We start from the raw sequence: 144,179 nt of genomic DNA, 5'->3' as shown, positions 1-144,179 counted from the left end.
CATCATAGCCCCTTCTGGCCATAAAAACTATGAAATTGGAGAGTGAATCACAAACTATGGGACACTATTGAAGGCAGGATAGTAGGCGGCATAGCTCAGTGATAGGGTGTGATATCGCAGAGTAAATCCAATGTTCTTAGGCTGTGTGAAGCTGGGAAACTGACATTTTGCCTTCTTTGTTGCCCCTTTGGGACACCGAGAGAGATGCAGGTTATTATAATAATAAGCCCAGTTTCACTCTCAATGCAGCCTAAGAATATTGCCTCTTACGGGAGTGAGTGCGTGAAGGATTGAGAAACACTAGTTATTTTCAAACTGGATTAAGTCTTTCAAAAGGTAATAGGTTTCCAATGAGCTGTGGTGTTGCTGCTGCAGCTGCTCTAATTTGAGAATAAAAGAATGCAGGCTTTGTGCCTAGGGACCTGTTATTGATCTGAGCAAGGAGGATGGGAAGGAAGGGGGTAGAGGAGGGTTATCCTCCTTTCAGCTGGGGTGGGGGACGCTCTTTTCAAAGTCACATTATCTGCTAGTAACAACAAAGCCTAACCCCATGACATGCTGCTCTATACAGGATTGCACTTGTTGAGAACTAAAAGCATTAGAGAAAAAAAAAAACTCCTCTGGCAACCTTGTGCAGCTAACTTCATTGAGGGCCCACGAGACTCAACAGATGGGTCTCAGGACTCCCTCATTAGGAAACATGCCTGTCCCTTTGCATCTGGTGCCCCGCTCTGCTCTGTGCCACGCACTCATTAGCATTGCAGGCTCACAGATTCCTTAGCACGTGCTTCCAATAAATATTGGAAAGAAAGGAGAGGAGGAAAGCCACTGCTTGGAGCAGCAAGATGAGAGGTCACCCACTAGGCTGGGAAATCCTTCTACACACACGCAGGCACTCCCCTGCAGCCCCAGAGGAGGGAGGACAATAAAAGGCAGCCAACCACAAATGCGCATTTAAAGGGACAGGTGTGGAATTGCTTCTATTCAAGTTGTGGCAGACCCTCATTCGTTCCCCTCTGCCACAGTAAATAAAAATCATCATTATATATATAAAAAACCCCGACAATTCAGGGCAACACACAGATTGTGGATCTGCGAGAGCCTGTGGCCCTTTTCAGACGGAAAGCGGATGCACACTCGGTAATGCCATTACCTCCAAAGAAATTAATTGGTTTTAAGGGTCCAATTCTACAGCCGGGCTCTTTTTCTTTCAGGTCTTCACCAAGCATGTCTTGCTGCCACAGTGCCACAAACTGGGGATGTCCTTCACCACACTTGGAGTGGTCCATGACTCAGGGCCGAGATCAGGAGCGACTGAAGGGAAAAACATCTCCTCTGTGTTTGAAAACGTTGTGAGACAGAACAGCTGGCAGGGAGGCAGGAATGTAAAACCTTCCAGGTACTGTGGAAAGAGCAAAGAAAAACCTTTCATCAGAGAGGCAAGGTGACAGGGCACTGTATCTTGCTTATACCCCCAAGAATAAGGCCTTTTATTTGCCAGCTCTCCACAATGCCCCTAGCCTATTCCTATTTTATTCCTTCTCATTCACTCTTGTTTCCACTATCCTGCTAGGAATTGCAGGCACCTTGATCACAGCTAACTCCAGAGCAGGACTGGGAGAAGCTCTAGCAATTAACTGCCGAAGTTGATATGGACCTTGTTCAAAATGCAGTGTTTCAACACCAGAACTCCCAAATCAGAGCAGACTCAGCCCCTTCTGAGTGCTGCTGGCTCTATCGTACATTCCTGTCACATCTCTCACTGCATGATCAGTGACAGAAAAGCCCTCAGTGCAGATATAGGTAACACCTGCATGCCAGTTGCACTCTTGTAACATGCAGAATGGTCAAGGTTTTGGTTTGGTTTTTTTTCCCCTGTTTAAAGGATGGACACGGAGAAAGCCATTTTTAGCCCCTTTGCCTAAGACCTTGTCTTTATCTGTACCACCAAGGATGCTGCCCACCCTCTGGGGCCTGTGCTTTATCTAAAAATATTTAGCTGAAACAAAAAAAGGTTTGTTCTGCCAGGCAGCAGGCAGTGCCAAGGGACTAAACAAGCACAGGTCATTGTGCCATGGTATATACCCCTAACTCCCTGTAGATCAGCAGGGTCACTCCCATCCACCCAACTCTGCAGCTCAACTGACTGGCCATTCCAGCAAGTTACTCAAGCGCATCCCTAACTTGAAAGTTTTTTGTTCCTTCATTTAGGCACATTTATATTTTGGGCTGAATCTGGATTTTAGTAATCCTAACTCCTCCGAATGTTTCTTCATGCCAAAGAAAGTAACTCCACTTATATTCCCCATGCAGGACTAAGTAAACCCAAGGCACAGAATACTGGTTCATCCATGGAATAATGGAGGGTGAAGGCAAGAAGTTCATACACTGTACACCCAAATTTAAATTTGCTAATTGCAGCTCTCTTTAGTCATTTCCTTAGCTAAATGACACCCCTGTATTCTTCAATCTTGCACCCTTGGGATTGTTTGTGATTGAGAACGCATTGAACACATACTATCATCTGCATTTAACAATGGAGAGAAAACGATCTACGTGAAAACTGCAGACATTTTGATGCTTTCATAACAAGAAAATGAAACAGCCTAGGTTTCAGTGCAGCCTTTTCTATGACTGACAATAGCGGAGGTTACTGCTTATCAAATGAAAGTGTCATCTTGTCTGTGACAGACGTGCCAGCACTGCTCAGTGTCACAGTCTTTGCACCTACTGGAAGCTACACTAGCTTGATAAGCTGTCCCCCTACTCAGACCTAAAACCCTAGTTCAGCTCTCACCCGTTTTTAGAAAGTGGGGATTTGAGATCAAATCGCTGGTGTATAGGAATCCCACCACTGGGGAGGATAACTGAAGGACAAAGCAACTGGGTTCAAAGGTAAACGTGGAGGCATCTGATCCTCGAAGGGTTAACAGAGAAACAATCCGAAAGCAGGTTTTATATGCATATAAATAAAGGAAACAGTACTATTCCCTGGAATGGAGTAAGGTCTCAATTTTAAGCTATGACAGAAAGCAATAATATTATGGATTCAGTTAATTACAGCTGGATAAAACTTAAAAGCTCTACAATAGACATATTTTTTTGCTCTACAACTTTTAACTCTTTCAAGGACTTTACTAACATGGTTCTCACTAACATAACTTCCGAGTACCCCACAGTCTTTATTTTTTATTGTTCTCAGAGTACCCTCTGAATTAGACTTAGTGCCTCATTTTAATTCCAGGGAGCCAAGGTACAGAAAAACTAAGGTAGGAACTTTGAAGTCACAAAACGCACATGCACAATGTATACAACGGGGCTTTGAAATTTTAATTCCCTTAAGCAGCATGCTCCAGGGAAAGAGGAAAGTAAGCGCTTGTGGCAGCAAACTGGATTTGGATCTCTGGTCACCAGAGCATCATCTTCTCCAAAATCTTTTGTCACATTTGGAAAGCTTGCAACAGCTTCAAGAAATCGCCTATCTCTGAAGAACCGAAGCTTTTATGGAAGTAGGCATGCAGTGCTCAGTGTTTGGTAAACTGTACTCTTTTTCCTAACCTCCACCACTTGCTCAACTTTCTCATCGTAGGTAGTTTTCTCTCCCGATCCATTTGTGAAATAGTCTAATGTGGGGTGTGGCCTCCCCACAAAACGCTTTCTAATTAGTTTCTAAACATTAAATGATTATGGAAGTGCAATTCCCATTCCACTCAGGTGATGAAAAGCTTTACAGGAGTTCAGTCTCACTTTGTAATTAGAGAAATTAGCTTTCTAAGTTTAGATCACTCAACTGTGCAAATGGGTTCATCTGCTGGAATGTGTTGCTCTGAAATGTGTGTCAGCCAAGCAGCGCAGCACAGTCCCTATCTCTGCCTGTGCGACACTCGCCCAAGTGGGGAGGTCAGTTCCAGTACAGCAAGAGGAAAATAAAGTGTTATGGGTGTATTATAGGAAAGGCCTTATCTAAAAACTCGCTCATCCGTGATGGACTGGAGCGATATGTTCTTCTCCTTGCAATAGGGAAGCTTAACTCCTAGATAAAGGATTATCCAAGTGGGTGAAATATTCACTCGTTCACTCAGTTTGTCCAGAATTACATCTACAATTGCAGTAAATTAATTTTAGAGGGTGGCTAACTTTGACAAGCAAAACTACTTTTATAAAAATCTACAGAGAAACAAAGGGCTCTGTGAGCCTCCTTATTTGCTGTGAAATGAGGTCGTCAAGCTTTACGAATTCTGTGACTACAGATTCCCTGTTTCAACTGATTCTTTTCTGGTAGCTCTTTCTCCTGGTTTATTGGAGGCTGATGCAGGATCAGGCCCCCACGATTATGCAACTTGATCTGCATTACAGTAGTAAACAGAAGTTTAGTCACTGACTTGAAAATGAGATGGATCAGATCCCTGAACGAAGAATTTTTCCAGGGTCACCACTCCAAGCTTACCTTCAGGTATCGCAAATCTAAGGAAATCCTGTGGGATTGTTCACAGCCATGAGTCACTGAGCTTTAAAAGGAAATTACAACTTTCCTAGCAGAAAGTCTTGACTTCACGACACCTGACCCTTGCAAGCCAGGCACTCCCTCTAAAGGCTGTGATCCTCGTCCCACTGAAGTCCTGGGCATCCTCCCAGTGGCTTCAGCAAAGCGGGATCTAACTCTGTAATAGGGAACTGATTCAGGCCCGAAGCAAAGTCCTGTCTGTAACACTGGACCTTGGCACTCGAGATGTTTATAACGGTTTCTAACATGGATGTAATCTAATTATGTCAGAATAGGAAGATTACCAGGAAGTAACTTTACGCAATGCGAAAAGCTGAGTGCCAACACTGAAAAGTTCTTCACCGGCCTCAAAGGAAGACACGTCGGCTCCACGCCTCGTGAGACACAGGCGTATGCAAGCAGAGCATTGCAGCAGGAATTTTACATGCACCAGGCTCAGGCCACTCAAAGCAACTACAGCTCAAGCCCCCCCTGTGCACATGCAGCAATTTGTACATTGCTGCACACATAGTGAAACGGGCATCTTCAAAAGATCCTCAGGCTGCATAATACACCGTGCTCAATTGGTTTTCAGTGGCTAGACATCTGGCCTGAAGAGGTCAGTGAAGAAAAGCAGGAGATAAGACTTCAGGGGTGAAATTCTGGCCTTAATAAGTTAAGGGGATTTTACTCCTGACTTCCAGGAGGTCAGAATTTCTTGCAGGGCTGCAAGAGAGAGGGTTCGCAATGCGCTTCTGCACATGACTCACGCTTTGCCTTGGTTTACCTATCAGTAATACTTTGTGTCTCAAGACATTGGGAGGCTTAATTCATTAGTGCTTGCAAAGCATTTTAAGTTGTTGGACGAGTAATTCTGTTTAAGGGCAGCTACGCTGCTGAGTCACAAGCACTGTGGGAACCAGAACTCTGGATTTCCTAAGGGTGGAGTAACCTCCTGCAGAAAGGCCAATTCCAGACCTGCCCTAAAGGTATGGAGCATACCAGCAAGCAGTAGGGTATTTAAAGGCCCAGAGGAGCACATGTGTGGCACTTGTGAATGAGTAACAATTAAATAGGCTGTGGAAGCTAACCAACACCGGCTGAAAAAAAGGAGAGAGGCACTGGTCCTCGTATCACCAAACTGCAGCCGCTTTGCGGATAAAACACAATGAAGGTTTACCAGCCTAAGAAAAGGTAACGGCTCCAAGTAAGGAGCAAGCGATGCTGTTAGAACTTCTGGGCTGGAAGGAGTATTCAGCCATAGTGCAGCCCACAGGCATGCCAAAATGGCTGGTATGTGATCTAAGTTTGAAACTCACGAGTGGAAAGCGATCCGACAGAGTCTGAGGGAAGCATGAGCACAATTCTAGGGTCCAGGGGCACAAACACAGCCAGCTTCGCAGCCTCGGGCACCCCATCGTAACATGACAGACCTCGCCACAGCCGAGAGCGAGCGCGTGCTTTGCTTTTGCCATAGGAAGTGAAAACAAAGGATATAAAATTAGATCAGAAAGCTTGTTTTCCTCTACGTTCTGGTGTATAGAATAGACATTTGCACATCTACGGTGTTAGATGGGGCCACAATGGAAGATGGGGCCGTAAGAATAGCTGTCCCGGATCAGACCAAACGTCAGGCAGGCTGGGTTCCTGTCTCCAGCGCCTCAGGAAGAATGGGACAGCAATCCAGTGACAGTTCCCAGCACGCTCACCCAACTTCTAGTCAGGGAATTCCCGAGCCAGACGCAAAGCTAGGGGCTGCGTTTTTGTAGGGTTTTTTGGTTTGTTTGTTTGTTCAATGCCCTTTGGTGCGTGGCTCTTCCTCCAGGAGCTAGTCTGAATGCCCTTTGCTACTGTGCAAACTCTTGGGCTTCTCAGAGTCCTAGGGCAAGGAGTCCCCACCCGGCTCTGTGCCTCAGGACCCCGCTCCTGGAGGGATGCGGCCGACAAACCCCAACACTCACTTGGAAGCTGGGCAGCGCCGGGAAGCAGGCGAGCCTGAGAGGCGGCTACCACCGAACGAGGGTAGGAGAAGCTTTCCGTGCAAAAAGTGACCCCAAAACCTTCATTTTTTCCCCTTCAAACAGCCCCGGGAGGCGACGAGGCGAGGGCCTGCGGCGCCGGGGCAGGGGGAGCCGCGAGTCCCCTCAGCGAGCGGCGGGCGGGAAAAGCCGCCTCAGGCGCGAGCGCCCCTGAGGTGAACGCACGCGCCCGCTCGCCCTTCCCCGGGGCCGCCTCAGCGGGGCGGCGGCGACCCCGCCGCTCCTCCCGGTAGCCCGGGAGGCACCTGCGGAGCGGGGCTTCCCGGGGGAGGCGGAGCGGGTCCCCGCCACCTCCCGCAGGAGGAGCAGCCGCGGCCGGCTAACCCTCCTCCTCTCCTGCCGGTACCTACCTTCCCCTGCTCCTGCCATTCCCCTCCTTCCCCGCCTCATGCATATGGATAGGCGCATGCGCGAGCGGGCGGCCTCCCCGCCTGCCGCCCTGGGCTAGATGAAGGCGAGCGGCGGCGGGGCTGCCAGACGGGCGGCCGGCGGCGGGGTGGTGTGTGTGTGTGTGTGAGTGTGTGTGGTGTGTGTGTGTGAGAGTGAGTGTGTGTGTGTCTCGGGGGGGCGGGAGGGAGGGGAGCCCTCGCCGCGCCTCCGCCGCGCCTCCGCCGCGCGGTGGCCGGCGACCTGAAAGAAATAAAAGGATCGGGATAATAATCGCAATAATAAAATAAAGAGAAAAGGGGAAGAAAAGAGGGAGGCGAGAGAATAAGGAGAATAAAAGGAGGCCGGGCTGCTTTGCATTGAAGACCGGGGCGCTATTGAAAAGCGCTTGAAAAGCGGCGTTGTTCGGAGCGGGTGCGCGCCGCGGCCGGCGCGGTATATTAGAGCGGGGCGGCGGCGGCGGCGGGCAGCAGCGGCGGCGCCTCCTCCTCCTCCGCCTCCTTTTCCTCCTCCCCTCCTGGTCTACCCGTCCCGTCCCGTCCCGGAGCGAGCGGCGGCGGCGGCCTGCAGGCGGGCAGCAGCGCGGCGGCGGCGGCATGCGTGCGCCCCGGCGGGCAGCCGCGGCGGCGTGCTCTCTCCTCATCTTCCTCCTCCTGGGGCTGCGGGCACAGGTACGTACCGGGGCACCGCCGGTCACCCCCGGGATGGGGGAGAGGGGACAGCCCGCACCGGGGTCCGCCGCGGCGGGGGCTGTGCCGCCTGTCTCGCAGAGGGTTGCGGTGGACGGGTGTGAAGCAAAGCCCGGACCCGCCGCCGAGGCACCGCCGGTAACTTCGCTGCGGGGATGGCTGACGCGCAAGCCCTCCTTGCGGCAAGGCTGTATTCCCTCGGAATAAAAGTTGCAATTGCTGCAAGCCACTTTTTTTTTTTTTTTTTAATTTCCGAAATTTCTTTTTTGTTTGTTTGTTTCTTAACTGGGACTAATTTCAGTGTTCTGAATCCCAGCTGGTTTTCCCCCGGTCTCAGCTGTACCTCGGAGGAGGCAGAGGGGCTGCATTTCCAGGCTGCATCGTTTTGTTGGGTTTGCCCTGGCGTGTACACTCTTGGGTTGGTTTAGGTTTATTTCCTAACGATTTAGCAGCCTTCCCCGCACACGCGGTTTTTTGGAGTTGGCACTTAAGGTTGTTTTTTAGCATTAAAGGCGTTATTTGCTTGGGGTGATTTATGAGCCTTGCTCATGGATGCCTGATAGGGAAAAGCTTGGAGTGGTTGCTTTTTTTTTGATGTTATGTGTGTGCTTCTTGAAAGCACACTTAAAATGACTTTCTCCTGTCTGCAAAGTTTTTGTAGATGGCATTTGGCGAAAAAAGTGAGGTAACTGTCTGTTTCTTGTTTCTGTTTTTTTTTTTTTCTGTTTTTTTTTTTTGTTTGTTTGTTTTCTCCTCCAATTCTTTCTTGGGATTAACAGGTGACTTTAGCATCGGGACAGTTCGAGTTGGAGATCTTATCCATGCAAAATGTGAATGGTGAACTGCAAAATGGAAATTGCTGTGATGGCACCCGGAACCCAGGAGATAAAAAATGCACCAGAGACGAGTGTGATACCTATTTTAAAGTTTGCCTGAAGGAGTATCAGTCGCGGGTCACTGCTGGCGGTCCTTGCAGCTTTGGATCCAAATCCACTCCTGTCATTGGAGGAAATACCTTCAATTTAAAGTATAACCGGAATAATGAAAAGAACCGGATTGTTATCCCTTTCAGCTTCGCCTGGCCGGTGAGTTGCGTGGCCTGCTCTGGCTCTGCTTCTGTTGGACGGTCCTGGTTGAGATGGGCAGAGGGAGCTGAACTCCAGCTTCTCGCACAGGGGGAGAGGGACCAGGATCGGGGAGGGAGCAGGCATCTTGGCGAGAGCGTCAGGAATCCACAGCACAGAAATGAGTAAAATGTGGTGGTGTTTTTGTTTTTGCTCCCTGGGGCTCACAATGCGTAGCCTGTTAAATTTGAAAGTCAGATGTGCAGTGAGGGGGATCGAAATGGGTCAGGGAAGCAAACCCAGTATCTCTGCACTTTACAGCATGAATAAGTCTCTTGAGACTTGGAAGGTCAGAAGTTCATTTTTTTTTTTCTTTTTTTCTTTTTTTTTTTTTTTCCTTCCTAACCAGTGAAGTCTTGGGCATAAGCCAAAAGAGCAGTGGGTTAGGGGCTGTAGAGGGATCCCGTGTGAAAAGTGTGTGTCATAGCTGGCCTCCTTCCCTGGAGCGTGTTTGGGAAGGCTTCCTGCTTCTCCCAAGGGGACAATCTCGCTGCACTGCTTGGTGTTGATGGGAGCTGCTGTTGCTGCTCTTCGTGAACTAGTTGCCAGCTTCCCTGCGAAGCTTGCTATGTTTTGAGGTACTTGCAGACTCCAGAAGCTAAAGACGGAGAAAAGCCTGGCCTTAGCTTTTGGTCCGTTTCCCCCACTCCTCCCCACAGCACACCTTTTCCTGGCTGCTTGCCTCTGCGGTCCATAGATTCTGGCTTCCCTCTAGTTGTGTGCAAAACTCGATGGCTCAAGGAGGTGGGGCTCTTTGCCAGGCACTTTCCCAGCGTTGTCCACTCCAGCAAATACTGGTCAGGTTTGTAGAGTGGTTGAGATGGAGGATGGGTGACCCCTTCATTAGCTGAAGCCTGCTTTGTTGTTGGATCATGTAAAGAACACTTGCTTAGACTTCAGTGCTGCTTGTTTCTTCTGGGGTGCTTGAGAGGGCTGAAGCTTTGATATGGTCAGCTCTGCAGAGGAATCCTCTGCTCACTGTACAGAAACTGAGGACCATTTTTACAAAGGGGACATCACCCAGGACAGACCCACAGATGCAGGCTCCAGGGCTGTAGGGCTTCTGGAGGTAGAAGACTACCATGGCCTCGGATGGCAGGAGGTGCATTGTTTTGTGCCCCGCAGTGCTGGGCTGCATGCAGGCAAGCAAACGCTGAGGATGGTCTGGGGGGGCTTTTATGCGTGCACAACAGCCTGTCTTTTGAGGTGGCTGCCTGGGATGCTATGGTATGAAAGCTGAAAACTCCCCAAAACTCCAAACTCCTAAAACTTCTATTTAGAGATCACCTAGGAAACAAAACTGTTTTTCCTGCCCCCCCCCCCCCCCCTTCTCCAAAGGTGCTGAGCAGACAGTTTCCCACCGAGTGCCTTGGGATATGTTGATGCTCAGCAGTTTTGAAAATCCAGTCATCCTAACCTAGATGCCTAAGGTCGTTTTTGCGAGGGGAGGAGGGCTCTTTACATGCGTGCAGGGGAGGGTTGCATCTTGTTTCCTATCCTCCGTCACTATCACTGCTGGCGAGGGGAAAGCCAGACTTTCCGCTCCCTCCAAAGCTTGGCCCTTCCTAGTCAGATAAGGACTGGTTGCTGGGAGGGCTTGGACTTTTGGGAGGGAAAGCCCACCCCAAAAGCATTCATTCCTTCTCCAGTTGGAGCGTAGACACCCACTTTGTAGTCCTACAGCCAAGCGCTGCAGGCAGCCATGTGTTCTTGAAATGTCCTGTGCTGCCTCCTACCTGCCTCTTCTGTCAGTTGTGACTTCTGGAGTCTTGACGGCTGGAGAGGCGCAAGGGCGAAACCCAGTCTGCGTTTTTAAGGAGATAGTATTACAAAGTACAATAGCAGAGTTAACAAAAGTATTCTCTGTTGGAAGTACAAGTCCTTCCTTTCTTTCTTTCTCTTTTCTTATTTTTTTCTAACATGAAATGAGATAAAACTGTTATCAAATATGCCATCAAAGGGATAAAGGGCTTTGTAAAAATCTGAGGTATTTGAAGCTTTGCCAACGGCTGCAGTGGTTGTGTTGCAGATTTTGAGGTTTTTCAGAAAAGTCAGGTTCATCAGGGATTTATTTTTTTTTTTTTTTTTAACTAGCCCCCTACCGTGCTCCCAGTAATTCAAGATCCTTGAATCTGAAGTATGTGTATGTATATAAAAACAATGTGAAAACTGAATGTGTTCCTTCTAACAGCCCCTCTCTTCATAGGGTTGGGAAGGGAAATCTGTGGGTTTGAGGGGGCTGGGGACCCTGGGAGAAGTTTCCCAAGCTTGCCTGCATCTTAGTGAAAGAAATGCTTCTATTGTCCCACTGAATCTAATTGAGCACTGGAATCCTGGAGCAGCAGCAGCAAAACTCCAGTGCAGCCTTTGAAATGTGTAAAACTCGTCAACTTCAGACACTCTGGTTCCTAAGACTGGAATTTTTTTGCAATAAACTCTTGCATGTTCCCACGCAGAAATGCACTTTTTGAGATTGTGATGATAGTCTGTTTGCAATTATCAAGCTTGCCTCCTAGCTTTAACTTCCATAGCACACAGCTTTTATGCTAGCCATTGTGACTTTCAAATGGCATTTGAACAAAAGAATATCTAATGTGGCAAAGCTCTTATTTGTACTAAAATTGTGTACACAAATCATTTTGGGCATTTTGAAAGCTCTACAGATAAAGTAGTAAACTTAATTAGTCAATTCAAATCTGATGCTGAGATTTCAGAACTTAAAAAAATTTCTTTAGATGGGTGAATACTGTTGACTTCAGTAAAAGCTTGAGACTAGCGTTGCATTTACCAATGTGGCTAATTGTGAGAGTTGTCTTTGAATACACCCAACTGAAAATTACAGTAAAGGTAATAGGAGTGAGACCAAAATGTTAATCATATTGCACCTGAAAATCATGCTCATCTCAGAATATGTATTGTTTGTGGTCTGCTGTCTGAGGGAGGCTTTTCTGGGATGTTCCAGCTTGAGTCAGTAACATTAAGAAGTCTCATTGCCTTGACTACCTAAAAAAAAAAAAAAAAACCAAACAAAAAACCCCCAAAAAAACCTCTTCCCTTGTCAAGCTGCCCCCTTATGCCATTTGTGAAAAATAGTTATATTGCATTAGAGGTCTTTATTCATCATGTGAGAGGGGAAGAAAAGAGAATGGTGTGCTTTAAATGTACTGTTAAGATTTGGCTTGTAGTTGTAATGTAGATTTGAAGTGTCAGAGTTTTATTAATAACTTATGCAGTTTACTCTTGTCAGTTTTGATATGTACCCATGTGAGTAATGAGTGTGGAGATGGTGGGCCATAAATTAATTTAAGTGATGGGAGGTTTGAGTAAGTTGCTAGGAAACGGGGCAGCAGATCAGCATGAAGGAACTAGAGTGCATCAGAAAGCTGCCCTTGCAGTAGCTAGCAATTCTTCAGTAAATTGAAATGATGGTGATTTTTAAAAAACTAAAATAATAATACGCATAGTCTTGCGTCTTGCATTCATTTTGAGACTAGTGACTCTCTTGACAGGCAAACTTGGCTTAAGAGGCCATATAGAAAAGTATGTAACAAAAGAATTTCCATGTTCCACTTGTCAAAGTCTGTCTCAACAAGTTTTGTCTCATGGTAGACACATGCTCGTCTCTGACATAAATTAAATCTCTTGCCTTTCTTAAAGAATCCAAAGCGTGATGTGTGCCGTACCTTAAGGGAGCAGTGCATGAATTAACTAAGGAAAGCATAGCACTAAACTCTGCTTTTATGTAAAGAAAGATCTTTTGGGGGTTTGGCGAGACTGTGAGTAAGAAGGAGGTCAAACTTGGCAATTCCTTTGGTATGCATAGCTCCAATTTCAAACGGCTTGTTTATCCTGAAATTACGATCCTTGTAATTATTTAATATTGGGGCCAATTGCACCAACACACCAGGAAACTACTGAGGTGGAAAAAAACCCTTCCAGCATCTAAATGACTTTAGCATAAAATACAAGTAAAAAGAGTTTTGAACATCTTATTTCAGTCTTATGCTAAAAAATAAAATAGTCAGCCTTTCCCCTTTTTAATGGCAAATCTTACTGCTGCTGGTTCCTGAAGATGTAAAATGTGTTTTCTGGGTAGGCATTTTTTTTTCTGACTAGAAAGAGATAATGAAAGACCTTTTAGTGTTTTTTAAGCTTCATGAACTTCTTCCCCCTGTCTTGACACATGAGGCTTCCAGAATCCTAATCTGCAGCTGATATTAAAGTAATAGCCTTTTGAATCTTGGAGGAAAATATCACTTCATTCAACTCCCTTTGTTGTTTTTTGTTTGTTTGTTTGTTTTAAAAAAAAAACACAAAACAAACAGTAGGTCACAAGTATAAAACTCAAGCTTGTTTTTTTGATTTTTGTTTTTCCCTCCTTCCAGTTAACTTTTTGAAAACCTACAGAAGTAAATGCTAGATAATGTTCAAGCTTTTCTTAAGGAAGACCTGATAAGTCATCTTGAAGCATGGGCACATCAGAAGAAATTTTTGTAATAACAAAATGCATATTAATCAAATCCACACTGTGTCACTTACTGTTGACTAATAATTTAAGAATAAATTTTCAGCACTCAAAGGGCGATGTTTTGCCTGGGTTTACTATCCAAAAAGGAGCTGGGAGTATTAAGTGACGTCTGAGGCATAATTAGCATCCACAAGTCTGTTTTTTCCCAGGACTGCAGAGAAGCGATGCATCCATTTGGAGTTTTTGGACTTCTTACATGTTCTTAAGAGTTATGTATGTTCCTGTCAGTTCAGAACTTCATCTTCCCGGTAAATCCATTTGACTATATTACCATAATATGTCTAAAAATAAATCCTCATCCTGCCTGCTCCCAGAATTTTTGTTCTTGTTATAATAAAGGCCTGCTCCAGTTTAACTTCAGTGGCAGCTGGACTGGACCTGGCGTTGGAGCTTATTCCTAAACTTTCTCAGCCTGCATATATCCAGTGCTGTCAGCTTGTTTATGCAGCTGGAAGTCTGCATGTCTGAAAACGATTGCATAAAATTGATGCTTCATGCTTAAAATTCTAGTTAACTCAGGAAACTTGCTGCTTTGTTGCAGACTGAAGGCTGCAGTAGAAGTAAATTAGTACTGAAGCTGGTAAAGTTGGGCCTTAGCTAATTAAGTGAGATGATGTGCCGTACAAGAGGCTGCACTCTCGTACATGGCACTTAGTTCAGCTTCAGTTCTTGAGTCTGATGCTCTGCGGTACATCCAAAAACCTTAAGCTGCAGTTCTTAAAAGTATTTCTGTGTAGATAATACCAATGACAGGATTGGTTTTGAAAGTTCAAACTAAACTTGACTTTGCATTTCTGCTGATGGATAGAAGTTTTGTATGTTAACTGACACAGTTCTAACAATTTTAGCTGGTAATCCGTATGCCTCAACATGGGGAAAGATCAAAACTAGAAGCTGTTGTATTTATTTCTTGTTAGTCTGTGGAGCTCATGGTTATGTGGTCACTGCTGTGTAGCGTAAATTACACTCATTATTCTTGTAGTATTCTGAAGAAACTGTAAAATGTGGATAGAAGTGGTTAAAGTGGTTTGTAAATAGTCAAATATCCAGAGTTCTTTACCAGCTCAACCCAGTTCTTATGCACTTAGGTAAATAAGTAGAAAGGCTTCTTGTTCAGGCTTGCTCTGTGTGAACCTGACTGTTTTGCTTGGCTGGCTACTAGGTATTCTCTCTATTAACCTTGCCACCCTTTTGTAACTGGTGCATTTAATTATCAGTGGGATGCTTTAAACAGGTAGGGGGACTGATAAGAGCAGGTAATCTGCTTGTTGGGGAAGGTTGAAAGCAACCATTGACATCTTGGCCTACCTGCTAGTCTTTGACAAGTGAGGCTCCGTGAGAAAATAACTCCGTAATGAGATAAGGTGCTGATTAAAATGCTGTTGTCGTACGATGCACCCCGATAGCTGAGATTGCTTAAAATCATTAGTTTAAAAAGAAAGAGATGCTATACTTTTTTTTTTCTTTTTTTTTTTCTTTTTTTTAAAGGAGGGGAGGAGGGAGTCTCCCCACTCTGTCCCAGTACATTGTTCCATTAATGCATGCTAGTTTTATGATTGGAATACATTGTAGTCCGGCCACCCAGACAGAGGCATTGACTGCTAATATTAACCAAGAACAATAGTGTGGCCATACTGACTGCAGTGAGGATTACAGAACATAATGGGGCCTATCCAAAAATAATGCTAATACGGGACAAGCAACAGGAAGCAGCAGTAGACTCAGCATTGCTCGGCTCCCAGACAAACCATGGACTTACTTCACACAATGGCAACTTCAGCACATTATGTATTCACAGGATACTCATTATTCCAGCAGGCTTGCCAGATCAGAGATCAGCCTGGTTTACTGGATGCTTAAGCGTATGCATAGTTTGGATAGCGGTACTTTTGTGTCCTTCATCATTTGGCAGGAGGGTGGCAGTTGTATCGCGGAGAAGGTCTTGCCTTCAGTTACTGGCTTGGCTTCTGCCAAGGCGGAATCAGGGGAAAGTCTCTCCTGGAAGCTGGTAATACAGTTAAATTTGGTTTTGTGTCTTCTCCTTTATGTGGCAATGAAGTGTTTACTGGCACTAACAGCAATGAAGGAACTACTGAAAACGAAGACTGAAGGAACAGAGTGCTCTGTTTTCATGTGGGCATATTCTGATGAGGCTCTTGGCTGGGCTGCCTGCTTGAAGTGCTGCCTAGGTCTTGGCCATGGGCTCCTCCGCGTGAGCCTGTCACAGTTTAGACTTTGTTTATATATGCGGGGTTGAAAGAGTAACAGCTTTATAGGGTGTTGCCTGACCCTTATGTAGGATGGCCCAAAGAAGAGCTTCCTGAGGATGTTGCATTCGACAAAGGGTTAAGAGGGTTAGGTTGTTTCCCTCCTCTTCCTAAATACATCCATCTCTCCTCTGAATGAGGAACCGGTTGTCTTTAACTCCTTTGAAGAAATATTCTGTTGTCAGAGTTGACTGGCTGACCGTGGCACGACGTTGTGACGCATCTGTGTGCCGTCATTGTGACTTGTTGTGTGGCAACAGGGGTACCGAAGTGAGAGTCCCGCTGACGTTTAGAGGAAGTGGTTTTGTGACTAGCATTAATTCTCCTCAGAGATGCCCTCCTCCCTGGCCCTTGGGCACTTTGAAATATGCCTCAGTTTACCTCTTCCCTATCTCATCCCCTTCCAGCTGAAGGGAGGAGGGATTCCTGGAGCTCTTGGCAATTTGCTGTGACCTTCTTCCCTAGGACACGGGCAGGGTGCGAGCACCGTTCTCACGCTGGTCTTCACAGCTGTGCGTGGCTGGCAGAGCACAAGAACAACATTGCTGGGCTTAACCTGCTCTCCTTGTTTGGCAGAGGAGGAGCAGGCACAGCATTCAGAATGCAAACTTCCCACTGCATTTGTCTAGTCATGGTTTCACATGCTCAGCAAAGCTCTTGCATGGTTTAACCACAAGGACAGGAGGGAAAGAAGTTTGACTAGTTGCAACCTCTTTCAAAAAGGAGGCAGTCCTTTCACTAATGAGCCTGATGTTTTAATCTTGCTCTCTCCCACTGACTTGCAGAATGCCTTTAGAAGCCAAAGTACAAAAACATCTGTGTTGGGTGGATGTCTGGATGAAGGGAGGGAGAAGGTAATCAAGCAGAGAGCTTTAAACACCTTCTGCTTACCTGGAACTGCTAGTATTTCATTTAAATAACCAGAAAAGAGGTTTCATTGCCCTTTCAGAACCTTAACAGGGACAGTTTCTGATGGATTTCAGGGTCTTCAAAGCCTTTCTTGAGCTGTGTTATCAATCGACCAAGACTAAATTGTGGTGTCTTGTCATTGAGGAAAATAGCTCTTGCACATTGGTGCTTGCTTTGGTTTGTTTGGAGTGTGAACTTAACCATTTCCATCCTCTCATAGCATAACTCGTAGGAGTTTTGCTTGAATTTGACCATGCTGCCTTTCAGTCCTTTGGGCCGATCAGACCGTGGATGTTCTGCAAACTGTGCCGGCTTGCCATTCCTTTCAAGCTGCCTTTACTCTCAAGTCAGAATCCCTGCCTTCTGGTCAAGCTCAGGTTTACAGTGGCTAATTGGGTGTGACTCTGCAAAGTTCACTGCTGCCTTATTGCCTAGGACGTTGCTTTGATGGAATAAGGTGCATGACGTGGAATTTTTGTGTCTGGATATATATATTTATTCAAAGATGGGCAAAGGTCATCTATGGGCATGGGAAAACTTAAACCTCCACGCTGTAAGTAGTCATTCCTGAGATATCTGAATTGTTGATCTATAGAGTGGGGATGATATGCGCTTTTAAAAAAAATCTCAACAGTGCAGTCTTTTCACAGAACTGGATTTGTTTTTTTTTTTTGGGGGGGTGAGGAATTGGCTGGAGGTGTACCATAGTTGGATTGTTGGGGGGGGGGTTGCTACTGTTGTGAGGCTGTGGGTGTCTGCGTGCCTTTTGTTTAGAAGGGTCCCATCTTGAACACAAAGTCTTCCTTTTCTTTGCCCCATGCTGCGAGGGACAGAGCCAACAGATTAAACTGCCATTCTTTGTATCGTCCCTTTTCAGGACAGGGATTCCTCATTTAAAATATTCAGATGAGGTGAGAGAGGGCACATAGAAACCAGAGAATTGCTAGGGTAGGTCTGTTCGCCCTGCGCTTTATTGCCATCCAGTTAAGCAGAAGCGTCTTCTGTCTTAAGGCAAACTCCTGCGTGGTGTTGGAAAGTGGTCACGCAAGTATCTAGCAACAGTAGCACTTAAAGCTAGGATTCAGCCTTTCCTTTCCTTAAGGGCTAGGTGTGTTGGTAAACAGTCCTGAGAACCAACCGGGAACTGTTGCTATGAGTTTAGACAGAATATCTTCCAAAACAATTATGCAAGGCCGAAAGGAAAACATCCTTAACTTTATTGGAAGTAGTGCTAGTTGCCATAATTCATTCTCTATATCATAATATTTTTTTTTCAAGCTTGCAGTAACATGTTGTGCTTGTGCTTCTCAATGTTGGTAATTAAAGCAGTGAGGAAGCACCCAAGATAGTGCAATCTGTATCTGTAATATGGCTTAGGAATTCTATTCTGGTTTTGTTTGTTTGTTTTTTTTCTCTCTGACTTGTGTAAGGACTTCTTAAATCTGCTTGATACGGTGTTAAATGATTGTGTTGTCTTTTATTTTTCAGAGTTTCTTTCAAGTTGAGAGACTTGGTCTAGAATAGTAACAAAAAACATGTAACTTTCATGAAATATTAACCAAAAATGGTTTTGGCCAGTGGAGCTTCTGCATAGAAGTTTGGGCACATGTCTCGGCTTGCCCAGCTTTGCTTACTTTTTGAAGCATTTTCCCACAGTTATCAGTGAACGAAATGGAATCCTAGTCTGCTTTGAATATGAAACATATTTAGGCTATATTCCAAGCCGGTGTCCATCACAAACTAGGTTTTCATTCAGAGGCTGCATGCTGTGTCCAGTCGTGAGAAAGCAGTCTGCTTTGACTGTTTTTCCTTTCTTTTTTTTCTTTTTTTTTTTTTTTTCTCCTTTCCTCTCCTCTTAAGGAATTTGAGGTCTGCCTTACACTTGCACCTTGTAGCAGCTTATTCTCAAAACTATATTTTGGCTTCTGTTCCAGAAAAGGTGTTAAGCGCTGCAGACCACAAATAAGCAGGCTGTAACTAAGCGCAGATACAATTAAGAAGCAGTAAACCTTACAATGCACAGCTTTGATGGCAAAGCATCAAAATCCTTAATGGAGAGTTTTATTTGTTCAATTATCGTTCTGCTCACCGGAAAGATGTTACATTTATTGCCTCATTTATAGTTATTATTATACTTGTTACTCTTCAAGTCATATTTTTTTCTTGCTGTCCCTCAGCTTTTTTGGGGGAGGGAATGTTTTGTTTTTGAATCATTCTGTAAGTTTGTATATGGCTGGGTAAATGGCAATTTTGAAAGATACAGCCTGGATAATAATATCTCTGAGCAGAGCTGGGGGAGGAGAAGACGTTTTAATGGCTCTTGTTCTCAAGTGAGGATTGAAGATAAAGGTGGCTTAGATGTAATAGCTGGCATCTTTCCAACCCATGGAGTCACTTCAGTTAGTTTATGCTTATGATGATTGTTATTACTGGAGTGCTAGCGAGCTCGCTGGCAGATTAGTACGTCTGTAAATGTGACACGGGGTGGATAGTGCGTCTTCCCTTTCCCTGCTCTTCCCAACAGACTGATCTTAGCCTTTGTTTTACAGTGCTTCTCTCTCACCGCCCCCTTCCCATCTCCATCGGTCCTTCCCTCCGTTACCTGATACTTGTGGGAGCTGCGATGGCCCTCATGCAGACAAAGCTTTCAAAGGGGGTGCTGAAAAGCAAAGTCCCTGGAGACTGTGCTGTCAAGGCAGAGCACAGTAATCTTAGCAACACTTCTTGCTTTCAGGACGGCTGGGGGAAGGGACATCATGGCTACCTTTCTGTAACTAAAATTCTTTTGAAGCAGTTTTTGAGGGTGGGTGTGCGGAGGGCTTTTTTTCTTTGTTTTCTGATGCTGCTGTGCTAGCTCGGTGCTTTCTCTCTTCCATGGGCAATTCTTCCACACATGCTTTATGGTGGCTACAGCATAGTGTCAAAGGCTGTACTTCCTGGTTAAGCACATAAGATGCATTAATGATGACAAAGATGAGCTATCCAAGGTGAAAGGTCCTCTAAGTCAGACTGGATAAGATAGCTTACGGGATTTCAAGATGATCATGTTTGTCTCGAGGATAATCTATTACCTATTTATGTTTTCAAGTATTCCACTTTAGGGCAGAGACCAGGTTTATTTTTGTTTTCAAAATTATATATATTTTTTTTTTCCGTACAGTCACGTGTGGCTTTGAAACTAACTCTTATTTTTCTTTTGCAGAGATCCTACACACTGCTCGTTGAGGCATGGGATTACAATGATAACTCTACTAGTAAGTATTCATTCTTCTGGTTTACTTAGTTTGGACACCTCAATTTCCTGACCATTGAAAGGCTTTTGGTAGTCAAACCAGCCCACTGCAAGTAGGGCATGAGGAGAGGGTAGAGCTCTCCCCGAGACAACAATTCAGAGCAACTACTCCAGGCTCTGCAGCAGCCTCTTTCCCTCATATTGCCTGTAGAGGGTGAGTAGCTTGCTCGCCTAGGCACCAACAGTTTGATGCCTAAAAATAGATGCTGTTAATTCCCTCTTTCTCCGTAGCGAGAATAAAAGCCAAGGGCTTTCTTCAGGATTTTTTGTTTTGATTTATTTATTTTTTATTAGGAGTGATATTTGGAAGCCTGAGTCTTGTTGACTTGGGACTTCTCTATAAACTATGTGCTTCTCAAAACGGAACATGCTGCTTTAAAAAAAAAAAAATAATAAAAATCTCCATAAGACTTGGTATAGATATGACTTTAATGGCTGTAGATGAGAAACAGGAGTCTCTACCAGCTCTTCCTTGGGAGTTGGATGTCTAGGGATTTATATTCAGGGGCTGAAAAACATGTACCAGACACCACCTGGTACAGCTGGCTGGAAATCAAGGGTGGGAATCTTTTGCCTGGAATGTCTTTGGTTGGTTTCAGAAACTTTCTTCTAAGCTTTTCCTCTTGGCTAGAGGAATCTGTGTAGAGTCTCTTGGCACATGAACTGTTCTGCTGTTACTGAAGTAGGTGGGCAAAATTAGCTCTATTTTCAATCTAAGGCTTTAATAGTGTGTGGTAAAAGCCACAGGAGAAAGTATGAATCTGAACTCATAAACTTTCTGTTGACACAACAAGCCTTTTCCTTTAACAAGGAAGCGGCAGCACTGGGGCCCATCTTACACAAATCTTACAGCAGCTTCTTGTAGTCCGCTTTGGAATGCCAGCTGACAGCCGCACAGTAATGAAATGGACTTCATGCTTCACGAAAGAAAGGCCTTGTAGAAATGTGCACAGTACTATGGTTTTATATTTTAATGGGTGGAGAGTACACTGCTTAGGAATGGCCTTTGAGCCTGGGAACCTTTCTGCACACATCTGCTTTTTAATTTATTTATTTTTAATATACATGGGGTGTCCTATTAGTTCTTAGCTCTAGAAGAGTTGTCCATTGCAAACGATTGATGTGACCTGTCCGCGATAGCCACGGTTTGCTTTACAACCTGCCACGTTCAGCACTGTTGCAGTACCTGCGATTTCAGGCCCTACCCCGGCACAGTCATGGAGCGGTGACTAGGGGACTTCTTAGCTATGGAGTGTTTTATGCAGGCGCAGAAAATAGATTGCTACAGCAGCAGAGTTGTATTAAAAATGGAAGATGCCTGAATTCAAAATGAAGGTCTTGTTTACAGTAGGATCTGAGAGTTTTTTCAGACTGGGTCTCTGCCACTTTTACTATTATTAGAGCTCATCTTTTTTCATGAAACAACTGCATTTCCAAAGCTACACAATGAACCCTTTCTTTGCTTTCATGTTCTGGAAGTACAATTGTCTTCAGACAAAATTGCCTCATTTCTCAGCAGTGCATTTGACCAAGTGCAGACATGTTCCTACATATGTTCCTGATTTGCATTCCTGCTCTAGCTTTGCTGTCATATACCCCTCTGTGGGTCACTTCAGTCACTCTACTGCACAAAGCTTTTCCTTTGTACTGCATCGCATTGCTTACAGTCAGCTTTCCCATAGCTGAAGAATAAGTCTTGAAGAACTAGTTAAGGAAATCACTAGAACTAAACAATTGTCATCGTATAGAGTGATGAGTGTTTATTTTTGTATTTTTTTAATGTTCTTTCACCCTGATTACCACTGAATTGTAAGGACTCTGTGAGAGCGCTCTCTCAAAAAAATAAAATTAGTTTAGTAGGCTTTGTGTAACTTTTCAATAGCTCTAGCATCCTCTGATCAATGCAGTTGTTCGGAGATCCTAGAGTGGATGCTTCCTTCCCCCCTCTACATTCCACTCCTCCTACGTTCCCTTTACCACATACTCTCTCTTGTCTCACTTCCAAGAGTAGCTTGCAGTTAAATTCTGGCCCTGTTGAAGCTGATGAGAATCGTGCTTTGTTGGAGCCAAGATTCAACTTAAATGGTTTTCTTACTCTGGTTCTTGTCTAGATGCCATCTTGCTACTGTCGCTTCTTACATAAAGCTAATGGGGCTGACATTGCAGCTCAAACTATGTCAAAGAGCTATTGTAAATTACTGGTATCGGTTGCATGTGAATTCCAGTCGGGCATAAGAGACTTCAGCACAATGTAAACCAAGCCATAGCTGGAAGTTGTCTGAAACAAAGACTTTCAAAAATAACTGTGCTGTCCTTGGCCACACAAACTGTTCAGAGGAGTCTGGGCTTTTTTTTGTGTTGTTGTTTGCTCCCTGATGATGGGTAGTTATAATTTCCAGAAATTGGAGGAGCACTGAAAAGCAAAGGTGGGCAGTCAAAATAGCGAATTTCCCTGTGCCTAAAACCTCTGATACAGTTGCCCACGGAATAAAAAGATGGATTAAGAACTTTGAAGTGTAGCCACAAAAAGTGAATGAAACCAACCAACTTTCTGACAGCAAAGTGCGGAGTGTAAAGATGTACAGAAAGCCTTTCTCTTGCGCTTCATCAATTTCTAATTGGTTAATGTTTCCTCTAACCTTCCCATCAAAGCATGGCGTCCTGAGTCAGATGATGTCAGGGGAGTTAGGAAGATGGCTTTCCCTCAAGCCTTGGCTGACTGCTGCTTTTTATTTACTTAACCAGTCTGCTGCTTTGGGATTGCTTACTATAAAACGTTGTTGGTGCGGGCTAAGAATGGAAGAGTTGTTGCAATGCCTTCCCTGAAGTCTGGGTCAGCACGCTTGTGTAAGGGCGTACTGGCAGGTGGGAATAGGGAAGGGTGGAGAAATTTTTGTACAAGAAGGAACATGCCAATACTTCATTGTGAAAACTGTGGGTGATGGCTAATGGAAAGAGATTTTAAGTCTGTGAGACCTTACTTGAATTCAAAAGTTTGGTGGTAGCTTCACAATGTGTATCAAATGAAAAGCATTTTAGCCATGATCTAAAGTGAAATTGCAGCTGGTTTTCATCTGTGTCCTTAAAAAAAAACAAAAATAAAGTCCAGCAGACTAATAAGGATGTTTCCATTTGAGTTCAGCCTGTGGTTAAGGGCTCAAAAGAGCCGGTGGCTGGAGTGAGATGTCATAGGCGTACAGCAAGGACATGCTTCCTAATGAGCTGGCAGATAGGGGAGGAATGATAGAGCAGAGGCAAGAGGAAAGATCTCTTTTCCAAGGCGATTGGTTTTTCTGGTGCCAAGGACTGAAATAGCTGTCAGTGGTATGTTCCCAACGGGGAACAGGAAAAGACTGGAAGAGCAAGAGTGAGTGTGTGTGTGTGGAGGGGGTTTGCAAAACTAAATTGAGTGTCACTCCCCTTTTCTCCTGCCACTTACAGGAGAAAAGGCTAGAGTTGTTTTACTCGCAAGAAACAGGATGTCTTTATGCACTGAGTCGGTATTTGGGGAAATGCGTTTGCTTTCCAACTGTGCTGTAGATCGGGGTGTAATCTTGGCAAGTGCAGCAAAGCCATCTCCAGCACGCATGAGTGGAACTATAATCGCTTGACTAGCCCCATTCAAGGCGAATAGATATGCATCTGCTTAAGTACCTCTTAGAATTAGTCAGTAATCTTGTTGATGAGATCTAAGAGCCTTACACCTGCACAGTACAGGACATGATATTGCTCTGGATATACCAGTATGGAAAAGTCCTTAGGCATCTACATTATTTGTGAATGGGATTTAAGTTAATAAAGGCCTGTGTGCGTTTCAAAGTCTTACACATAGATGTGGGGTTGGGGGCTTAGTGCCAATGAATAATAAAAACTGATTTAAATGGAAAATATTATAGAACCAGAAATACCAGAAGGTGAATAAGAAGCTGTTGCCCTTAATTTCACACTGTAAACACTTAATGAATGCTGTAGTCTCAAGGCAAGAACATCCCCCAAAATAGGGAAATGCTTACAGTGTCTGTGTATCGACACTCTTCTGTGGTTGTGCAGCAAGCGCTTTGACCTGACTTTATTCAAAACTGCCGGCAAGCAGGCGGGATCTAGTGGGGAATTGATAATGGCTATCTGAGGCTTGAGAAGCCTGTTTGGATGTTCTTCTTGAAAGCTACAAATCAAAGGTCCTTGGTAATCCATTTAAAAGTATTTTAGATGAAAAACTGCCCATGTGTCATCTTAAGCTTTATGTGGCAACTTCATTAGTCTTCAGTTCTGCCTTATGTAAAATCCCCAAACTTTCTTTTGTAATTGTTGGAAGAACAAGCTGAACATCACTACATTTTAATTCTTAACACTCAAATGTGCCAGTACTTCACACGCTGCTTCCTAATGCATCATTGGCAAACTGCCCTTCTACCGAAAATTCTTCTGTCGCTGGATTATGTTCCTGTATACAGAACAGTGTAGCCCAGGTACTGCTTATTTTTGGTTTTGTACTACGTCTGCAAGGATATTTTGGCTGTTTTATGATAAACTTTTACTGGGCAGTCAAGTGCTTGCTAGCAGCAGGTCGTAAGGCAGTGTCAGCTCATTTAAATCACAAGACCTGGACTACAAAGTGAAATACCACAGATATATACAATGTTCCGAGCTAATGTGAAATATTATTATTTCAAGCCATAATTTAGACAGTTGTAGGGCTCTAAAAGCCAGAAGACTTTTGCTGGAAGTAAATGTCAAGTAGAAAGTCAAAACTTTGAAATGCTGCGTAGCGAGAAGAGGGATCTATATGCAGTAATTCGAGTTCTCTGCTTTGAGCTCTGGTAGTCTTGAATTTTCAGTGTCAGCTAACATCTGAAGAGAGAACTTCCACGGTATTTCTCAGCCAAAAGCTTGTGAGATCACTGATGTCGACTGAATGCCAGAGTTGCTAGTTTTCAATTTTGTGTTTACACCAGAGTCCCAGGAAGCTGCAAACCTTTTGTGGTGACATTGCTTTATTAGGCTATTGTAGTGCGATGTTTTTGTAAATATTCCAGTTAAAAACAAAACTCGTACCATTAATGGAGAAGCCTGGAAAACCACATTATGTACCAATCTATTGTAGCTAGAAGTAAAAGCAGCTGAATTTTCTTTAATCGTGAACTGTATGATACTTACTGGATGTCCTTACAGTGCAAAAGAGATAAGTGATTGGCAGGAACCTATCAGTCCCTTTTGATTTCAAGCTTTGTTCAGTTTGATAATGCTGCATGTGTGTTTCAGTTAATGGTTTGTAGCTCCAGGGCAGCCTTATCTTACTTTCTAAAGCAGAAAATTAATAAAACCAACTGGCTGCCTCAGAGAGTCTGCCTGCGACGCTAGAGCGCTGTGGTGTGGGAGGTAATGATACCCAAACGAAGTGTTAACTCTGACATCTCTTCTGACTTCTAGATCCCGATCGCATTATTGAGAAGGCATCCCACTCTGGCATGATCAATCCAAGCCGTCAGTGGCAGACTTTGAAACATAATGCAGGAGTTGCCCACTTTGAGTATCAAATCCGTGTGACTTGTGCAGAACATTACTATGGCTTTGGCTGCAACAAGTTTTGTCGACCGAGAGATGACTTCTTCACTCACCATACCTGTGACCAGAACGGCAACAAAACCTGCTTGGAAGGCTGGATGGGACCAGAATGCAACAAAGGTTTGTGACGAACGCTCAACCCCTAAATGATCAGCAGGCTCGGATAGGATTTGGGTGCATCGTATCCAGGTTGCAGTTCAGTGGTCAGTTTGTGCAGACAACAGGACTGATGGGACAGCGACGAACTCCTCACACAGAGAGCTAGGGGCAGGAGAAGACTAGTTTCTGCCTTGTTTTAAAATCTTGGAGAGGCCTGACAAGTACCGGGCACTTAGAAGATGTGTTCTTTCTCTGATTATCCACATCTTTGCCCTTGGGAAGAAAACCCAGCCCATTGACTTCAATGGGAGTTCTTCTGCTGACTTCAAAAAGGATTTCCCCTTTGGTGCAGAACTTCAAGACAAGCAGGAAGGAGAGACTTGTTTTAGAGCTGACCTGGCAAGCGTAAAGCTTTGGTGTGTGAAAAGTCCCAGGCTGTTTGTTCTACCTGAGATGATGTTTAACATGTTTATTAGGGAATGGCAACTTCCTAGGTAATTTCAGAAGGAGAAAGCAGCACTCTGAATAGGAACAGACTATCAGTGTGTCTTGCTGACTGAGTTTGCCTGCAATTTGAATCTTTGCTCACCTGAATATCCTGTCTGTTCAGAGATAGGGCTCCAAAGTGAATCCAGAGTAGTTAAAAGTTGCTTTGAATTAGATGTAAAGCCAGGGAGAGTGGGACGGGTCACCTGCAAAAGACAGAGAAAGGACACCTGTAGACTCAGAGGCTTGAGCTCTCTCAGGCGAGATGGTTTCTCTTGCATAGAAACAACTCTTTGAACGGCATTAGGGACAATTCCTCTGCAAAGCTAGCTGATAGGTTTCCTAGCACAGGGAGCCACCTACCTTGGCTTTCCTTCCAGTAGACTTGATACGACAGACTTGTTAAACCCTTGGATTCAGTAGGATTACAGTGCTGGCTAGGAACTAAAACATTCCCAGGAGTGTGAAGATGCAGGAAGCGGGCAGCATGCTGATACTATTCTTTTTTTTGTTTTGTTTTGTTTTAACAGCTATTTGTCGTCAGGGATGTAGCCCCAAGCACGGTTCTTGCACAATTCCAGGAGAGTGCAGGTAAATGCTCCCTCTCTCTCCTTGTTTCCCCCGACCCTCCCCCCCACCCCCAGATAATTACACAAGCGATGATGCTAAACACAATAGGATTGGGGAGGGAAGGTGTTTTTGGAGTCATGTTTTTGACCAAGGCACATTATTCATGCTGACTTGCCCAGAATAAGGGGGGAGCAGGCTTTTAATGCACTGATAATTTTAAGAAGCTTTTGCTTTGTGAAATGGTGGCACTGGGGGGAAGGGAGGTGTGGGATAAATCGTGTGAATGCTGCCTAATGAGCACTAACTAATTGTTTCTGCATAAATAGTGCAAATGTTTTGTGGGTATGGGTTTTTTTCCAACAGCCTGATTAATAGGCTTTTTCAACTACTAGCTTGAAGTACAGAAGTACACAGAAAAGCTTGTGGCTTTTCTCTCCTCTTCTCCTTTTCACTGTTTTCCCCCTTCCTCCCCCTCCCCTCCCCCCCCCCCCCCCCCCCCCCCCCCCCGTTTTCTTCCATCAGTAGGCAAAAGTCAAGCATTCTTTAGAATGGGATTAGTTAAATCTCTCCGTTCCTTTACCATTGTGAGCCAGGCTCTGAGTGCTGAGAGGTTAATAGCTGGGATGAAATCTTGTCAGTAGGCTCCGATGAACGCAGAATCTTGCTCCCGTGCTTTGAAGCCCATTCTGTCCTGGCAAGGAGACAATGAAAAGCAGAGTTTATCCGTAACCCAACAATTAAATATTTGGAATGCCTCAAAATATACAGCAGAGGGAAGTTTTCTGACTTACTAATAGAGGGTTAATGGATATTGAATGTGGACATTCTTTATCAACAAACTGGTTGTTAAGTTGCTTCATGCAACCCTTTATTATATCTGTTGACATGCGATAGGGAACTGAGCGCTTCTGAGGTTACAAAACGTTGATATTGATCCTCTGTAGGAAGGGTAAAAAGTGAAGCTTGGGTATTCACGGATAAAACTCAGAAGCCTGAAAGGAATGGAAAGTAGTTTTTCTGCCTAACAAACGTATTGGTGGATTCTCTATTGCTGGAAACTCTTGCATGAAGCGGGCTGCTTTTCTTTCTAGATAAGCTGTAGTTCAAACAAGAACTAAATCTGGGGTGTCGGACAGACTGTATTGTATAAGAAGTCAGCCGAAATAGTCACAGTGCTTCACTCTTTCTCTCTGTCCCTCTAATTTATGCTTCAAAACCAAACCAGAACCAAAAAAATCATCAAGGAACATTCTGAAAGTATGGTAGGAAGTAACTTCTCATCCTGCACAAGAGACATGGCAAAGTGAAAGTCAAGCCGCAAGATGGACTGTTGTAGCTTACGTTCCGTGATTTTAATATTAAGCAGCACTGATATAAGCTGGTTAACCCCCAGAACACCAAATCTAAATCTTTTTTTAATTAAAAAAAAAAAAAAAAAGAAAAAGAAGAAAGCCTAGCAAGTGGTAGGAAGTATCGGGGGGCCAGATGGCGAGAGGAGTGTATCAGTCAAGGCTACCAGTGATTTGTGCTTCTGTCATCAGAATAAACATGCCTTGTAGGGGTTGCTGTCTCCTAGTCAGAACAACAGGCTTTGTTTCCAGATTATTTTTTTTTCTTTCCTTTCTCTTTCTAAGTCTCTTACCTCCCACTCACTGCCCAGACATGCACTAGTGCTCTTATTTACTTAAGGTGCAACTTTCCCACACTTGATTTGCATAGTCTTGAAACAATGCTGTCCTTCTGGTGCTTTCAGATAACTTCTGCTTGCCAAGTTAGACCAATATCTTTAAAGTGAACACAGAAACAAGATTCCATTTTCTTTTAAGTTTTGATGAGTCATATAGCCTGTATGTTACAAATGCAGCAGAGTATAAAAATAACATCCCAGCAGAAACTGCTCTGGGTTCTGGTACAATAGACAACTCGCAAACATTCTTAAAATATCCTTTTCCCTTTTGGTGCGAGTCACTTTCTTTTAATGCAGGCGAGCCAACAAAACCATATTTACTCATGAATCACTATACAAGGAAAGTTAACTTTAAATTTCTCATGAGAAACTGCTGCATACATATTATTAAACAAGAATTATTACCATGAATCTTTTTCTGGAATTGGTATCTAACTTTTTATTTTTTTAAATGCCCATAGCCTTAACCAATTTTGTTTGTTACACTTTGAAGCACATCATATCTTTGGCTCTAAAGCTCATGGTTTCTTCCTCTGTGTGTGTTGTGTGTTTGGGTTTTTTTTTTGTTGGTTTTTTTTTTTTTTTTTAATTACTTGTTTCTCTTTACACTGGCTTTAAAGAAAATTTAAAACCCCAGCCCTTCTGATTTGGCAGAAAAGAGTAAAAATCTCAATTTGGATACCTGGTTTTGCAGGTGAGGTCCCTTAGTTTTGCTTGTGTGCGAGCTCACAGGCAAGCTGCTTTGAATGCAAAAACACCTTAAGAGAGTATGTTCCTAAATTTTTATTTTTGTGCATTCTTATTATATTCCCTATACAAAAGGATTTTCCAAGAGCTACTTTAGAGAGAGGTTGTTTTGCCCGATCTGGTTTTCTTTCATGTTCTTTGCACACACAGACACATAAGTTTCATAAGCTTTTTTTTTTTTTAAAAAAACACACAAACTAATAAGAATTTCCCATTGACTTTGAACAGGCTGCTATTGAAATAGCTATTAAAAAAAAAAAAAAGTTAATTAAGATGCGGTTTGTCACCTGAGATTTTTAGAAGGGGAGTCAGCCTTACCACTAGCTGTGTGAGATTACCCAATGGATAGATCCTTCTAGCTTTTTCCCATGAGAAGAAATTGCCAGCAGAAGAATGGTGGGGGGTTTTATAAATAGAAAGCTTAGCTGACTTCTGTGCAGATGAGGTTTGTTTTCATAATTTAGTGACAGCTTAGTGCATAATTGCTGCTGATCAATTACTCTCAGGATCTGTTCATGAAATACAGTACCTCAACAAACCCTTGCTTTTCATTTTCAACTTGTTTTCCTTGTTTCTATCTATAGATCCACTTTAATTTGAAGAATCCTTGGTCTGCCTTGCTAGTGAGAACTAAATGAAAGCCAAAATGAGCTTTCCCTTAAGGAGGCTTTACTTTAAAAGAACATCTTCCTTTTAAGTATGGAATTCGGCTAGCTCATTGATAGCGGCAATAAATAATTTAAATAATAATAAATCATTCTCCAGACGTGAAATTAAAGTTTCTCAGAATTGGATATGTTTTAGTTATTTCCTGAAAAGAAGTTAGCATAAATCAAACTCTGAAAGACACTGACAACTGATCTTCTTGGAACACGTGTAAAATCCTGATGCGTGCTGTTTTCTTTCATCTCTTACTGTGGCCCAGTCCATACTTGCTCTTACATCTTCTAATTCAGAATAAGGTTAGCTTCCGATAGAGCAGAGAACTCCTAATGCTTTGCCGCTGCCTTGCCGAGGGCTCAGAGTTGGGTTTTATGGTTTTGTTTGTCTTCCTGCAAAGCCAGCGTGGCTGAAATGCCTGGAACCCTGTATTCATGAGGATTTCTGGATAATTATTGTTTCCACTGACTTTTTCTTCCCCCCCCTTCAATTTATAAAGCACCCTGTCAAAGTCCAGAGATTGATTTGTAGTGCACACCCACCCTCTCTGCCACATTTGTATGAGGCTCCAAAAGAGTATTATTGTGCTGAATGGCCTCATGCTGGTTCTCTCAGAACAGTTATTCTTTTGTCAGGAGGCTGGCTATGGAGACCTTGGCAAAACTACTAAAATGTTTGTTTACAAGAAACCATCAAACAAACCTTGAATAGCTTCTCCCCTCCCCTCGTCCTGCCCATCTCCCTCACCTCCCCAGTCTTTCTCCAAGCTTTGGAGCTCCACACTCGATGTACACAGAGCAATTTGAACGGGGTTGGGGTTTGTTTCCCTGTTCTGATTTTTCTTTTTCTTTTTTTTTCCTTCCTTAAACGAAGGTGTCAGTATGGATGGCAAGGCCAGTACTGTGATAAGTGCATTCCACACCCAGGATGTGTCCATGGCACTTGCATTGAACCATGGCAATGCCTCTGTGAAACCAACTGGGGTGGTCAGCTCTGTGACAAAGGTATGCTAATCTTACGGAGAGCCAACTGTAACACTTGAATTTTAACGCTGGCAGACTTAGCAAGAAGAGAGTGTATCCGAGACTGAGTAATTCGGCCTCTTGAAACATGGTGGGAGTTTTTTGTCCTTCAGCTACTTAGTGTTGTCTCCTCTGCTGTTCTGGCGTTGTTAGCATATGTGCTTAATTTCTCCCTCTCCTACTCTTGTGTGCGGATGTATCCTGGAAAGGCTGTAGAATAATGGAACAAAGCGTGCACATGGTGATGTTTCTGTTCTTTCTCAACCGTGGCGTTATTGCTCCTCACCTCTTGCAGATCTGAACTACTGTGGAACGCACCCACCCTGTTTGAATGGTGGTACCTGCAGCAACACTGGCCCTGATAAATACCAATGTTCCTGCCCTGAGGGCTACTCGGGACAGAACTGTGAAATCGGTAAGTGTTTGATGCAGCCACTGAGCCGCCACTTGGCAGTTAATTCTTGCCAGCTTTTAGTGGCTGGTTTGGGATATGTTTTATGAGGTTGGGGAAAAGTCAATTTCTAACATTAATTATGATGTCAGAGCTGGCTATAAAGATCCAAGACTTGCTTGTTCATGCTTCTTCATGAACAGCTGATATCTTTGAACATCAGCCTTCTGCTCACCGGAGAGATCACTGCAAGTTACCTTGTCTGGCTCTGCCTCAAACAGGTGCAAGTCGATGCGTTAATGAGTTTTTAGCACAGAAGATGACTTCCTGCTGGCTAGTAGCTTTTTGATCCACAGCTCTCGCAGGAGTGCAATACATCAAGAGTAATGATGGTGTGTCCAGAGTAGAAGCGCGTGGAGGGAGCAGGGGGTGGCTTCTGGTGATATTGCTATAGTCTCTACCGCGATGTCCTTCTGTCCCGGTGCAGCGGAGCACGCCTGCCTCTCTGATCCTTGTCACAACGGAGGAAGCTGCTTAGAGACGTCTACAGGATTTGAATGTGTGTGTGCGCCTGGCTGGGCTGGACCAACTTGCACTGACAGTAAGTCCTTTCAAAATTGAATTTAAAATGTGCTAGTTTGCTGCTTTAGATCAGTCTTTCTAATCCCTGATAAACTTACAGGGCAGCCTGCTTAACCTTTCCCAGCTTTAGTGTTGGTTCTTGGCAGCCATTTATACCGTGGTGCACGCTCTTCTTCATGCCAAGGTTTTTGTTAAATGCAAAGGGACAGAATGGCCAAAGGCTTCTTGAAAGAAGCAGGACACTGAATTTTCGTAGCATTCTGGCAACTTTGTTAAAATACCGTTTTGAGAGACTTGCTGGATCAAAATCTGACTTCCACTTGCAAAAAGGCCATGGGTGTAAACTGCTTCCCCTGTGCTTTGAACCCCCTTTCACGCTACTATTATTTTTAAAGGCGACTTTTGCTGAAATCAGAGTAGACCTAGAAATTCCAAGCAGAGGTCCTGTTGTCTTTCTGTTCCTCGGGGCAAATCCTAGTAGCAGCAAATCAAATTTCTCAGTTACTGACACTGCCTGTTTGGGAACGCAGCTAAGCCTCTCCTTACTTTCCCTTACAGATATTGATGATTGTTCTCCAAATCCCTGTGGTCATGGAGGAACTTGCCAAGATCTAGTTGATGGATTTAAGTGTGTTTGCCCACCTCAGTGGACTGGCAAAACTTGCCAGCTAGGTGAGAACTGCTTTTCTCTTCATCCAGTGTCGCTCTGGGCGGCGGAAGATAAATGCGAGAGGGATCACAGTGCAGCAGGCAAGGGCGGTTGTGCCCTTTGTGTTAGGCATGTTGATGGTTCCGAAGCCTATGGATGTATTCTGGCACACTGAGAGCAGTAAGTGCTGGTGTTTGCAGGACTGGGGTCTAGGACAGTCTCTAAGCAGAGAATGGCTTCCTTCTGTTGTTGTTTTGCTGATGCAGTTGAAGGAAATAGTTAACTAAGCCAAACAGACATACTTTAAACCATAAATGAAGTGGAGAGGGTGCATGTGTATGCCTTCCAGTCCCACCCCCACATCTATTTCTTCCTTTAGCCTGTGAGAAAGTTGCTGTATCTCTTCAGCCATGTCAACTCCTCCAGACCAAGGAGTTCACAGCTGGGTTCCAAAATGTGGATGATCTCATGAAGAATGAGCTGTCTGCATTCTTTACACACCACGCTAATCCCAATGACCAGGCTGTAGCACCTCCTCCTTCAAAATGCTCCCTTGAGATGTGTGTGGAGGGGGGGGGGGTGAAAGTTGCTCTTAATGAGTGGCTGTGTAATTATCAAATAATTAGCGTAGCCTGTATGTTCTAATTGCAGAGAAATTGAAAGAGACTGATGTATGATTAACTTTTGTTTGTTCAAGTCACGCTAATCCATGCTGTATATTACAAGTTCCTCTTAGATCTGAATGAACTGCTGATTATTGCTGTGAAAACCAGCTGTAGGCTTCCCCCCGTCCCTTGCCCTACAAGCCCTGCGTTTGGCCATTCACGTTGGGTTTTTTTTTCAGATGCGAATGAATGTGAGGGCAAACCCTGTGTCAATGCCAACTCCTGCAGGAACCTGATTGGCAGCTACTATTGCGACTGCATTACTGGCTGGTCTGGCCACAACTGTGATATAAGTAAGTGTCCGTATCCTTGGGCTTATCAAAGGCCGATCGTGTGTGTACATGTATTTATGCCACTGAGTTCTGAGCTCAGATTTAAGTATCAGGCGGAATCCCAGCGGTTGATGTTTTTAGAAAGGGAGTAGTTGGTGTGGAATGAAAATACACATTTTTATCAAACTCATTAGCCCATAACATAGCTATATTCTGATAAAGGGACTAAAACAATGATGTGAAGTTTCACTGCCACTAGTAGAAGAATCACGAAAGGTTCCCACCCATTATAACCACCTTATCTCAAGGAAGGCATGCAGGAAACTTGACAAAAGGTTTATCTAGCTGCAGTTTCAGAGAGACTTGAACTCTGTATCTAGTGTAAATATATTTTTGCCTTCTAACCATGCTAATTTTATTACAGATATTAACGACTGTCGTGGACAATGTCAGAATGGAGGATCCTGTCGGGTAAGCCATTCTTGTTTTATTTTGGTTTCCGTGAGACTTGCAACAGTAATGAAAACATTCGAGTCTACACACAAATAGTGTGGAAAATAGCAATTAGCTGGTATAAATTGTCATTTCGTTGAGTTGGGAGGAGGGGCTGTATCATGCTACAGCACGTCGGGGTAAAAAATATAACTGCAATAAATGACTTCATTTTCACTGCCGGTGTCACCAGTGAATGGGCTGGTTTTTGTGCAAACTACCTACTGTAAATGTAGATACTCCACTTCAAAACGTGGATTAATGTATCCTGCTTGGAAATTAAGAACGTAAGCCAGTACTGGTGTGTCTGTGTGTATTTTTCCCCCTAAATATTCTTGCTTTGTTTTAATTCGAGCTAGTTTCTTATGTTGGTATTGGATATAGTAAGAGGATTATCTTTTTTTTTTTTTTTGGACTGTCACCTTTCTCTTTTCTTTTTTTCTTTAATAAGAATGTATCAAAAGGGAGGAAAAAAACCCCTTAACTCTAAACTTTCTTGTTCCTTCCCAGGACTTGGTTAATGGTTATCGGTGTATCTGTTCACCTGGCTATGCAGGAGATCACTGTGAGAAAGACATCAATGAATGTGCAAGTAACCCTTGCATGAATGGGGGTCACTGCCAGGATGAAATCAATGGATTCCAATGTCTGTGTCCCGCTGGTTTCTCAGGAAACCTCTGTCAGGTAAGAAGCATGGGTGAAAGGCAGGCCCTCAGCCAGCGGTGTTTCTACCAGCACTCAGGATCTGTACACCGAATGCCTTGCATCCAGTGAACCATAGTATAAAGTTGTACTTGATATCGCTGTCAGTCTGCCAAGAAAGTGCTTGATTAATATATATTGGGGGGGAAAAAAGAAACCAACGAAAAACCCTCACGGGCTGCTGAGGATTCTTTTTGTTAAACAGACCGCAAGCATTTGCGTGTCGGGTTTTGTTGCGCGCTAACGATTAACTTTCAGTGGCTGTTAAATATCAAGAGCGGTGTCTGCTGAAATAGTTGCAAGTCTCACTAAACTCTGAGCATTATGAACAATTCATTGAGGCAGCAGATAAAAAGGTCAGATTCCACAATGTCTGCCTGTTGTAGTGAGGGAAAGCTAAGATAAAACTTCTGTTTCACTCAGCCTTCTCCCTCTCTTCCCCCCCACCTTTTTATTTCCCTTTTCTCTCTGCACTACTTACAGCTGGACATAGATTATTGCGAGCCAAATCCTTGCCAGAATGGTGCCCAGTGCTTCAATCTTGCTATGGACTATTTCTGTAACTGCCCTGAAGATTACGAAGGGAAGAACTGCTCCCACCTGAAAGATCACTGCCGCACAACTCCTTGTGAAGGTGTGTGTTACCTTGCAGGTGAACGGGAATGACTGACAACAGTTTCTGCCCCTCCACTGGCTGAAGCCACAACGCAGCTCCAATGGTGTTAGTCAGTGGAGCAGCCTTTGTGTAAAGAGGCTGAATTTTGCCCTGTGCCTCGTGCCTCTGTTTGTAGGAGATGAGTACTATTTGTAAATATGAGACAGTCTTATGTCAACGTGGGCACAAAACACAGGTAGCAAATAACCTGCCTTGCTGGCCACAAATGTGGTCCAGCAATCTTCAGATAAGATGCTGTGATTATTTGATGCGCAAACACTTGGTACAGTCCTTTTATTTTAAAGCAGCAAGCTTATTTGGCGCTGTTGTGGTTTGCGGTTGGAGTCGGTGATCTTAAAGGTCACTTTCCAACCTGAATGATTTTATGATACGCCTGTCTTCTTAAATGTCCATTACTGGATTAATTAAAGTTAAAATAAAATGTTGCTCTTAGCTTAAGAAATCAAGTAGAATGGGCAATACTCACGCGGGTCTGTGCTTTTTCTACAGTAATTGACAGCTGTACTGTGGCAGTAGCTTCTAACAGCACACCGGAAGGAGTTCGTTATATTTCTTCAAACGTCTGTGGTCCTCATGGAAAATGCAAGAGCCAAGCAGGTGGAAAATTCACCTGTGAATGCAACAAAGGATTCACTGGCACCTACTGTCACGAGAGTAAGAGATAAGAGAGAAAATGTTTTGCTGTCCCCTGCTCTTTTTGCAATAAGATTCCATCCTTTCCCCCCAGACCGCTTTAAGGTTTCTTTCTTGTAACACAGTGAACCTTGGAACTGCTTTAAGTTTTCATATCCTGCTTGGGCGAGGCAGATTGGAATTTGCTAGGCCTTGGGGAAAGTTCACAGTAATGAACCTTCTGGCCTTGAATTGTATGTTTTTAAAAACCTTATGTATACAAGATCTGAGGTAGTTAACAGTGGGGTTTAACACGGATCTTAAGGACTCCTGATTTTTATTTTTTTTTTAATAGTAGTTGTTGAGTGACAGGCTCATCACTTTGTGTGCTGTTTTTCAGCTATTTCTCATCTTGCTTATAACCCTTCCTCTCAAAACAGTCTGCAATAGCAAGATGATACTTCTAGTTTGATTTAATCTTTTTCTCCTTTCTCCCCCCCCCCCCCCCCCCAAACTGTTGCAGATATTAATGACTGCGAGAGCAACCCCTGTAAAAATGGTGGCACTTGTATCGATGGCATCAACTCCTACAAATGTATTTGTAGTGATGGATGGGAAGGAACATATTGTGAAACAAGTAAGTTAACCGTTCTTCAGCACGCAGGAAGATCTCCTGGAAATACATCAGGAAGGGATGGCCTGTACTGTCTTTAAGAGGATAGTGACCAATGCCAATTCAACATTAAACTCTGCTGCAAAGGCCGCAGAGGACAAGGTGTCACCTTTTTTTCCACTGAGTCCCGGGCTTTTGAATAGGAACTAAACACAAATTAGGAAGCTGGACTGGAAGTAGAACCTGGCTCTCCTCCTGTTCAATTTTCTGCCCTACCCTTTGGGTAACTTCCTGTAAGAAACCCTTAGCGTTAGTACACAGCACTTTAAGAACGGCACATCTGCACATCGCACTTGTATTTTGTCGGTCTCGGGAACAGGGGAGGAGTGAGCACTCAGCTCCTATCCCCTGACTGGTAGGGTAGTTTATGTAACAGGCCTTTGCACTTCTTGTTTACTGAAAGAAGATGCCAAACAAAATGAAAATAAACCGGTGGAATATTCTTCATCTCTGTGACAGCGCTTAAAGCTTTAAAATACTGACTTAAGTGTTTAATCCATGATTGAAACACAGGCCGAAATTAGGGACAGGACATGCACCTTTCAAGCATTAAGTGTGTGTCAGTTCTGTAAACACTGCTTAGCTCGTTTTCTCTCCTTAACGTATCTAGATATTAATGACTGCAGTAAAAACCCTTGCCACAATGGAGGAACTTGCCGAGACTTGGTCAACGACTTCTTCTGTGAATGTAAAAATGGGTGGAAAGGAAAAACCTGCCACTCCCGTAAGTTCAGCATTTCCAAAACATAACAGGCGTGCTCTGTTAGGCTGCTTAAACTTGTTGCATTGCATTATGAAAGCCCTGATATTAAGGGTAGTTTGGGTTCTTCACAGGTGACAGCCAGTGCGATGAGGCAACGTGCAACAACGGAGGAACGTGTTATGACGAGGGGGACACTTTCAAGTGCATGTGTCCTGCAGGATGGGAAGGAGCCACTTGTAATATAGGTAAATACCCCGTATAATCGCCAGGAAGCAGATGCAGCGCTGAATCTGTGACCTCAGCTTTTCCTCTTGGCTCGCTCTTGGCAGCTTTCTAACAACTTAGCGGCAAATCTTGTTTCTGTTACAGCAAGGAACAGCAGCTGCCTGCCAAACCCCTGTCATAACGGTGGTACCTGCGTGGTCAGCGGGGATTCTTTTACTTGTGTCTGCAAGGAGGGCTGGGAAGGACCCACGTGCACCCAGAGTAAGTCGTCTCTGCTTGAACTTTTCCAGAGTGTTGCATGATGAGAACATTGGCTCATCCTGTCGCCCCTGGAGTCGAGATTGAAACCAGAAGGGAAAGCTTGTTTGATGTAGGCTTTAGCATCACCTGAATCTTTGTTTTTAATGACTTTATGTGATAGAGCCTTGACCTGGGCATGAGAAAGTTGCAAATGAGCTAAGTGGAGACAGATGTCGTCTTGTTTTGTCCCACATTCTTTTTCTACGAGCAGCTCTGTCTGCTTCCACTTTCCCCCCGCTCCTTGTTAGATTCTTTACAAGGATCTCTTCCTGTGTACATGTGTTCCACAATGTAGTTAACAAATTTTGTGGTAGAAGCCTGGAATCAATTTAGTGGAGAATTTGAGCATATTTTTGTTAAAGTTGAGCTAAGTGTAACTTGGGCATTAGGGGAAGTTTTGATCATTCTTTACTGGCAGTAGAGTTGTGTTAGCCAAAGTTTGCATATTTAATGTTGTCTGTCTTGTCTTTGCAGACACAAACGACTGCAGTCCTCATCCCTGGTGAGTTTAATATGTTTATCTTTCATCCTTTGCTTTTTTTTTTTTGCTTTAGAATTCTAGATTCTTTTCATCTGTAGCAGTTTTTTTTTAACATATATAATGACTTTTCGTTATAGTTACAATAGTGGCACTTGTGTGGATGGAGACAACTGGTACCGCTGCGAATGTGCTCCGGGCTTCGCAGGCCCTGACTGCAGGATCAGTAAGTGTCTCAATGGCCCTCTGCCGTGATTTTCGTCTCGCTTGACTCTTGTTGCAAGACAATCATCTTAATTAAGTGGTAGATCAGATTAATGATAGATGTGCTGTGTCTTCTGCATCCCTACCTAGATCTGTAGCAGATGTGGGGAAGAAAGGAATTGCACTGAAAATTAAAGAAATCTTAAAGTTCATTGAGCTAGAGCCGAAACCTCTTGGTTCATCTGAGTGGGCAAAGTGCCCTTCAGGATAGTCTGCCCAGTTAGATGTACTTGTGTGGCACAGGTTTCTGCCTGAGATGAAAGCGTGCCAGCCAAAAACCTTGTCAATTAATAATCCACCTACAAGCCCTGAGGTGATGCATGCACTTCCCTGTAATTTAATAATAATTACAGGTAGGAGGACACTAACAGTCTTTTTTTTTCTTTTTTTTTTTTTTATTTTAACAACAGCCATGGAAATAGAAGTTTCTTAGTAGCAGTACAGCTGGAAAGGGGTTTAATGTTGTTCACCGGTTGAAGAATCTAGTGGGGGGCAAAACTGGACTATGTCAAAGGAGAGGAAGTGTGTTTGTGCGAGAGGGAATGCATCCTTGCCCTTGAAACGCTGAAGGAGCCATAGGGGTCAAGTTTTGATCTTTTAGTGCCACACAGCAGCAACTTCAAAGAGCTTGCTCTGAGATTTTGCTGGTGCTGCTAGTAAGAATCTGTCTCTGAGTAGACACTAGAAAATGAACATAAAGCTCCAGTAGGCAAATCTCTCATGTTTTTTCTGACAAAATAGAAGGGTGCTAGAGAGTTAACTCTTTTATTTCCTCTCCTTCCCATCATAGATATCAATGAATGTCAGTCTTCACCCTGTGCCTTTGGAGCTACATGTGTAGACGAGATTAATGGGTACCGTTGCATTTGCCCACCGGGTCGTAGTGGTCCAGGATGCCAAGAAGGTATTCCAGATGTCACAGCTGGTCATAATAGTTGTGGCAAGATCTGTGTAATTGCATGTTAACAGGCTTTTTTGGTGGTGGTGGGGTGTTATTTGTTGTTGTTTTAAAGCAAGTCTCTTTATTGGAGAAGCAAACTTACCACTAAGTTTGGATGAATTTAGGAAAGGGGGTTTTTCACTTTTTTTTTCCTATTTTAAGTTTATAATTCTGTTCAATCTCTCTCCAGTTACAGGAAGGCCTTGCATTACCAGCGTTCGAGTGATGCCAGATGGGGCTAAGTGGGATGACGACTGTAATACCTGTCAGTGTTTGAACGGGAAAGTCACCTGTTCTAAGGTAGAGCTGCGTTGTGTTTTGGGTGGGTTATACTGTCTTCTGTCCTGTAACCAGCAGTTAATTATCACTATTTATTCTCTTCCAGGTTTGGTGTGGTCCTCGACCTTGTGTTGTACATGCCAAAGGTCATAACGAATGCCCAGCTGGACACGCTTGTGTTCCTGTTAAAGAAGACCACTGCTTCACGCACCCCTGTGCTGCGTTGGGGGAATGTTGGCCTTCGAATCAGCAGCCCGTGAAGACCAAATGCAATTCTGATTCTTACTACCAAGACAACTGTGCCAACATCACCTTTACCTTTAATAAAGAAATGATGGCACCGGTAAGTAGCAGAACGTAGCTCTCCATGGTGTGGCACGTGCGTGCTTGCTTCCCGCAGCAGGAAACAACTGTTTTGACTGGTAGAAGTACAGTAGAAGCTGATGCTCCCTTATTATCAAAGAAAACAGAAGGTAGAGAAGGATTAACACAGACTTCTACCCTAAATGAGAAGAACAAAAGCTGGTTTGGAGGGAATTTCACCTCCTCTTCCCTTGAAAACTCTTACTTCGGGGCAAAAAAATATTCTGTGTGTTTGTGTGCATATATATTTAAAAAAGACCAACACCTTTTTTTGTATCCCCCAGGGGCTTACCACAGAGCACATTTGCAGTGAATTGAGGAATCTGAATATTCTGAAGAATGTTTCTGTTGAATATTCCATCTATATTACCTGTGAGCCTTCACACTTGGCAAATAATGAAATACATGTTGCTATTGTAAGTATTCCTGGAATATTTTTAAATGTCTTCGTAGTTGTTTGCTTGGATACGTGTGCAACATGTGGATTTCATAAAAATCCTAATGCCTGGCTCTGTCAGCACTTCTCATGGTTTAGTTTCCATCCCAATTCCCTTTAAGAACAGGGAAGAAATCCTGGTTACACGTGCGTACCTGAAAGCTACCATCTGGTAGCAACTGTAGCAGGGGTAGTAAAACATTCTTCTGTTGTACTCTCTTGAGCACCGCTTTTGGGTTTGTTTGGGGTATTTTTTTTGTCTTCTTTTTAAAGACGGAGACAGAAATTCTGCATTGGTTTCTGCCCACAGCAGGGTTTTTTTGCGTGTTTTGTTTTTTTAAGTATTAAAATTACTGAGAGCCTTAACTGATTGTGAAAGTTTATAAATAGCAGATTACCCACGCATCTGATCTGGCATTTGGCATTAATTGTATGACTTCTTCTGTAGTCTGCAGAAGATATAGGGGAAGATGAAAACCCAATCAAAGACATCACGGATAAGATTATTGACCTTGTCAGTAAGCGCGATGGTAACAACACGCTGATCGCTGCAGTTGCGGAAGTCAGAGTACAACGGCGACCAGTTAAAAACAAAACAGGTAAGCTTTTCCTTCTCTCCAGAAACTCGTACGCTGGCCATGACTAGAGCAGCTTTTCAAAGCAGGTGAAGCTTTTCTCACTCTTGAGGTTTGCAGCGAGTCTGAGAACCTCTGCCTTTTGGCCCTGTTAACTGGGAACAAGAAGGAGGCTTTGCACCAGGATCTTAGTACTTGAAAAAAATAAAAAAAATAAAAAAAGTGAACAGTTCTGAAAATGCTCTAAAAGGGCTAAGCTGTTAAAGGTTAAAAGGGCTGCCACTCTTCAGCCCCCTTCATGGAGAAGTAAGGAAGAAGAAAGCTAGTGAAGTCGTGCTGCCTGGCTCTGAAAGCTTCCATGTATTTACCTGGCAATGCCACTGTCCAAATGGGATGAATTAAATGTTCAGGTCAGAAATCTGCATTATTAGCTTTCCACGTAGCGCCAGGCGTGCACTGGCATCTTACTGACAGTCACCGGTGGAGAGAGGAATGACCGCAGTGGGTACGGAGCCAACTGCCCTCGGGCTGGGAGATGTTCTGGGAGCTGGGAACGCAGCGTGAAGCGTGACTGGCTCTGTGCACATGAGGAAGACATTTTCCGTGAGGGCTCTCGGACAGTACTCCCGAGTCCTAAACTCACTGTAAACACCCTGTATTCTAAAAGAGCTGAGATTATCTTTATGCTACTGTCCGGACCCCAGTGAAAAAACCACAGGCTTAAGAACTGAGATTTGTTTTCTTTGTAGAAAGCCTTGAGTGGAACGCTTGGTTTGCAGCAGGTTTAACCGGTCTCGTATCTCTTCCAGATTTCTTGGTGCCGTTACTGAGCTCGGTCCTAACAGTAGCCTGGATCTGTTGCCTGGTAACTGTTTTTTATTGGTGTATTCGAAAGCGCAGAAAGCAGAGCAGCCATACTCACACGGCCTCCGACGACAACACTACCAACAACGTAAGGGAGCAGCTGAACCAGATAAAGAACCCCATTGAGAAACACGGAGCAAATACTGTCCCGATTAAAGACTATGAAAACAAAAACTCTAAAATTGCCAAAATAAGGACACACAATTCAGAGGTGGAGGAAGACGACATGGACAAACACCAGCAGAAGGCCCGATTTGCCAAGCAGCCAGCGTACACTTTGGTAGACAGAGATGAAAAGCCCCCCAACAGCACACCTACAAAACACCCGAACTGGACAAATAAACAAGACAACAGAGACTTGGAAAGTGCACAAAGCCTAAATCGGATGGAGTACATCGTATAGCAGACAGTGGGGTGCTGCCATGCAGGGCCTTTAAATATCATTATAAAGGCACTCAAGAGCTTGTAGTTCTTAAACTGTTGTGTAATATTTGAGTCTAAGGCTATTATTTACTTAGAATCCCTGTGTTAATTTAAGTTTTGACAAGCTGGCTTACACTGGCAATGATAGTTGCTGTGGTTGGCTGGGATACCAAGTGCTGCATTTCACATCTATGCAAAACTAGTCAAAAGTGCCCTCATGTAAATTCAGCTGTAGCTGATACATCACCGAAACGTTTCATAAGGTATTACATAGCCTTATTACTCTTCCTTAGTGTTAATTTTTTTTTTTTCTGCCAGATGTCCCGATTTATACAGTTTCTTTAGAATAATACATTTTATTTATATTTATTGAATTTGAGTTTTTTGTATATTGGTTTTATGGTGACGTACAACTAGTTCTGTATTTGAAAGTGCCTTTGCAGCTCGGAACCACAGCAACTATCAAAAATAAGTTTATTATTTATTTTTTTATTGTATTTTTGTTGGGGGCGGGTGGGGGGAACTTGTCAGCAGTTGCTGGTAAATGAAGAATTTAAAGAGGAAAATGTGTCAAAAATAGAAGTTTGTATAGATATGTAAATAATTCTTTTTTTATTAATCACTGTGTATATTTGATTTATTAACTTAATAATCAAGAGCCTTAAAATATCATTCCTTTTTATTTATATGTATGTGTTTAGAGTTGAAGGTTTTTGATAGCATTGTAAGCTTGTGGCTTCTCTATTTTGAATTTATTTTCTTGTTACATGTTGCCTATATGCCAAAACTAAGGTGTTCTAAAATAGTTTATTTTTAATAGGATGGGCTTTCATGCCTTGATGCTGGTTTTTGTACAAATGTCAAACGTTTGAAACACCTTCCATAGTATCACTTTAAGACTCTTTGTAAGTACTGACTGAGGCAGTTTAGATAATTAGACTAGAAAATTTTTTTGCTGCTTTAGACTTGAAAAACGAGTGACAGGCAGATAATCTGCTAAGAAGCAGTTTAAGGGAACAAAACTGAGCTATTACTTTATGTAGATGAAATGTGAGTGGTTGCATGTAATTAAAATATCAGATTAGCGTGTGAAGTTGGAAACACAGCAATCTTATTTTGTAAATTCTGATTATTTTTTTTTTCTCACCATGAATATGTAATACTGAACCACTTGTAGATTTGACTTTTTTTGTAATCTACTGCATTTAGGGAGTATTCTAATAAGCTAGTTGTTGAATACTTGAACAGTAGAATGTCCAGTAAGATCACTGTGTAGGTTTGCCATAGATTACACTGCCCGCCTTAACAAGTGAGGAAATCAAAGTGCTATTACGACGTTTAAGATCAAAAGGCTTATAAACATAGTAATCTCAGTGGTTAACCATTGAGATCACGAAGATACCTTGTATTGTGATATTAGTGTTATATGAAAATGCATCTTTGATGTGTTGTTCCTGGCAATAAATCTTGAAAAGTAATATTTATTAAATTTTTTGTATGAAAACATGAAAGAGCGTGGAGATTATTGAGCTCGGAGGCACTCCCCATGAGTGAGTTGTGCAAAACCAGGGGCAGGTGCCGGTTTACATCTCCAAGACCTGCCGCCGATTTGAGTGGAGTCAGGTGTTTTGTTAGAGGATTACACAGTCCCCTCTGGCTCTCACTCAAACTGAAGGGGTTTGAAAGCAGCATGTCCCTTGCTCTCAGTGACTTTTGGCTAACATAGCTCCATGTACTTCTAAGAGGAGGAGGATGATGATGATGTGACTGGAATTGTGCAACAAGTTTACTTTGCGTGGGCCAATGAGCTGCCACCAGGTAGTAACCAAATCTAAGTAGCTAGGCAAGACACAAACTGCTGACCTGGATGGGAAAGGATCCATAGATCATACTGATTTCTAATGGGCAAAAAGTGCTTTGTAAAGCATAAAATACACTCTTGAAATATTCAAGACAACGGCTTTCAATGCTTAACTCGTGCAGCCCCTCCTGCGCACGAGGGGCTGCATGTAGAAGTAGGGGTTAGCTGTCGGACAGTCTTAGTTAACACACTTTTGTGATGAAGCTGCAAATTTGTTTTGGTCAGGTGCTGGTACAAATCCGAAGGAAAAATGAACAGTGTGTAACAAACGCAATTAAAAAATGTTATAATAATAGCGTCAGGCTGCTTCTTGTACTTCAGCTTAAAGCAACCCACTGCAAGGTTAGGCCTTTTCATCCATATTTCGTTTGTAGCAAATACAGATACTTTATATAAAGATTGCTGCGATGTGAATATGATGAACACGTAAAAAATCCGCTAGCGAGACGTACTCTGTTTCTGTACCTTTTTTACAGCTGTCTAAAAAAAAAAAAAACCTGGCAAAAATCTATTTAGTGTTACTTTTTATTTCAAACTCACTTTAAAATGCGATTTCTAACTTGCGCTGCACTGCCGTGAAAGGAGGACTGCTCTTACTCTTCACAATCACGTGCCACATAACTTAAGTACTGGAGAATCACCAGTGTACTGCCTGCGGAATGGGAAGTCAACAAGATTAGCTTCAGCTGACCACTTCAATAATTCCTCATCAAACAAATCCCAGGAGTATTTATTTCCCTTTGTTCCTTGACTTCAACAATCCGCAATAAAGCAAACGCGGCCTGTCTAGAACAGCCACTTAAAGATAATAGAATCTTCCACCTGCCTCAGAGCGCAAAGTGAGGCTATTTACCGAACGCTTTTCTGTACGTCTAATGTTGAATTTGCCGTCTTCCCGAAGCCTACTGTTCACATAGGACTCCCATTCAATGACGCAGAAACCAGCTACCTCTTCTAAATGACTGAAACGTTTATACCTGAATTTGTAGGAATAAATCTGAGTCTGCCTTCTATTAAGCAAAAGAAAAAGAAAAAGAGGGCTTCTGCTGGTCCTGGGAACGTGTATTTGACAGGCTGCTTCAAAACCCACTGAGGCAAATTCTATTTACAGACTTGATGGTTTAATAGAGTGACAAAGCTGTTTAGATCTCTGAAGGCTCAGTGTAGAGCAAAACCTGGGTTCCTCAAGCTTCAAAACTTGTCAAAGCCTTGAGCACAGTATTCATTTCTTTCTTTCCGGCGCTACAAAGTACTGTATCGACCCTGCAGAGGTCTCATTACTGCAGAGCTTCTCCATGCACAACCTATTTTTCCCATATAACTCATTTCATCGCTATCTCATAGCGTTACAAAGTTAGAGCCACACAAGATGTACAGGAGGAGGGAAAAAGAATTCTGAGAAATCGCTATAATTATGTTTTTAAATTATATCCTCGTATCTCAGTGGTAGCTTCAAAACTTACACGGGTGAACTTAATGCAGAAACGGTCTTTCCAAAGCCCAGAACCCCCACCAAGCTGGGGGTTGCTCTATGGAGTGTTTTCTGTTGTCAAGAAAATAAATAGAAACATGAAGTTTAAGGCTTTTCCATTAGAATACCAAGGCACATTTATTTTTGTGGAAGTTATACTTTGCCAGTTCACAGTTTACTACTCCAGGAAGATGCATTCTGTTTAGTCAGGAGAAGCTTCCCGCTGCTACCATTTGTTCTTTGGATCCTTATTCATCTAAGAACTGAAAAATGTGTCCTTCCTGAGCCGCCATTTAAACACAGAGGCTTTCAAAAATAAAACATAAAAAAAATTCTGCCCTTAGCGTCCTCAGCTTTGCTATACCTACAGCTAATGGAACCTGTCGCATCTGGGTTTGGTTCAACTGGAGCTGAACGCAGCCACATCAAAGCGGCTGCACCTCCGCATGGAAAGGGCCCGTCTTACATAGAGGTAACTAGGGAAAAGGTGCTGATGGTGCACCTTACAGCAGCCTTAACGCCAATATATTCATGGCACCGGGGCAAAGACGGCCTTGGGAACAGCTATTTCTGCATTGCTAATAGGAGCCAGTGACAGCCGGCAAGCGCTTGTACACCTGAAGCCCAGCAAGTAACATAAAGTAGTTCAGGGCCTCGAGACGAGACTGGCATCTTCAAGCAATTTCGCTGACGAAGCCACGCTCCTTTCCATAGATCTTACACCCCTGCACAGCAAGAGTTAATAGGATTAATCAGCTCTCTGCCGAGCTAGAAAATGTACAAGGTTACGCTCTCCGTGGCTCCTAGAAGATTGCAGGGCCCAGCTCCTCATCTGCCAGCCCCCAGCGCGGCTGCTCCAGCCTCCCCAGCTATCCAGGGATCCAGAATCCCTCGGGAGCAAGTCACAAGGCAGAGGCTTCATGTTTTTATTAGAGTATGGAAAGATGAGAAGTTCTGACAAGGGAAGTACCAAATTCAGCCTTTTTTCCCTAGAAGATGGAAGTGATTGTGCAAGCTCCCCCTCCCCTTTCTAAACAGAGCAAAAATGTTAAAGAATATTTGAGAATTTGTCAGCTTCCCCTTTTTCAGCATTGGCCATCAGCATCTCACCAGTGGCCATCGCGAATACTGTTCAGCGCACACAGAGTTTGCATTCAAAGGTTACCTATTGTTCCCAAAAGAGGGAACAAAAGAGTAAAATACTTGTGCAACAATGAATTGTGATTTCTGGGGGTGAGGAGGAGGAAAGCGTTCTGAAGGGTCTGTCGGCCACCAACTGGAGGTTCGGCAGAGGCCTTACCCAGCACTGGGGCAGCACGGGAGCCCTCTGGTATCAGACGGGGCGTCAGACCGGAGTTCCAGCCCAGATCTTCCAGCGAGCGCCTTCTCTGTGATGTGCAAATGGTTTCAACCAGTTTCTCTACAGGGTGGAGAAATAAATCTCTATTCTTTTCATTCTAGCACTATGAGATCATATTAATATTAAACAGGGGCATGCCCATCTCTAGAATTATAGCTCAAGACACTTTTCTTTAAAGATCTGATGCATAAATCAAAAAGATAATTATTATGGCATCAAATAAAGCAGTTACGGAGCTAGATTACCAATTCCTACTACCGAGTTACTCTGTCTCAGCTACACTAAGGGATTTAACTTTGACAGAATGGGAGCAAATCAGTGAAATTCTCATTCAAAAAAGGTGCGTTGTCAGCTCTCACAGGAAGTAATTCCCAGCTCTGGAATAATTGAAATGGATAGCAGAGGAGGTAGGATGGTGGAGGTTAATTCCCTGGACAATTTCCAGGTGACAGCTGAAATGCCCTGTGACACTACATCATTTTCACAACTCTCTTACGATTTCTCAGCATAAGCCAACACCAAACAAACAAACAGCCCCCGTCTAAAAACGTCACCTTACTGCCACCGTGGAAAGGTCACGCACTACCAGGTTCCATTTAAATTATCTGGGGGGAAAAAAAAAGCGAACAAGAACTGTGCTCAAAAATATTTGAACGAGTTGACGAAAGAATTTGCAGTACGAGTTCACGAAAGAATTTGCAGTACGAGTTCCTTAACCGGCTTGCTTTACCTTGAAGAAATTGCTTACCCTCAGTGCTGCCCCAACTGTCAAAATAAGCATATTCATATTCCTCCCAGGTTCAGCTGCAGAAGGCTTTGATATCCCTGTGATGAAAGGCTCGCTGCGCTGCTCTTCCCCCATCCCACATCACCTCCTTCACGTCGGGTTTTGGATGCTAGTTAATGCTTATTAGAGAAGCAAAAAAGCAGAAAGCAAAGAAGTGAGGAGTGCCTTTTATTAAAGCTAATTTCTGAGGCCAACCCACACTTCCCACTGCTGGCTAAACGACTCTTGATACTGTTCCTTGTTTGCTCAAGCCTGCATTACAGTGCTTTAATACAGCATTAAACCTTTCATTAGATACTGATATAGGCAAGGAGCTAACTGCTCAGAACACGCAATCTGGGATAGTCTAATGCATTTTAAATCTTTCTCGTTTGAACTGCAAACAAAAAAAGTATTCCTCCATCTTCTTCCTGAGAAGTAATCCATTTTTCAGTCAAAAGCCAATAAGATGATGATATAAAATGTCAATTAGAACTCGGTGACCCACCTGCAGAGGGGCGAGAGGGAAGGAAGTTCCCACTGACAAAACAAACACCTTCAGAAGGCTACTTAACACCACACTTGGGCAAAACTTTCTGTAGCAAGAGAAGTTTTGGTTCTTAAAATACCCTTTTTTTGTTAGAAACAGGTGCTCTTGAAATTCTTCAAGCCAAGCGTAAGACAGAAATGCGGCTACACAATTGTAATAAGACGCGAACATACGCTCTCGACCCTGGTGTGCAGAACTACAACCTGGCAGATAATATCAGAACTAGCACAAAGCTTATTACTCAAAATAACTCTTGCGATAGTTAAAACCTTCCTACCCATCAACAGTGGGCAAGGGAGATTTCACATCAGCCTGCTTCCTCTTTATAAATAACTATGTAAAAGGCTGGTCTGGCTTTTGATGTGTGTTTAAACACAAAAGTTAGCTAAACAAATATTTTTTAAGTACTTTGATGTAAAGAATAATGGAAACGATAGTCTGCACACATGAGAAAGTGTTTGGCTAGGAAAGGACTGTTTCACTATCAGCAAACAGCACAGACCAAATTAACCAGATGATTCATTTAAAGAAAACAAAAAAAGCACCAAAAAACCCCACCAAAGCTGCCTGGTTTAGAATAAACAGTTGTTTCTCTTTAAGACAAATATGTATTTTTCAATGTAAGCTCTGCACTGCGGGCTTTAGCTAGTCTCAGATCTACACATGTGTCAGAGGAGTTCAAAGAAGCTCTGCAAGTAAAAAAACCCAAACCAATACAACACACAAATCTACATGAAAAAATAAATGAACCAAAGAATTAGTTTCTGTGCTTCAATGGCAGTTTCACAACTGAACACAGACTTAAATATTTATTCCTTTTAACAGAAAGGTATGCTAATGCTGCTCTGAAGGAAATTGGGAACAGAAAGCCAAGGCCAAGACTTGCAAATTGCTAATTTTACTCCAGCTCAGTTTCCAGCTTCTTCACCCCCCCACCCCAAACCTGATTTAAGAAATCAGGTTTGTGGTTCAAGAGCGTGTCAGAGCACACCTCTCCCAGTGATCTGGATGCAGGTGGATTGTAGATAAAGGCAAACGCAAAGACTGAGAAGAGAACCTTGGGCTTAAAGCTCAGAGATAACAGAGGCATATGGTAACGATACAGCCTGGACGTCACGGCGTCATGTAACACACCCCTAAGGTTTGCAAAAGGGAAACTTTTGTCTGTGCAGTAGGACTATTCTAAAAAAAAGCACAGTTTTGAGCAGCGACACCATCTAAAATCCAGAAACGAGCATGAATTCAAAGCTTTTTCCTTGAATATCTGCCTTTCCGAGGGGATCTAACAGACAACTTTTTAAAGTAACTAAGCTCTAAGTACGCAGCTACAAAGAGCCTAGGAACCTAACGAGTCAGTAATTACAGTAAGAATGATGCAACTATGCACTTTTGAGAAAGTCCACTGGTGTTTGTTCTGACTCTAGGCTCTAAGAGCTTTAATCCATCTAGCCCTGCATTTCTTACTGTTACAAGATCACCATTTTAAAAAGATTACCCTGCTATCAACAAGGTTATGGGAAACAGCATTGTAAGCAACATAACAAAATATCCTGAAGGAAAAATCAAGCGTTCTTAGCTATACAGACAACGATTTAATTTACCCGAGCCCCCCATGTACGTGTGACATCCATTTGTAAGGGTGTGTGCAGGTATGTTATTCAGTTCAGATTAAAACTAAATCATAGTTCTAAGGTTGAAATACAGATAATAACAGCATGTGATGATACAAACTCTATATGCGGTTGCCCTCTGGTTTCTAATACTCGAGTTAAATGGATTTGGAGAGGAGAGAGGCAAGAAGGGAAGCTTCGGAATCCCAAACTGTTAGCAATAGTAGTTTGGGGCATACTTGCTCAAGACCATCCCCGATTTTCACACATACAATCAGTGCGTTTGCCAGTTTGGAAAAGCAAGCATAAGCCATCCAGAAAATAGATGCTAAAACATTAACATAAACTATTAAATGATTCTATTTCAATCACTCTTATTTTTCTGATAAATACTTCGTTAAATGTCCTTACACCTCTTAAGTCCATCAAAAAGGTGCTTTTTACTCCCTTCCTGGCCCAGTATCTCATGCCCATAAAAAGACAACAGTAAACAGACCTCAGGCCATTCTTCCTCCATACCCCGGTTCATTTGCAGCCTCGCTTTTGCTTGTTATTAGGAAAGCCGTTTTTGCAGAGCCTGAAGATTGGTAAGCATTAGCTACTGCAAAGCCCTGTGAGAAACAGCACGCAAACAGGCTGAAAGAAAAAAGAGAAAACGTCTTAGAGCAGGCATGCAGAATCTTTTTGATTTACGGCAAAAGCAGAAGCTGTTTATAGCAGGAAGAAGCTGCTCAGTTGGCAGTTTCTTGCTGTCAACTGCTAACTCTCATAAGGACCTGGATTACGCTACCCATCTAATGCTCATTGATGTGAATCTTTGTCTTAACCTAAAAGAGGACATCCACAGTCACAGCTATGTGTCAGCAGTATTTTTCACAATTGCTTCACATAAAACATCTGTGGTCGCGCTGTTTTGGAGAGAACGATGAAAGAAAATTGCTTAAAATTTTATTTTAAACACTTTAAAAAGATAAGCATGAAATAAAAAGTTACATTTCCATACAAGTTGCAAAAGCAGTGTTAAAATGCACTGTACAATTAAAAATTACCTCTATCTTAAAATAAGAAATAACTTGCGTATCGCTAACACCTGAAAAACAGTCCTTGCAGACCAACAAGGCCTGATTTTGAAGCGTCAATGCACAAAGATGTGTATGCATGTTTATGTATGAATTTTTCCCAATAGCAATGCTTGCACATCCAGGTGACTACATACATAAACCAATCTTCCTTCTCCCAAAGACTGAATGCACGATCGCTTGTGCCCACAACCCGGGTTAGAAACACAGGGTCATATCAAAACTGCACAAGTTGTTTTGAAGCCTCGCCGAAAAGGTGGGCCTTAAGTTACCAGCAGCGTTAAATCCTGGTTAAAGATTTATTTGAAATAACCTCAATTCGCCTTACTGTCGTAAAGACCATGTGAATAAAGCATGAACTTCCTAACACAGAGAGAGAAAGGATTAATTTTTACTAAAATAAACTACGTGTTCAGAAACAAGCAAAACATTGAATATCTGCAGCTGCTAACAGATCACGAAAGCGGTTTTAACTTTTGCTGCCATCAGCTGATATGACTTTTTAATGGTACTAAAACATACACAGATCTAAAATTTTGCTTAGTAAATATTATTTTATAAGATTTTTCTTTCTATAAATACTACATACAATATTCATGCCTAATTCCAAATGACTTAACAGAATTATCTTCATTACAGTTCCAAATGACTAAGAAACTTAGTTAACTAAATTTTCTTTAAAAGTTTGAGCTAATTTTGTCTTTGCACTTTTATTATTGTTCAATATTTTGAATTGCTTCCTACTTTTTGCATCTGCTTTCCAAACACAAATTTGGCTGTCCACCCGTGCCATCAAGGTAATATTTCAGACTTTATGACTTCTTAAGCCTTCGCAGTTTCAACTTCCTGAGACCATTTTCAGCTTCTTTTTTTCTTTTTTGGGTAAGCTCCTCTGAAGACACAGGCTGCAGTTCTGAAGACGATGATGGCATCCCAGGCAATTCTTCAGTGGTTGTGCTCGGCTCATTTTTGTTTGTCTGTAGTATATTGTTCCTCACAGAAAGAGGCCGGGAGAGGTTTTTTCCCAAAGTTAGTGACTCCTCACCAGACGTAGCAGTCTCTGTCATGTCTTGTTTAGAAAACAACCGGGAATTAAGCGGGGTCTTCTCCGCCAGGAACAGACCTAAACAATCATCCTCGCACTTACTCATTTCTGTATTGCTAGGAATTAAAGAAGCCCCTTCAGAGGACACTTTTTTCCTGAACTTTTCTTCTGCACCACAGCTCTTTTGTTGAGCCTGTGTTTTGGTCACTTTTAGACTTTGTTTTGGACCCAGCAGTGCTGACTCATAGCTACAAGGGGGGTTCTCGCTTAGAAGACTCGACTTCAGCCACTCCACAGAGTGAGGTTTTTGCTGGCTGCTAACATCATCTGGCTGTCTCTGATTAACGTGATTTTCCAGCTCTAAAACAGGAAGCTCCAAGTTGCTCTCAGCTGTATTTATGCCGTCTTTTAGCTGTCCTGTACTCCTACATTTCACTTCAGATTGAGGACCGAGAGAAGTCTGACAGTCGTTCTTTCTGTTCCCTGTCTGCAAGTCCACTGAGCCAAGATACACTTTGTTGAAGTCCTTGCTGATTTGAGGTTTGCTCGTGCTACTTTTCTTTGTTTTTGTCCTTTTCACACTGCAATAAAGAAGAATTTTGTTTTTAAATTAAATTCTGCCTCAATCATCCCTCCTTACAAACTCCAAAACACCACTAGGTCAACCCTCTTTCTGAACATGGAAAAAAGCCCTGTATATCATATTGACAAGCAGTAATGTTTGTCTAGCGTGGGTAATATCAAGTGTTATCCATCTGATTTTCCACTGCACTAGAGGAACCCTATTTATTAATGACTAAGCCATGAAGGAGTTCGCATTCTGTTCCAAGAGGCAGAACTGGATTCATTACAGATGTTAAAGGTCAACCCTGCATAAGTATATTGAATTCCTTCCCAAACAGGCTAGATAAAATAGTATTTCATAAGTGCCTAAACGATTTCAAACCATTCCCATATATTCACATGCATAATGTATATCTAAAGAATAGAGGGGGGCAGGCAGGGAGAGGCAGCGCGTGTGTGTCTGTGTGAGAGTTTCTAATCTCTATTTTAGAATGTTCCTCTGGAATTTTTCCCAGGACGTTTCAAAGCATTACTTTAAAGTTAACCACTACTCATCTAATATCAAGCCCGTTCATCTGGGAAGGACTTAGGTAATGCAAGTAGATGATATTCTAAAGGAATTATAGAGGAAAAATGGAATCGCAAGGGACATGATGGGGTGTCAGTACAGAAACGCTCCTCAGCAGTGCGTTACCCAGAAATCTAGCTTTCACATCAGCTGCAAGATGAACTTTGTGCATAAGTATTGTAGCTGCCTATGTAAGATTTTGAGTCTGAACATACTGCTCTGGATTGTCCCATGCTGAGACTGCTTTCTGCTGCTCTGCTGATGCCAAGCAGTTCCCAGGTCGGCATAACTAACTCTTCAGAAAGGGGTCTCCTCTAAAATAGGTAGAGCTGGTGTTACCTCCAAATCTAATCTCATTTCTAGACACAATACAGATGAGACAACATGGGTAAAAAGAAAAGTTGCCAGGACTCACAGCAAATCCCCAATTCCACAGCTGATTTGGGGCTGCGCAGGTAAGAACAGCATCCTGGTACAGCAGAGGACCAGTAAAATGTTCAGCTAACTAACCCTCTCCATCCAATACACGAGGGACACTTGTTAACGGTGACCAAAGATCCAGACTAGTATGGTGGTACGCTGCAGACTCTCAACATGAACAAAACCTATATTTGCAAAGTGTTTTTCACCAGATTCTAACATCACGTTTATTTTGGCTCAGAGCTTCATTCAAGGAAAAAACACCCTGTTTTTATTCTGCCTAGCGCTACACGAGATATCTATGTGGGTTGTAATAGCTTTTTTCATGCCCTACAAAACAACGACGATCATTTTATGTGCTTATCTACACCAAAGTGAATAAGCTACACTACACTAAGTAGTCTCTTAGTAATTTAAAATAATCTTTTGCAAAGGAGTCTATATTATTTGAAGTTTTATTACATAGGCTAGATTCCATTTACCCAAATTTTACCAGATTATACATTTTACACCTTAGAAAGAATAGTGACATACATTTTTTTCAAGATGTCTTGCTTTATCTGTTCATTCAGACTAATCTTAAGCTTCTTGTTCTCAGCAGACTCAGTAAAGTATTCAGACGTCCCATTGGAAAGTTCTTCTTTCTGCTCCAAAAGAAAACACAGGTTTAAAACATCAAGCTATGATTATTCAACATAAAACTCCGTTTCTAATACTAAGACTTACAGATGTTCTTTATTATTTTGATCTGAGCAGTCTAAGAGAAACAGAATTATTTTTAATCTTTTAATATTTGGTAGTCTAGTCAGTTCCCTCCCCTTTCAGACTCCCAACGAGCATATTTCATATGCTAAAATATACCGCAAACAAACAAGACTGCAATGTAAAGGACGGAGCTTTCCAAACCGTCTGAGGAAACTGTTGGCAAATATTTGACATCTTTGTGGCTCAAACTGTGACAAATGCCAGGAATCTCTCTTGCAGACAGGAGCATGTTTGTCAGTTTTTTTTCTGAAGAGACTGACTGGCGCAGCGGTCTATACACTTATTCTCAGAAGAATTCCCATAATTTTCCATACTTACCAAAAAATATACAGAGTGTTATTTGCTCATTTAAGAAGGCAAGGGTTAAAACTTTTAATGCTAACATTCAAACGCTCACAGCTTGTAGTGGTTGGCGACTACAGGACAACAAGGGAATTCTTTCTGGTCTCAGCTAACAGCAGCACCATGGTTTTATATAATACGAGATTGGGGCGAGAGGGAGGGAAGGAAAATGCTCTTTTTCTTCAAGCTGTGAGCATTTCCTTTCACAGTGAAACAATCTCAATGAGAGAAGGGCCATTTGCTGACTTCACTGTTAACTACCACATACTTCAAAAAAGTATTATCTCTGAGGCTACGGAGAGGAGAGAAAAAAATGTGGCAAAGTCAAGAAGAGAAGAGGCTTTGTGCATCCCCTTTTCTTTGATAGCATTTTTCTTCCTCAGCCTGCATGATGCAACTTCTGATCGGGGCTCAGCAGACGTAGGGAGTGCTTATTCATACCGTTTCTCGCTCCGCACGATGAAGCCAGCACAACTGGAGCCAGGTGGTATGAAAGAACTGAAGAAAGCAGAGAGGGACTGCGGAGGCGCAAGGCTAAAGCGTGGACATGACTGCTGCCCGGAACACCGCTCAGGAACCTGTCATCTACGGGCGATTCGATCCTGCCCATTTTTATTTCTATTTTAAAGGAGAGGGGGTAAACCTCACTGCTTTTTCCAGAAGAATAAGCCAGTGAAAACAACTTCCTGTTTTGTAAGCAGAAAGAGGGTAGTCAGGCAAAGAAATAAAGCCATTTTGACAGTTTAAAAAATTACAGCTGTTTTGAGCCTTCCTTTCAGAGGCAAATTGCACAAACGTGTTTGTGTGTATTGTTAGATGCATGAAGTTCGGTTCACTAATGGTGCAACACGCGTGTTTACAGCAGGCAGAAAACACATGAGACATACATGCAATGTGATTTCAACCTCAGAAATCAAGCCTAACTAGTTTAATCTGAGGGATTAATTGCTGCTTCTATTCTTGTTAGAGGTATGGACTCCCCTAATTTGACTAAATACATTTTCATATTTTGTAAACTATTAAAGAAGGGAATATTATTAAGATACTCGAGAGCTTTGCTAATTTTAAGAGAAGACGCAGACTCTTAACGGTAAAGTCTGTAGAAACGATTCAGATTTCCAGTAACATTCACACAACTCAGGCCGGAGGATCTTGCACAATCACGCTGCACCAACGCAGCTGGAGAGCACTCTTACTTAGCCAGAGAAGAGGAGCACGAGCAGAAGCATTTGAATTTCTGCTTTATGGTAAGTGGTAAGGCTAATTCTATTAAATCTTCTTCAGCCCTTGACACAGCAGACCATGACAGGATCACCACTCCACTACAGCAATTCTTGTAGATGCGGTAAGCAATGCATGGAAAGTACCGCTTTGGACAAAATCCAGAGGAGGACTGGGGACAGTTCCTGTCCACACGTGCTCACTACTGCAGATAAGCAATAAACCTCAGCTCTAACTGGCATCTGATTATGAACTGTGTGTGATCGTTGCCTGCAGCGTACCGTCACGCCGCGGCGTGAAGAGCAGACCCTGGAGAGAGGCGAAGATGACGAAGCCGTGTCACTTGTGAGTTGAGTCAGACTGGAGTTAATGGTCCAGAGGTGAAGGGCTAACACATTCCCTCACGACACTGTCGTCAACCTTTTATTTTGTTTTCAAATAACTTATCACATAACGCTGTGACAAAAAAGGGTTAAGGCATTAAAAAAAATTAAAAATCAAAATGATTTATATGTGAAACACTTCTGAACATGCCCTCTAAGTACAGTAGATTTTCCCCTTGGAACCACACCCTGTAAGTGCTGTATTTTGAGAGCTGAACAATTAACATAAGGCATATGAGTCAGTCTTTGAAAGACTCTGTGGGAACCAGAGAGCCTTTTGCTATTAGGAGTGATGTAAACTCCCTAAGGCTGGAATAAGTCCACAATAGAAGGCAGAGAGAGTCATAAATAACAACAATGGGCACTCCATATACTACTAAGACACTCAGCCATTATTGGTGATACTTCCTTTATTTTTTTTTAATTAACTAAAATTATTAAATCTAATAAAGAAAATAAAAAACACTGTCTGTTTTGGGAATACTATTTATTTCCTATGGGAACTTCAAGACTTGTTAAAGAAAGAAAAAAAGCTAATCTGCTCTCATCCTGTCTAGTAATCCCAAATTCCTTTTAGGCAGTGAAATAATTAAAGAAAAATATTCCAGGCATAAAAAGGAGGACAGCAGAAGCAGACATCATATAAACAATGACACCATGACAGAGAAAAACGTCAAAGCACCGCCAGACTTGTGACTTGAGCCTGAAAGAGCTGCAGGGAGTGGGACTGCTGCTAACAAATTAAAACCACATTTCTTGGCAAATTGTTAAAGACAGACATATTTACATTTGTATAGAGACTGGGTGGGCACAAAAGATTAAAATGCTTCTCTAGCCCTTGAACTGCCAAGTTCTATTAGAAATATGTGCTCTTAAAATGCTAGGGTAAGCTCACTCTTTTTTGTCACTAAAACTCGGCAAAGAAGGGCCTGCAGAAGTGAAGCTCACAAAGTCTTGCTACCTTACCTGCTCATAATACTGGCCTCTCAAAACCCAATTTTAAGATCCTTAGTACTTATCCAAAGAGATGTCTGGGGAATAAAAACCTCTATTTAAGACCTACAGAGAAACATGACTGTTAGGCACACAATGTACTTGCTTTAAGGCTTATCTAATTGAATTTTAATTCTTTCGCTACCTACTCAACTTACTATCTCACTCAAAATGAAAAAGCCGCCCTCAAAAATATAGAAGTGGCGACTGCCATCTGGAGCTCTCTCCAGGGCAGTCAAATTCAGCAATATAGCATTAAATGTCTGTAAAAGAACTACCCATGGATGTGCACTTGTGAAGAATCCTTACAACGCGTTATCTTGAAGAAGAGTGAAAGGTTTGGCCTTTTCAGCCTGACAATAACACTCATACAAATATTGATTTTTTTTTTGCAGTCTAGGGTTTGGGATGCTGAGCTGAAAGACAGATTGCTGAAGTGAACAGTGCTGCCCCCCTTCCCACCTCTCGTAGGGTTTCATACTTTCTAGCTGTCTCTTACGATGCACAGGCTAACAGTTGCACATGCTTATGTTCCAATGCAGTAACTCTAAGGGATAATTAGGTATCATGTCTGGGTAACAACAAAAAAAAAAAAAAAAACCCAAACCCAAAAAACCAGAATAAAACCCCCACACATTGTTTCTGAATTGCATTTATGAATGTGGCTCAACTTGCTCATCAAAAAAATACTTAATAGAAAACATCAACGGGTCCAATCAATCAAATTTGGTATCAGAGTGCCATACAAGAGGGGACTCTGAATATAATAATGTAGACGAAGCAATGAATTAAAGTATTATACCAGGCAAGTGAATAAAATTAAAATTAGTAAAAGGAATTAGACAGAAACAGTTATTTAGGGGAGCTTTATGTGAGCTTGCAATTGCATTTCTCTTAATGTCACTCTAAGCAGTACCACGAGCTCAACCACCTAAGATAACCTGTAGGTCTCAGAACATTTCTAATAGATGATTGGCAGATTAGAGAGGTCAGACAGGACTTTTACAATCTGATAAACAGAAAAGGGCTCCTAAAGCAAGTGAGGAGGCTTGTTGGTGAAGGATGAATCAGATACTATCATTTAACTGATAGAAAATCGACAGAGACAGGACTTTGGGTCTAGTCTCCTGCCCTTTCCCATCCCACATGGAGGAAAAGCTACCCACGATTTCATGATGCAAATTTTTCAACGCTGCCAATGTAGTGACGCATCTGTCCTAGCAATTCTACTTATGAACTCCTACCACATCATAAAACATTCATAGAACCTTGCCAAGTACAGAAATGCATGTTATTCTCAACCTGAAATACAGATCCTTGATTGGACTTGAGGAATATTGCTCTACGTTTTAAGATGGACTGTTCTGCTGTGTATATCAGTAAGTCCAAGTAAAAAACATTAAGGATCGTTCCACGTTACATATGGGAGTACAGATTTTTCATTTGAAATAGGTATTTTTAAGGAATGCTAGTGGTTTTAAAAAATTCATTCTTTTCAAGATTGGAATTGGAGAAACAACCAGAGAAAACTGCATCTGTCCAGCGAGGAGCAGAACTGTGTAACCTATCCATGGCCTAGCACAGAAAGCAAAATCTAACTCCTGGATCAGTACAGTCTTCATTATCTGCTACCAAAATTCATTTCGATTTGATACCACACCATGGATCTTAACTATTAAGTTTTTGCCTGCCAAGTGTCCCTACTTTGTACTATTTGGCCCAAGGGCTGGCCCAATCTGTTACAAGTCCCTGTGATGCACATTCCACTTTCTCAAAATACAAGGTGTGAACTCGGGTTTCTCGCTCTAGACATAAATCCTGGCAATTCCAAACACTCCAAAAGGTCCCCAAAGCATCATCAGATTACCTTAAAGCATATGACTTCTATGAGGAAAATGCCTTATTGCTTTTGAAGTCTTTTGTTCGGATTTGAATCATATTTTACACCTAGCAGGAATCCCAGACTATTCTGAATGTAGAAAATTCAGAGTTCTCTACATTTGCATTTGAACGCTTGCTAGATAATAGAAAAATTCCTAATAAGCTGTAAATGGCATAAAACAAACAAGTTGCACGGGAGGCTTTTTAAAAATTGATACACATCTGTAACCCAGATAGCAAGGACATACGTAACACTTTCTAAAGCCATGGAAGGTGCTCCTGAAACAAACGATTTATTTACCTAGTGAGAAGCATGTGAGACATGCTGTGTGTATTTGCTTGAAGGCAAAAAGCGTTAAAATTAATGTTAAGTAATTGAGCTATTAATCATTCTGATTTTATATACTGATGCTACAAGACTCAGATTCTATCTTCAGAGAAAGTGTCCACTGATAAGAAACGGAGGAAAAGACGATAGCTTTTCAACCAAAATAACTTCTCTCAATGACACTGAAGAAAAAGGTAAAGTTTATTAATGCTGAATTTTATTTTTTTAAAGAAAACCTATGTCTTCAAAGCATGCATCTTTAGCTAGCCTTTCCCATCAATTTTAAGGTTCCTGCCTCCATTAGTTATGAAAGAGGACATGCACGCAAGATATACACGTCTTATACTTTAAAGACTTTTTTATAAAACAAGAAGATAGCAATTTTATGTGGAGCCTGACCCCTTTTCCCCAACTTACAAACTACGAGGGAAGGAATCTACTACTCAATTGTCACATGAGTATCTGAAAAAGCAAGGCCACTCCCGTACAACTTTTAACAGTCTGAAATGGGGATCCTCTCTCTGCCTACCAAATCTAAATGGGTATCAGAGTCAACCAGTACAGATGTTTAAACACCTGGCAATAACACTGAACTAAACTTTGTACTTATCCTTCCAGATATAGCGTGGGTTATATGACATAACCAAATACTACTTAGAGTAGATTATGTATAGAACAAGATGATTCATACACTTAAACCTTGCAGAAAAAAATATATGGAAAAGAATACATCAATTTTAAAAAACAACTGTTCTCTTCGAACAATTACAACAGTGTTTAACAACTGTAGGAGATCTTGGAAAGAATAACTAATACTCTTGATCTTGCTAGTTATACAGAAGCAAAATATGTAAAATAGGCAGAACTGCACAGCCCAGGAGATAATTACTGTTCAACAGTTTAGTCAATGTTTCAGCTTGGTTTCCAAAACAAAGACCACCACCCCCAAAGCCCCCAGGATCTCCAAGCTCACACTGGGGATGTGTTCCTCCAAATAATTTCATATCATTACAAATTGTTCAAAAACCCTCTTGTGAACTTTACCATCATATATTTCAGCTTACTGTTCAGTCAAGTTATGAAACTCCTATTAGTCGTAACCAATTTTTGCTGAAGGCTGAGGAACGGATTGCTCTTTAAAACAATTTAAAAAATAAATCCATCAAATATTCTTAGCCCGACAGAAATATAGAGAATTATTATCAAAAACTGAAGTGATTTAAATCTTTTTAATTCCTAGAGTCATCAAAATCTCGCAGATGCACAGCAGCTAAATAAAAACTTTAGCTCACTGTAGCTTTAAACATTATTAGTTTTAGCCTTCCACCCTGCACATTTGCTGGAGGTGCTCGTCCTCTCAAAGTCTGCAGAGAGGAAAGAAAATCATCGAGTGCAAAGTCCAGAATCTCAGCTCAAATGCACATTAACCACCCACATAAGCTGTGACAGCAAGAGAGTGAGAGGGGAGAGGAAAATGAGGGAGGTGAAGGGATGATGACAGATGATAATATCTTAAATAACCACAAGACTTTGACAAATGAGATCTTGTGAATGCTGCTAAGTAGTTACATTTAAATCAACTGGAGCACTCATATAAGAGGCAACTACCAAAATCAGTAAAAGATTACTCAATTTGTCCCTACTTTTTAAAGATTGCTTCACATGGAAACCATTTTATGTGCTTAATCATTTATACTGCAGTTACAGGACCTTTTGTATTTCTGCTGTCCTTCATTCGGACCTTGCACAATGAGAGGTACATAGTCTTTTATTGAAGATGTATTCAGCTTGCTTATTACCTTTAAGACAATTTAAGTATTAATTTTTATTTCATTCCATATATGTTCTGTCTGCTGTTCAGAGAAATAACGCTATGGGACAAAGGTTTTCAAATCAGTTCCTTGTAGCGATTTCTTGGCCTTTTTCCAGAGATCGTAGAGTTAATTCACTCAGCAGCATGCATGAACACTGTAATTGCTCTTTTCAGTAAGAACGCTGTGCATTTATCAACAGATGATTTTCATTTACACTCCTAACGCCCCTCTACCCAGCTCTGTGAGGTTTCTCTGAAAGTCTCCACGGCCTTCTCTAGTCTTGACTAATTGAAATAATTCTGTCAGATTTCATTTCATCATTTGTCCGTTTCTCTGGATCATTAATGTAACAAACAGCAGACAGCTATTAGAATTTTGCCGTGTAGAAAATAAATCAGCCAGTTTGTAAGCTATAAGAAGAAACTAAGACAAGTTCAGGCAAATCTCACTGAGGCAATTCACAGCATTACGGCTCTCAGGTATCCTCCCGCCCCTTTTGCAGGAGGTTCCTACCCCCAGCTGCAGGGTTGGCAGAAGGGAGCACACACACATGCCCCAGCTGCTCCCCCCCGCAATTCAATGTGCTAACTTAAAAATCAGGGAAGTTTGATTTGCCTGAATCCACAAGACTGTGATACGCAGCAAGATGAGATCCAGGCACACAGCCCTTTTGGCAAACTCAGATATAGGAGTGGTAATCTCCAAGGAAAAGAGGCAGACAGCTGGGACAAAAGGGAATATTGTAAAACTGCCGAAGCATTCGTCTTTATGACCAAGTCAAAGACGTTAGTATCATTACTTTGCGATGCAGTTTCTCAGAGAGAGCAGTTTTATGATTCAAGCTAATTTAAAGCTGTCCTGACATTGCAAGGGAAATCTCACCCTCACCCACCTCACGGTCCTGCCAAGTCTCTGTATCGACACTAGCGTTTATGCAGCCATGCAGTGAGAGTCTGACCTAAGTGATCCAGCTGAAAGCTAACCACGCAAACAACAAAAAAAACCCACAAAATTAAACAAACCCCCCCCTGTTTTCAGAGGGATCAATGAATTAACCCAGCTCCCCACAGATGCCAGTACTGATGGACACTGAGGACAAGAATGCATGGCCAAGAGAAGAGAAGGCAGGAGGGACTGCATGTTTCAGTATCATCAGTCTTACACCAGCTTGAGCAGAATACGAAGGACGAGTAGAAAAAAGTGACAAAGTGTCAAAAGGGAAAACTCACCAAAGAGAAACGCAGTTCTTTAGTCTGTTCCACTACGTGGTATATGTATGGGGTTCATTAGTCTGCAGTTTCCCTTCTCTAACTTTTTGAAAAAAAGTAGTGAACACTGTTCACACAGTTACCAAACTACAGCTTAATATCAAGTTGGTTTCCTCCAGCTATATCTCCATTATCTAAAAACACATGAAAACTAAATTTGATGACATTTAAAAAATGATAATGAAATCGAAAACCGTCAACAAGAAAATTATTACAATAAATGTAATGTTAATGTGTGTTTTGGATGTTACTTCCAAAAGCTGCTACCTAAAGGAATGGTCCTGCTTTCTTCATCCAAATCCTGGCTGCGTGCTCCTGCAACATTTTTTGTGTCACACTTGGCAACTGCGAGGGTACAGGATGAGTTGGTTCAGTGAACGGACATGACGGAAAACTAATCCTCCAATAAAAAACAGAGAAACTTCACAAATAAATGGTTTTCTGCTGGATCAAGTCAATGAACTAATTCATTCTTGACTGAAGAATCACTTGGTCCATTGTAACCAGAAAGGAAAGGAATATATAGCTGGAACTAGAGGGGATGCAGACTGACCTTTTCAGTAGTAGCCCACTATTACAGCAGTTTAACTTTGATCTCTTTTATATATATATATATATATATATACACACACATAGATACACATACATACATACACACACAGTTCCACGCCAAGATTAGCACTTACACAGTGTGAATTGTGCAATTGTATTTCACAGGGTTTCCTTCTTCCCTTACCCAATCTGATATCACTTAACAATAGTCTTTAAGGTACTTAAGATAACTAAATTCCACAAAGTCTTCTACTAATCTTTACAAATTGCTATCTGAAAAAAGTTTTCATCCTACCTTCCAAAAGACACGCTATTCCAGCAACATGTACTCTAGTGTTAAAAGTCATCTGTTAATTACAGTTAAGAGTATGTTTTCATGAAAAAACCAAAAGCCTCTTCCCAGCATAATCAAAACCCAAGTAAATCCTGTCACTGACGCTCTTAGGAGTTTTAAGAAAGAGAACCGTCTAATGTACCTGAAGTATGTTACAATAACACAATTTATAAAATCAGACATGTATGAAGATGACTAAATAGTTTGCTTATATCTCTCTGTTGGGGATTTAATAAGCAGTGGGCATATCTTTAGCATTCTTTCTCCTCCTTGCATACCTATGTAGGGGTTTTTTTTGGTTGGTTGGTTGTTTCTTTAAGAGTAATGTCCTGTGTGTAAAAGAATCTTTTTCTCCGGTATAATATTCTCTGTAACTTAAGAAGGCTCAGTGGAAACTTAGAGATCTTTTTAATCAAGATAGGCTCTCCTACTCCCCACTTCCTTTTCTAATTTCATATGAATTGTGATTTCAAATTGCCACTTTAATATCATCATTAGCTTAACTTCCTTCATGCTTTCCCTGTAACTGCTTCCTCTCATAGAGTCTAGTATAAAGCCGATGTGGTTATCAATGAATACTCCATTGTTAGCACATTTTCAAATGCTCACAAGCCTCCAATAAGCCTTCCACCCATTTCCATGTCCACTGTTTCTTCAGATAACCCGTTTTCAATTTTCCATTTTAGCTCTCTACATAATAATCATCAAGAAAATGTTGTCATTGACAAAGACGACTAATCTCTCCAGAGCTCTTACGTGTTTCCCTGGGTTTCCTCTTTTGCCATGTTCCCAAAACTGTCATCTTTTTCAAGATAAAACTATTCAAGATTAAAAACATAGTTCGGCAGAGCATGAAACAATAGTTTTATGTTTAAACCCAGCATTAATCAGCCAGACTATTCTTCCGTCTTTTCCTTGAGACTTCCAATTTGCTTATGTATTTTCAATAACTTGCTGTATTGTTTCTTTAATACAGCAAGTTCTTCAAGAGATTCCTGAAGAGATTTTCCTTCTTCCAAAAGGATTATTACTACCTGTAGCCTGATTTTTAGATATGTCCACAGGAACACCTGTTTCTAAATAGATTTTAAAACACAGAAAATTACATATTGATAGATTTTCTTCTATTTTATTTCAGCTCTACCCCTTGGAAGTGCTTTCAAATCTTTTATTAGTTTATGCTTAAAGCTACCTTTTCCTTCATCTTACAAGATGCAGCACAGAAGGCTTCAAAAATTGCTTCTTTCAGCAATTGATGCTAAGGTTTGCACTTGTGAAGATCTCAAAAGCAATCTAATTATGATCTGTCCTAAGATGTAGGGCATAAGAATTTCATTTCATATCTAGCTACATCCCTTGAAAATCTTGGTTTAATCACAGTCTATTTCAGAGATACAAAGAATAGCTGCCTGAAAGGCAGTGAAAATGCAAAGAATAAAGTGCTGAAGATCAGTGAAGAAAGAGAGAACTGCAATGAGTGAAAGGAATGTGTCTGTATCGGGCTGACATAAAACCAGATCCAAGTAATGGGAAAGCAGGGTATTGAGCCTGACTTGTCTTGACGGAGCTGAGGAATGAAAGCTTGACCCAAACTGTAAAACAACATAAAAGCAGTTAAAAAAAAAAAAAAAAAAGATTGTGAAGTCTTGACTAAGTTAATCGCAAAGACATTAAGCAACACTGAAAAAGTGACAAAGTCTCCATTAACGTATAGTCAACTACTTTTATAAAACACAGATAGGCCCTCCAAACCAAGGGTGAGAACTGATTTAACATTTAAAAGAACTTGCATGCAACATCATGAAATTATTCAAACCTAAACAACATACAGAGGAAAACAAAACATATGCCTCATTTTTAGCCCATGACAGAATACACTGGAGTATATCAACAGAAAGGTCTTCTGGGTGGTCTTTTGCAGCCTAGTCTAGAGTTCAAGCATACTCACTGCTAAATTGCCTAGAGAAAAGTACACACACAAAGCACAGATCCTTAGCCTTTACTTCTGGAGTGCCAAAAACTTGAAATTACCTCTCAGTGGCAATCAAAGACTCCCCTAGTTTGGCAAAGTACCGAACTGGAGTATATGACAAAGTTGGTACTAACGTGCCGTAGAAATTCTGGATCAACAAAATAGTCTAGTGTGGACCCTTTAAGGTAGGGGTGCAAGAATTAAAACGATACTCCAAAACATTTCCTGAGCGTCTGTTCACATCTTGTTAGTTCTTCAAATCAGGAAAGATGGCTTAGGGATAACTTTCTCTTATTCTCTCCTACCAACATAGTACTCTGACTGTTCCAGACAGTTCTATGCACATGTATCCCATCTGCAAGTAAAGCAAACTCCCAAGACTTTATTATTGCTTAGGTTATGATCCCAGTACAGGATTTATTTATTTATTTTAAAACATTAAAATGTTTAAACTCCCTTTTTGAACAACAAGGAGTTTCCATAGATAAAGATCAAATTTTGAAATAGTCAAGCTAAAGTCCATAACATTATATTTTTCATTTGCCTTCTCCTTACTACGCAGGATCTTGTGAAAAAAAACTAAAAAAACCTAAAGAAATCTTCTCATCTCTTATGGAAAGATTAAAAATACCAAATGAGGGAACTGGATATCTCATAAGATATACTTAAGCAAGAAAAAAAAAGATAAAATAATTATTTCTCTGTCAAAATGCAGAGACGTGATTTTCTACCTAAAGCATCTAAGTAGTTTTTAAGACAATGCTGAGGAAGTAATAACTTTCAATGTAGTAAAGTACTTCTAAAGCAGTTAGATTTTTTTCTGAGAGAGAAAAACACTTGCTTGATCCTTTGACATTTAAGGGTACTTACCGATGTAGGAATAAAGATAATAAAATTTGCATTTACTATAATAAATAAAAACACCCTGCTGGATATTAAAAAAATAGTAAGTTGAATGAGTAGAAGAAAACCTTTTTTTTCAAGGGAAATATACTTTAATACATCTAAAATAAACTAAAATACACGTAGACCTCAGTGTGTGATTCTGACTGGTACTGTGAGCACAGAAGAGACTGCCTGCCATATAGCAGCCACCTGGGTCAAGATGAGCACTTCTGAGACAACCAGCAGTTACCTGCAGCATAAAATTCATAAGCCTTTGACCCTGATAAAGCTTTCAGGATGAAATATTTAAGTAGAAATTTTTATGGTATTTCACTACGCACCAGTACCTTTTACTCCATAAATATTTGTTTGGGTTTTGTTTTGTTGTTTTTTTTCCCAGCAGGTCTAGCACTGATCTATTTGAGTTGTTTTGCAGAACAAGCGCTAAGAAAACATACAAGAAACCCTCAGACATTAAAAACTGTGCCACTATAATTTTGGAAAGTAAAATGTTACATGGACAAAGTATAAAGGAAAAAAAAAAACTCCTTAAAACAAGGTGCTAAAGTCACACCTAGCTTTATAAACATGTAGTCTTTTTCTTTGAGACTTATATGGTTCCGAAAACGCTGAGCTTCCAAAAACTACCCTTTTTGTCTGTTTCTGAGTCACTTAAGGATCTTGTTCCGAATACTTTGGGCCAACTGTTAATGTGACTTTCTGTTTCCAAGATGACAGTCACAAATATGTCAATAACTACACCTATATATAAACATTCATCTTACCCATAGAAAACAAATCAAAAAATTGACAGAACAGTTTTGTACATACCAATACACCATTTTCACATGTCCAAGCACTTGGATCAAATTCAAGTTTACTGACACAAACTATAAATCTCTCTGGAAACACACGTAGCTCTATACAAAAAGAATTGAAAAGAAGATTACAAAAATTATATGCATGTTGAAAAACACACATAACAACATATATATGCTATTTTAGTAAACAAAATAATTTATTTTTTTAAATTGCACACTAAATCACTTCATACGCTCTACTAGTTTCTTACCTACTCTCTTCAACATCACATCCCTACTTTTGTTTTGCTTTTTTAAACCATTCAAAAAAAATAAAATAAAATCAATAAGTTAGAGTAAGTTTAGTTCCCAAGAGGATAGTCATGGCTGCAAATTAGTCCACCTGCACCTCTGGACAAATATACCAGACAGAACCAACAGACAGAACCAACATTTAACAACAATTTCTTTTGTGCTATTCTGGTGACGAGTCTTTTCATCACAAAAGCTGTAAATGATGTTTGTAATACAGCACAAAACATTCGGTCAGGACTTGGCATAAAATCTCAGCATAAGGCTAAGCGTTTCAAACTCTGACTACAGGGATCTTTGAAGTCATTAAACAAATTGGTTAACTACTACTGAATTACATATTTTACTCAAGATCACATGGTTTGTTGTGAACACAACAAAGTTTCTATTTACCAAGAATTAAAAATTGAAGGATTCTCAGATTAGAATAGACCAGACAAAGCTTTATTCAGTACCTAGCAATGCTATGAGAAAAGCATAGCTGGATATTTGGCTATTTTACACATCTTCATATTTTCCGCTCAGATGTTTTTATTGTTGGTTTTTGTCTTGGTTTGGCTTTATAAGAAGAAAGTTACTAATTTTTAAAGTTTGTTATACTTCAAAAAGAAGCCATAGCACCCTATTTTCTGGGAAAGAAAGAGACAAGGCATGAACTAAAAACACGAGGCTGACCTCACAGGTTTGGGGTTTTTTTCGTAGAATAGCTCCTCACAACGAATTGAGTATAGGCATGATGTGCACAATTTGCCAGTGATGATCAGGTCATCCTTATGGGTTACTACCTCCTCTACAATGTACTGCTCCTTCGCTAAAGCATATCTCCATTCGTATCTGACAAATCCCTCTGAGCGCGCACCAGCAGCAACTTTTCTAGGGTCATTACAATGAAAGAAGGGGATGTTGAAAGAGATTACCTTGCATTTGCCATTGGTTGAAAAAGCATACACAAAGAGCTCAGATGCATCTGCATTGGCACAACAGCTTGTTAAGCTACTATAACTTGATAATCAATACGAGCCTTTCATAATCCTTTCAGAAATACCAACTCTGTTAGCAAAACTGTGTCTGAGGCAGTATTCCTGACGTGCCTTATGTCCAGACTACTGTTTCTCAGCTTGTATCCTCAAGACCTGAAAAGCCACCCCCTCAACAGCTTTCAAACTGCATGCAGTCTATGGACACCTTCCAAATGGGCTACAAAAGAAAAGCTGGACAACTGTTGCAAGGACTGAATTTGTTGTATGTGGTTCCAATAATAAACTCTCTGTTACGTTTACGTTAGATATTGAGTGAGCATCACCAATATAAAGTATCCAAGATTCTTCTTCTATTGGGCTCAATGTCTGGTTTTTGTTTGTGAAGTACTAGTTGCATCTTACAGAATAAACATCAGTGCCAAATTATTTAATTTTTGAGGATATGTGCTTATTCTGCTATTTATTGGCAGCAAAAGCCACTTAGGAACTTCATGTGGAAGGAAAATTTTGACTGCAGCATCAGAGCACCGCTCTTTATGGCAGCACTAGTAGGGCAAGTTCATTCCAGTTTGACATTTTTATTGTTACGTTTTATAACAATCTCACTTGCTGGCTAACAAAATGAAAGTATCTTTAGGTATACATTGATGCTTTAAAAAAGTTCAAATTTAATACACAGAAACCAATATTGAGATACCAATGCAGACACTCTGCTCTTTTACTCTGACTATTCTTCCAGGAGGCTGGGAGAACAACTTTGAGGAAATATTTAAAATCCACACTCCAATCTCTTCAACCAATACGGACTTAGAAAACAACTAGCTGCCATTTTAAGAAAGATTTAAATATTTATGGATATAAAGAATTCCTACAAAAATAAGAAATTCTTTACAAACAGCCATTCAAGTATTCAAAATTTTTAAGGGCCCCTAATTGATTTATTTTGCTTTTTTTTTAATACAAAAAGCTCAACACAAAGGGCAGTGATCGTTATAACTCCTTTTTACCGCTGTTGGCAGGACAGGATTGATATCACTTCCTTACAGAGCATCTTGGCTTGAGAAAACATGAAAAAAAGATCTGGTCCAATGACATCACCTACGTACAGATTTTATAGCACTGAGGTGAATGAAAGCCTTTTCTTGCATACACTTGTACTGTACAGTTGATGTCACAAGACACTCGAGCAATAATGAAGTGATTCATACCGCAGCCTCTGGTTGATTCACCCTGCAAAGACTCAGGAAAATGCTGAGTCTCATCATACTTACAGAATTTGGTGTGGCTTAGCTGATTACCCTGGGGCAAGGCATGCACAAATTTAAAATTAAGTTAAAAAAAAAAATCCATCATATGTTAAGAAATACTTCTTTTTTTTTTTTTTTTTTTAAAGTAAACATCCTCTGGAAAAGAAAAACAAAATAAATCAAGTTCTGAAAGAAATTTTGATTAAGTAGACCAAAAATCTGACAAAGTATTAGTTTATATTCCCTTTTTTCCCCCCCCAGAAACGCAAAATTCTATGTAACACTGTAAGAAACTGATTTCTTACCACGATAATGTTTCCCTAGAGCACAACGGAGATTAACCCATCTCTTCATAAAGTAGGCAGTAATGTGAAAACTGTTGGCTGCAACATAAAACAAAGGGATAATAAGTGCAAGGGTATCTTGGGCATTCTGGTCTCAAAGTGTTGCACACCTGCACAGACAGGATTGAGAGAAAGCAGCAGCAGCAGCTCAAGAATATAAAAAGAAAACATAATTTGAAAGTAATATATTTAAAAAGAAAATGCTCATACGGTCTAAAGTCTCAAGAAATTAGTATCTGAAACAGGAGAAAAATCTAAACAAATTACTAACCACCACATTGTGGTATCCAACCACAGAAATAATTTTAAATCAATTCATTGATCAGAGATGTAATCAGCTTAATAGCCCAGTGTCACGGTCACTAGTCCACCAGTCCATCACTAGGACGTTTTCATACATATTTCTACAGGAACACTACAGATCACCAATTACTTAACTGCCTTCTAGAGAAAGGTGACATACTCAAAGCTGATAGAAAAAATGCTGGCTACAAAAAAAAAAGCCACAAACGAACATGAAAGGTCTTAATTATCTGCAATTTGAATTAAGTGAGACATGCATACATTTAAACTCCTCAATACAAGTAGACAGAGCTAGCCTGGCTGACCCAGCAGATACCTGTAACATACACAGAGGCTTCTTCAGTTCCTATTCCTGACAATGACAGGAATCCTTGTGCAGCAGGAGCAGAAGAAAAGACCATAAAGGATTACATTACAGCAAAGAGATTATTAGACTATGGTTAAGGAAATCAGCTTTTACTTTTGTTCTACTTAAATTCCCAAATGACCCTGAGTAAATCAGTTAGGACTTGATTCATAAAGGTATTTAGCAACCTAACTCCCACTGAAATGGAAAGAGTTACCATCTGTGACTCCTCCTCCTTAGTCTCTCCACACACCTCGCTAAAATGAACATGCAAAAGAGGGTATTTCCTCTAACTCTGATGGATTTTGCAAGACTAATTATTGCTGCTTCCAAGACAGCCCGATACCCTAGGTGCAATTACCACAGAAAAGTTAGAAAATTAAGCACTACTGTTGTTCTTCTAATCTAACCATTTAAAAAGAAGTAAGAAAAACTCGTTTGTTCCAGCTTCAACCACTACTGAGCAAACGCCAAGACATGCCTTATTTCTAAGTATAAGCCCCACAATGCATGTCCTCTCCTGCAGAGTCTACAGCTCTTCTACTTGTACAGGGTCTCCTGGAGCTCACCATCAAGTGCTGTTTAGCATCATCTCTCATTAAGAGCTATAGTTATTGATCACAATCAATCCCTTTGAAATTTATCATCCATCTTTTTTCCTTCCCCTCAGGAAGATACCTAAAATTTGACTTCCCTTTAGAGATCAAGTCAAGATGTGACAAGTTGAACCATCCCTTAAAAATGATGAGCGCTAGAGAAAATTTTGGATGTAATCCACCAGCTTTATTAACTGTATATTTACGAGCACAATTAAAAGAAAATTACTTTTAGCTATTTCCAGTTTGGCATCCGCAATTATTTTGCATTGTTCATAGGATTAGCCAAATCAAGGAATTTGCCCTGTATATAAATAAGTTATTAGTGTGATAATAGTATCTTACACCGTGACCTCTGTAATGCTGAAAAAGTAACATTCATAAAACTACAACTTTGCAAATAAATATTCAAACAGAGAGTAAGTATTACTAAAAGAGTCTTTCCTCCCCCGTTTGTGTGAGATATTCCAAATGTATTTTTCTTGAGAAGACCTTAAAATGCAAAAGTGTGGATCTTTTGCTTTTCACAAAGCACAATACTTCACTCCTGAAATTCTTTTATGAATCGGGGACACGTACATCTGTTTATTTTTCTTGCTCTCCTCGTATTCTCTGAGAGGTTAAGTGTTTAATCATATTTGATTGACTAATGGCCTGAACAAAGTTTCAAATTCCTCTTAAAGGCCCTTGATTCAGCTAACTTCTGTTCTGTGGAAGAGGGCACCTACCTCAAATCTAACAAAATAAATAATTGTGTAAGAGATCAAGACATCTCTACACTATTTTGGCAGTGTCAGCTCAACCTGAAAGTCTTATAAAGCCTTCACAGGGAGTTACACCTGAGCTAATAAGCTCAGCCCAGAGGGACTAACACTAGAAAAATAATTTTCATTTCGATGACTATTTACTACTTGACTTTGCTGAAAAATCCTGCACAGGTGATTTGCTGTTACTTATTGCGACCCGTGAGAAAATGTTAAGATGCGTTACATTCAAGTACCCATATTTTGAAAGTATCACACAGCTACGCTCATCAAATATTTTGAAACCCTCTTGTATGACATCTGATCTAATCCGTAGTCAGCTGGAGTTTGCAAAACTTCCCTAGTTTTAAAGTTGCCAGAGTTACTGCAGAACTATAAAAACTGTGATATCCTCTTTCTGCTTCCTCCAAGAGAAAGATATTATCCAATTAGCCATTTTGATTCGTGAAATAAGAAACTAAAAAAATAAGCCCCACCACGAAAACCTTCTTATCCGACAACCTCATACAACTTGCAGCTTTTTAAACTTTCTACGCAGTTACTCAGCATGAGTCTAAATCTGTTCTCAATTCCAGACTTGTCCACCATCAACACTGTTTATATATGAGCATATACATACTAATGTTGGCTTTGGGCAAGCTGTGGATTATCCTCCAGAGAAGGAGTTACCCAGCGTATACTCAGCAAGGACCAAAATCTGCTCTTCACGATATGTGGAAGGATGAAACAAATGATATGTACCAAATGATCCAGCAGTAACTCCTTTTAAGCACACCATACAAGTTTTAGCCTTGAGCTATAAACAGCGTTTTGCAGCCAGTAATACAGAGAGAAATTTCACTGATCTTAGGCTCAGCAAACACCCACTTGGCCCAATCTTCAATTTTCTTTTCATCGTGCAACGTAGACAAAGCTCTATTTGTAGATTACCAACACAGCAGCAGAAATAAAATTGCTGTTAGTGATTCGGAGTTTTGTTTTTCTTACTTCAAAACTGTGCACCTAAATGATCAGATCCAGGTTCCAAAAACAAACAAGAAAAAACAAAAACCCCAAACCCTGAAGCCCAAAATGTGACAGAATAAAAGCGGTTCTAGAAAAACCACAGTTCAGTTTCAGCTGAAATACACACCAGTGAGTGCTGCCTTTTAAGGGAAGGGTAATTTGCCCTGCTCGTTATATTGCATAGTCCCATGACACTGAGAGGACGTATCAGACGCTGACTCTTTACTGTAAGACTATCCAGCAACACTTGTTTTCCAAAAGAGTCCCAGCCAAGCTGACTTGTGCTTCCAGAAGGCTGCCAAGAAGAGGCCGTGGTACAGTGTGGAGCAGTGGGAAGCCCTCTCCCACGGCTATTACGGACCATTCATCCAGGAGCCTGGGAAAATGCCTCTGAGCTGCTGAGTTATCTGGAGCAGCCTGGCAGGTGTTCACTTCCCAGCGCAATCTGGCACCTGCACGGCTCTGTAACTAAATTCAGGCAAGTCTACTCCAAAGCCACAGTACAAGCCTAAGAAGTCCAGCTGACCCCCAAACATTTCCATATCTGACAGGCACCTATTTCTCATCACACAGTGTTTTTATACCATCTTTAAAAAAAAAAAAAACACCACCAATTTTTCCTCCCAGCCAAGACGTTTCGCATTTCTGACAGGTTGTTCTGGATTAGGACTGGCTCTGCCTCTGGAAAGTAACAACAAAGTAAATCATTGCAACACACAGATATTAAAAAAAAAAAAATAATAAGAGGATGAATTTCTTATGTTACAATGTAAAAGTAAATATGTAGGTGCATTAGACTTGCTGAAACACTATACTGTACATTTAAAAAAATAATCTACATTTTGCTTATGCTAGATTAATTATTCCACACAGATTAAGCTATACTAGTAATAATGTTTACAGTATATAGAGCTTTTCATCTTCAAAGTGCTCTACAGACGTATTATTATATTGCTTTTTAGCAGTTCTATTTCTCCACTTAAAAATATTCACCACCAAATCCAAGTTCCTGATCATTTGTAAACAAAACAAAAACCATTTTATTCTAAAACTACTGTTAATCATGCAGCTTTCCTTCGCCAAAACAAACGTTCATACCATGTGCTCCAGAGTACGTTGCCATTTCTAACTGAGAAGAGATTCAAAACCAAATGTTGGCATTTAAGTTGAAGTCCGAGTCTAGGATAGACCAGGGACAGCAGATAAAAGTCATCAGATACAAGAAGCTATCAAGATTTCCTGAGCCTTTTCTGGTGTTCAGAATGGGTGCAGAATTTCTGTATCACTCTCTCAGACCACAAAAAAAAAAAATAAATTTCAACTTCATAGTTAATGGCAACAAACATCTTCATTTAGTGAAAGTTTTTATACACCAAGTAGTGGGTTTAAGCTGAGGATGCCATCCATTCTTTCCATCCAGTCCGCCTTCAGTTCAGAGAAGTTTTAAATTACTTTTTAAAGTTTTATTATTTCAAGGGAGAATTACAAGCAAGTCCACAGGAAAACGTGTACTGATCAATACAAAAATAAAGCCTATAAAGTTTTTTTAAAAATGTTTAATACTTAATAAAACACAATCTGGCCATTAAATTTATATATCTAAAGTGTGGACAAAAAAAATGAAAAAAAAATAAATTGTAATTTGCCTCTGTCTTTTTCCAAGGTGCCTTGCTTAAACCAAGTACAGACAAAAACAGATTACTGATTTTTTTTTTCTCCTTACTCTCTCACATTTCTATTAGTATTTGTGCTATTCTTCTATCCGCTAAATCTTCTGAACGCAGGACAGTTGCCAATACAAATAGGTGAGAGATCTGTCCCATCAAGGATGTCGGGACAAGATTTAGTTCCTATCAGGGAACGGGGTCCCTGACTGGAAGAAGGACATTAACCAATAACTGAATCTGATCAGGACAGGATGGTACATGCCCAGCAGAAACCCCTCTGCTATCAGAACATTGATAGCTGGACTAAAACCTTACACTGTCTAAAACCTTCAGAATATGAGCCACTGACAGGAAATCTGAGCCATTGTATGAAATCCCAGAGGAGGGTTGTAGGGCTCTCCTGTAGCAGGAGAGGTGCAGAATTCACTCCGAAATCAGAACTACACTGGTCAAACTGTATCCAGGGTAAGGCATTTCTTAGGCTGCTTGTCATGGGTATTTGAGATGAAAGAACTGAAAAGAAAAGCAGATATGAGACTGTCTGGCCACAGGATGAGAAATGGACCTGATGGACGTCCTGAGAACACACCAGCTCTGAAGGAAAATGACCATCTTTCCCTTACTGGTACTTGAGATGGACAGGCAGGCTAATCCAGGCCTGGAAAACAGCTCCTAAGATACAGTCTCTCAAGACCCATTCATACGTATAAGCAATAATAGCTAGCACCACCTGTTAATGCCTTCAAGGAGATACACGTAGAGCAAGATATTTGATGGTCAGCGTACCATCACCAGGAGACAAGATTTGATTTCACCTTTTTGTTGGTCTCAGACTCAATGACCATATTATTAATTGCATGTGATGGGCTTTAACAAACAAACTGAAAGCTATTTATGAATCCTCGCTGATTTGACCATATAAACTGTATTTCAGAGGAAGCCACGTGCCTGGACTTCCTTAACGACTGACCAAACCCGACAACTGAGATAAAGGCTGAGAAAAGCGTCTGTTGCTACGAGCCACAAGGCAGAGACAACTGGAAAACAAACCCTGTGGGTAAACACTAACAATTCAGCAGTGGAAGAGAATCTAAAGTCTCTTCGAAGCAGCTGTATTGCCATGATGGAGCAGCTTTGTTAAAAACTGTCTGATGCCACACTTGCACATCAAGCTGAGCATCTCTCCCAACACTGGCCAGACATAGCTGCATCCAAACGGAGCAATGTCACTTACTTACATCACCGCATTCCTTGAGGTGATAGAAGTAAGGTAGATTCTAGCTAAAATGAAACACATACAGTGTGACGGTGGGAAGTTGACTTCAAGGGCACAGTCACCTTTAAAGTACATGCCTCTTCCAAAAAATATGTCTTTTCAGCCTGTGTCTGTGTTTTTTTCCCTTGAGGATATCCATGAGATTTGTGAAATATTTTGATGTCATGAAATACTTGAAAGGGAGGATTTTGTATTTTAAATGTCAGGAATCTTTACACAGCAAAGTCTCTTCTAGCACAAAAACTCCACCAAAATGTGGAAACGAGCCTTTCAGAATTTAACAGACTGGTTCCCCTTACTATTCATTAGAACAACATTATCGTGGGTGCCAACACTACCACGCTGAAAGATTTTCAAATAAAGTCAATCAAGTCCTCCATGGGTCTCCAGGCTCTATGGTTTTTTTTTTTTTTTTCTGGTAATAGGAAATAACTTCTGCAAAATTTCTTCCCCAATAGGAAAGGGTTTTAACCCTATAGCTCCCACAGCTGACAAGACTTTAATCTTCTACCAATAACAAGGTCTCTAGGCAAGGGTCATTAAAAGTGTCAGGAATAAATTGCATCACATGGTTACAAAACCTATGGGTTTCATGAAAAAATCCCAACAGTCTGCCACTGGACACTTGATAGGAGACCATGAGAAGGAAAGAAAAGCTAGCAGCAGGTATGTTCAGCAGAACTTTAAAAAGATGGCATGAACATGAAAAGGTAGTTTCTTCAAAGCTGATCTTGACATATGGCAGCAATCAATGGTCTTGTCTTTCTTTTTTGAGGACTCCTGTTAGAATAGCCCGGTGGAGCTAAGAGGTAGGTGTTGATGGTCATGAATCCTCTTTTCTTCTACCCTGTCATTTAGAGGACAATTCAAAAGAGAGTGAGTTCTAAGAGATGTGTGTGGACTTGAACCAGGACACATTTCAACGCTGTTCACAGCATCACAGAATGGTAGGGGTTGGAAGGGACCTCTAGAGATCATCTAGTCCAAACCTTGTGCTAAAGCAGGTTCACTTACAGCAGGTTGGACAGGATCTCGTCCAGGGGGGTTTTGAACATCTCCGGAGGACACTCCACAACCTCTCTGGGCAGCCTGTTCCAGGTCTCTGGCACCCTCAAAGAAGTTTTCCCTCGTCTTCGGATGGAATTTCCTGTGTTCCATTTTGTGCCCATTGGCCCTTTTCCTGTTGCTGGGCACCACTGAAAAGAGTCTGGCCCCATCCAGTTGTGCCAGAGGTTCATGGGTTTTGTCTTTTTACACAACAGACTCTTGTTAGGTTTATAACAACTCAGAATATAAGGAAGTTGTAGAGCACAGCAAATAGGTGGAAAATCACTGCAGTGGAGCCCTCTGTATTTTCTCTTTTTAAATGCTAGCAAATAGCCCATATTTAAGTCAGCTGCTGAAAGGCTCTATTTCCAAATAAGTCTCCATCTCCTTCTGCTCTCACAAGCTCTCAGGCAAAGAGGATACCACCAAAAAGACCAACAAGATTGCGATCGTCTGATCAGTACTACTCAGCTATAGCAGTAGTGAAGTAGGTGCTGGTTGTGGTGCAAAGAGCTGGAAACTGACTGCAAAATGGTTTGTAACGAATTGCTCATTTTAGCTTACTCAAGAACACAGTATTACAGCGGACCACCTGAATTACACAGCTCAGTATCTTGCAGTTTCTCGTATCAGTGTAACAGATGCTAAGTGCAAAAAAAAAAAAAAAAAAAAAAAAAACCAACCCCAAAAGTACACAGAGCATCCTCTTTCTCATAATAAATACCAAATTTAGGGTCTTTTATACAAAAGACCAAAAACGACAAGCCTTACTTTTGCCATGGGAAGACAACAGAAAAGAACAGACAGGCACTGCCCATATCCTATGACCCACACTCATGCACACAAAAAAAGGAAAACTAAATATCTTAAATTAAAAGAATAAGAGAAAGATACTCTGTAAATGAATACAAGACTGCCACCTTCTATCCTCCCTAAAGCAAGCTTTGTTATTTAAACAACTGTCCAAGGATTATCCACGGATTTGTATAGCGAATATTTCACAGGTAGAATGTTTCTCTCTGAATAAATCTATTTGCTCTGCATTAGAACAGCTCTTATAATTTTGAAGTTGATGGAACGCTACTATGCCCAAAATGCATACTCAAGATTGCGCTGGACTTTTTTTTGCTCCTCTTTTCAAGTAAAAGTCTTATAATTTACTGCACTGCTTCCATACGTTTTTAATAAATTAAGGTTTGGCTCCTGCTAAGCTTTGCTCATATAGTTTTGTTTAAAGTCTGCCACTTGTGCCTTTGCAGTCAATAGAAATATTCAGTGTGTAATAAATACAACATATCCAGTACCTTCAACAGTGAACCAAATGCACATAACTGCTCTCGCTGAACTACTTATGCCAAAGAAAGTATGCAGAACTTTTTTCAGGAATTGGCCCTGATTTTTGTAAAGCCTTATAAAAGTTTTCCAAATATAAATAAACTCACAAAAATGTTTGCAATTTAAAAAGCTGTATTTTGTCTCTACCTGTGTCATGTGATAATGAAACTTAAGAACAAAAGCACAACGGAGAGTATTATTATGTAATACGGTAACATGAAAAGTTTAAAAGAAATTCCTATTCATCTTTAACCATGAAATTATACTTGCAATTATTTCCAGTTATAATAAAAATAGAAAGGACATCAATGTTCAACACATATCTATAACAATTTTTTTTCTTAAAATGTAATGGAAATTTTTGTTTGTCTTGGACACTGGTGACTTTCATATGACTCGGGACTTTTATATTGAGACTTTCAGGGAATGCAAGGGTTAAAGATGTGTAAAAGAGATTTTCTCACAGTTTAGAGAGAGCAAAACAACACATTTAGGAAACCAGACAGCTAAAAGGTCAAAACGTTACACTTCCAGGTCAAACTTCTGGTTGCAATTAAGTAAATTCCTCTAAGCATTTCTAGGGAAATCATATTTCTTTTAGGTCTTATTTAAAATCCCTATTCTTTCTTGTTTACATTGTAATCAAAACAATATTGCTCTCTTTAGAAACATTTAATAAACAGTACTTTTTTTTTTTAAAGGAAACTGACATTTCATGTCAAAATAAAAACCAAATTCCTATTTTTTTCCACCTTATTTAATATATAGTTGAACTAATAAAAGAAAGGCAAAAGAAGCTATCAAACCTAGTTAATTTAAAAAAAAAAAAAAGATAGCCTTTCTTTTCCCCTTAGAAATAATATTTCCCTTTTCATCCACTTTCATTATTTGTATTTTCATAGCAGGGTTTGTTTTGGTGTTTTTTTAACTAAATCAAGCTATTTTCTCCCTCCCATGCAGTGATATGAAAAGCCCTCAAACCCAAGCTGCTGACAATAGCGCTGATGTAAACACTGAGGTGCCTGCTAAAACATACCAGCAATCTCATGACTCCTGTCAGCGCCCAACAAGACCACTGAGGTCTAAAAACATAGACTCTCTGCCCCCGTAACACACAGGTATTTTCAGAGTTTTGTTCGGAAGTCCCAAACGCAGCACATGGCCAACAAGGACAACAGGAGTGCTGTGTATGTGCTTTTTTGTAATGCACAAGAGGTAGTCCCGCTATGCAACGCAGCCCACTATGTATGTTAGCAAGTGATATGTGCAATCACGTTTTCATTTTTCACCAAGCTGAAAAAATGAAATTCTAAAGGCATATTCATACTACACTAGAAATTTACCCAACAGAAAGGATATGACCAGATTCAGACGTTACTGGCAAACATTTTACTTCAGCAGAACGCACGTATTACATTAAACTGCCCTCACTACTTTATAGAATCATAGAATAGAATCATAGAATCATCTAGGTTGGAAGGGACCTTTAAGACCAGGGAGTCCGAGATCTGTATCTGTAGCATATTCCAGGCAGCACAGTCTTCGAGCTATCCCACACACATATTTGTAGAGGTCAGACAGTTAAGGAAAGTCAGGTCTATCATACTGACCAAATAATTTCTTTTCTGGTATTTTAGACATTCCAATGCAAGGAATTTGAGCATCCATTAAATGCAGACCACAGAATCTATAAAATGCTTCTAGCAGAAATCCTATTTGCCCTGTTCACAAAAGATGGGAGAAGATAATTTAAAGTCTAACATTCTTCAGAAAATTTAAACTGAAACAGTGAGCGCTCAAACCCCCCCCCCCCCCAAATCTATCTGCTACTATTCCAGTTGTGCGTCGAGCTCAAACCGGTCCATGGGAGCTGTAGACTGATATCCTATCCTCTGTAATCTTCTTCCCAATGACTACAGAAGCTTTTAAAGAAACCTATACAGAGCACACACGAGTACCTTCAAGAGGAACAGATGTTGCACAAAAGAGTCAGGCAGTCGTATAAGAAATGGCAAGTGCTTAGGGACAGATTTTCAAGATCACTCCGTGTGGATTCCAAAAATGTTGAATTCCCACTTGGGACAAGCAGATGCTAAGGGCTCTTTCAAAAGGTAGCTGTATGTTCCCTGGCCTAGATGAGAGTCACTTTAATATTCTCAAGTGAGTACCAAATCAGAAACCAAAGGTGGGGTTCATCTTGCCTAACTGGCAACATCTGCACAAACTAGTATCCTAAACTTCATTTTTAACTGATAGATATTAATTGCATATCAACTTTGAGCCAGCTTTTATAATCTGAAAGAGGAGACATAATTCCACTTTGTAAATACACGTGATTAATAGATACTGCGTTTTTGCGTAACTATGTAACTCAAAAAAAAAAAAAAAAAAAAACATTTAAATTTGCATAAATATACATGTCTTTACATGAACTGAAATACTAACAGCAGAATTACTGTGCAGATCCATGTGGGTGCTACAGAAAGACTCATATAGGTATACAAGCTTATATAGGTATACAAGATAGTAGATCTCAACATTTGTGCATGCAAACACACACGGTTTTCACGCACACACATACTTAAGAGTAACTTTCATGATATTGTTTTCTTTTCATAAAATGAAAAAATCATATGGAAAGAAGAGACAAACAAAAGATGGAAACGAGAGGAAGAGAATTAATAAAGGCAAATATCAATTGAAGGTTAGAGGTCAAGGCTGTTTTAAAAACAAACACCAAATTTTTTCTGTTCACAAAAATACACCAAATTAAACAACTCTTGTTGTTTTAAATAAATGTTATTTCTTTTCAATACAATACTAACTATATAAAACACTTTATTAAGTGTATCTTTAAAATAAATACACTATTTCATTTCCTATCCAAGACCATAAATAACTTCACATGGGAGCTGCAACTTAGGGAAGAAGTAAAATAAGGAGAGCGCATTCAACCCACCTGGTGCTGCAGCTGCAAATGTCCCATGTAAGACAGCGATAGCAATTGCTCAAGTCTCTGCAAATATCAGTGCAATAATAGGAAAACAAAGGTAGAGACTTCAATCTGGAAATTACAGAATTTTCTCTGACAATCTTTGAAACATGCTGACTCTGACATACTAATGAGTTTTCAGTTTATAGTACAGGCTTTTTCCAGGAAGGTACAATAAGAAAGGCCATACTGGGTAAGATCAAAGGTCCATATAGCTAAATGCATGTAAACAGCATGTAAAAGTCGCTACAAATGTCTTCAGGAGGATACTAAACACAAGAGCAAAGTGCGCGTGGTTATTTCCCCAATACTCTCCCTGACTCCAAGCACTCTGAGCTCAGGCCTTTATTGAGCCAAAGGAGATTTGTGAATTCTGTACCCACCCTGGATTACTCTCCCATGAGGCTGTGGACTCAGTGTAAGCTTTTATCATACCCATTATTCTTTGGCAAAGAGTTCCAGAGTTCTGCTAACTACAACAGCACTTCCACTTGTTCTCAAATTGGAAGAGAAGGAGAGAAAAAATTATTTTGTACATCTCTATTGCATTCTTCCTAATTCATATATTTTCCAGGCTGAAGACTCCTAGCACACTTAACTGTTCCCTGTATTTCACCTATTCGCTGTATTGCATTTCCTCATCTTGGATCATCTTTGTTGCCCTTCTTGGAATTTTTCCAATTCTATTCTATTATAATCTAAGGTAAGCAAAAAAAAGCCCAACAATCACTAAAAAGAAAATACTCAAATAGTGCATAAGTATAAGGTTATTTGTTCTTGTCAGATATCCTCTACCCTGAGAAAAGAAAAAAAATAATTCAGATATATATCCTTGATTTTCTGGAAGAAAAAATGTTTTAGTGAAAAAAAAAAAAAGATTACTTTATTCCCCATTAGCTGGCTATAAAAAACGGAAAAAAGTGATTTAAAGTAAATACAGGAAATATTAAGTACAAGATATGAATCAAAATATTTTTCAGAAGTTATTGCATAAGTTACTGCATACTTCAGGGAGCTACGAGTCTCTGTTGTCACAGATAGATGAATCTAAGTTTAAAGTTCACCAGGATCTGCAGGACTTGGCCACAAATCATAAATGAGTCCATTGTAAAGAAGCTGCAATATAATTCTTTTGAGAGACAGAAATTACAGTGTGCAACTGCAAACATCAAAGTTAATTTAAAAGACTTCTGTCCTCCTCAGTCCCCTGTGGTAGCTTATCTGCTATAGCTTATTTTCCCCTCCAGTTACACCATCTTTAAGCAAGATAGGTGAAATGATTCTATTAAAACGAAACAAAAACACTGTTTCACAGCAGAGGAGCAAGAGTTTACAGCGGGGAGAGTGGTAATAAATCAGTTTTGCTGCCACAGGATTGTAACGTGGAACATACCCCACGCACATCTTACACATTTCAGGTTCTACAATAACAGTGAACACTCCTAAAGCAGATGAGGGCAGTCTGAAAAGGGTGTCTTCCTTAAAAATACCATAACGTTCAAATTGAAATGCAAGGCCAGAAGAGTTTGGAATATTTACTATCATGAGTTACTGTATATTTTCCGTGTGCTTACAGGAGCCAAGCAATAATTTCATAAGCAACAGAATTAATTTTCTTACGAAATTGCATCTTATGCATTTTTTTATATTAAATAAGACATGAACTTTGACTCCAGATCTTTGTAAGGCTGAACTATTCATAATAGCACTTGCACTTCTTCCAGTTTCTCCTTTTAAGAGCTTATCAGAAGTTAATGTCTGCAAATTTAATGTCTGAGCCTTCTACCTGTTCAAGAAGTTCAATCACACTTGCAAAAAGCAAATGGAGGAAAAGATGGATGGACAAACAGACACACACGGAGAAAACATGATCACAATAAGCCCAATTTCCTCTAGAAAACTAGGTTAAAATAGAAAAAAAAATATACACAATCCCAGAGAAAGCAGATAAAATCAAGCTGGGAGCTCTTTGTGCCATGTGACAGCATGTTCTCTAATTATTTTCACTGTAGAAGAGACTGTACAATAAAGAGATCTGAAATCAGAGCAAAAACGTTCCACCCTCAAGCCAAGAGAAACAACAAGGATGCTAGGGAAGGAATGAGAAAAGATCTGAAAATTACTTGTAGGATAAACATAGTTGACTTTTTCCTCCCTCAAGATGGGGAAGAAGGTTGGTTTACAAGATAACTTCTTCCTTCCTTTTCTAACGTGGACATTTCTACCAGCCGTATTTTCTTTCCGCGTCCTTCTTTTTGATTCCCCTCTGCCCATGTAAACTTTGCCTTCTTCCTTAATTTTCCACAGTCCTCCCTTAGTCATTCTCCTGTATTAAATACCTCCACCCACTCCACTTTATAGCCTCTAGTTACTTAATTCTCGTTGATTTTAATCAAAAACAGCCACCTTCTGTCGAACACACACAAAAAAGGCTCTGCTTTTAGCCTGTTTAAGTCAAGTCTACAGTGAGTGAGCACTATGACACACCAACTGCTTGACATCATCACTAAAAAACAGTATGTGTTACTGAGCAGCGCAAGTGGTGCAAAGTGAAAACGTATGGCACTTACATATTAAAACATAAGTTCTAACTTCAAAGATTATACATTTCTAAAGTGAAGTAGTGGGGTTTTTTAATGAATAAGAGAAGTTCACTAACACCTGGGTTTTGTTATTGGATGGCTTACGTTGATTGAACTTCAAATAATGCCAGCTAACCATACCTGATCAATGCCCTTGATCTTGCCCAATGATTTGGGCCAAGAAAGTTGGATGCAGGCAAAATTAAATCCTTGAAAATCTACCTTATTTTAATTTTGTCTTAAAAAAAATTAAACAAACCAAAATCAAACATGTTTGGATATTAATTAAACATAGAAAACGGAGAGTTTATACCAAAGCCTATGTCCAATGACTAAATTAAAGCTTACTTTGGCAAATTGTTCATACTGGCCATTTGGGAGGGGTGGGGAAATTGTTCAGACAGAAGGAAGAATAGGAAGAACTTGCTTGTCTTGGCTACTTTCTCTCATTTTTCCATTCTTTCTTTCTTTCTTCTCCTCTGTGTAACACCCACAGATTTCCTAATGAGATGGTATGCGACCCACCACACACTGCTGTGTGGGTGTAACTTAAACGAAAAAGAAGTGTAAATTAACAAGGAACATGCATGGATATTTATATTATGTGCCACAAAACTGAAAGGTGGTATTAAATACTATTAACATAAACATAATATAACATTAATAATAAAAAAGAAATTATGATAGGTGAAAATTTTCTCTTCAAAATAGTTACGGTAGCCTGTTTAACAACAGTCTTTTCTGCTCAACAGATCTAGCCAGCAGGATGAGATCTGCTCAAAGTAAGGTAGCTTGGCTTCTATTTCTGAAGAAAATCCTAACACAACATGCTTTGATATTAGAGGCAGTCTAAAATCTTACTGATACTGGTCTAATAATTCTGATTCTAATAAATTTTGAATACATCCTGCAATGTGGAGAGCAAACTAATGAAAATTGACCTGAAAAGATACGAGTTCAAATAGCGGTGGAATGCTGACCTGGGATACTTGGAGTAGTAAATAACCGGCTAATAAGCATCTTAATGTTTCTCCTATAGATACATTCTTCCTCGCAATAGCGAGGGTTTTGCAGCAGTGAAACTCTAGACACTGACTTGCATAACTTTGAGCAAAAGAAACCACGTGCAGTTTGAAGAGCTCAAACCTTTTAATAACCTCGAAATGCAGCAATAGCTGCAAGCTTAAACACTTCACCAGCAGCACCGACAGTATGCCTGTGTAGTTAGCCACATACCGAGCTTGTGCATTTCTTTGTGTACTCCAAAACACTGTCAGCCAAACACTGGCCAGCTATCTCGCACTTCATCTGTTTGTGAAAAAACACAAACCCACATCTTTGTACTCTACAAACAGAAGCTGTGATCCTAGAGGGGAAGGCAAAATACTAAAGGTTTTGGAGCCACGTTGAGTGATGATAACTGCCACAGGCTATTAGACTTGTGGCTCACCTAAAAGGGTCAGTCCCTTAGAGGTAGGTCCCAGTTGCTCCGGTGAACACCCACCTATTCTGTTATTTCCTTCTCAGGTAAGAACAGACTTGAATGTAACTTGAATAAACTTGATTCTTGGACTTGAACAAAGCACTCCTTTCTTACAAATTACAGCCCTGAGCAAAGCAGGCTGAGAGAAGAGGAAAGAGATTTGGAAATTAAGTTCAACATGAACGTTCGTTATCGCAGACTGTTTTCTTCCTTTATTTCTTTACTGTTCATTAATGACAGTGAGATTAACTGCAGAAAACTGATGGAACAGTAATTCTGCCTCATCCAAAATAAATATTCTTTAATCTAAAACTGTCACAGATATTACTGATGACCTCCTCAAATGCATACCCTTAAATTTTTCATTTTCAGGAAATAAGGGGGAGAGTCAGGCAGAAGATCAGTTCACAACCCTGGGAGAGCATACCAGTGTACTTTTACTGAAAAGTTCACAATATAAAAGAAAATATAAACCCCTAAAATCTCACAAACACCCTCAAATTAGTGTTGCATCTGTCTGCATATCTAAAAACAATTATTATGTCTGGCAGTTTTATCTTACAAAATCATTGTTTTTGAAAACCTACTTTTACTGAGGCAGGAAACTTTAAAAAAAATACATAAAAATATCACTCGGTAAAAGAAAACACAGAAAAACCTCAACAAATCTCAGAAATTCTGATCCCACCCTCTGTAATTTCCCTCTGCTTCCACTATAAGAAAATTCTATTTGTTCACTCAAAATCAGAAATGTACGGGCATCTGAAAATTCATGCGTTTTATCAACATTAATCATATTTTAAAGCGATAAAATGTAGTTACAACTTGCAAGGAAAAAAAGGGTTTAAAAATCCTTTAGTATCCCGAAGCACTTTTTACTTACGTGATATTGTGTTCTTGTGGGTGGAAAAACCCCCTCCTGTCATGCCACAACAATCTGGCACCCATATATGCCTAAAATTTTGCAATAGGCAGCCAACCATACAGTAGTTAACCTGTGTTTTCTTTATTAAGAACACTCATTAATATTGCTGTTAGTGTTTAAAGCTGCAACCATCACTATAATTCTATAGGAGTATACCTTTTCACTAACTGAAAACATTTTGAGAGGGAAAGAATTTTTTCAGAATTAAAATTGTTATTATTATATACTTTGAATTCAAAAACATGTATGGGTATACCGATTGCACATTGTAAGTATGCAATTATATTCATTGTGGAATTCATATTTCAGTAGAGATCTATTTCAATATATTTAAGGAAATATCAGAAACCATAGCCAACACAGGGCTTTACTATTACAGCCCTTCTTTTCTGTGACAAGTTTATAACACGCTCCAGGCTGGTAATAAAAAAAAAAAAAAAGTCTTATTTGCTAAGAACTATTTAGAAATAAATTGCTTGTGTGATATAACACCAACAGATAAGCCTATCAGCTGTAAAACCACCATGATGACCAGAACAGCTAGTGAAATAATATTAAACAAAAGCATGTACTCTTCTTAATTCTAATGACAGGCTCTCATACTAATCGTACAAGCGTTATGTTCATTTTTCAATGACACAGAAAATTAAAACCCACTTACTTTTTTCAATAACATAGCTGAAGTAATTTCAAACCTAGACGCCAGCTATTTCAGGCTTACTGGATTTCTCATGATAAAAATAAACAGCAGTGGTTTTGACCATGCCTTATCTTACTATATTTTACAAAAAGTTAAATAATTTATTTTACCGGTAAGAAACAAAGGACCAGATGGTGTACGTTGCATTGATTTCCATTGACCACGTTGTTTAGGCGCTTCCAAGTAGTGTTTGACCCTTGAAGCAACAACTTCTTCTAGCAGCATGCAGACCTCCTGAAAGAGTAACCATTGGCCTATTTAGATCTAAATTTACATATGTGCTCACAGACATGCAACAGAAATCAATGCAAAATCACTCCTTTTCACATAAAAAGTAACAACTTCATCTGCAATTAAGTACTGAGGTATCACAGAGGCAAGACACACATAATTTAAGAAATGAATGGGAATAAGGAGGGAGAAAAATCAATTTTGCTGCAAAACAGGAGAGGAAATACGTGATGAAATCTCACTTGGCAGATCAAATACATTATATTACAATATTAATTTCTGAACAGCAAATTAATTTCATTAGTGTGCAAAGTAGGAAAAAAATACATGTCAAAAAAGTATCATAACTTTAGGTATTTAAGCAGAATATTAGTAGAAATCCTCCCAGGAATTGTCAACACACTATTTCTCTGCCAGAATCCTTATAAAACACAACAGATATTTTGGTTCAATTCAGTGTCATTTTGGGGGGAAGACTCAGAGCTAATTAGGTCACAGCAACCTAATTTCTCTAGCTCATTTCTGTTTTTCTGCTCCTAAACTTAACTGTTCATATCTTTCATATTTTCCTCAGCAAAAGCACAATAAAAACCACACACAACTCAAGAACAAACCCTTCAGCCAGAATAACCATAGAAAACTTGGAGTAAAGGCAAAAAATTAATCTCTTGAATACCAGAATAAGTTTTCAGATTAATACATACACAAATATTTGAGACTTTTCCCTCAGTATTCTCATTTTCCATTGTGCATAACTATGTGCTCACGGAAATGATACTTTGTGGCACACAAAAATATCATTTTACCTTTTTACAGTGTTTGGACAATAGACAAAATTATATTAGTACCATCTAAACTAGAACATCTTGGCTTGAAATTTACTTTTGATTAATCTAGAAAGTATGCAGAGCAACAAATTTTTAAAGTATTGCTCTAAATGAAAGCAATGCACATATATTGGTCAACCACAAACAGTATTTTCTCCTTACAGTAAGAAATACCTTTTCCTTTCTGCTTGAGGAGTACAATTATAAAATACTATATCTACTTATTCTTCTGTTTAACTCATTAAAGTGATCTCATTACACATTCCTGCCCAGGACTCTACATTCAGGTTAGAATGAAAAGGTCTAGAAGGCAGCAGAAACATAGTGTGCATTTGGTTCCTTCTGCAACAATAAAGATTAGCATGCACTTCCTTAATTTACCTGGAAAATATTTTAGTTTACATGGAAAATATTTTAGTTATTATGCTTACGGAAATATTATTTAAGTGGCTATCCACAAAGACCTACATAGACCTGTATTTAAGAAAGCATAAACAAGAGCAAGCTTCAAGAGAAGCATCTCTGTGTACTTTCCACCGCTAAAAAGAACTTGTACCTAAGACCTTCTAGATGTGCATCGAGAGATCATAGCAATGACCGGAATAGAAATCAGTTTAAAAAATGTTTCTCAAAGTACAAAGACAAAACTTTGTTATTCTAGGGGAAAGGTAGATAGAAAGTGCAGGGAAATTTGAAGGGTGGAAAGAGCAAAAAGGTCCCCAATGCCTCAGTTTGCAGCTCGCAGCAATCCCAAGATGACTCTGTATGACGCACGTGACAGCAATGTGCAAACTGTGGTCTTTACAATGCCCAGCTGGACAATATTTACTGTATTTTCTTACACCAGCCTCGTGCTTATGGGCACTCATTTACCTCCCAGCCTGCTCTACGCAACCCATTCTCCAGCAGGAGCTGGCAGCAGCCAGCACTGCTCCTCCCTTCCTTCTGCCTGGGATGGCATTGCCAGCCGAGGCACTGCCCAGCAGGTCTATCACACGGAATCCCTTTTCTGCACCCATCCAACATCCTTCCAGGCTCCGTTTGCTACAAACAGCGGGCGCTGCCTGTCATCCAGGGTAAGCAGGGGATCAGCAGAAGTCATGTTTGTGTAACAAGGGGTCTAAGAGACATCTGCTTTTCCCACAGACAAGCAAAGAGGGCTCTACCATCACGAGTATTTTCCAGAATTTGGAAACAACAAGAATGCTCGTGATGAACACGTAAAGGCTCTCATAAAAGAAATGTCGAAGCATAATTTGCTTATAATACCTTACTGACCTTTTTCATCCCAGCTCAACAACGATTCTGCATTGGACTTTCAGGAAGCAAATTGTAAAGCTATTGGAATCACACTTCTCGGTTGTCAAAAATATGCAACCTTTGTACTTCACTCAAAATGTGTGGTCACAGAAATGTAATGAATGCTGCCCTGTCATGCCTCTTTATTAAATCAATCATGATCTAATTTCCTGAAAGTCATATCTTTTGTTTTGGCAGTCTTACAAAATACATTTTGAAAAGTCTTAAAAGTCAGATAACCGGGATGGTAAAATTGGTTATAAATAGAAGTGGTAACGAGTACTCATTTAGTCAGAAAAAAAGAAGTCTAAAAGATTTCCCCTGTTTTCTTCTTTCTCTGCTTAATAAAGCACAAATTGGATGAACCACAGGCTGTTAAATATTCTGCTTTCACTCCCTCAGGATATTAATTTATTGTTCCTTCTAATTTTATTTAAACGTATTGCTTTGAGACGTATGGGGATGCTCTGCAGTGACAAGTTAATTATGCCATTATTAGGAAAGCTATCTGCTGAAAATTACCGTAACAGAGACTTGCGGGAAAGTCCACAGGCATTTGAAACATGTCCTGCATTCATTTTCAATAGGGAACTTCTCAAGTTCCCACACAGGCTGAAATAAGGGAAAACTCCCACCAGTAACTCGTCACAAGACCGTAGCAGAAATCACACAGGATCTGATGAAAGTTATATGCATAATTTTGCTGGTCACTGATGCACTGATTTTCCAAAATTTTATCTCTTGTCAGGATATACAAATGATACACTTAAATTTAAATATTGGAAGTTTCTTTTCATAAGATTCAGTAGTTCTATTATAGTTTGTCATGCATACTCATTATGTTTTCCTGCACTCTCTAAATGCAACATCATTCATGCTTCTCGGAACGAGAAAAAACAATAGAAAGATATTTCACCAACAAGCTCTGCAAACGATACCTGTCACAATCTGGTTTATATCACTCAGGATAATTTACAAACATTCATCAGAGATATGTTTTTAAAATTAAAACTTAAGGCAGATGAATCAAAACAGTATGCACACATGCATGCATGCACACACACACAGAGTTTAAAAATTAAAAGACAAATTGAAAGCGGTCATTAGTGACCCAAAAAGCACATACGGTTGACTTAGGGGTCCCAAAGCAACCGTTGACGGTTAGGTATAACTAACAATATTCTCATAACACTGAAAAAATCCTGAACAGTTCAAGGCAATCCAACTTTTTCCCTGCAGCCACGTGCTTTTGAAGTAGAACTGATATTTTTTGTACCTCTTTCTCATGATCTGAAAACCAGCTGGTGTCTTTACTGGAGCCTTGAGGCAAAATATGAACATCCACCAAAACAGCAAAGTTCCCACACTGAAAAAAAAAACAACAAAAAAACAAAGAAGGAAAAAAACGTTCAACTGTAGCTGCCAGGAAGCACATGTCGAGCAGACAAGGAGGTAAACAATCAGGTAAGCATATGCATCTGATTCAGAGATACAGCAGGCAGAACATAAAACTGTGGAAAATTATGAAGTATGGAATTACAAATTTACCATTGTTTGCAGGCTTAATGAGAAACAAGAGTACCAGAGCTATCTTGGATAGCTCACTGAAAAGTTTAAACAATAACAAACATGCACAAGTACATGGAATTTTCTTCCACTATCTATATGCCACTTTTAAATCTGAGTTCACAAATTTTAGGATATGAAAAATTATCTATTCCTTCACCAAATCATTTAGATCATTCTATTTTCTGATAATGTATTACCATATTAGTTATCTAGTTTGCATTTTATATTTATTAAGTCCTTAAAAACTTAGCCTCTTTAGAAGTCTTTTCCTCTCTCCAAACTACCTGATATAAAGAACGGCAAGTTTGAAGAACGTGTGGTAATTACCCAATATTCATTGACATCTGACATTTAGCCAATATTATACTTTGACTGGTTAAATGATAATAAGGCTAACCTATTAATAAACACTACAAATAGTTGTTAGGATGATAGAGGCTAAATCCCAAGACACATCAGCGATTTCTGAAATTCCTTGATAGGCTTTAATTCAGGATAGTGTGACATGCATGGTTTAATCATTATCTTTCATCCGTATGTCAGTCATTGATGACCTTCTAATATAAGGAAGAGTGAACAGCACAAACACACCTCCTTAGTTCTGCTGTGCGCTAACTCACCCCTAGTAAGAGAACACGACCTCTTTTGATGTGCAGAGGTATGGTGCATTACAAGCTAACGCTTTCCCTTGCTTCTAACATAACAGCATAAAATCTCACTCAGACATCCTTTAACTAAACAAGTCATAAGGTAAAAGCCAATTGCATCATTCTGTTTTGGCTGCTTGTGCCGTGCTTGTGATGCAATAAACTCACTCTTTGAGAAGACTGGACATGTGCGGTCATGGTAATTGCACATCCGGAATGTCTGATGGAATAGCAACAACATCCTGATTCCAGATAAATCTCAAATGTGTATGTACAATCCAGCATCAGATTGGGCTCATTTCAAGTGGACGTTGCAGCACGCACTTCCTGTCCTAACTTTCTCTCCCTCCCTCCCTCCCTCTCTCTCCATATTTGCTCTTCGCTGCCAAACATCTGCACACCCCACGCCAGAATTCCAATTGCTAACAGAACGAGTTCTAGAAATAGTATGACATATATTTTTACACTATAGTCGTACATCACCTACAGTCTAAAAGGTACATCTATATCTTAGGCTTATGGTATAGCAGAAGTACAGTCTTTGAGAGTACCTGTACCTGTACAGTTAGTACAAACAAAGAACAAGATTTAACATCAATTTTATTAGTCATGACGGCTTATTTGGCAAATTAGAAAACTCTGGGTTTAGAAAACACTGAGATCTGTAAGTTACCCATACACAGAAGTACTTAAATAATTATTTAAATATAATTAAAATATAACTCATGACTAATATTGTACTGTAAACTAGAATGCAAAAGTTTGGCAAATGAGACAGGCATTGTGAAATCATTTTGAGAAACTTCTAAGTTACTTATAGGTATCAGTCACTGAAAGAGCAGAATGCTTTGATCTATTTTATCAAAAGACTTCTCTTTCCTCCAGAGAACCAAGAATTACCAGATGGCTGCAACAGCAAACCTCTCCAAGCTTTAAATTGATGACAAAATATCTCTCAAAAATCTCTGGTGAATCATTTGTCAGTTCCAGCAAACTTTAAAGTTGACTACTGAACTTCAAAGTTAGCAGACACTGCATATTATAAAGAGAAAGCCAGTAAATTATTCACGGTTCAGCACTTATAACAACGAACAAGTATTTGATGCATCGAGAAAATTCAAATTATCAAATGCTACATGTTAACTTGCATCATTTTCTATTGACTGCAGAAACTTTACATATAGATACAGATGCAAAGTATAGACCTGTTTTTCAAGCAGAGATAACGCTTAATTATTTTCTTTTAAATGGCAATATTTGTCTCATTTGCCAATCTCAAAACAACTAGAAAAAAGAAAATAACTAACCATATTTTAAACTATATAATAAAACAGTTGAATATTATCTTAAAAAATATTACAAAAAGACCAAACATTTGTAGTACTTCAAAGAAAAACAAATATTTATTAATAATGTGTAATTCTTTGTAAAAGACAAGCTTTCCCAATGGAAGATTTCTATGCCTCTGAGTTCTGGAGCATTCTTCTTGTAGAGAGCGTACCTGGAAATATTTCAACATCAAAAAGCCAACAGTTTTGCCCCTCAATTAGAATGGCTTTGGGACAGGAGACAAAGAAGCATAACTGTCACAGACAAAGAGGAATAAGGGGAATAAGAGAATATAAGCTCAGATCTTTCTGGCGCTCGTTACCTTCTATTTTTCCTAAGTCCTGCACATGATATAAAGCAACAGCTCCCATGCAGGCTCCTTTGTATTCTGAAATTATATCATCCACTGTGAACCCTACACCTCTATTTATACTTTATGTGCCTTCACATGGTACAGCTTTATGTATGGTATTTATACTAAGCAGCTCAATAGAACTTTGGCTGCTCTAGCAGCAAAGGAAGAGTTCTCCATTCAGACTAAATTCCAATACAAATAACTGCAGGGAACTGAAAGAAGTGGAAGAAAAACGTATACTGTTTATATTAAGAGATTTGATGATCTTATAAAAGTTTCTAAATACTTCTTATTCTACAGACATGCAATTCCACGAAAATACTGGTTATTATTTTAGAAGAAATGAAGTGTTTCCAGTCATTGTGGCTGCAAGAAGCAACTCATGCCTCCTAAGCACCATAACTGAAAGGCAAACAAAGAGAATAGAAATTTTTAATTTTATTTTTTCAACCTCAATGTCAAAATTTGCACTAGAAATTATTTTCAGAGGTGCAATTTTCAGAACTGGAACCCAAACGCCTGATTTGATGGGAAACACTTTTGTCAAGAATCAACAGAAAAGCATTTCACTGAAAAATTAAAGACAGAAACAGATGCGCCAATTTTATATATCCTCCATAATTCTAGAATTCAAAAACTTCATTTTTACAAGCTGTTTTTTAGTGTACTTGCTGTAACAGTCTAGTGACATTCACTGTGCTATTAAACAAAGGGCTTTAAATGATCTCAGAATGTTGTTAGTGTATTGTTGTACAGTAATGGCATCTAATTCAGAACATATTTTCAGGAATCAAACTGTTTATACAAATACATCAAACACTCCATAGATTCTGAAAATGGAAAAGATAACCAGACATGTAACATAAACAGAATGAATACCAATGCAAAGTGGTAAGTCAGTCAAGGAAAGTCAGCTGCTCATGACCTGTTAAAACCTTGGCTCAGGATAAGCACATATTAGACTTTGGATTATTATCTCAAATCCCCCGATGAGCAGAAAAACCCAACCAAATACTTTTTATTGCTATACTCATTTTTACAATCTGGGGGCTCCTACATGGGTACTTGCATTTCTTAAAATGCATCACTTCAAATAGCATAAAAACGGTCATTATAAACAAAAATACTTGGGATGCTGGGGATAAGCATGGTGAGTTTGTATTCAGTTACATCATTCCAAGTGCGCTGTATCATTAAACCAGCCAGGACTGGAGAGCCAGCCTCCCAAGACACATATTAGCTGTTCCCATTTCTGTGATTATTCTACGGATGCGGGCTGTAGGGTCAGAATTAATTGAAGCTTGGTTGAAGAGGAAACATATGATAGTTTGGCTAGCTTTTGGGGGCGGGTAGGAAGGAGACAAGCTGCAACTGTCACACACGCCTTCGCTTTCCAGAAGGATAGCTGCAAACGTAGGTGAAATCGTCAGCGTGATAGTAGTAGTGTGCTTGAAGTTTGCTGTCTCTGCTTCAGATCAGAATGGTCTTTGTAGTATCAAAAGCTTGGGAAATTTGTTATATTTATTGGCCTACAGAAAGACAATACTTCTCCCTTTAAGCCTTACTTTGTTTCTAATCAATTTTAATTAAAGACGATTTTAAAACACATTTCCCAGTTCTACTGGGAGAGAAACATACCTACACTGTAAAACTTCAGTTCGCCAGGCTGAGCATGTAGGGACTGCTTCTTCCTAATGTTACCTCTTCCCTTAAAGTTGTGGTATTTAGTTACACCAATAATTTTATTCCACTCTCAGATGATGTCAATAGTAAAAAAAACAAAAAAAATAGACTAGATCCTGACAACAACTCAAAAATGTCATGATGCTGAAAAGGGCAGTGAAAGTCTTGTAGTTTGTTATAAATATTGCATGACTCCAAGGAGATGAGTTGTAACACAAAACCATGCTCAACACTGAGCCATTAACTTTGTTATTGAGGAATTCACAGCTGATGGTACTAGGTACAAAATGGGACTACAGGGAAGAGTAACTAGAAACTCATACCCACAGACTACACTCTGCTGTGTTTCAGAAAACTTTACACTATCTTGGCTGTATATTACTGTTTCATGAGTGTCCAGCAAACACCCAGGCTGCCCTTCAGAAAATCTCAAATGGGATTCTATTTTATTTACTAGGAGTTGTAAAAAAGTTTTGACAAATAGCTGGTCTTGTTATAGAAGGATTATAGCCATCAGCTGACATAGTCTAGATCTTTTTAGTCCTCTGCTTTCAAAAAATCTATGGGATCACTCTGCAACAGTAAAAAGGGAGCAGCAGATCAACAGCAACTGCATAAGGGAGGGGGGTCTAATTTGAAGATCTATCTTCAAAGATAGCTGTACTAAATTATACACAGATTTATCAGGAGTCAGTCAACCTAAAATGCATTCAGACTTCCCAAAAGCACTAAGGAAATTCCCCCTTTTATAAGCTGAATACAAGTTATATCTAAATAATCTTTTGCAAGGCTTGCTTTTTTAGGAATATAGTCCATGTATGAGAAATTCGTAAAGGGAGGAGTGTTCAGTTTTCTGGTCGTTTAGTGTAAGAAAAGAAGTAGTATCTCAAAATCCAATCAATGAGCTATAGGAGTATCCAGATCACATTCAGAGGGTCCCATGCCAAGCAAAGAGGTGCAAACAGAGAACAAGCCTTTACAACAAATTTCTGAGAAAAGTAGTGTGAGAACACAACAAGAAACCAGGATGCATCATCAAGGCGGTATGCTAGACTCTTAGAAGGTGAAGATAGCCAGGATATTAAATGTAAGAAATAATGGGAAAAGGAAAACAAGAAATACGTGTGAATAATTCAACCCCTAGGAAAATGTAAAGAAATGTAAGTAGTTTCAAATCTGATGGAGCTGTGTGTAATGGAGACTTTCAAATTAAGAACTAATACGCTACTGTCAAAGCACACAATTGTGACAGAGCCACCCGAATCAATAGATTAAAATAAATTAGTCCAGACAACTCCTTCAAGAACACTCTAAGCACCTCCTATGGTAAAGATCTGCATGTTTTTTAGCAACATAAGAATGCTTCAGCGCAAACAGAGCCCTTCAGTTCATCACCCACAGTCAGGCTAAGGAGTAATTACTTAATCTAAACATCTGAACTGGTCTCAGAGAACTGCTCTATCAGGTACAAAGTTGAAAAAGAAGCCTAAATTGCATGAGAGAATTAAGCTCAATTTAGGTTGTCAGTCTATGCTGGTCTGGTCCCAATTCCGTAGGAGGTTTTGTAGCCTACATATTGAAAGGAGCCATGAAGCTGGAGCTCAAACAATTGCAAAAATCAAGTTTTTCCTCAGGGCAAAGTCTCCAAGTAACAGTGCAATCTCAACATTGTTTTGAAAGGATATATACCATGCCCCTGCCTGTGTCAGAACTGATCCAGAAAAACAGAAATAGCAACACAGTATTTGTTCAAGATAATAAAAAGATAATTTGAGATTCCAACAAGCTGCTTTCACCCTTTTTTTGTAAAATATTATTATAAGAACTATGTTATTTCTTAAATCACAGTTAGCAAGTCATGAAGAAATACTAATCTCTGCAGCAACGTGCATTTATGACACTTTGGGTTGGGGAGGGTGAGAGGCCATATTAACTGGAGAGCTGATCATATTCACAGTCTATCTAAATGCAATTAATTCTTAATTGTAAATTTTAAGGACATTTCCTAGGGCTTGGACACAGCAATAGGGTGCCACAGGATAACACATTATTGTGTATCACCTGATCTTCGGTAAGTGGGTGGAGATAAAGAATAGAGCTTCCTTACCTAGCTCTCACCCTAAGCTATCAGCAATAAAAGCTTGGTATAATGAAAGTGATTAATGACGAGAAGAATGGCCTCGTCACTGCTATACTAACCTGGAATTTGGGACGTCCTCTGTGGTTCTAGAAAGCCAGTGCTGGGATTTAGTTTCTTACCCGGGTGGAAAGACAAAGGAACTAGTACGCACCCTGGACAAAAAGCTTGGCACATCTGAATCATTCATTTTGTAATGATCAGATACTACAGTAATAGGTATTATCATATTAAGTATTGAGAACTGGTAACCCTAACAATAATCACTACTTCTTTTGATTTCTGCACTGTAGATCAGAGAAATCAGCCTCTTCAATACTTCCTCACAAACTAAATTAAGCTTCAGATTTAGGTATTTCTAACTATCACAGGTCTAGCAAGTGGTTAAAACAACTAGAATGCGTAGAGATTTCCAATACATAAAATGGCTCGCTTATTAAAGTCAAGCTAAGACACAGGAGGTACGACTAAAGCTTCCAACAAACCTGAAAACCACCATCAGTAAAGTGACAATGTAATTTTCTGAAGAAATTACAGCCAGAAATAAAGAGACTTCAGGGCCCTTTTCAGACCTTTAACTTCTTAAATAATTTTCACAGGTTTTCACATATATCCTCTACATGCTATATTTTAATATTAATCAGCCAAACTTGAACAGAAGATTACCAAGTATGTATTGGCAAGCTACTGGTGCATTTGTGGACAGCTAAGGAGCTTAGTAACGTACCACCTGATTTTAGGTGTTCCTGCATGTGCTAGTTGTGACTAGAAAATTAAGTGCAATAAAAATTAACGTAAAAAGACACCACCCTCAGTATCTTTTGATGTAAGCTCTATCAGACAAAATAAATCCAGCCATTGGACAGCATGGAAAACACGATTTACAAAATTCTCGTAAGGTGAAGAAAAGATAAACCACAATGTTTGCTGGGTAAGGTAATGTGCACATTACTAAGCTGAAGGGAGCAGCAGTTCCCGAGCATATGATGCATCCAGTAACATATTTCTTGAGTTTATTGTACAACAGCTGCAGGGCTGGGCCGACTTCCCTCTCACAAAAACAGAACGGGGAAGTGAGGGCAGGTCCCACGCAGGAAATTGTTCCACGTTCCCCAACTTTGCAATTATTTCACAAAGCCTCTGATTCCTTTTAATACTAAGGGAGAAGGTCTCACCTGCCCTAAAATTTACTTCCTTCCCTCCCTCTCATGAAGACATTACCTACCGCAGCATGCAGCTACTTCAGTGGGAAGCAGGAGGCAACAGAAAACCAAACATCTGCAGTCCACATTTCAATATAAAATATTTGCAGATGTTAAATCTTTATGCCAAAATAATTTAACAGATTAAAGACACATTGATTACAGATGCTCAAGACTTTAAGACAAAAACATAAAGCAAAAGTATTTTTTATTTGCAAAAAAAGAAATAGCAAGCCAAATTTCTTAATATTGTTAGATTTGCTTAAGTGGTTGAAATGTTACATTTTCCAAGTGCGTAAAAGAAGTACTTTTTAACTCTGCATTTTAAATAATTTGTCTTTGAAATACAGCTAAGCCAGGAAAGTTTCAGAATGCTTGAAAGCTCTTTCAAAAATAATATAAGAAAAAAGTGATTCACTTCTGAAAAAGGCGTATTACAAAAGTGACACCCTTTGGACAAAATCCTTCGACTAAGTGGTAGCATATTTAGTCAACAAAGTAGAGAAAAGCTCATCAAAATAATCAATGCTTTATCTGCAAAGGCAGAAGGGAAGAAACAAATGAAGCCTTTCGAGTGAACAAGTGATGCTCTAAATCCTACTGCCAAAAAAGCAGAATCAAATGGATGGAGAATACATAGTATTTCAAAATGGAAACAGGTCATAAAAAACCTAAAGGAACTACCAGCTGGAAAGCAAACGAATGTAATTTTTTTTTTTTCATCTCCAAGAGAAAAAATTGTTTTCATCCAGCATTGAACAAAGTGTATAATAAATAGAGTTTGTGCATGAATAAAAAGAAAAATGGATATAAAAGGAATAGGAGCAACAACTGATTTATGAAAATATGTAAAATATTAACATTGTTGAACACTGAAAAGTTAGCAATAAGCAAGAATGAGTTGTGAAATGTACCACTGGTTCCTGATGGAGGTGTTTGTCAGCAGAAAGGCTGCTCAGACTAAAGCTTAACCTGCGAAGGAAGTTATTTCCCCATTTGTCTGTCATTGCCCATTCTGCCTCCACCTTTCTTCCAGAACTGAACAGGTACAACTGTCCCCTGACTAAACCAGTTTTGATACAACATCTGTTTCAAAATTCATACTAAAAACTACTGAGTTTAATAGAAATAAATAGGGAGTGACTACTCATATATCTCCTAGCAAACTTAAGAAGTGGTAACCTCTGGTAGGAGAACAGGGCAATGAAAAGCAGGTGGTAGATGACTGGATCTTAACTTAAATCAGATGTAGCTGAAAAAGTACACCTGACTGTTCTAACAGCAGGCCTTCAGGAGGCACCCAGTAACACATCACCTACCTATAGGGAGGGCAGGTGTGTACAGCATTAGATCATACACATGTTAATCAGTATTTACATGGACACAACAGGCCCATCAAAAATTTGCAACAAAAAAAAAAAATAGTTAATCCGTCTGCAAATACTCCTCTTTTTACAAGTCAGTTTCTCAGGTTGGGGTACCTACCATTTTTCTTCTAAAGATTTGTAAAAATGAGTTAATCAACGCAAGTCTCTTCCAATAGGGAAAAAGAAGCTCCAAACTAAGCACAATTGTTTTTAACAACAAACAGTGAATGGACATAGAAAGAAACAAACTCGGTACTTTACTCAAGTATAGTTTAATCTATACTTGCTTTTGTAACTTTCTATAATTATTTTTCAGACTAAGTGCATTGATAGGTATTACATTCACATGTGGTCAATCAAGTAATGAAAACCCAAGGGAAAACACTTGCTTTTAATACAATGTACAGACAGTATGGGTAACACATTGCTCATTTTCACCTATTATGAACTATAATAGAAACAACATGCTCCCAAGATTTCAGAGAAGTCCTATTTTAAAGGGGGGGGGAGTGACAAGAAGGACTGATTTATTCTCAAAAAAATATTTATCTATTTCACTGAGATCAAAAGAAAAAAAGGACATAATTTTAGTAATGTTAAAAAGGACTATAAGTACCTAGGATTTCAACTGATATTTGGGAATGCGTTTAAAAAAAGGTGAAGCTTTAAATTTCAAAGCCAATTTTTTCAGATTTCCCATGGATTATGTTACTAATTGGGAATACGTGGGAAATATTTCTCACGATTATGTTTATAAAAGTCAAGTTCCAGTGATAATTAGCAGCAATCCTAACACACGTGGAAAACATTAAAACCACTTAAAATGATAAATAGTGATGATTTTATGTAACAAAATGTACACTTTAAATACATAAAAAATTATATTGGGTCAATCCAAAGCTCCACAATGACCTGCATGCTCTGACAGTGACTAGTAGTAGATGTCTATAGGAAAAGGTTAAAAAAGATAAGCAAATAATGATACTTTCCTCAGTAGATATATTAGACATTCGGCAACATGAGGTTCCGGGGCTTTACATCCCATAGGCTGTATCTATATTTAGAAGTCATCGGTGACTGTTTTCTTGCAGAATTTGTTAAATTTGTTTATAAAACTGCATGAATTTTTGCATCCACAATATCCTGTGACAAGCAGTCCCACAAACCGATCGCACACGCACGAGGAATCATATCTCCTAGTTCATTTCAAATTATCATGTTGGTTTAACTAAATACCTTCAGTTGTTAAATTAGAACAAACAGTCATTTCTTGTTTATCTCTTCCCGCCATCCATGATTTAATAGACCACTATTATTCCCCACCCACCCACCTCCAGCTTTCTCTCTTCCCGGCTGAAGAGTGTAAATTGTTCCTTATACTGAAGAAGTTCCACGTCTCACTAGTTCTCTTAGTTCCACTAAGGAGAACTATAAGCACACGTCACATTTAAAAAGTAGCTGTGCACTCCATTTGTACCATGGCGCAGTGATGGTATTAATTGTTTTCTTCATTCTGTTCCCCAAATGACTTTGCTTTTTAGAATGCTGCTGTGAATAGAGCGCATGCTTTCAGAAAATATTATAAACTTTAAGAAGTCATTGCTGTGTGTTGGTCTTGTGTTCAGGACCCACCATTTACATACATAAGTTTGAAGTTGTTCTCCCTCACTCCCCACATCCATCACATTTACCTAGTCATCAGTCATTTAATTGTACAGCCACTCGATACTCTGAGATTTTTTGCAGTACTTCATTGTAATTCAGCTCCCCTCTCAGGTCATTTGCAAATACAAAGAACGTCCACCCCCAGAGTTCCCTGTTGTACTCCAGTATTGCCTCCATCCACTTTTATCCTTTAGCCAGGTCATCTATGTAAGGACCTTCTTTTTCAGCTCACTTAAAGAGACTTTGGTGAGGCACCTTGTCAATCACTTTCGGAGAATCTAAAAGGGTTGTAGCAACCAGATTTCCTTGTTCCTTACACTCACTAGTTCCTGTAAAGAAGCCAGAAGGCTGTGATGCATGACTTCTCTTTACAATGGGTGTCTTGACTTTTTCCCCAATGTACTCCACAAATCTGTATATCCATTCATTCTGCCTTAATGGAGTTTGTGGTAATTTGCCTGCTACGGATGTTAGACATTGATCTGACAACTTTCTGGTCCTATCATACGAAGCACTCTCAAATACATGGAACTAGGGCAGTTTAAAAGGAACAAGATCTGCCAAAGTTTACTATTCACACGTATGCTAAAATCGGGCTTTCTGTGTACTTATTCCAGTGCAGAGTACCAATTAACTAAAATAGACAACTATATTAAAACTCATTGTTTCTTTTGCAGCTAAGAACATTAAGAAACTGGAAAATTAGTTCTTAAAGTTAACATGTCTGTTTCAAAAATTTCAGCTTTTTTAAGAACATCTTAGTAAATAGCAAAACTCTACAAATGCATCTTAGTACCCTCTCCTCTTGCGTACAAATAGAGAGATTCATCTTCAAGTGCTTTCTCCCTCAGGAGACTAAGTCTGCGTCACTTACCTCCCAGATTCCCCCCATACTGAACCAAACTGCTGAAAAAAACCCCTCACCTTCTGTACAGAAGGCCATAATCTTGTATAAAACAGTCCCTTAACACTTTTTTTTATAATTTTCTAGCTAAAGGTACATATCTTTCTACATTTATCAGATTCTTTTTCTCCATGGTCTATCAGTAAGCCTATTGCAAAAAATTGCCATAGGTGTTCTAACACTTCATGATGTTTTTCATGGATTTAAGTTCATCATTCAAGACTTTCTGCAGGCCTGCCAAGGTCACAATTCCTCTTTAGTGCATCTTCTAAATAGGTGAGTGCTATAGTAAAACAGATAGAAGAAAGCAGCTCACTAAAGTAAGGTATGTCATCTAATAACGAGCATCTCGGATGTCACCTAGCTGAATTTAATCTCGCTTAATTGCAATATTTATGTCTATCCAGCAATACGTTAAAAAGGAAAACAAAAACTGAATTACTTAACACGTCTACAGTACACCTAATTTTTCACAACCTGTATCTATCTGCTTAGCTCTGTAAGGGGGAAAGAAATACAGTTTACATGCAAAACATCCCTACCTGCTGCATTGCAATTTAATGCCCATAATCAATAAGAACAAGACATCCATCACTGTCAACTGCTTTGTATCGCACAAAGGGTAAATCATTTTCATCATTGTTGATTTTGCTCCTCTAAAAAATGAAATTCTGAGTGATACAGCATTTTGCGTTAAAAAAAACAGTGCATTTTTCTTTAAAAAAGTCAATGATTAGTTGCCAGAGCTGTAAAAACTAGGCCCAGTTTACGCTATTGTGCCAACAAAAACAACTGTTTCTTAACTTGCTAGTTCTTTTAATTTATTACCATATCAAGGAGATATAACTCAAATTTGTAATCAACAAAAACATAATTATTGGGGCATCAGCCTAAGAGAAGACTTTTTCCCCTGCTTGCTGAAGTAGAGTTCTGGTCTATATCACTCTCAGTTCCCAAGCCTCTTTCCACCTCTCCTTATCTCGGTCTTCATTTTCCCACTGTCAAAGCCTGTTTTTCCAGGAAGGAAAGTTATGGTAAAGATGAGGAATATTGTTCAGCACCTCTTTGCCCTTTGGCACTGCTATCAAACACTGGGATTTTATCTGCCACATTAGCAGAGATCTTACAAAAAACACATTCCTTTTTGTATAATGTACATGGTGGTCACTCAAACAATAACCAGTAACAGATGTCTGAAGCGAGGAGAATGGACTATTTAAATAGAACTTTATAAATTCTGATGATACTTTCCCAGATTTGAAACCTTGACACTTAATTTATAACTATCAGTATGGCCATATACTTTCCTTTGTGTGTTTATTTCTAGTTCCAACCTCGGTAAGTATACTTTGTCCATCATGCTTTAAGTTTCACTATGACCTTGCAGATAATCTTACCCTCAACTTGCATTCATTTAATAGCATAAAGATAATGGTAAAAAATGAAAAACCCTTTGCAAAGAATCCAATACCCAAATAAGGAATTCTGACAGGGGCTATGAACTTAAATGCTTACATAAAATTACTGGTCACATTTAGTACCCTGCAATGACCATCTGGGAAAGTTTTTCTTTCAAAGGAAACACAGAAGTATGAAAGAAATGTAACCTGCCAGGGTCTTTTCCATTGAAGTTTTAATGTTACAGGATCTGTATTTAGGTCTGCTTTCCAGGGATTTTTAAAAAGCACTCTCACACAATATGCATGGGAAATTAAATAAGTGCTTTAAATACCCTTACAGTTTACTATTAAAAGAAAATGTTGGAGGTTTTAGAAGAAAATTCTCCATGAATCTACATACGTAACCCATATCTGCAATAGCACTTTTACTCACATAGAAACAGTAGAACTAAAGATCAACTTGGCATAACACTGAAGCAGTTTTTTAAGACTACAGTCTTTACACTGCTGCATTATGTTTAATTACCTTTGTTTTCACAATTCCTTTTAACAAATAAAGTTTCCTATATGTATTTGTGGTTACAGCTGCTTAAGAAAAAAGTAATTTTTTAAAATGTTGTTAAAAAATCCATCTTAGCTACAGAAACAAATGATATCAATAAAAGTAGCAGCAATGGACAAGAATAGATTTTAAAAGACAAAGTCAAATTCTGCCATTGTAACATCTCTGCATAGATGAAGAAGAGGTTTAGACACACACTTAGAGACAATTTGTTGTACTCGAGGACAAAACGTATCCTTCAGAACCTTCAAACTTGTTGATATGTAAAAATAAGCAGATGCAGTAGAATTTTCACATTCCTGATTAGATTTTTAAAACAGTTGAATAAGATGGATAATAATCCCATAAAACACGAGACATTTTAAAGCTTTGCAATCAGCTTCAATAGCATAAATCCACTTGTATTTTGCTCAAGACACTCAGACATGACTTTCAGGGTCATTTTTAGGGAATACTTGTCCCCTTTCTTCTAAAGGCAGTGCAACAGTAGTATCCTGTGTAAAGGTTTTACCCTCTGTGGGCAGTAGATAAACAGATGTATGAAGTATTCTTCCAATAGACAGATCACATTACTGGTCAGAAAGTTTCTTTTCTTCGCGTTACAATATTCACCTGTATCCATGTTATTGGAAACCCACAAAGCTCAAAGAGACAGGCTGACAAGACGGGAAGGGCTCTTTGTATACAGCAATAACATTTCTGATAGAACTTAAGCAATGCCTACCAGTAGTCGCAAATTTTATATTAAAATACATGACGATAGATGCTACTAATATAATGCAATTTCAGCGGTTTAAAAAAAGCCACAGCTGTCGTACAATTGTATGTGTGAAAATCACAGGAGAAAAACCAAAGGATGAACTCTCACAACTCTCGCATACTGCAAGAGTCACCTACGACAGACAGTGGCTGATAAGACTATGCCAATTAAGGATCTTCAACATATCTGCAAAGCTAGACTGCTATGGCTAAGTCTTCACTTCCTATATATCTGCATCTTTTTAAAGAGCAAACATAGGAAAGAGTACACTTTATAAATTAAGAAAAAAAAAAGCAACTTTATTTTTTTCTGTGGATTTAAACAGAAAAAAACCCTCTACATTACAGATTGAGAGGGAATTACCCCTTGGAAAGTAACAGCTCATTTTTAATTAAAAAAATTGATAGTATGCTAGCCTCACAACTGTCTCTGTTAAAAGGAATGAAGAAACAGAGATGACAGCACATGACCGATGACAGTTCCTGGATGTCAGGAACGCAGAGTACCACAGAGACAGGAACAAGTGAACGCACTCTCCATTTTATCTGATTCACAAGAGGAAGAGGAAGACAAAAAAAGAACTTTGCTTTAACATGTCCGAGAATGTTGTTAAGCTTCATTATACTTACATACAGCCATGTATTTATATCTTTATATTATTTTTTGCTTGAACAAGAGGTTGACTCGGGGCTTTTCAAACAGACAGAAAAGACAAGCATTTGTGTACAAACAGCAAAAATACATGTTATTAATCATGTAGTATATTGTGATTGTGTTTTTTGTATATCACAGGCCCTACGATCTTGCTAAAGGACGCAGTTAAATGAAGATGAAATATTTCTTTACTTGTCTGACACTAAGAATGAATTTATGTGATCTACTGTAAAGTAATTAACATCAAAGAACATTAGACCAGGGTGTGTAAACATTTTAATTCATTAATATTAATGATTATAAAATGATAAAAGTGCTAGATGTTCCAAACCTTGCTGGCTTTAAAGTTTTTCAATATGGCCTTCAACCTTCCTTAATTAGGCTGAAGATTACTCTGAAATAGTTGCACTAAAAATTAATAAATAAAAAGTCATCCTCAGCTTAACAAAAGTTACATATTCTTGAAATTATACAATAGGTCATTAATAGCTGAACAAGCACGACTAGCAAAAGAAAATATATTAATTGATAGTATTTAGTGAAAAGTATTTCAGAGACAAAAATTTTGTATTTGATGCTTCAGAAAAACAATGAAAAATAACAATCAACAAAAAAAATCTGCAAATTTATCAACCAAGCATTTTTGAATCATTCAGACAAGTATACAAGTTCCTAATAGCCATTAACAGAAATACACACTTTCTGGATAAAACGTTATCGATTTGTATATAATTGTAGACGACAAAAACAGAATAAAATAAAAATAAAAAATCTAATCATATAGATTTATGTTTTAAAAGGGGTTTGATTTGTTTTTTAAAGAAGCAGTCTCTTTCTATACTACTGAGGATGTGGAGATTATCCAAATTTATTTTATCCTCTATTAACTGATTAAAAGTAGGAATAGCTAGGAGACAAATGTTCAAGAAGTCTTGAAAAATGGACTCCTGGAATAGCTTACCTATAGTCCAGTTCAGTATACCTTTAAAGACTTGCTCCTCTAAGAATACCACACTGAAGTGAACTTTATTTTTTTCACAGACACTGTTCATCTCTTCGTAAGAAAAATGCACACAGTGAAGCAGTGATATACAAAAAACACAATCACAATATACTACAGAAAGACTTCAAAAAAGGCCAAGGCCATCACACATGCTCCCAGATGACTAAAGGTAGATTTAAGTTAAACAGTTTCTGAATATGACCTTGGTAGGAGCAGGTGGAAAACTGATTAAGTAAAATCTACCATATGGTGACACATTGACTCCCACAGGGAAATTAGCAGGATTGGAAGCACCACACAAGTCTCTGCCAATTGAATCAATACAATTAACCTACACCAAACCATCATCCTTTCTTTGGATTAGGACTGGAGAAGGATAAAATATTTTGCGACTTTGTTTCACTTCAGAGGCCTTAGGTTCTCCTTCCAGTGTGGAAAGGAGAGCACAGGCTGTAAAGCAGACAATTGTGCCCACCATCCCCCCAAAATTATACTTTCCAGCATCTGGGAATTCCTAATCTCTTCCCTATTTCAAGCTGCCAAAACCAGTCTTTCAACCAATTAATCTTGCCACTCAAGATTTTTCCATTGGTTTGAATATAGTTTACTACTCCTAATCCTCATCTCATCATTGAGCCATTACCGATCACTGTTTTACTCCCCTCACTCCATACTTTGAGGGGAAAAGAAGAAAAGAAAAAAAAAAAAAGGGCAAGCAGGAGACTGTTGCCCTGTTCCTAGCTTTCTCTCCGTTCACCCTTTTAGTTCAGCTTTCGGTTTGACTCTACCTGCACATCCCTGCTACAGCGTTGGTGTCCATCATTAATTTTCTCCTTGTTCTTGCTCCACTGCTCTCTGTAAATCAGTCTCTGTTCCTCGCCCAAACTACTGAATCCCTGTAGCCTATTCCCATGCCAGCCACCCCCAGCCTCTGCCCCATAAATAAGGAACTTCATCCGGTTATGGTTTGTTTGCCTTCTGTTGTTCTTGGGGTTTTTTTGTTTTCTTTAAATCATCCCACCCCTTCTCCTCTTTACTTTCAAATTAGGCAGACTCCATCTTCACTCTTCTAATCTCCAGTCCAGCAGGGGCCACTAAAATCACAGACAATTCACTCTCAGTAGAGGGCTTTTCTTAACTAAAAATTGAATCTATTGAATGAACGTAAACTGATTTTCCCAGATGTGTGTAACTTGGTGGGGAGACTTCCAAACCAATGCCAAAGGGCTCATCACAAAACTCAACTTACAATTACTGTCGTTTCTTAAAGCCCGTGATTTCTTACCATTCAAAAGACTACAATAGATAGCCAGTAGGTATGTCCAAAATACACCATTTGCAGGGAAAAAATAAGTAAAAAATTAATTTTTAAAAATATATGTATTCATATCTACATTAATATAGAAACATTATATAAAGACTATACAGTACGTATGTATCTTAAAGAGGCCAAACATGTTGTCAGTTGACACTGGGGGTGGGGGAACCCACCAAAATGGCTAGGAACAGTTTTAAAGGAACTCCTTTCTATGCCATAATTTGCAGCTAGAAGTTGGTGGTCTACTGGTTCTGGAAAAAAATACTCTGTTCCAATTACCATACTAAACAAATCCTTTGCCCAAAATTCACAATTTCAGTTAAATGTTTAAAACCTTGGAAAGCAAAACTGGTATAAATAATTTAGTTTTAACTAGCAGATAAAGATCATTTGCTGCCTCACTTCGTAATTTATATTTATCATTTTTTCCATCAAAGGAAATGAAGCTGGGTCAGGCAGCTGAACAGGAATGATGAAACACACAGATTATCCTTGTTCATATGCTGCTTGGGAGAATGGTTTTTACTGGGAAAAAAAAATGATTCAAACTTTAGCACTTACAAAACACCTGGTCCAAGTGGTCTTCAGTAATGGTAACAGAACTTAAGCAGCAAAGAGCACTTAAGACTTAAAAATGAAGAGATAGTGATCTACAAACTGAAACTTTACTAATCTCCTATAAGAACAGTGACACATTTATTAAATACTTTCTAATAGTGACTTTAAAAATACAGGTTTGCCTTTTAAGAGTTTCATATAATAGCTTATTCTCTCAGATGACTATTTCTAAAACTGAATTTCCCCCCAGTAATTTAGCTCATCCACATTGCAAGTCTGTGTGTATTTCGAGATTTTTGAAGTGTCAGTGTTATGGATTGGTGTGCATTCTATACTATGCTGTTATTTTTATCCCTTAAATAAAATACTTTTAAGAAAACAGTTTAGATTTGTACAACCTTCTAAGAAAAGCTCAGGTGAAGTATTGTAACAAAGTGCCCCTGAGATCATGGAATTAATTAATGGCAACCTTCTCAGAAGCAGTGGCAAGTTTTAGTTGGTGATTATACAGCCTACTTCTAAGTAAACACAAAAATCGTTACCAAAGTTCTGTAGATGTGTCTAGTAAGTTTTGGGGTTTGGGGGTTTTTTGTTCCCTGTAAAACCTCAAAGATACACTGAAACTAAATTCATAAATATATTAATAAAGACTTTGAGAACAAAGATAAAAGACACAATATAAAAATAAGTATTATTTGACTAGATATGACGTCTGTAAAAACGCTTCTATGCCATCTTAACTCTTATTAACTCCATACTATAAACAAATGAAGAACAGTCTATCAGAACGTGTAGTCTTCACAATTCTTTGTGAAGACAATGATACGGTGCTTAGGTAATATTGCACATGACCACTGCACTTGCAGTTCCTAATGGTAATAAGAATGCTGAAAACATGCATTAGTTACAAAAAAAATAAACAAAAAGGCCTTAGCTATGTTGAAGCTATGCCAGGTCTCATGATAACCAAGGCCTGAAAGAGATGTACGTTCCTGTCTCTAGAGCTAAATTCATGTCAAATAGTAGTTATAGAATCTTATTTAATGTATTGTACCTGTGTCTATTAACATCAAACAGGTATAAGAACAAAATTTATGAAATGTATTGCTCTACGGTCCCTTTAAAAAGCCCAAAGCCAGCCGGAAAAAAAAAAAAAAAAATCCTTTGTTTTACTAAAACCAGAGTGATGATGCAAAATAATTCTTTGATCTATTATCTATTTGAAAGTACTAAGTTAAATGCAGACAGTAATTGCTGACAAATCCCAGTAGTAAACAAACCAGTTTCACATTTTACATATTATCAAGAGGCTACAGAATTAATGGTTACAGCCAGAGAAATGTTGACACAGTTGCAGATTGAGCCTTAACATGCTGATCATGTTAAAATACTGCACAAGAAATATTTTTCCACTTTGTAAAAAGCCAGACTGTTTACATGCGTAAGTAGCTAGAGACCTTGTTGTCTGTGTGTGGTCTTAACATTTCAGTATCATAACCATGAATATAAAGAGAAGCAGCATGAAATAACCTATTATACTTACAATGAATGCCAGACTGCCAATATTAGAAGCATTGAGATTTAAGATTCCTAAAACGAGCATTACAACATACACATACCTACATCTTTATCCCCTTTTATAAAAGTAATTAAGAAATAAATTGAAACAAAGCTTTTCTAAAAGTAAACAGAGAACTCATATTTCAAAAAAGTTAATTTTTCTTCCCTTTACTTTGTTTAGAAATGAAAAGTTGGAAAAAAAATCAAGACATTAAAAATATCGTCATCATTAAAAACCAAGACATTCTGAAACTATGGTAACTTCACTCGTATTCTCTTAGCACCTGAGATGTATTAAATTATTCTAGTTTTTATTACAACTGTAACTGTTATATCACAGCTGTAGTACATGAGTGCCTTAGATCTCTAGTTTTCTGATTTTTAGCAAATTTTTGCTGCAAAAAAATTACAGCAAATTTCTGCTGTAATTTACTTAGAAATCACTGGAAAGTCTTCTGCAACTACCCATAACTTTTTTTTTTTTAAATAAAAAAAAAAAACTCGTACTGCTCTCATGCTTTACTGAAGAGAGCACTGTGAAACCATTAGGGAAAAGCAGATGCAAGCTATCTGTGATGCACGGAGATCCATCAGTAGCTTTACCACTTACACAGTTATCTAAAGACTGCCATAGTTAAAGCGTGTCGGCCTGTCCCATCTTCCCATTCTATGTCTAGCAATAAAACATACAATTTTAGAAGGCAAGTATGCAGTATAAACAAAATAAATATTTTCTTCAATCACTCACTACAAGAATTCTCAATATTTTTCACACTACTTGAGATTTCCTCCTACACCCAGCAATAAAAGGCAGAGGCCATAATCTTTCCAGCATCTATCTGTGAACTCCACTACCCATGGCTGAAATTCCTCAAATCGCATTGAAAAAAAAGACAGATTGAAAGTGCAAGGTTGTTATCAAGAATGTGGGTGTAAAAAGGTCAGAGACAGATTTCTGGTTCTATTTGACCTTTCCCCCCCGCCCCTACTGTTCATTTGCATATGTGGGAAGGTGAAGGGGGAAGGGGAAATTGCCTATTAAGTTTTCCATATGCTTATACCCTACTGTTATTTTTAATGTGTGCATGGAAAGCAAGGTTCTTCAAAATAGCTTCTTCTCTAAAATTACAGGAGTAAAGTTACAAGAGAAAAAAACAGGGATATAACAATGGATGAACAGAATTAACACTGTGGGACCATTCTAATTCAGTTTGGGACACACATGCCTCATGAGGTTGTGTTTCTGTTCCATAAGCATTTAAGAAAAACAAACATGTCACCAAAAGTCTTTAAAAGTATACTTCCTAAATTAGAGAAATGATCAAGAAGCCATTAGAAAAGAAATATGTATGAAGGGTAATTCGCTATAAAAACAAACAGTAAATGACCCTTGAAAGGGGTTCTTCTGAGTTTCCTCAAAGGAAGCAGTAGAGCTCTGTAACTAGGCAGAACTGAAATGGACTAACACCGCTTTCCATTTCTCTGTCTTCAAAGAGGGGGACTAGTTAGCCAAACTGTACCAGGGAGGAACAAACCAAGCGGCATTACTCGGTTTCCACACCTATACTGGCCAGTCAGGCTGTTGGACGAGGTCTAGACTGCAGGCCGTCCTCCGCAGGCCCGAGGAGCCCACATTTCTGTGGGAGGATGGCGGAGCTTGGGTTGGGGGGAACAACGGGGCTCAGGGAGCTGCTGTCCCAGCCGGGGGTGGTGCTGAAACGGCCCCCCACCCCAGCGGGGTTCCCCGGCTGTTGGGCTGATGGCCTGCGAGCAGCTTCCTCCCTCACCAACCGTATCACCACCACCATCATTCCAATCCCATCACCTGTTCACGTGCAATCTGTTCCTTAGAATATGGATGGTTGCAACATAATTGCATTTTCATGCTTATAAACTGCACTTTATCCACAATTTGAAGTGAAACATAGACCCCTGCTAGTTAACAGCACTTCTACCAGTGAAAGTGTATCCCAGATTTGCTCCCCACATAGGACACTGACCTTCCACAGCCTGTTCCACAGCTCTTTCTGTCCCTATTTCTGTCTGATTTGTAAGTGCCTGTAAGGTGCTGTTATAAACATGAAAATAAAAGCAAGAGAGATCTTTGCTGATGAGAACAAGCTCTCTCAGAACAGAATTTTCATAGTCTTTTCACTTTGCAGAAAAACCTGGAATCTTCACTTTAAATACATCAGAAACCATCACACAAGCCCACAACAGAACTACCTTGAAAAGAAACCTTGCTGGTTTTCACCACGCTGCTAAGATAATAGATAGCATTGCATTTAGACTACATTATATTTTAATACATTTGGACTAATATCTTACTACTTTAACATTTAAAGATGTAGCATAAGGACTTTTTGAAGAGGTCCAAACTATTACTGAAAACACAAGGGAACTAATCAGAACACCTTGAGGATCACAGAACTCATTTACAGACGGTCAAATTAGAAAAATGAGCACACCATTTGCTTATCAAGGTCTAACTGCTACATTTGTGTGGCAATCCAAAGAGAAAGAAGTAGTATTTCAAAATGAAATACCAATATGATGACAGCCAGCGGCAGAGATTGTTATGTGGCCATTACTATAAAGTAGATGTTCACAGTGAATGAGCTTACCCTCTTAAATATCATTATGTTGCTGATTCTGAGACTACCATTTGCATCAATTTAAAGTCATTAACAACTATGTAGATAAAGTCAGTGTTAAAGCCTGGTGTTAAGGAGACAACCACTTCTTACATGGAATACAAATACTGACAAGGAAGATACAAGCTGAAGTCATTTCAGAAACATCTGCACCCCGAAAAGTAGGCACAGCTCTGTATTACTACTCAGGCATCATTTCAAAAAGCTCCATATAACAGAGCCCACAGCTAATGAGAGTTATTGAGGATACTGAAATTCTCACTTTTTGCTTCTTAATAAAAAAAAGCTGAAGTGTTTGACAATCTGTTATTCCTAATATCTCTGTGTAAATGAGGAATAGCAAATTGGCAGAGCAATAGATGTGAAGCGAGGCTCTGCTTACACACGGGTCTCCAAGGAACAAGCAATGCTGAAGGTAATTCCAAAAGTACTTTCGTCTTCTAAACTAGTTTTGAATTTGTAGTCCGTTGTGAAGATCAAACTTTCTATTACGTTTTAACAGTCTTTGATCATCAGTGGTATCCATGACACTTTTTTTTACAGATCTAAGAGCCTGGCCAACTGACAGATCTGGTAATTATAATTTGCCACCTTCATTTTCTTAGCTGGGAATAGGAATGCTGTCTCATAACCGTACATGAATAACGGTTGCCTCACCCTGTCACAATGATGGCTACCAACAACAGAGCTTTCAGTGATTGTCTAGGTGTACAGCTTGAAATACTGTGAGATTCCTTGATGCTTGCAAAAGATACTCTAACAAAAAGGTAGGTTCTAACGATACCTGAATATCCTTTCACTTCTGAACTTACAATATTTTTTTATTTTATTCTTCATAACTGGATTTTTCCCTCCCAAAATTTGTATCATAGTTCAAATAGAAATTTATAAAACCAGACCAAATCCCAAGAGTTCCGACATGTTTAATAATGTAGGCCTCTATAAAACAAAAGCAAAGAGATAGTTCTTATGTCATCATCCAACAGCTCTACAGAAAATGGCTTCAAATTAGCGAAGATTTTCCTGAACTATGTAGAATATGCTAGGCATCTGTAACTAAATCTCTTTTCGGTTCATAATCAGCAAGTACCCCTAATCGTATCCTCCAAACATTCTGCAAATCAAATCACAATTCTTGACAATTATCAGGGTGAAGAAGGGATATAAACAAAGAAACATTTTCTTCAACATTTGTTTGAAGTCTTCTTCAAAAAGAAGACTCTGTTTACACCAAACAATAAAAGCAAAATGAAATATTCATTCAATTTTCTGAAAGATGCATAAATTGACATATAAAAAGATTCAAAATTAATGACAACTTCTAACAATTTTCTGAAGAAAACCAATGGTGTTGTTTTATTCCAAATCCCCCTGTAAGGTTTGTCTCCGCTGGGACACCCATGGCAGCCAATAGCACCAGCCGCTGCTATTTAGTCTATTTCATATTATATTATAAAGACTCAGTACTCAACACCTGTTTGAGGCAAAAATATGTTTTTGCTTGATTGCTTTTTTAAATTGTGGATTTCATTTTCAACTTCTGACACATCAGACTTACTCCTGCCATTTACATTGTTTGTAAATTCCCCAAGACATAGATTGCTACCACATGACAGTTTAACACACAGGAAAAAAAGAACTAGAGACTTACAGACAATACCACAAAGGGAATAACTCTTCATAAGTTTGTTTTCCACAACTGAAGACTACCTTATTATGGCAAGGCAACACACTATGGTAGTGCTACTTATATTACTCTCCTTCCTATTTTTATACTACAGAAACATCAAAATAAAGAAGGGAAAGTTATATACTCCATGGCCATACCGACTGTCAAAACCTAGGATCTTGGCATTGAACAGATCCTCTTTAATGGCCAAAGACTTAGCTCTTTCCCCACTCTTTAGTTCAGCAAATATTTTATGTTCAGAGCTATGCACTTCTATCACCCTTTATCTGTATGATACAAAGCAGGATAAACCACGACCATATATATTTGGTTAATTTAATTATGAGTGCTATTAAATCACTGGTATATTCAATGAACAAAGACAACCCTCTGAGTTTAAAATAGGAGAATATTGGCTTGAACTTGAAAGGCTGTATTTAACTGGATCTTAAATAAACTATTGTTTCTCCAGCTGAGTGGTGTCAGCTATGCCAGGCACCTTACTACTTCCTGGAAACTAAGCAGGGCTGTGCAAAGTGAACCTTACATGTGGGACAGAGCTAGTCTAGTTACTGCACATGTTGTTAGAGCAAAATGAGGGTAGAGTCACTAACAGTAAGAAAATGCTGAGAAAATGCTCTGTGGCTGCATCACATTTTGATGCATGGAAACCAGTGATATCATGGCTTTCGTCCTTACCTCTTGTTCTTTTCCTATCTCTCCCTCAAGACTAACGACTAGTTATTCTTTAATGTGCATTTGATGCAACATCTTTACAGTGATTCTCCACTGGAATGCTATTGAATATGTACATGACAAGTGGCATAGAAAAAGCAATAAAATCTCTGTTTTGCTGAAGCTTGTACATTCAGGATTTCATGCAAAAGGATCTGTCTGTAAAACACACAGATAGCAGAAATGGCAAAGATGCCACAATGAAAGAAGTTACAAAGACACAAAAGTACAAAACCAAGAAAGATGACGCTTGCTCTTAAGGCTTCATAAATGGACCATATTTGCCTAGCAAAGTGTACACAGCCAAAAGGAAAAGATCATCTTGAAGCACTGAAATCACTGAAGTTAAAATTTTGGTTCAAAACTCTCTGCACATGATCTAGATCACAAACTAGTCTTTTCCCCACTTACCCAAGTTAAAATCTCTCAGCTACAAATACTGTGTTGTAGTAAGAAGGCAGAGTTGTGTTTTGTGCAGGACTCATTAAAAATACTTCATTCTATGAAGCAGGGAAATAAAAAATAGATTAGCTTGATACGCAAAGGTACAGACACCATGGCTTGGCAAGACCTATCTTCGTTTACCATTTCTTTGTATGACTAAATGAACCTATACAGCTACTCTGATTTTTATTCATTATATAAAGGTGTTTATTCTTTCTGTTCATTTGGCCAAGCAATGTCATATGAAGGCAAAAGTGGACAGATTCTGCTAAAAAACAGAAGGTTAGAGATAGCTAAGGGCTAGAATACAGACAAACTCTAGCAGAAGGGCTAGAATACAGACAAACTCTACAGAACTTGCCTTCTGTTTTAAGAGTTCTTTTATGTCGATTTAGATATCGCTTTACTCCACATTGTCCTTCATTTTTCAAATGTATTTCTGACATTATTACTAAATTTCTTTATTAAGTTCGCAACTTTTTGCCTGTTCATTACTATACTGCTTGTGTTAACAAAAATGGCAGAGAGGGATTCAGGGATTAAAAAAAAAAAAAAGCAGCCATGACTTTCTCATACATAAACTGTTGACATAGTTTCTATGACTGATATTAAAGCAGCTAAGTAATTTATCTTGTTTCTACCTTTTTTTCTTAATAACTGAAGGTAATATGCAATTCTGATCAGACCAGTCTTTTTCAAACTAGGTGAGTCCCAGTTTTAGCACAGAATACATACATAATGGTCATCATCTCAGTTTGAAATGAGTCATCTGGAAAATAAATGGAACACCCAGAAATGGACATATAACTTAAAAAAAAAACCAACTGTAGGAGTCTGCATGTTAAAGCATGAATTCTTCTTCATCAACATTTGTTTAAGAAGAAAGAAAATAATATTTTTATGTTGGTCCCATACACACACCAACATTATCCATTCTAGCAGAAGTTTCAACCTTACACATTTGAAATCGCTTAACGTTTTTATTTTCTTAAGCATGGTGCTTCACAGCATTTCAAGTTAGAAATATTTCCAGTCAAAAGAGGGAAACTAGCATAAGACAGAAATCACCAGTGGAACTCCAGATCATTTAAGAGTGACCAGACCATTCCATGCTACCTTACATTCAGTTACTTGTTGAGCACCTTCCTCTGCTTTATAACACAGAATCATACACATCTAAAGGCTAATTTCATGGGTTTTTATAATTTTATTTTTACTTTATCCATCTTTTCACAGTGCTTGGGTAATCACAAGTTGGCAACACTGGGGTCTTCATTTTACTCTTTTCGTATTGAAATTAAAACTGATTTATATTTTATTATTTGGCTGTATCACTTTTCAATATTTTTCCAACCTAACTTCTTCAGACATTGACATTATAGACAAACAGACTGCGTTTTAAAAAGACGGATAAATTGAACTGAGGAAGGCTGCTGGTGAAATAAATTAGTATGTCCTTAGTTAAGTTACAGTGTGCTGCCAATATACTCCTACAGGCTCTGATCCAAAGCCCATTGATTTCAGTGAGGTTTGGGTCAGATCCACTATAAAAAGAACTTAATTCAGTAGTGGTAAATGAAATCTAAGATGTATAATTTGATTAGAAAACACTCCAAGTAACAGTGCGAATAATGCTGGTGACTTCTTCACAGCACATACAGATTTTTAGTTCCTTAAACTATTATTAAAAAAGTCTGGAATTTATAGTTTTTGCCAACCACATTGTCACAGCCTAATTGAGCAGCTGTCAACTGTTAGAAAATAACTGCATCATCATCCCTTTTAGAAGAACTAGTGTGGGAAGTGAAACACTTACATGGGATCTAAAGTTTCTGGAGTCATGGTAATGAATCTGTTTTCATCAGGTGACCATGAGTCATCATTTTATCAGCAGTTTAAAGGGTTTTCACAATAGTTGAGCGTCATCAGTGCTCATGCTTAGCAATGACTGCAGCAGAATGCCGAAATAGGGTGCCATGTACCATTATTTACAAAAAAGTTTGGCTATTGAGTCAAGAAAAATACTGCAAAGTCACAGCTGAATAAGCGCTGCAGTGCACACAAAATGTCCTGAAACTAAGCTTTTATTTGAGAATTGAAACCCAGCAATAATTTTGCTTTTAAAAATAGACTCCTTTTAAGGAAGTTGTGAACCACATGGATGAAACATAAGGAAAGAATAAAAATATGTCATCAGTCCCTCTTCTCCCTTTTACTCCATAGTCCAGTCAGAACACACTCATACATCAAATACTGAGATAACTTCCACATATCAGAATCCATTGCCCCGGGTGGGGAAAGGCCACATGAAACAATATGAAAATTTTTATATTAAGTTTCCATGATACTAACCTGCATCACTAAACTGTCTGTACACAATATTAACAGGTACTGAATGAAACATGGATCCCTTTACCTCCCAGCCTACTAACCTCCCTCTGAACTCACTGGAAAGAATTGAAGAATTTCACCTACAGCGCAAGCTTCAGTCTCTCCCAGGACCTCAAGACATTCAGTGACCCCATGCAGCATCTCTGCTAAGCCCTGATGTTTTGCTGGACTCAAAGAGATTGAAGTCTGCTTCTAAGTTTCCCATCCCTTCCTCCTTCACTGCTGGACTCAGGGGTCAACCAGGCAGTACCACCAAGATCTCCAAGCAGCAGAACAGCGGAGGTGTAAAATATGGTAGTGCTGGTCAGAAATAAGGCATGTGGCAATTACACCTTTGAATCAATTACATCTAAAAAAAATAATAATAATTAGTATCACTTGGTATGGTGTGTATTTAGAATCCCATACCACCGTCACAGTGATATAGTGCTTACAATTAGCAAAAGCCTCATTTTCTGCCACAATTAGAACTTTTGGAACTAATCAGATTAATTTATTTGAATTACAAAAAAAAAAAAAAGGCAAGTTGAACCATTCTTTTATTCCTTATTTCAAGTGATCCCTGTAAAAGCAGTGTTTCCACTATTGATGTTTATCCCCCTGGCCTCCTATTCCTTTCTCCTTCTGCTAACACTTTAATCTCTCAACTCTTCATCCACTCATCATTTCCCTAGGCTTGAAAATTAATCCTCTGAGGTCAGTGAGGAAACTTCCACTGACTCCAGGAGATTTAGAATTAGACCGTACACTTAATTTTCCTCCCCCCTCTACCTCCCAATTTCCTCTTTTCTTTCTTCTGGAACTTATTTACTCATCACTTTAGTCATTCCATATCTGGTCCCATGAAATTGGGAATTAAATGCAGAGTTAAGAAAAAGAACTAAATAGATGCCCCTCTATCTATTATTACTGTTTTCTACTTCCTATTTTAAATCATATTTTTCCCCCAGATCCCTTGTTATCTTCTTAAGACTTTTAAGCCCTTTTAGACAAGGATCATATTTTATCCATTCATTTAGAAATGAAGATCACAGCTGAGTGAAGTGTATGATACTACTTGATAATAACAATTCCAACCACCTGTATTTATAGTTGTGAGCGATGTTGCTTTAGGAGAACACCATCCCTAGTTAACCACCATTAAATGGTTAGTGTAGCTATTTCTTAATTTTTAAAGACCCAAAAAGCAAATGTAAGAACATCCATGACACGTAAAATTCAACAACCTTTAATCAGTTGGGAGAACTTTTACAAATTCTATCTGATTAAGTTTTCTACAATCTTAGCATATTTCTATTGAATCGTAGAATCGTAGGGTTGGAAGGGACCTCTGGAGATCATCTAGTCCAACCCCCCTGCCAGAGCAGGGTCACCTTAGAGCAGGTTGCACAGGAACATGTCCAGGCGGGTTTGGAATGTCTCCAGAGTTGGAGACTCCACCACCTCTCTGGGCAGCCTGTGCCAGGGCTCTGCCACCCTCAAAGGAAAGAAGTTCCTCCTCATGTTTAGGCGGAACTTCCTATGCTCAAGTTTGTGCCCATTAACTCTTGAAACATTTGTAAATACTCCAACCACAGGAATTTCACATATAAATGTCTTCGTTTTGCAATGGGGAAGAAGAAAAGGACATAAAATAACTAAGAAATATGATATTTTCTTAACTAAGCACTCAAAAAAAAAAACTAGCTCTCCAGCTAGAAATCAGTATGCTGAACATTTCAAAACTATGTACATCAGAGAAAAAAAATAAAAATTAGATAAGAAAACCTACTCATCTCCCTAGTTTTTTTCTCTCCAAACAACTTGCAAGAAGCAGCAAACACACCACTTTCTCACAGAGTAAAATACTTGCAGAAATATTGATTAGCTAATTCAATGAACACACTTCACAGAAATCTGAACTTTAATCTGTCTTGCCCACTCAGCTGTCACATAAAAATCATCCAAACAGACTTATCTGACACAATAATAGTACGTCGACAAAGATTTCTGTATATCAACTGGTAGCCAAAAAAAAAGAAAGCACTGGAAAGGCTAGAGATATGGTGAAGCTTTAGCATTAGAAATCTATTAAGACATTTAAACATGCATGGGAATATTAGAAAAGGTCCCTTCAAAATAAACTGCTCATTTTCTTATTCTAGACCAAAGACAAGAATACCTTCTACAGGTCTGTGAGCAGACCCTAAAATGGTCTAATACAGCACTGTAAGTACATACTAGCATATTGTCTGACGGGAAGATATCTTTCAGTTTCCCTCTACCCACTGTTCACGGAATTTTTTTAGAGTTGGAAGGGACCTCTAGAGGTCTTCTAGTCCAACTCCCCTGCTAAAGCAGGATTGCCTAGAGCACGTTACTCAGGACTGCATCCAGGCGGGTCTTGAATGTCTCCAGAGAAGGGGACTCCACAACCTCCCTGGGCAGCCTCTTCCAGTGCTCTGTCACCCTCACCGTAAAGTTTTTTTCTCATATTTGATCAGATTAGGGGCCTATAATCAGCATTCTTTCTACGCACGCTTTCTTTCATGAAGCATTTCTAAGATATGCAAAGACAGATGTTAAGATGCCTTTGATTATAAATCAGTATCTTAACAACAACATTAAGACACACCAACATAATAAAAGTAAAGGATACATACACAAGCAAAATGAAAGGGAAAGTTGACCTCATTTTTCTGCCAAATTATTTCCAATACTTCCATCCTTGTTCCCACTATAAAACAGAAAATTATGCTCACTGCTTCAAAGGAACTTGCAATTTAAGGCTAGCAAAAAGTTTGAGGTAGGAAGGATCAAAAAGTTTTATATACACTTCCAGCATGCAATAATTTAAATTTATAACAAGGAACATTAATGAAAAATCAATTGCGGAGTGTGCTGGATGACCAGAGGGAACACTGAAAGTATAACTATCTTAATCTAAGATATCTGCTAGAAAAGGCCTACAAATCTGAGACAGAACAGAGCTCTTAATTTGTCAAAGTAGGAAATGGCAAAGTAAAAAAGCTTCCCTTTGAGTTGAGCTATTGAAATGTAGTAACAACTTAAAGCCTTAGTGTTTGGCAAATGAACAGGCTGCAGAAAACAGTAAATGAAATTTTTCTATTACAGCCATAAAAATTACTATATTTAGTTCTGCAGTTTGGCATGGAAAAGTCAATTTACACAATTCTGGAAGAGCAATTCTTTCTAGTTTGTCCAAAGTTTTAAATAAGACCCTAGCGATATTATTTTTCAAATCCATATAGTGTTCATGATTTTGCTTTAAGCCTCACCAATTAAAGTTAAGATTTATTTCTCAGAACAGCAGTAAAATATTCTAGCGACACACAGAGAAAGCTTAATTAAATTCATATGTCTTATTTTCCAGAATTGGGGCTATTTTACCATGCAGCGCTTTATGAAGTATCGATATTTCCTAAAATTGAAAATTGCTTATCAAATTTAACTTGCATAAACTATCTATTGCACATCACAGCACCACAGCATCCAGGTACTTGGCAAGTGAAGAAAGTGTGTTTAGGACTTAACTTTAGTTTTTGCATTAAGGTTTAAAGCTATTTTACTGCATCGATTATTTTATTTCAATCGCTCTTAATTGCCCATAAAACCAAGCTTAGGCTTGCCTTCCAAAAATAGGCCAACTACTCCCTCTACTGAAAGTAATTGATCATTACAGTGGAAGTACAGAGATTCTCATCTAAAATACATGCTGTTAAGAAGCAAAGCCATTAAACACATTATAGGTGTTTTTCTCTTAATTACATTCCAGTCAGCTAAGACTTGAAAGACTGACAATCTGTACTTTTCGGTTTCTTATCAAAAGATTAACATACACATGCTTACAAAATCTAAATCTTAGAAGTAGAGAATGCAGAAGATGAGGCATTGAGGAACATTTTCAGACTCAGTAAAATACCCCTATCAGTTCAAACCCGAGGAACCTAAAAGTAAGAACATAGTATTTTCTATACTCTCCCTGCAGAGAAAAGCGGGAATATATTCCGCTTTTTGATGGAGAATCTTCTGCACAGGGATCTTCCTTGAAAAAATTATATGGAAGTTGAACAGTCTTTAAAAAGAGAATATTCACATTAAATACAAATCCGTTGAATGTAAAGAAGCAAAAATTCACACACAAAATCCCCAATCTAACAAGCATTACGCACCTCTGCACAAAGTGAATTCCAGTCAGCTTTTCACATATTTTCATTTATATTTAATATATATTCACATATATTCAATACATTTTAACCAAAGCAAAGTTAATTTTCAGTAGTCAGTACATGCGAAAAAAATTTATCCTCATTTCTCAAATACTATCAGAAAAAATAAAGTTGTATCTCATTAGCAGTCTCAAAAGTTGTGTTGGTGATACTGCTTACCTAAAAACGCACGCTCAATGAGAACCTAACAGGTTGCATAGATAGTCAGTGATGTTAAACTACTTAGTGATTGCCAGGGTATGTGTTGAATACCAGTAAAGTGTTTATGCTGAATCAGCAAGCTGTAATAATGCAGGTCAGTAATCAAATATCTTAAGGCTTTTTATCTAGCGAAGATATCTCAACTCACACCATTGTTTTCTTGGGCACTTACATTAGTATCCATGACGTCAAGAGTTCTCAGCTGAGGAAAAACAATGCCTTCAGCATCAGCTCCTGTTGTTACCCACATCAGTGGCATATAGACTCAGAATATCAGGTAAAATGTGCTCAAAATCAAAGATATTTCTCCTAACTCCTATATCACTTTAGAAGCAGTCAGTAGTATAGACACGATACCATTAAGGTTTATAATCATGTTAAATGGCAAAAAAAAAAATAAAGCAAACATCCCAGTAAGTGACAGTAGTTTTCCTTGGAAAAGAACACATAGGACACAAAAATTAAATGTTTGGTCCGCTTGTTGAACAGGTTGGTTACCCACAAAACCAAGCTTCAATAGCTTCCACAGCCTGCTCAGTCAGGAAGGTTTTTGTAGCTGCCCTCCAAAAAACCCAAGCTTACCCACAGAGGAAAAAGTCTCTTCTGCTAAGAAAATTCCTGGAAACAAACATTTCCAAGAGAACAATATATTGCTCTAATCACTTTGAAATGTATGTATTACCTAAACTACCCTAGACATACAGGAACACAGAAACAAGACAGAAGGTCCAAAAGAGAAGGTTTCACAATTTTTACTGAACAATTAGTTTTATTTATTGATAAGCTGATATCATTACAGTAGAAGAATTATGAAGTGCTATGTTTATTATAGAATGTTTTGAAAAGTGTTACTCTTCAGATACATAACCAAAAGTCATAGCCTGTTTGCAAAACAAACTGCAATAGCATTTTACTGGATGTAAGACAACTAATCCCTGAAAATGGGAAAAGAGGCAAATATAGTCGAGTGTGATAAATAGTTTAAGAACATTGCTATGCCTTAAACCAGGAACTCTTAGATTATCTGGGAAGTGCACAAATAATATTCCAAGATTACAGTGAGAGAAGAATCAACCCTAAATTGTATTTCAGGTAGCAAACACGGTTTTACTGAGAATTTGTGCAGTTTCTAATTCTAACTACACAACTAATCACTTTTAGTTACATGATTTTAATCTTCGTGCTCATGATAGAGCAGTGATTCAAGAAGTTTGCTTCCAAAGAGAGAGAAAAGCTGATACTAAACATGGTACTATGACCAGAAGTCTTAAAGATACCCCTCTTCGTCATTAACTTTTAAAATTGATGTACACCCATTCTAAGCAATATTACGGATTTTCTTTTTAAATGAAAGCTATAAAATTCTACTTACCTTAATGACAAATTTGTTGGATGCCATGATAGGTCAGTGTAAGCTGGTCCTATAAAAACATCAATTTAAAAGTGATCAGCACTAGAGAAAAACTCAGATCTCTGCTCCAACTGAGAAGGATTTTTAAAATCTTTTTTTTTCATTACTGCTGTTCTTCAAACCCTACACTCTGCTTTAAGAAAGCCAAGGAAAGCTTTTACTTAAAGGAGAATTACTTATCTGCTTGCATTAGTTTCTTTTAGTGAACATCAGAACTGTTCAGGCACTTACCATACAACACATGAAACATAAAATTAGAACTTATTTTTCAGACCAGTATTAAGACAGAGACAAACCCACCTAACTTAACCTCAAGAAGCCTTTCAGAGAGCAGCAAACTAAACCTGGAATATTCCTTTACTACTGCTTCAACCACTGGTTCTTATATATATGGCCTCAGCCTAGTTTCTCTTTCAAATTAATAGCTCCACATAAAATCCCTTCGCATAGCTTAAAGAAAGAAAGAATGAAGAAGAGGGAAGAAAACACACAACATTTTAAAAGGTATCATTTTCAAGAAAAAACCCCAACAATCTTAATAAATGAAATAATACTTTCTCTAGTCAAGAGAGTCCTCAAACCTCTCTATCTTGTGGATACTCCATTTCTACTTAGCCAGGGAACTCACAACAGCCTGCATACACTGATGACCCTATAGAAATAATGTCCTCCATCACAGTCTCTTAACAGGGGCTCAACAACACTAAGCAAATTTCAAAATTTGCTTTCAGACCAAGCAACAGTAAGCAAGCTTCAGAACTGAGACACCCATTCACTACCTGCAGTTCCCATAATCAGTAGTATAAGAGTTTAAACCAGTTCAAAAACAAAGCACAGTCTTTTTCCTTTTTTTTTTTTTTTAAATAAGAAACTATGATTTCTGGTGTGCATATGTAGACACAGATTATGTATATTTAAAATTTTAGACTAACACATCTATAAAGCAACGTGACCTGAGTATTATTGTAGTTGCTCAAAAGTCAAGTGAACTTTGGATATCCTCTTCTCTTGCTTACACCAAACAGGATTTAGATTGCTTAATTTGGGATATTGAGTGAAGTACATTTAGCTGCACAAACCCTGGCCCTGCCTCAGACCATTCCAAGTAACTCACGAAGCATAAGTTCATGCAGGAAGTTACACGCACCTTCTCTTGGGCACAAGAAGAAACCTTCAATTAATTACTAAGATTTCCCCCTCCATTCCCTTAGAAGAACGCTGTATCTCACTCAAATGACTACAAGCTTCAGGTTGGCTTGCAAGCCAAACCACGAGCCTAGTCACTTTCCATGCTGATTTCACGTTTTTAACTGCTTTTGCTGGGGAAGTTCATCATTCTCCACATAAATGGGAGCTAAGCATTCACTTGTCAAAAGATAGAAGATTAGGTTAAATTCATTAAAGTCCTTCCAGCTAACCCCACAGTGTTGGGATTCCAAAGGGACATGGAATGAGCTCTATGGTACCAAATTAATATCTACAAAAACACATGCATAAGAAAATTAAGATACATTCTGTTTTCACACAGGATAGGAACAGAGGCAACAGACAAGGAACAGATGTGAACTGGACAGAAAAACAGGTGAACAAGGGTCTCAGTATACACTGGCAAAAGATAGAGCACCCAAACAATATAGTTCAAGCTTCAAAAATCAAGAAAAAACAAACATCAGTATCTGCCACCTGCAATAGACAGACTGCAACAGAAACTATACTGAGAATAGAGCTGCCTTTTACACTCTAAAGTTTCCTAAAGGATTAGTCTCTTAGTAAGATAGACAAATCCGGTCAATTTCCTAAGACATGGTGTAGGAGAATAGTAACAATGCAGAAGACGTATCTGCTTCTCACTGCATACTTCAAGTTATTGTAAAGCACCGGGATGGAGCTGTCAAAATTTCAGGATACAAGTCAGGTTGGTGACACGTGTCTCTGTCAGGCACTACACTTAAACATTTCAAAATGCAGTCATTACCCTTATTTAACTTCAAAAAAGTGCAAAACAAGATAAAGACCCACTTTACAACTACATAACATAGCACAGATATTTTTGATCTTAAAATTCAACAGTAATAATTTTGAACTAAATAAACACTTCTATGCGGTGCTTCCATTCCAAATATCCAAATGCTGAGATCCAAGATTTCAAAACAGCTATGAGAAAACATAAAAGTAATGAGGCACAGTTCCATATACTGGCTCAAGGAAAACTCCCAATTACTTCAATGATTTTTTTTCTATATATCATATCAATATCCAAGCTGTAAGAAACAGAAACAGTAAAAGGATTGCAAGAAGTGAGAAGTTAAACAGTTGTTACTGTCACCAGGTTAAAATGAGTTTGAACTGAGAACCATTCTGCAAGTAACTACTGAATAAAAACTTTAATATAGTTAATAAAATGTTTCAACTATGTTGTGAAAAAGCTCAAATTTGGAGCTTTTATCAACTGCACAGTAACAGTGGGCAAAAAGATATAGAGAGCAAATTGAATTTTCAAGTAACAGTCATGCAGACAGAAGCTGGAATAACACACCTTCTGTCACAAAACTGTCATTCTTTCTTGCACAAAAATACAGAATCACAGAGAATTTTTTGTTGGAAGAGACCTTTAAGATCATCAAGTCCAGCTGTTAACCTTGCACTGCCAAGTTACCACTAAACCATAACCCTCAGCACTATAACTACTTTAAAGGAGGTTGTAGCAAGGTGGGTGTCAGTCTCTTCTCCCAAGTAACAGCAAGAGGAAATGGCCTCAAGTTGCACCAGGGGAGGTTTAGATCGGATATTACGAGAAATTTCTTCACTGAAAGGTTTGTCAAACAGTGGAACAAGCTGCCCAGGGAAGCAGTTGAGTTGCCATCCCTGGAGGTATTTAAAGACTTGACCTAGAAACTCTTTTATCTTATCAGAATAAATTCTGTCAACATTATCATTTCAAGAAACACAATGTAACAAACAGTGCCCTTGACCAGTTGGAACATCATATTTCAATTCAGCCAGGTAGTAAGGTGCTACTCTATGGAAGTACACATAGTCGAACGACTACAAGAAGAATCTTAGTAGGAGATAAAACTCAAGAAATTTTTGAAATAGCTGCTGCTAGAACTAGGTCAGAAGAGATGCTAAAGGGAAATGGCAGCCACCAAATGAAAACCAACTGTGCTTACGGATTGCATTCTTGGTGTTTAAGAACTCTAAGGAAGGGCTACCCACTCCATCACACGAAAACAAAAAGGAAATAATAAGGTATATCACAGCCTTTTCAAAACACCACGAAACCTGAACAGGTACAACTCATCAGATTCTCTTAAAAAAAAAAAAACCAAAACGAAAAAGCTTTCGGTAGCAGTTCAGGATTGGTTTTTTGATTTTAATGAAAGGCTCATATCTAGAGCTTTACTAATGATCCCTACCTCCTCCCCCCAACAAAAAACAAAAAAAAAATAGTAAAAATTAGGAAAAATAGCAGGGAAGAAACAGCAAAAAGTAGGATAGCGTTAAATGCTACAGTCTCTCCTCTAAGTTGCTAGAATTTCTAAGCTGAAGCTAGGAAATCTGTAATGACAAACACAATTTGCTGTGGAACGCACCATCAACTAAGATCTCCTACAACAGCAGCGGCAGTATTGAACAAACCTAACATTTACATGGAATTACCTGTACCTGGGATATGGTAGAACACAAGGTACTTCGCCTCATGCTTCCAGGAACATAGTTTACCTAGATTGTACATAACTTTCAAGCTGCATATGGCATATAATTCACAGTGGTGCTGCAGGCCTGTGATCTGAAGAACAACATTTGGACTGATCATGTTTTATCATTAAGCCTTACAGTAGCAATAACATGAAGAAGAGTTGCAACAAAATATGACAGAGCATCATCTCTTTTTCCAAAAGGTCATGTCCTGCTGGAGAAACAAACCAACCATGTGGATGAATCAGCTGATTTTACCCTGGCATCACCAATCTCTTTTTTTGTAACAATTTACCATCTAGAATACTTTGTTGCAACAAGTCTGCCACTACTGATGGGAGAAGGACTGCTGACAGGCGGAAATCCTCTCCAAATCCAATCTAAAAAATAATAGAAGAAAAAGAAAAGCAAAGGAAAAAAAGATGCACAAGACAAGTTACCTTTGGTTCAATTTGCTCTTCATGGGAGTAAGTTGACTTTGGGAGTTTGCCAACTACCCCATTCTTTGCATTGACTATATAGATAAGGCAAAGGAAATGCAGCACACAAAATAAATGTAAGCAAATCCTTAGAAAACCAAAAAGAATACACCTAACGTGTGAACCATCAGGAAAGTCACTGAACTGTCACATACAAAAAAACGCCCAATACTAAGACATCAGAAAATGAGGAAAAATACCCATCCATTCTACAAGAAAAAAAGCCAACAAGCCCCAAATTACTCTGTCATTTACTGTGTTTAAGAAAAAAAAAAAAAAAACGAAACACAAGAAACACAGATATGTTACAATTGCTCTACTCAGTAACAAGACTCTGGAATACTGTACATGTTGCAAACTAATGCAAACCTCTAAAGAAAACTGTACGTAAGGAAATGTGAAGATAAGCAAATAAGGCAGAAAAATTCCTCGAAGAAACTACTTTTTTTATTTTTTTTTAAAAAGCCTTGACATAGTACTTGTAGTATTTCAACATCTAAATTTTTGATAGACAGCCTGTACAAAAAAAACACCATCTAGAATTAAACACACAGGTTCCCTGTAGATAGAGAGAGACACTGTTCAAAAATAATGCAGCAGAATATCTTTCTTTCCTAAATTTGCAATTAATTGGAGCAGTAGACTCTCAGGAGAAGCCAGAAAACATGGCCTCCCAGAGAGCAAGCTAAAGTGTTTGCTGCCAGCTGATGAACAGCATCTTACCTTAGTAGCTTCCTGCGGTGAGGGAAGTTGGAACTCAGCAGGAACGAGAAATTGAAAACTCCTGCTGCACATGCCCCCTTGAAGACAGAGCTGCTTTTAACACAACAGCTGCAAATTATTCACACTCTGCCCATCTTTGGTGCCTTTACCTTGTGTGGGGAGAGGCGGGCACCTGAAAAAGGCAGAAACAAAAACACAAATGCTAGTTAAGGAACTCTCTGGAATAAGTTAATATTAGCTATTTTTGTTGTTCAAAATTAACTATTACAACATAAAAGAGAATTTTTCTGAACTTTCCATTCCTTAGGTATTGGAGTGAAACGCTGTCCAGCCCAGACCCAGCACTCGTCAGCTTCTGAGAGCAACTGAGATCCTAAACTCTGGATGAGCAGTGTTTAAAAATTTTTAAAATTCTTTTAAAAAAAGAATTTAAAAATTCCTAAACTCAGCAATTCACAGATTTAGTAAAGCATTTCTAGTTCTGGCAAGACATACCAGAATCTTCACATTTTGCAGTCTCAGGATTTTTAGGCCCACTATTCCCAATTTCTCTGCTTAACCTTTACTCCTCCAACAGGTTAGCATGTTTTTAGCTCATTGTTATTTACAATAACATTGTAATTTACAATGAACTTCATTCATGAACTGACAATTCACCTTTAAAGTTCAACAATTCACTTTCAAAAATGTTCCCCATTCACCACACAACTGCATAGACCTAGAGGAAAGAGAGTCTCTGAGGAATGTCAGAGTACTTATTACAGACAGGTGCTAGCTATTATCTTTTTGCATTACTGAATGTTATTTTTAAAAAAAAAATTTGTGGAACAGCTGAATGCAGTGTTCATAACAAGAAGAATTACTTTGGTCACGGCAACTGTGTGCGCCTGCAGGAAGGCTCAGACAGGTGCATGAAGAAGTGAAGCAGAATGCCTGCAACGGGAGTTAAGCAAGGAAGAAAAAGCAGAGAGATATATGTATTTTTGAGCCCGCCGGTGCTCTGGAGGCTCGCACCTCGCCGGGCCGGGAGGGGGCGGCGCAGGAGGGAACCAGCCGAGGCGGCGCCTGAGGGAGGCACGGCGGGAGCCGGCCGGTGCCCTCACAGCAGCAGCTCCCCCAGGGCATCGCCTCACGCATTTATCTCGGGAGGAAGGCGAGACTGAAGAGCAAGGCACAGCCTTTCCCCGCAAGAGCCTCCCAGCCGAGGGTCCCGGCAGGGCTGCTGCCGTAGTCGTGCCGTACCTCTTCCCTGCTCCGGTGCCTGCCTCCAACGGTTCTAACGGCTCCTCTGCCCCCAAGCAAGATGGCTACCGAGCAGGAGCTTCTTCTCCCCTATCCAAAATGGCCGCCGGGCCGTAGCCGCCACCCGCCCTGCCGTGCCCAAACGCAAAATGGCCGCCGGGGCGGCCGCCCGAGGCTTGCCACGTGACGCAGGGTTTGGGCCAATAGCGGACCAGAGGAGGAAGGGCCGCGCGCCGGCCTCAGCCCTGTGCCGGCGGGGAGGCGGGGCTGCTGCGCCGTACTTCCGGTCTGCGTGAGGCGGGTGCCCTGTCGTTAGGGGGGCTCCAGCGCGGAGGGGAGGGAGCTGAGGCGCCGGCGGTCGGGCAGGCAGCTGGGCCCCCCCCCGCTTTGGGGAGGCTCCTCCTCAGGGCGAGGTGAGAGCTGGGAGGGCTGTTGGGTCTGGCCCCGGAGCCCCTTGCGTGAGGAAAAGGGAGAGAGGCCTCGAGGTGCGCCGTCCCCCTCTCTCACCCGTCCTCCTCAGCTGCCTCTGGCCTGAGGGGAGCCGCTCCCCGCCTCAGGCGGCCGCGCAGCAAGGTCGCTGGGACGCGGGGATAGAGAGAGAAGGTCGGTTGGGAGCTCGTCGCAGCGCGACCCAGAGCGGAGGGGTCCAGGCTGCCGGCCCGACCGTCAGAGCAGTGTCTGGTTGCTTCAGCTTCTCCTTAGCGGGTTATAGCCGGCCGCCTCGGTTGTAGCGGCCGGCTAGGTGATTTCTTTGAGTCGTTTTTTTCTTGTGTGCCAAGTGGTGTGAGGCTGTGAAATCCCCACAGCGTGATGGGTTTTTAGTTGGGCATATAATTTCTGTCAGGTGGATGAAGGCGGGCAGGGTAGGAACGCTTACTCCCTGAGTTGCACCTTTGTAGCTGTTTAAACCAAGACGTTATTTTGATATAAAACCTGGGTATACATACCTTTTTTCCCCTGTATTTAGTAATTCTTAATGAAATCCTATGGGAAGTAGAGGCTTGCGCAATCTTTTTAGACAAGGATGTATTTATTATGTTTGTACTTTGTAATTTCTGAATATCAAGGGCAAAGAGGGCTAAGGCAGGCATAACTGCTACTCTGGGTAACTTAAAGTGATGTCAGAAGCATTGCAATTTCCTTGACCTGCAAGTTCAAAGTTTTGTATTCTGTTAGGAGCTCGGTTAGTCATTGAATTTTATTAACTACAGGGGAGGGAAAATGGTGTATTTTGAAACTGCTTTGTTTTAGACTTCAAATATTTACCATCTGAAGCAGTAGCATTTGTAATTAGATAAACATAACAAAGTAACAAAGCTTTAAGATTTAGCATGCCAAAGCTCGAAGCAAATGCAGCAATTAACATTTCAAGATGTCTGAATTGAGGTTATTTTTATAGCCTTTTTTTTTGAAGTTCGCGAAGTAAGACTTTCTTGTGTCGTTTTGTGTTTTAATCATCTGCTGCACTGTAATTAAAGATATTAACTTTCAGGTTTATCTGTTCTGTGCTATTATTATAGAGTAAAAAAAGAATTTCTAGAATATATTTAAAATAATAAATTATTTTTACCTAGGTAGATGCCAGTTTGCAATGGGTCTTAAAACCATCTGGAAGGACTACAAAGTTCTGATTGTTATGGGAACTAGCCTTGGGCTGGTGCACTGGGGGTGGTTTCACTTGAAGTCCAGTCCTATTTTCCAAGTGAAGACAGAGGAATTTGTTCCAGAACCTGGGATTGTGGCATACGTGATGCAAAGGGATCACAAAAATAAAGAAAAATAGCATTAGTGCTATGTATTGTGGGTAAGTTACCTAATTGGTTGTATCTGTATCTTTGAGGCAGGAGATGAGTTGAATAAATGAGAATTTTTTAACAGATGCAGTATTGCTGCTCTAGTTTTAGTCTTCCAGAATTTTTTTTTTTGCAACTGAGTTAATCTGGTAGTTACACGGCCCCAAAAAATGCATCATACATCTCAAACTGCTGCTAAATCCCATGTGATAGGACCAATTAAGTGATGGTATTATAGGTCTTAAGGATATTTAAAAACAAGTCAAAATAGTCAAACTCTTGTGACTGGGTCTGCAGAATGTCCTTTCAGGTTCGAAACTTCCCAGAAATAATTATGACATACACTGTGTTGTTAGTAGGGATGGTGATTACAATAAAAAAGAAACTCAAGTATGAGAGAAGTCTAAATACTGTACATCTACATAGAAGTGTAAATAAGTACTCCTTTAAGTTTTGAAGTGTTTAAGAACTAAAAAAAAATTGTGTATCTTAGGTGTCTTGAAGTAAGAAATGTTTCTTTCAGAAGGAGAGATTTCTTAAAGTTGTCTGAACAATAAAAGCTTTTGCTTCTGCAGTGTTTGCCTGGGAAGCAGTGCTGGATAGTTCAGTTCTTTTGCTTTCGAGTAAAAACAGCTTAACATCACTACAGTTTTGACACTGTCATACAATTAAGACCAGTTTATAGTGGCCTGTTACTTAACTTATAGGCCTACAGGTAAAACAGTGTATAAACTGGTGGTCAGAATTGAAGTTATTAACAAACATGTATGATTTTTGTACTATATGCTTATAATATATATAATATTAATAGGTTTCCTCAATTAAAAAGCATTATAATTTGGTATTTGTCCTTATGTGAGTTTTTTTGTGAAAAATAAAATAACAGTTCAAGCTACGCAATATTGTCATAAGATTATCCTAATACCTTTCTGTTTTTTATTGTAGGTGTAATTAGCTTTGGAGCTTTTCTTCTGTGAGTGTTGCTGAAGAAGAGATGGGGAAAGCTAGCTGGAGTAGAAAGAACTTTCTGTTTGTGGCAGGACTGTCACTTATAGGTGTCCATTTTGGAAGCATGCTTGTAAACTTTGTTGCAAAAAAATCTGTTCGGTCACATTCAGAAGCTAAAAAGGAAGATCGTTGTGAATGAAATAGCTTACTGCTGTCGTTATATATCAGTTTCACAATATGATTTAAGCCTCATTTTAAGAGATAGATCATAGCGAGTCACAGGAATGTCATTATCGTACTGTATGTACCTTTTCACATTTAAAATAATCCTTAGCTGCAATAATTAAAATGTACTACTTTAAATTTTTTAAGTGCTATGAATTATAGATCCAAGTAAAAATGAAATCTGTTTTGTTGGCTAGAATTAAAATCTTACTTTGAAAATGTCTTGTCTTGAAGCCAAAAAGCCTCCGTTATTTATTAGCGAACCTTTAACTAAAGATACAGTTAGTCAGTCACTGTCTCTGCTAAACGGAATATTAAAATCTTGCTATGGTCCTGCTGGTAGACTCAAACAGCTCCACAATGGTGTGGGAGGCTATGTTTGTACGACTTCACAATCTTCAGCCATATTCAGTCGTCTTTCTGTCAGTCATCCTGTATTAAGGGTTTTGACTGCCTCCGTACAGAACCATATATCACGCTTCAGTGACTGTGGCTTATTTACTGCCATTCTTTGCTGTAGTATGATTGAAAACTTTAAAAGCCTAAACATTGCAACTTGGACTGTCATTAAAATAAGCAAACATCTTCTGAGTGTATGTATGGACTACCTCAAATCTGAGGCCTGCGGTTGCCGAGTATCTGTGGATTTTAGCAGTCTTGAGACCCTTCTTTGTTTGGTACGCAGTGTATTAAGAAGCAAACCTGCTTGCATGCTTAATAAACCAGAAGTTGAACATCTCACAGCGCTGATTTTAAAGGCTTTTCTGTTTACTGTTCCATGTCATGTCGAGACTAATGCTGTTTTAGGAAAGTGTGTAATAGTACCTGTGAAAGGTAGAAGAGTTGTGGATTCTACAGTTCTTCCTGGACTGCTCATAGAAACACCAGAAATTCAATGGGCAAAACCACTTACTGTCAAAAGAAGTTGTTCAAACATGATCAAGATGGCACTTTTCTGTGTGTCCCTGTCAGGAGACCTCTTCAGCGCTGAAGAAGGAACTATAACAGTCCATCACGCAATTTCTCTAGAAAAGTCAGAGCTGAATCGTTTGCTTAATGTAGGAAAGCAGCTGGTTAATGATGAGGTCGGCCTTGTAGTGTGCCAGAAAGTTATCCATCCATCCTTGAAACAGTACCTGGAAGAGAACCACGTAATGGCTGTGGACAGAGCTGGGCTATCTCTGATGGAACCCCTGAGTCGGATGACAGGTAATGAGCTAGTTTTCTGTGCTAAACAATTGTCCTTAATGTTCATCTCATAATGAAAGCCTTTCTAGGTTGGTGTCATTGCAGAGTAAGGATTGTCTTATTTTTGTCTGTATCTTACTTTAGCAGCTGAGCAAGAGTTGCTCTTTTCTAGTCTGAAACCCATTTTTTTTTTTAAGGTGAGATTGGTCTTTTGCAGGCTCTAATGATGATATACTGCACATGTGATTACTGATTGCTGCATGAGGAATATCCAATTATAGTAACTGTTTGCAAATGTAGATTATTTTCAAACTCTTATCTGGCAAGAATTAAAAAAACCACTTTTTTTTAGTCTTAAACTATCAGTAAGTCTTGCACTTTGAAAACATGTTGGTTTTGTGATTTCCTGTGTAGATTGAAATGTTAGGTATTGAAGAATATATATATAATTTAAAAAGCCAAGAGGAAAAAAGTTCATGCTTTATGAAATGTAACAGATAGCTGTTCTGATGACAGTAATACGTATTGTTCTCTGCTTTTAATTGGACAGGTTCAAAGCCTATAGCTTCCGTACATTTGTTGTCTCCCAGTTGTTATGGCAGTTTGAAAGATGTGCGCATCGAAAGTTTTGCTTCAAAACGGTTTGTGCATCTAATTCCTAATGACGCAGTTGTCTGCAGCTTGATACTCTGTAACAGAAATGAAACAGCTTGGGATGAGTTGAAGGTAGGCAAATTCTCTAGAAATCTTTCCTGAAAAGTCATGTTTTTAACAAAAAAATAAAGTTATGAGAAACAGATATGGTGAGTTTAGAAGAGTGATTTTTTTCAGTACATAAATGGAGTTTAGTCAGGGTTTAGGTATACAATTTCAAGAAAGCAATTCAGAAATGCCCTTGTTCCCAGAATTTCAAAATTCCTGAAGTGCTTATGTTCATTAAATGCTTCTATTTTAATATGGGAAGTTGTTTAGAGAGAGAAACATTTTTCACTTGTTCTTGAGGCCAGTGCTGGATAAACGTTTTTCTCTCATTACTTGGTCTATGAGAGCATAGAGAAAAAATTGCCCAGCAAAAAGCCAGCAGCAATACCTGCAATGGTAGGCAAGCATAGTTTTATATTGAATAGTTGCTCTAGAAATGTCATTGATGCTGATTGGCTTTTTATATATAGTCCTGTTTTGCAAAAAGATGGAATAAAATACAAATAAAAGCTTTTTTTTATTTCATTTCTGCTTTTCCATTCTGAGCGTGGACAAATAAAGACAATTTCTTATTAAGTGAACATGGTTTTGAAAATCACTCACCAGCTTTATATCCACATGTAATTCAAGTTTATGAAGTCTGTACTAGAAACTACTGAAAATTTTATTCTGGTAGCTTTTTCAATAGGGGCAAATTCTATTAATCATTGTATGTGTAATGACAAATTCATATGGTTTTCAGCGTGCCTGTGAAACTGCAGAACATGTGCTACAGTTAACAATCAAGGAACCTTTGGCATTGTTAGGAGGTGGCTGTACAGAAACTCATTTGGCTTCGTACATAAGACACAAGGTATGTGAGACATAAGGTTTTTTAAAGCTCCTTGATATACTTAGGAAACAAGAACTTATGTAGAATCACTGCTACAGTTGAAACACTTGTCTTTTCTAGATTATTGTTGCATTTTTGCTGCCTAACTACTAATATAAAACAAAGGGGTCTATTTGAAGCACTCGGTGCTAATTACATCTTTCAGACTTGTTAATACTGTATTTGTACGTATTAGTCTTTAGGTATGTATTACAGTAAGTGCTTAGTTTTTAAGTGTTAAAATAAAAATGTGTAGAATTTTTATATTGAAAGATAATTGTGCAGAGGTTAGCTTTGACTTCTCTAGAAATCTTTCCTATTGTGGAGTAATCATCACATGAACAATTTTTTTAGGTAGGACTGAACCATCTGTTTAAAAAAAAAAGCAACAGTATGATGTATGTTTGAATAAAATTATTTCTATATAACAGTGTTCTAATTTTCTGTTTTCCTGGTTTTGTTTTTTTTAGAGTTGTAGTTTGCCCACCAGCAGTTTTAAAGATTTAGATTGTTCTCGGACGCAATACCAATTGGTTGCCGATGGTTTTTGCCGTTCCCTGGAGTCTGTAGCTTGCTCTCTGAATCATGATGATGGAGAAATTCTTACAGACATGGTTTATGGACATTGTTGGTTTGTTCCATCAGGTTTTCCCTCTGTCTCTAACTGGTCGGATTTAGTTTCAAAATGTGGCTGTGGGATTAATGGTAACACTGAGAATCTCAACTGGAGGCTTTTGCAAGGCCAGTTTGGCTCTCCTATTATACAGGGCTGCCCTAAAGACCCCACAGGAAAGGTTGCTGACTTTCTGACACTGGACTGTTTTGCTGCGAAGTGTAGTGGCCTACAAGTAGCTCTGGAGACAGCCAATATGATTTTGGATCTCTCATACGTAATTGAAGATCAAAACTAGCTCTGATCTTATGTGAAAGTACGTAATTGAAAGCAGGGTACTACATAATTTGTTAAGATACTGTAAATGGGTAGAATATGGACAACAGACAGAAATTTTAAATCAAACAGTTGGCCATTAAGTACTCTTCTGATTGTTAATCTGCTGTGCCCTCAAGCATTTTCAAATGTTTAACACTGTTAGGAACTGTTAAATGATTAGCCAAATATACAGTGAATCATAATAACATATGACTTACAAGTATTCAAATTAGGGTATTCAAAAGAGTGAATGACACTTCAAAAATTGAGTTTCTCGTGCCCTTCTGGGAGATTTGAATGTTCTCCTTCAGTCAATAAATGCTGAATTTAAGGAGTCCTGTTATGATATTCCCTCTGCATTAAGCTAAGTTTCGGATGTTTCTGTTAGCTCTGTGGTATCTTCAAAGGAAGGGGAAAATGAATTCACTTGCTGAGAAAACATATGTTAAGGATTAGAATTTATGTGGTCTCAGCAAAAGCTTTACGCATTTGAACAGACTTTTGTAGTGCAGCAGAACTTTATCACTGGTATTTTTAATTTTGTAGGTAAAAAAGAAGGCTTTCCTTAGTAAATTTCTTGAGCCACTTGTTTTCAAATCTTGTTCTGAAGATCTTGTCACCATATACTGTATGCACTTTCAGTTTCTAAATGGCTGGAAGACTTTAATTCCTATGTAATTTATTTAGCAAATTATTAAAACAACCTGGAGATCTTAAGGTGGCAGGTAGATAATGGAAAACTTGAAAACAAATGGCAGACTGTGTGGAAAAAACTTTTGTAAGTGCACCTTGATTGTCTTCTGTGGAATACAGGACAGTTTAGATGATAGAAACATCATTATTTATAAGCAAAGCTGCAAGAAAGAACGTCCTACTTACCATTCAATTAACTCTTTGACTGTGTATAGCTGCTTTTCTTTTAATGAAGCAAGGCTTTAAGCTGCTCAGGCTTGTTTTGATCTTTAAATAAGGCTGTAGACTGAATGATTGAAACTTTTTCTCATTTTCAGCTTGCATGTGAGATCAAAAGGGGTGTTACAGTTTCTTGCTTAAACTCATTTTCTTTGCCCCTTTTCTTCTCCCTCTTCATTTTCAGTCACAAGGGACAAATTGTTCATGACATGCTTTTCGAGAAAACATCCGAGTTAGTTATAGACTAGTCTGCTTATTTGTTTCCTGGTCTCTTAAGTTTTTAATATATTTACTGAGTATAAGCAGTAGAATTGTTTGTATAACTCAGTTTTGAAATATGTAATTAAAACCAGCTCTTTCCAGCCCTTTTGTACAAAGTCCTTTTCATTTTGAGAGCATAAATAATCATTTTCTCACTGGAAAAAATGAAAAGTTATTTAAAGTTCTTTATCTTTTTATGACCTGAAATGATTGCCTCAGTGCTATAAGGCATCCTTTGGGAATTTGTGGAAGAATGTTACAAGAGTTGAGATGGAGACTGCTCAAAAGCTGGTTACCAAAAAGGCTGCTTTCATATCTTGATCCTCCCATATACCATGAACCAAATGAAAACATCAGGAATAATGAAGCCAAATGATGGTGTATATCTTAAGGCACAGAAGAATCTTGGTAATACTTCATCTAATTTTGAGTCTCTAACTCAGAGTGTCGAATTAGAGTACTTTGCTTCCTATAATAGCAGCTTGTTATGCAGTGCAAAAATGTTGAATTTAGTGACTACAGCTGTGAAGTGAAAATTAAAACAATATTTAAGTAGAAGTAGTTGCTAGTGTTCTTTTGTCGTGGTATCTGAAAGTTGGTTCACAGCTCCTATAAAACTGTTGTTAGCTCTGATTCTATTTTTTTTTCCCTGCCCTCCTCGCAGTTTTAAGAAAATCACACATTAGAAAACTGTGAAAAAAATCAAATTTAATTTTTGGTGAGTGGTTCAGGTATAAACGAATTTTTAGCTGCAGATTGTTTCATATTTAGATAGCTTTAATAACAATGAATTTTTGTCTCCTAATGTGACTGAAAAGGATAAATAGGCAGCTGGCACTGCTGCTATGGGCAGTTCAGGTTCAGTTCTCAGTTGTGCTAGAGTCTTCCTGAACCTTTGATGGTTAGTGTTAACCTACCTTTAGTGGGTAACACAGGAGGAATACAACTTTGGATACGATTTAAAATGCAAGTAAATAAAATTTTGACTCTCAATCCAAGAGCAACAAAAATAACTTTGCTGAACTCCCATGTTTCCTGATAAAACTTAGGTGCCAAACCAGTGGGTTTCCCCCCTGTGTTTTTTAAATTGACAAAATGAAATATCCGCAGTTGCAAGTCCTCTGAGAAGCCCCTGTTGTTTTATTCCTGCTCCCCTTGGAACTTAAAGTTTGTTCAGTGGGAAAAATTAGCATTACACAAGTATTATTAAGAGACAAGTGTTTTCTAATCGTGACCTCAGCCATGTCTGTTGACTTCCACAGATTGCTCAGAGGCTATTAATTTAAATTTTAATAATTCTACTGGTAATGCACAAGAAGTAAGAACATTCATCTCCAGCTTTTGCAGCTGTGTTAGTGCTCCAGGCCTAGCAGGAGTAAAAAGAAGTGCTGATATTATAATCACTCAGGTCAGCATATTTAAGTAAGATGCCAGTTTAATATAGTTGCTCTTCAGTTCAGTATTTCAGTTTTCATTTGGTATTTAAAACTTCAAAGTGAAGAAGATCTGAAAATGCTGATTAATTTAGGGATCTTCAGTATTTCTATTATTGCATCCTATTTTCAAGTAGACATACTATAAAACATAACTGTTTTGGCATTGGCAAAGAATGCAGAATAGCTGCTTTTCGCCAATTCTGCTACTGATGTGTGAATTTGTAGAGTTGCTGAGCCATATCTGAAGTCTTTTTCTGTCTATTTTCCCATCTATAAAATGTGAACAAAGATAACTCTTCTTAAGGCATGGAGATTTGTGGATGAAGAGTTCTAAGTAAGATCCATACATAAAGTGAAGAACTTACTGCACAGGAGCAAAGAAACAGTTCAAAACAAACTCAAATCCTTGCTAAAATAGTATAGGAACTTCATTAAGGGAACTTTGTCCAGGATTTATGTAGCCTCCTTAAACTACTCTGCTAGGTAAAACTCCTGTTCTCCCTGTATATTGAACCTGGCTGCGTTTTCTTTTTCTCTGAAACTTCAGCAACAGTATATTACTGTTGCTAACAGTAACCTAATTTATTTCTATACATCTTCAGTACACATACCCAGAGAAATGTGACCTTAAAGCCCTGTGCAGGAATGGTTGAACTTCCAGACGAGCCTTGCCAGACACCTCATCAATCCTTACTGTACCATGTATGTCTTCAGAGTTGTGCTCTGCACGTGTTTCAGACCTGATATTCGTATGATGCTAATCCTTGAAGACAGGGTAGAAACAGATTTATGAGTTTGGGAAACCTAACTTTACTGTATTGCTAGCGTAACACTGATTTTTATTTTTTTATGTTTTTATTTTTATTATTCAGAAGCGTTTGGGCATTTTTAGGCTAACCAGCTGTTATAATATTAGATCTGTCCCAATAAGGGAAGAGAGTCTTTATTGTTGTCAAAGCCTGTAAGAAAAATACCACTTGTAAAATCTCAAGCACGGTAGAGCACATACTAAACAATTCACCTTACCCCAAAATGGAACTTTTGAATTTTATTTGTACCCTTATTTAGCTGTTGATGAGGAGCAAAATGTAGTATTTGTCGCATTTTCAGCAGTGCCACGTGAAGTGACTCATGTGAGCACTACACTGTTCAATCTCAGAAAAATCAATATCTGTGAGTCAGTCAATGTCATAGGGAGAACTTTTTAAACTGGATTTGCATTTACTACTGTTCTGAAGAGGCAGAAACAGTCTGGTTTTTATTGCAAAGAGACTGCCTCCAGCATGCTTATAATCTGTGCAGACAGGCTTTTTGAGAAGTCAGTTGCTAGTCACATTACAATGTTTATTTTAGGAATTTTAGTACCTTTTATCCAGTAATGTAAATGCAAGGTATTTCTACCTGCTTGTCAGCAGAGACAAGTTGCTCAATACTAATAAATCAGTTTTGGCCAGTAGCACTCTGATCTTAAATTCTCAGTTAAGAAATTCTTTTACTTTTTGTCTATGTACATTGCACTGTATAAATTAGTCATGCACATTATAAGCTCAAAAGTATACCCAGGTTTATTCTTTATCCTGGAAGCAGAAATATGGTCACAGCATATGTAGATAGAATCACCATGTCATTAGTCCAGACACCAATCAAATTAATTGCAGATTAGGTTCCAGGATTGGGGTGGGCACTTTGTACCTTTAACTGTGCTGACTTCCATTATTCTTGACCTAGATTTACATTAAACATATATAAATATCTTGTAGACATACCTCCTGCAGAATTTTATCTTCATACCTTACTACAAACATCTTCATAAACTTGAACTTTCTGCAAGCTGATTACTGGTGTCTTTGTTGCTTTCTGTCCTGACAATATCAGCTCTCTTCAGGTACACATTAAACGCATGTTAAATACTAGCTGCTTATTATAACACAATTATGTGTTGTCTGCTAAGCATTTGTGTGGCAGCATACCACAACATCAGCAGCTATTCTTTATCAATAACTTTCTTTTTATAAACCATTAAGTCTTTTCACAAGCAGAGAAGCTGAATCACCTCTTTTTAATCTTTAAAAGCTATCCTTAGTATCTTCTCCTTTAAGGCTTATGATACTGTTAGCCTGATCTGTTACACCTGGTGAATAACGGGTATAAAAAAAAAAAAAAGAGGGAGTTTGGGGTGACAAAATGAGTTCCCTCATCTGTAGCGATGACTCAGCAAGACTGGGTCATCCCCTGGGTGTGGGGCTCGCAGGATCCTCTGCTGAGGGATGGCGCTCCTGAGGGTGACCATCAGGGGATGGTAGGGACTGGGGTGGTTTCAGTTCTCAAAGGACTTTTTGGCTTTGAGAGGCAGAAGCAGAACTATTATCCCCTCGTTTATTACTCCATGTTCGTGTTCCAGGGGATACTGAAGCTCTAGTGGGGTTTGCTTTATGGTTTCTGCTATGTTTGATTGGATTACGAGTGCGCTTTTGCAGGTGAATCTGTGGGTTGTCCCTGGCTGGCTGCCAGGCGCCCACCCAGCTGCTCGCTCACTCCCTGCCTCAAACAGGCCAGAGGGAGAAAACAGGACCAAAAAAATCTTCTGGCTCGAGATAAACCTCCTCCCCCTGTGTTTCTCACAATTTCCCCCCTCCTTGCTGCCAAGTGGTGTTTTGCCCTTTCTTAAACCTGCTTAGGCAGCAGTGCCGCCAGCATGGTTGAGGGGCCGGGCCCTGTGGCGCAGCGGCTGGAACAGGCCTCTCCCCTCACAGGCCGCCCAACCCCTCCTGCTGAAACACCTCCTGGGGCGCCATTTTGTGAGCCCTCTCTTAATCCTCCTTGAAGGATGTGGAAAAATCGCTGATTTTAAAGGAGCTTGGAGGGGCGTAAAGAGCCAAGGAAGAGCACTAGAGATGTTTGCAAAGCCTAATCCTGGAGGGAAGCGCTGGGGAAAAAGACATTTTGCTTGTGTGGCGAGTGCTTCAGGAGGGATGCCCGCTGCTCCTGGAGATCAACCCACCAAAAGGGCTGACTTAAAAAAACAAAACAAACAAACAAAAAAAAACCAAACAAAAAAACCCAAAAAAGACAGGCAGAAGAGACAAAGAGAAATCCAACTTCTACTGGATGTGGGTGGTGTAAAGGTGTGGTTGCTGATGGCTGTTATGGAGGGCAGGTGTGACAGGGTGCCACACTCCTGAAGAGGCACATCATTGGGGCCCGCCTGTGGAGAAACAAGGGTTTCAAAGCTGTGCTTAAGGACTGAGGAGCTTCCTGAAATGGGTGCTTTTTGAGGAGCCTGAAATGGTTTCCCAGTATCTTTAAGAAGGGGAATGTCCCACCAGCCACATTGTGGGACCCCCTGGCTGGAATTCAGATGGGAGGACCACCTACCTGCACCCATAAAAGCCTGATTAAGCATGGTCTGAGGATATGAGCACGTGTGTGATATCGACAGACGATCGACCCACAGCCCTTTCCTCATCACATGAGTGTTGCAATCCACCAGGTGACTCCAAAAAGTGAGTGTTTCTATATTTACTTAGCGCTGGCATAGTGCCTACTAAATGGCGGGGGGGAGTATGGTGTGGCTGTCTGTCTATGCCAGCCTTTTTTCTCTTTTTGGCTTTCCATTGCTTCAATTTTAAGCAAGCAAGCAAGCAAGCAAATATTTCTTCTGTAACTAACAAAGGTAGGACAAAGTCTTCACTTGGTTTTATATGCCTTGACCCTGGTCTCCTGTTTTTCTTGGCTGGGGTCAGTGAACAGAGGTGAGAAAAAGGAAAAATTAGATTTTTAATTTATACCTGAGTTCTTTTTGGGTATTTAAAATCGTGATCCTAGAAAGCATCTCTTGAAGCTTTCTGTCCTATCGCTTAAGTGTCATGTAGTTCTGTGATCAGTGTTTTGCTGATTTCCATGCTTTGTGTTTGGCCCAGGTATCTTTGCTGAATCAGGTCTTGAACCGTCCTGTCATCATGCTTTACTTGTAAATAAGAATTTGTCCATAAATTATGCTTTTTCAGTACTATACACAGGCACTGAAGTGTTTGGTGTGACCACTCAAATGTGTTAATGTTCCCCAGCTGGGAACATTTCTAATTGAAAGTTGCTCTCAGCTGAAACATGATTAATCAGGCGGTAGCTAAGACAGTTGAAGATGTTCCCGCTGTCTCTTACCTTTGAAATAAACTGTTTTATGTGCATTGGTGATTAGAAGAATATAATACAAAATGCTAAGAAAGTAGAATACTTGAACTCTGTCGCAGTCTTTTTTTCTTTATTGGTTGGTACGGGCTTTTCCAAATAAAGTATTCATCCCCAAAGTAAAGCAGCAGAGAAATTAGTTTGGATTTTTAATAATGAAAACTGCTGTGTAAAATCCTCCTTTGAGTACTGAAATATTACAGTGTCAAATAAGAAAAGCTGTATGCACTTGATGTCTTTGTGAATGTAAAATCCCTTCAAGGAATTCTTTATATCGGTGTCCAACAAAATAGCAGCATTCTGAGAGGAGCGCAAGCGAGTGCACGTGCATCCTGGTTTTAGGTGTTAAGAAGATCCATTGCATCTGTTTAATCAAAATGGCTGCTAAATGAAAAAAATCTCATTCCTAAAACTGCATGCGAAACAGCAGATGTCACTCCAGTCTTTCTCTCTGGGCCAGAGAAGAATTTGCTCTTGTAGAAGAATAACTCATGTGTGACATTATTGCTTATGTCTAATATAGTGTATGTTAAGGAACAGATATAGTACATTACAGAATTTCTGAGTTTAATCATGTATTGCTCTTTTACCTACTAGAGAAACGCTCTGTTTCTGGACTGTCTCCATTTGGATCTGTGTATGTTGGCATGAGGTGGAACCAATTTATGGAGAGATGTCGGTAATGCGTAGCAACACATACCTTTTTCTAAGGCATGGCTTATGTTTAAGACAGCGGAGTTTGTTATTAACTGAGAAAAATATACAGTTGCATGGCTGAATTGTTCTAAGCAATTGCATTATTATGGTTCTGAAGTTCAGGATGAAGTTAATATTTTAAGCAAACTACAGCAAATAGTTTGAATGAGCAGTTTATTTCAGTGTTCTCAGTTTGGTCATTACAATTGCTAACTTGATAGTAAATTCGTATGTATAGAAGCCCAGAATGAAAGTCTTAAGTTTCTG

General features: G+C 39.4%; 5 protein-coding genes across 10 annotated transcripts; 4 read left to right on the top strand and 1 right to left on the bottom strand.

Moving 5' to 3' along the window:
• Positions 1 to 7,121: 7,121 nt before the first annotated feature.
• On the top strand, positions 7,122 to 44,483 carry JAG1 (jagged canonical Notch ligand 1). The gene is made up of 26 exons (XM_063331279.1): positions 7,122 to 7,580; positions 8,378 to 8,683; positions 19,629 to 19,680; positions 25,149 to 25,403; positions 26,399 to 26,459; positions 30,406 to 30,536; positions 30,850 to 30,969; positions 31,433 to 31,546; positions 32,086 to 32,199; positions 33,021 to 33,134; positions 33,538 to 33,584; positions 34,116 to 34,289; positions 34,791 to 34,941; positions 35,473 to 35,637; positions 36,119 to 36,232; positions 36,879 to 36,992; positions 37,103 to 37,216; positions 37,341 to 37,457; positions 37,971 to 37,998; positions 38,115 to 38,200; positions 39,029 to 39,142; positions 39,369 to 39,478; positions 39,564 to 39,800; positions 40,105 to 40,236; positions 40,705 to 40,855; positions 41,641 to 44,483. Exons 1-26 carry the CDS (start codon positions 7,506 to 7,508, stop codon positions 42,096 to 42,098), a joined length of 3,654 nt encoding a protein of 1,217 aa, XP_063187349.1. The 5' UTR covers positions 7,122 to 7,505; the 3' UTR covers positions 42,099 to 44,483.
• A 6,229-nt stretch (positions 44,484 to 50,712) lies between these two features.
• On the bottom strand, positions 50,713 to 129,919 carry SLX4IP (SLX4 interacting protein). 5 transcript variants are annotated; one of them, XM_063331271.1, is made up of 9 exons: positions 129,762 to 129,919; positions 128,520 to 128,691; positions 90,488 to 90,577; positions 86,965 to 87,088; positions 70,453 to 70,506; positions 69,795 to 69,872; positions 66,982 to 67,070; positions 53,947 to 54,056; positions 50,713 to 52,441 (listed from the first exon to the last, which is right to left on the bottom strand). In XM_063331271.1, the coding sequence occupies exons 2-9, from the start codon at positions 128,589 to 128,591 to the stop codon at positions 51,628 to 51,630; spliced, it is 1,431 nt and encodes a 476-aa protein (XP_063187341.1). In that variant the 5' UTR covers positions 128,592 to 128,691; positions 129,762 to 129,919; the 3' UTR covers positions 50,713 to 51,627. The 5 variants fall into 5 exon arrangements, with proteins under 5 accessions (XP_063187341.1, XP_063187342.1, XP_063187343.1 ...); XM_063331272.1 differs by lacking the exon at positions 129,762 to 129,919 and adding an exon at positions 123,580 to 123,628 and having other exon boundaries at positions 128,520 to 128,659; XM_063331273.1 differs by lacking the exon at positions 70,453 to 70,506.
• A 108-nt stretch (positions 129,920 to 130,027) lies between these two features.
• Positions 130,028 to 131,544, top strand: LOC134514007 (uncharacterized). 2 transcript variants are annotated; one of them, XM_063331276.1, is made up of 2 exons: positions 130,028 to 130,174; positions 131,336 to 131,544. In XM_063331276.1, the coding sequence occupies exon 2, from the start codon at positions 131,353 to 131,355 to the stop codon at positions 131,542 to 131,544; it is 192 nt and encodes a 63-aa protein (XP_063187346.1). In that variant the 5' UTR covers positions 130,028 to 130,174; positions 131,336 to 131,352. The 2 variants fall into 2 exon arrangements, with proteins under 2 accessions (XP_063187346.1, XP_063187347.1); XM_063331277.1 differs by having other exon boundaries at positions 130,041 to 130,174; positions 131,340 to 131,544.
• Positions 131,545 to 132,548: 1,004 nt separating this feature from the next.
• On the top strand, positions 132,549 to 132,948 carry LOC134514008 (uncharacterized). The gene has a single exon (XM_063331278.1). The coding sequence runs from the start codon at positions 132,549 to 132,551 to the stop codon at positions 132,699 to 132,701; it is 153 nt and encodes a 50-aa protein (XP_063187348.1). The 3' UTR covers positions 132,702 to 132,948.
• Positions 132,930 to 138,150, top strand: MKKS (MKKS centrosomal shuttling protein). The gene is made up of 4 exons (XM_063331270.1): positions 132,930 to 133,936; positions 134,466 to 134,641; positions 135,360 to 135,470; positions 135,959 to 138,150. Exons 1-4 carry the CDS (start codon positions 132,946 to 132,948, stop codon positions 136,397 to 136,399), a joined length of 1,719 nt encoding a protein of 572 aa, XP_063187340.1. The 5' UTR covers positions 132,930 to 132,945; the 3' UTR covers positions 136,400 to 138,150.
• Positions 138,151 to 144,179: the final 6,029 nt, after the last annotated feature.

The sequence above is a fragment of the Chroicocephalus ridibundus genome, chromosome 3 (genome assembly GCF_963924245.1).
Source record: "Chroicocephalus ridibundus chromosome 3, bChrRid1.1, whole genome shotgun sequence".
Taxonomy (NCBI): Eukaryota; Metazoa; Chordata; class Aves; order Charadriiformes; family Laridae; genus Chroicocephalus; species Chroicocephalus ridibundus.
The sequence above is the reverse complement of the archived record's forward strand: the minus strand, read 5'-3'. Positions and strand labels throughout refer to the sequence as shown.

Excerpts from the sequence above, each read along its gene's own strand:
- JAG1 (XM_063331279.1), top strand. The coding sequence starts at position 7,506 with ATGCGTGCGCCCCGGCGGGCAGCCGCGGCGGCGTGCTCTCTCCTCATC. Across the intron at positions 7,581-8,377 it reads TCCTGGGGCTGCGGGCACAG|GTGACTTTAGCATCGGGACA; the intron begins GTACGTACCGGG and ends TGGGATTAACAG. Across the intron at positions 39,479-39,563 it reads GGAAAGTCACCTGTTCTAAG|GTTTGGTGTGGTCCTCGACC; the intron begins GTAGAGCTGCGT and ends ATTCTCTTCCAG.
- SLX4IP (XM_063331271.1), bottom strand. The coding sequence starts at position 128,591 with ATGTGCAGCAGGAGTTTTCAATTTCTCGTTCCTGCTGAGTTCCAACTT. Across the intron at positions 70,507-86,964 it reads TGGTCCTTTGTTTCTTACCG|GATTCCTGTCATTGTCAGGA; the intron begins GTAAAATAAATT and ends CTGCTGCACAAG. Across the intron at positions 52,442-53,946 it reads CAAGACATCTTGAAAAAAAT|TGTGAAAAGGACAAAAACAA; the intron begins GTATGTCACTAT and ends TCTTTATTGCAG.
- LOC134514007 (XM_063331276.1), top strand. The coding sequence starts at position 131,353 with ATGGGTCTTAAAACCATCTGGAAGGACTACAAAGTTCTGATTGTTATG.
- LOC134514008 (XM_063331278.1), top strand. The coding sequence starts at position 132,549 with ATGGGGAAAGCTAGCTGGAGTAGAAAGAACTTTCTGTTTGTGGCAGGA.
- MKKS (XM_063331270.1), top strand. The coding sequence starts at position 132,946 with ATGTCTTGTCTTGAAGCCAAAAAGCCTCCGTTATTTATTAGCGAACCT. Across the intron at positions 133,937-134,465 it reads ACCCCTGAGTCGGATGACAG|GTTCAAAGCCTATAGCTTCC; the intron begins GTAATGAGCTAG and ends TTAATTGGACAG. Across the intron at positions 135,471-135,958 it reads CTTCGTACATAAGACACAAG|AGTTGTAGTTTGCCCACCAG; the intron begins GTATGTGAGACA and ends TGTTTTTTTTAG.